The following is a 144179-nucleotide window of genomic DNA, read 5'->3' as shown; positions in this document are numbered from 1 at the left end:
AGGACCATCCTGGATGTACTTGCAGTCCATTACAAATACAAGGTGTTTCTACTTTAACACATACATTAACAAGCCCAGCCACAGCATACTGCACCAATATTTTTTTCTTTATTTGAATGAGATGAAAAGAACAACTGAAGTTATAGATGTCTTTCATATATCTGGAAATGTCTGAGATATTTGGTAAATTAAAAAGGAGAGCAGAGTAGGTGTAACTAATCTTGGTCTACCCACTGGGCAGAAACATCCTCTAATTCATCACTTTGTCTGGCAGAAGAATTATTTGGAAACTCTTCTGCCAGCTACTGAGATTACAAACCCTTCAGCTTAGCTGCTGTTTTCTGTGTGTGTGTAAAGTCAAGAATACTATGATCCCGACTTAATATGGTGAACCCCCTGAATCTGCTCTCCTGAATGAAATTATGATAAAATAGTCATAGTATTGATAAGATTACAAATCTTCTTATATCCCTCCTCCTTTGGTGATACTGCCACCAAAAATGAAGCAAAAGAAAAGGAATGAGGAACCATAGGAAAGCCACTAATCATCTTTTACTCTGAGTTCTCACAAAACTTTAAAATTGAGCAAATTGAAATGTGAGGACCAAACTTGGCTGAGTGTTTTTCCTTTTTTCTTCTGTCAAGGTACTGAAGCACAGAATCTTTGTGCTCCTTGCGGGGGTCACCCAGTGTTTGTCCTTTTTTCTTCTGTCAAGGTTCTGAAGCACAGAATCTTTGTGCTCCTTGAGGGGGTCACCCATCCCAAGAGATAGAAGGGCACCAGATCTGACCAGCAAGTAACTTTTGGGTAGAAAGTGAAGACAAGTTGCATCTGATTGAATATATTCTGTAATTTAACCTCATCCCATGGACCAGTTTTGGAGTGAGGAGAGAAGGGACCACTCTGAGTACTTAGGATGGTAAGGACTCGTGTGCCCCCAGTGGCGCAGTGGTCTAAGCTGCTGCCTGCGGCACTGGATGGCCCGGGTTCGAATCCCCTCCCTGTGGCGCAGGGGTAGAAGTGCCGCTTCGCTACACAGGGGGCTCGAAACCCGGGAGTTGGACTCGATGATCTCTAAGGTCCCTTCCAACTCGCACGATACTATGATACTATGATACTATGATACTATGACTCAGGACTAAGACCTGCCTTTGCACACTGCCTCAGCTGTCTGCATGGTTTGGAGGTCAGCCTGGAGCTGTGGGGAACACTTGGGGCCAAAATCTAGGAAGGGCTTTAGTGGAGCCCCTCTGCAAAAGACAGAAAGAACTCGGGGATCTCTCAGATTTGTCTGGTCATTTGTGATATATAACATCTGCGGTTATACTCAGTGTTCTGACATCCTTCACCTCTGCTAAGGAAGAAATTTCCCATCTGCATTTGAATCTCCTCTCCCCCTTCTCCATTCCCTCTTCTGACCACTCTTTCCACATTTGCTTCATTCAGCATTTTCAGGATCTGTGTGTGAGGCTGTTTTCTGTACATGCTAGCAAATAAACATATGGAGCAGTCCAACAAACCCTGCTCTTGCTGATTTCACTGCCTGCTGGGCAGTATAATGAACCACCACATAAGCTGTTTGCCAGCAGTATTTTGAGATTAATGATTGAAAAAATAAGCCCTTGAATGGTAATACAAGAGCTGAAAAATGGACTCACATGTTTCTCAGAAGAGATGCATTTTACTCTCGTGATGCCCTGACTGGTATCTTCCCATCAGGGCTGCAGTTTGTAATGCAGGATTTAATCGGATGTTCAAGATAATTAAAAATACATTTTGAAGTGCTTTTGGAGAAGAGATATGTGGAATGAAGGGAAAGTTCTTAAATGGACTTACAGACAATGATTTTACAGTTCATTTCTCCTCAGCACTCCTATTAGAATATTTCTTATTGTTACTTTCTGTCTGTTTGTAGATTTACAGTATCAGCAAAACAATTATGGACAGTGCATTATCAATTAAAATGCACATTGGGAGGATTTATATTTGCTTTTTTAAAATCTCATAAGCAGCATTTCCTGCAAAGGTTAGAAAAAACAAAAATTATCTTTTTCACAAGGGAAAGACAAGCACAGAGGGAAATCAGAATATTTCATGAGAAGGTATTGGACATCAAGATCCATACCTGTACAGTGGAGATTCCATTTTCAGAGGTTTACTGGGACAACTAAGAGTCTCAGAGAACCTGACTCAGTAAGATCACTGCTTTGTGACTGGGATGGAGTCCAAAAGCCAGCTAGATAGAGCTGGCTTCCCTCTCTCATTTGCATGAGCTGTAGAAGCAATGAATTGTTCCTGATGTTTACTTGAGAATCTCATTTCATAACCCAAAAGATGTGAGGTATTTCCTTTATTCTGTCCTTATCCTTTATGCTATCTCTGTGGAAGGAACAATTGGATCCACTAGAGGAATTTGCTTCCAAAAACATTTTTTGTCAAAGATCCACGTGATTGTTTTAGAAAAACCCATTTCTTAACAGTTCTGCACTGTGATTGTGCCTTTTCAATGTCCTCATATCTGAAATCAATTAATATGCCCTCCTGAGTAGTCCAAAGGAAAAATAAGTGAGTCTTTTCAAACTCAGTAGCAAATTATACTTTCAGTACACAATTTTGGCCACATATTACATATGTATATAAAAAAATATTGCATATTATTTTACTTGGATACTTATTTATTTTCATTAGAGTATCTTGCTCTTTTCAAGGCTCACTGTCCCTTCTGGCACTGAAGCTACATAGTACTGAATATGTGTGACACCACATTAATTTCCATAGCAGGGGATTATAATAATACAAACATGGGATTAGGTCCACTTGAAGGATCAAAGCAAGAAGAGATGTGAAATGTGAGGAATAGATATTTTATTTAATTATTTATCTATTTGCCAGGAAAACAAATAATACAGTTAAGAAGAAAGCAACTGGCCAAGTGAATATCTGCAACTTAACCTGAACTCCTGATCCATGGGCATACTGTATTTTACCTAACACATTTTTTACCCATAGAAAAATTCAGAGTTGTTTGCATTCTTTTGCTTTCCACTGCAGCAGAGTTATTCAATACAGAATCTGAAACAATATCCTGGGGCTATTTTCATACAGTTTAGCATCTTGCATTCATGTGCATCAGGGAACAGCTACGCTTCCTGTTCACGTTGCTAAGTTATTGCAGTACATTTGTGGTTGATTTTTCCATTGATGCTAGAGCAGTGTGTAATTAGCAGTGAATAACTTGTTCCATGAATTCAACCTCATTTTCCTTTTTGTGGAATGTCCACAAATAGATAAAAACATATCTCTTATCCTATTTCAATGTAAATGAAGAGAAGCTTTCTGTTTCAAGTTCTTAAGGTTTCTGAGAATTTTGCTGCAATTATTCAGTAACTGAATTTGGATATTAAATTGAGAGCTTGAGAGTTATGATTTTTCACTTAACTTCCATAGTTTTTAATAATTTAAGAAGTGTTGCTATTTCAGGATGATGTATTAATTTGATACAGAGTAGCATAAATTTGTTGAGTGTAGGAGTTATTTGTGTGGCTGAAGAAAGAAGACTGAACTGATATATTACATATAAATGTCTCGGATAGAGGGGGAAAATAAAAATAAATAATAATAAAAAAAAGCCCACAGGCTGAAATAAAAATAAACATAAATTGAAAAAGTCTACCTTGCTTAAAAGCCTATTCCACTTTCCTTAAAATGGGTTGTGATGTCTTTCTCAATGGAATAACTAGTTCATTATTCAGGAATCTTGATGAAGCCAAGAAACCCTATTTTGTTTCAAAAAAGGTAGGAAAAGATGCTTGATTTTCAAGTTTCTTTTTCACGTTGTTTTCTTCTGTTATGTCATGTCAAATCCTACCTTCCTTGTTGTCCAAGCAATAGTTTCATGCTTAGATGTAAGTTCAACTATGTAGAATAATGACCCCTTTCATAGGAAATTTTCATAGTAGGTCTGGAAACATATGTATTAAAATACATTCTTTATGATTTATTTTCATTAATAAATACTACTTTTCTTGAAGAAAATGAAGATGCACATCTGTTAAAAATTCAGAGAAAGCATACAATGATTAATACATTTTAACTACCTCTTAATCTAAGGGTATTACCAAGAATACTCAAGTACTCTATGTTTAGCTGTTGAATAATTTGATGATACTGATTATTTTCTCAGGAGAGCAGGGTGAAAAAATTAAGTCTCTGAACCACCTTTGGTAGCTTTACACCAGTTTCTTATAAGAGAACATTCATGCATGGAAAATAATTTTGGAAAATCATAGAGATGTGATAATCACAAAGTATCCAAAGTGTGTACCATACACAGGCAACCAGTTCAGGCAAAGAAGAATAGAATAAATAAAAGACATTAACCCCCATTTGTTACCCCAAGGCTGAACCCTGATCCCTAAATACACCAGAACAACTCTCCAAGACCTCCTTTGCAAACTGATAAATGAAAGTCGTCTTTGAATGAACTTTACAAATCAGACTTATGTACTTGGTGTTTATTAAATATAGGTATACCCTGCCAATGCCCAACTGACAAAACTGCCAGAAAATCTAATTGTGTACTTAATTTGAAGATACCACTGGGGAACATAGGAACTAGAGAGTTCTTCATTGAAAACAGTTATGTGCACTCTGGGCTGTGCACTCTAGGCTGGAGAGTCTGGAGAATTTATAAGAAAAGAAAGGAGGAAAAAAACAGTGAGTGAGAGTATTTTCTTGCCAAGTATATTTATCCAAGCTCAAGATTAATACACAAGAGCATAGAGGCAGTAGATTAAGGAACTAAAGACAGTCTTCATTCTTTGCTGTATTTTATTTTTACTTTGAAGCTGTTTGAAGTGATATGTCCATAACATTGCATTCTGTCAAGCACAAGGCATTGTTCATGAAACAGATGTCCAATATATTTGTACAATTTGAGTAGTGGCACATACATACAATTGCACAACAGAAGCTAGACTCTCACAGAAGCTGCAGAGGAATTTATCATATGCGAGTAAGAAACAAAAAACTAAAAGTCCTATTTCAAACCCTGCTTCACTTTCAAGCAGCACTAGAATTAAGACTGTATTTACACTGAGGATAGGAAAATTTTTATGAAACACTGTTCCCAATAAAAATATAAATTCCTCATCTAAATTTGAATAAAAGTCAGGAATCATAAATAGTATGGACATTCTAAGTTTGCACTACAGAATAAGAACAGAGAAATTAAAGTTTAGTGTGTCATATTGTGGGCTTAATTAAAATGGTATTAATTCAGTCAGATAGTAGAGCTGTATTTGAAAAAATCTTACAGCCTATCATTGCACACCAAATACTTGGCTCAATTAAATAAACTATTGAAATGTATGCATAGACAACGGAAGGGTTCAAAGCAAGACATAATGTGCCATTTTCTTTTTGGTACAAGAAATGTGCTTAGTTTTAATACCATGTAGGTGGATTTCCATTTATCTAACATCATAATACTGAAAAGTGAGATGCAGCAATTACATTTTTGAAGGAAAAATAAACTGTATCATACATAAGCATCATATGTATATTTCCAGAAAAGACATAAAATTGGCTATATAGGGAGCTATGACTTAAGAAAAGCAATAGGAATGTCATAAACAATATAATATCTTGAACAAGCCAGGGAAGAAATAACTTTCTATCCATTCTTTAGATCAAAAATACAAAAAAGAGGGCATTGATTCTGGTAACATATCCAGGTTTCAGCTGGGACAGAGCTGATTTTCTTCATAGACTGGTATGATGTTAATGTTCTGTCTTCAGGAGGAAAACATTGTTGATAACTCAGCAGTATTTCTAGTTATTGCTGAGCAGTGCTGTACAGAGACAAGGACATTTCAGTTTTTCAGCTTCTCATAGTATGCTACCAGTGAGGGGGGCTGAAGGGGTACAAGGAGCTGGCAGGGGACAGAGCCAGGACTGTCAACCTAAGCTGGGCAAATGGATATTCCATGCTGTATGACATCTTGTGAAAAAAATTATAAAACTGAGAGGAGATGGCCAGGGGTACAGCTGCTGCTTGGAAATCGGCTGGGCATTAGTTGGTGGGTGGTGTGCAATTGCCTGCACATCACTTTGAATATTTATTTATTCATTTATTTATTTATTGTAAATGTTCTTTCCCTCTTCCTTTTCTGTCTGAGTAAATAATTTTTATCTCAACCTGACACCTACTTTTTATTTTCCAATACTTTCCCCAGCCCCACTTGGGGTTTGGAAGCAAGTGAACAGCTGTGTGCTGTTCAGCTGCTTATTGTGTTAAAACACTACATAAAATAAATAAATAAATAAATAAATAAATAACATAGGAAAGATAAGACCCAGATAGCTTAAATTTGCAGAAATTTGATCACAGAAATTTTGAAGGAAAGCAGTTATGGAAAGCAAAAACACACAAAACCATCAGAATGTGCCTTGAAACAAGTCAGGTCTGGAATTCTGCCCTGAATTTCTCTTCAAAATTTAATCCTAGCAAGACTATGGAAATGCACAGTGTATTATTCTAGTAGTTACACAGTTATTTTGGTGCAGTTTTTACTTCGTTCTACAATGTGTAGAATACCAAGAGATTTTGGAAATGGTATAAGGTCTTTTCAAGATGACATCAAAGTGAACCTTATTTTCAGTATTTTCTCATTTAATGCTGTATAAAACAAAGGAAAATAAAATAAATGTACTTTTTGTCTGAAGTCTGGGGAGGAGGAAGCACCTATATGTTGTTTTCTTTGACCAAAATGCAGAACTCATTCAATCAAAAAAAAACCAAAAAACAAAAAACAAAAAACAATCAAACAAAAAAAAAAACAAAACAACAAAAAGATATTTTTTTTTTAATAATTTTGACCCAGTTTAAGGGCTAAGAGCTTCTATTAAATAAGAGGAAACAGAATTCCACCATGTCTCTTACAAAACAGAGATAAATAATTGCTCAGAAAGTTGAAATATCCAAGTTTTAACTGTTGTGAAAGCATACACACATCACATGAGTCTTGACTCCAAGAATGAGGAGCGGAGCACCACTTGTGTTGTAATATACTTATGGACAAGATCTCAAGGAAATAGATGTGTTCAAGACACTCTACAATTACTTTTTGAGGAAGAAACATGAACTGCCTATGTGAATTTTCTGTCCTAGATGTTACAGTTCAAGGAGGAAAGGAAAACATTTAGAAAAAAGAAATCATATATCTCTATGATCTGGAATTGAGCATAGCAAATCTCTGAAATTATTTGCATTCCAAGCACTTCAAGCCTTTCCAATTCAGTGGAAACAGAAGCTAAATGATGGTGATGGTTTTGGATTGATTTGTTTTGTTCTAAGCATCAAATGCTCTTTCCAGTCCTTGGAGCTACATTGTCAGAGATTGCTTTCTATCTATTGTCCCTAAATCTGAAGCAGGAAGCCAAAGAGTGTTTCTTTAGACCTTGATGAGAATTTTAGTATCTGAAGTAAATGTAATGGTATAAAATGATTTCATTGGCTCACGCAAATTTTGTACATACAACTGAATTACCAGCGTTCTGTTTTTTTGGTTGTTTTTTTTTTTTTTGCTGCCAGTATTTCTTCTTTGAACCATGCATGCATATAAATGGCCTTTGCAGCTCAAAAGATTGATATTTAGGACTTGTGGTGTCTCAATGAGCATTGGTTTGTACAGCAGTGTCTCCCCCTGGCTGGCAGGATCCAAGAGAGCGAGTCCAGCACTGAAGTGAGATTATATAGTCCTGGTCATATGACTGACCGTGGTGCTCCCTGGGACATTCAGTCTTCCTTCTGTGAGCAGCAGATTCGTCAAAATTATCTATGCTTAACATGATGTTATGATGTGGAATACTGATAGCAAAATTACAAAATTGCAAAACCATGACATTTCTTTACTACTTTAGAATCTCATGCAATGTTTCTTAATAACTGTAATAAAGTTGCTCTGCATAAAAAGGTGTCACAAGTTACCCTAAAATCTACCTGCACCCATGACAGGGGGCAGTCGGCCTGCAGGCCGCTGGCCCAGAAGGAAAAGAAAAACAGGGAAAAAAGAAAGAAATACAGCAGCATCGATCTAAGGAGGCACACTTATTTACTAAATACTATATTGGAATACAGAATAACACAATATAATACAATATAATTGGAATTAAAGCTAACAAATCAAGTAAAATAAGAGAGAGAGTGAGTCCCGAAACCGAGAGGCCTACTGTAACTCTAAGCGAAACGGCTGGAACGCTCCCACATGGCTCTCCCCCTGGCTGGCAGGATCCAAGAGAGCGAGTTCAGCACCGAAGTGAGATTATATAGTCCTGGTCATATGACTGACCGTGGTGTTCCCTGGGACATTCAGTCTTCTTACTGTGAGCAGCAGATTCGTCAAAATTATCTATGGTTAACATGATGTTATGATGTGGAATACTGATAGCAAAATTACAAAATTGCAAAACCATGACAAAAGGTGATAAAAAAAAAAAACATTCTGCTGGAAAACAGAAGGTAATTTCTTCCCGTCTTACCTTGGATGTACTCTTTACACTGAAGAACTGATGATTTTCTTGGTCATGTGCTTTACAGTCTTCTGACAACTCTAGATTTTCAGCAAGCTGAATGGTGCAGTTGATATGCTTGGGGGAATGGATGCCATCCAGAGAGACCTGGCCAGAGGAGAGAGACCTGGAGAGACCAAGCCAAGAAGTGGGTCCATGCCAACCTTGTGGAGCTCAACAAGGCCAAGTGCAGAGTCCTGTACAAAGGCAAAGGCAATCCCAAGCACATATACAGGTTTGTCAGAGAATGGCTTGAGAACAGCCCTGAGTAGAAGGATTTGGGGGTGTCAGTTGATGAAAGATTCAGCATGAGAAGGTCACGTGTACTTGCGGCTCAGAAGGCCAACTGTATTCTGGGTTGTATCAAGAGGAGTGTGACCAGTAGGTCTAGGGAGGTGATTCTGCTCTCATGAGACCCCATCTGGAATACTGCATCCAGTTCTGGGGCCCCCAACACAAGGAGGACTTCAAGATATTGGAATGAGTCCAGATGAGGGCCACAAAGAGGGCTGGAGAGCCCCCTTTACAGGGACAGGCTGAGAGAGCTCGGGCTCTTTAGCCAAGAGAAGAGAAGGCCCTGAAGAGACCTTATAGCAGCCATCCAGTACCTGAAGGAAGCCTACAGGAAAGCTGGGGAAGGACTTATTACAAGGGTGTGTAACACCAGAACAAGGGGCAATGGCTTTAAACTGGAAGAGGGTAGATTTAGACTAAATATTAGGAAGAAATTCTTTGCTGTAAGAGGGTGTGACACTGGAACAAGCTGCCTAGAAAGGTTATGGATGAGCCCACCCTGGAGGCATCCAAGGCCAGGCTGGATGGGGCTTTGAGCAACCTGATGTATTGGGAGTTGTCAATGCCTACATCAGGGGGGTTGGAACTAAATGATCTTAAAGGTCCCTTCCAACTCAAACCATTCTATGATTTTATAATTAATTCCATGAATAGTAGTCAACATGGTCTTTATCAAAACATGTAGGACATATGATATGCATTAAACAAGATGTTTTTCTTTGTATTTCAGACTTTGCATAACCTTTACTAAAACTGTGTTTCAATAGTCATTTTGCTTTAGTTTCTCTTTTTTTCCCTCTTAAAGTAAATGAGTGCACTTGCCATTAGTTATAAGGTTGTGCAAATTCTACCCTGCTAACAAGTAAATAGATCGTCTGATATTTTTACAGAATTCTGAGCACATGAAAATCCCTTGAGTATTACAAAACCATGAAAGGTTCTCACTCTGTTTATAAAAACAGAGGTTATTAAACCTCTGTTTATATGATAAGTGCATTGCATTCACAGGGATAACTTTGGAGTCAAAACTTATGTGGACAGCATGGGGTTTTCTTTCACAGGCATCAGACATTCACTCTTTGTTACTTCCTTTATTAGAAAGGGAGTTTGAGGATAGACTGCTTTATACGTTGCCAAAATATTAGATATAACTGATATTTCACAACATGGGCAAGTTGCTAGCTCTGTGAATTCCATTTACTGGCCTTTTCAAAAGCCACTCCTAAACTATTGCTTGCATTTTTAGTTTCTTCCTGCCTACCCTCTCAGTTCACTTTCCTTTTTTTTACTGTCAAACTTGTTTACCTTTCAGTAATTAGTTTGTAGCTTAATAGTAATAATATAATTCAAATGAGGGAAATAGCTCTTCACTGGATGAGAAATGTAGCAGCTTGAACTATTAGATGCCAGAGTTACATTATATAGATGGAAAACTTCTGCACACCAAAGGAATCCCTAAGAATTTCACAAGCTAGAAACTTGAATTTATGCCTACAAATTAAATATGCAAAGGACAAAAGATACCCAGTTTTTATTGAGTAATTATGGCAATCAAGTCATGGACATTCAGCAATTTTTTAAGAAGGTATTGAGGGAGGCAGAGAGAGGTTGCCTATAAATTAAATACTTACTTAGGATTGCAGGTTACTTGAACAAAATTCAGCCCCTCCTTTATGTTGACACCTTCCTAAATGTCTGATTACCTGTATGCCCAAAGGTGAAATTGATCTTCACTTACACAACATGAAGTTGTGTAAATAAACAAATTGATATGTTACCTTAGGCAGACAGCAACTATTTTGAGGTTTCCTCTCTTGCATTATATCTGAACATAAACAACCTCAGTTCAGAAACTAGGTAGCTAAACAATTATTAACTTTAAAAAAAATTCTTAATATTTTTGTAATTGCACACAATGGAAAGCTTAGAGATGTCTGAGGAATTCTAGGAGGGTAGCGACCTGGGATACTCTATCTGAATCCAAGAAATTAACTGTAGACATTAGTTTAGTTTCAGCCTTTGAAGTCTGTCATTTGAACTACTAACAGTAGTTCACACTGGAATCCACAAAGGGAAACTTAATTGATTGTGGATTTGAGACAATAAATATATATATAGATTGATATTCATATAACAGCAGTAATGGAAATGATGTGGGCCAAGAGTGATAACACTGTTAAAGATCACAGAATCATAGTATCATAGAAGGGCTTGGGTTGGAAGGTACCTTCAAGGTCATGCATTTCCAGCTCCCTGCTATCAGTATTGTAGCCACCCACTAGATCAGGTTGCACAGTGACTCATCCAAACTGGCCTAGAATGCCTCCAGGGCATGGATGGGGCATCCACAGCTTCTCTGGACAACATATTCCAGTGCCTCACTACTCTCTGTGCAAAGATTTTCCTCCTAATATTTAATCTAAATTTCCTACCTTTTAGTTTAAAACCATTCCCATATACTGTCTCACTATCAGATCATGTAAAACATTTATCTCCCTTATGTATGGATGTGATGTGTGGATCATTAGAAAGAACGCTTTAAAAAAGTAAGCAGTGTTTTTTGCAACAGCAGTAATGAAAACTGACCTAGCTCAGTTGCTGTGCCAATATTTCTAGGACTCTGGTTTGTCAAAGAACAGTTTTCTGGTTGGCACATGTGGGTATTGAGATCTGAGGAGGCAGAATAAGTGGAAAAGGGCTTCCCTCTCTGACTATCCATCAGGATATTATTGATAAATTTTAATATATATTAAAAGTCAGCATAGATGGAACATGCAGAAAATGTAAGGAATGGGAATCTGAACAGTCTGTAACTTCCTGCTGTGGAAATAGAGGTTGCTTTTGGTCTAATGACTTGTTTAGATCAGCATTTCCTCTTTCTAAAATGGGAAAAAGGACCAAAGACAGAGAGACCTTAACACTTAGATGAGAGTAATATTTTTCTTACACGGTTTGTTGCAGTTGTTGTTCTTCCTAAAACAACTGTAGTGAAATGAAAAACTGAATAAAGCAACTAAATAAACTAGTAACAACTGTCTTAAGGAAGGGACCGTACACAACCCTGTCAGAAAGAATTCCTAATTCTGTATTATATCTACAATTCTTTCAGAAGAAGAAAAATTCCAAACAAAGATATTAAAAAATGTATTAAAAATTAACTGTACATTGCAGAATTCAGCAATATTATCTTCATGGCAGACATTTGTACACATGACAACACCATGCAAGCTGAAAAATACTGACTGCAGAATATTGCACACAACCTCTCATAAAGTCTCATTTTTACTTCAAGGCTGAAATTCAGAAATGTAAGCCACTTACAATGGCGGTATGAAAAATATGTATGTTGTCACTTAGAAAAAATTTGTAGACCAACAATGACATAAAATTTCTTTTGAACTGAAAATATCAAGTACATTTAATATAAAATGCAATTGTGAGTGAGGGTTTCAAAGGACTGTATGTATTTAATATCACTAAGAACTATATTTTAGAGAGAAATAGTAGAACAGGAAAGATGCATTATTAATAGAGAAAAAGTCAAGTTTAAGAATATAAAAATATTCAGAGAAAGTGTCTGAAAATTATTACTTAAGCCTGTCAGTGCAGATATACTAGAATTGCTTTTGAAAAAATTAGTCCAGTAAGATTAGTTTCAAAATACATATCATTTACTTAGTAGGGATTAAAGGGCTTGATATACCAAACTCAAAGCAAATTCTTTAATATCAATTAAATAACACTTACTGTATTATGCAGAAACACTATCATATGCCTGTATATATCAAAGTGTTCCACTCTGAATAATTTAATGATACTTTTTAAAACTGAAGTACACATATGATGTTCTGCTTATTAAACAGAACACTGAACCTAAAAAGTTAATCAAATAAAGCAGCTACAAGGCTATGGAAGCTGCCCCCTGTGTAATCTTCTGGAAGTCATGGAGAAATAAATGATGAATTTTGAGTTTATTGCCACAAAACAAACAAACAAACAAACAAAAACAACCCAGCAAAACAGAAAGTATGTCTTAGTTTCAAGAAACAAAATCCCACTAGACTCATGCCAAAGCTCCATATTGAAATGACTTTCTCTTTAGTATATGTAAAGTTTGGTAAATGAAGCCTTTCACTGTAGAAATTAGTGCTATTAAAAATCCTGATATTTTCACTGGAACTGAAGGTAAATATCAAATTTTAAAATAAGAAATTATGTTATATATTTAAATTTTTGTATCTGCAGACAGAATTTTGTATACCTAGTTCATACATTATTATTATGCTCACTCAACTTGGACGAAAGCACAGATCAGTGGCTTGATTTCCTTTATTTAACAGTAAGTACTGAAAGCAACTAGAGCATAGCATGCTGCACTATCAACTTGTGCTTACCTAAATAAGCACAGAATTTTCATCCATTGTCAGTACTGTATCAGGCAACCTTTCAGTCTGTGGTGTATATTCCTGTTCAAGTAATGCAATAAGATTTGACTGATATTAAATATGAAAAAGAGCAATTTTTCTAGGAAAAAAATATTTGCAGAAACAGATTGAGCTCAAAAAATTATTACAAAATCATCTGAAATAGTCATCTGCATAAACAGTAGGAAAAACATCCAAATAACCAGAAATGAGATAACAGTTACAGCAAAAAACACAATCTTTTTGTACACTATGTATTTTAGCTCTAATAGCACTGGATAGAATAAAATTGATTGCACTTACCACCCACACAGAGCATCAGAACAATATGCAATATTTCTTCCTTAAATTATTTTTAACTACTTTTGTATTGTACACTTGTTTCATGGATTTTGTATCTTATCCAAGAATCATGATGAGAGCAAATGTGCAAAAAACTGGTACTAGAACATATTTACGAGTTCAAATATAATATAGAAAGTACCTGTTGAAATATAAAGAAGTGAAAAATCTCTGACTTGGAACTGATTTGTACAATATTATTCTAATTGCATTTAAATCTACTATGATAAAGCAATTTCCAAAAGCCAAAAATATTTCATGGGGTCATTTATCACTTATATCACTTTTTTAAGTAAAAGTTTGACTAACTGAACCCATTGTATCTTTAAAAGACTTTGCTTTTCAAAAATACAGGTAGTATTGACTAAGAACTTTTCAGGCAACTAAGGAATGTTGAGTATAAAGAAAGGAATATGGAAATCTATTTCCCTGGAAGAAAGTAGAAAACACTGATAATTCATCACAGGCACAGGAAAATTGATTAGTGTTTAGGAATTAATCATCTGTGTTCTACCAATGTGCACTATAAAGAAAAATGATAACATACCAAGTAATTGTTGAATTAAAAGAAAAAATAAAATATAGATTCACTAATGGCTGGAACAATGTGTGCGAATGATGATTTTGGCTAACATGAAAACCCTGAACTAATTGCCCTAGTTAGTCTGCGTTAGAGTTTAGCAGAAAGAGATTCACAAACAGTTTGAAACTAAATAACAGAAGGAGAATAGTTGAAGTTTCTGATATCAGCTATTTAAATGTTTCCAATATTTTTCAGTCCACGCACAAAAATTTCATAAAATAATTTATCTATCTGAGCTGAAGAGATACAAGTCCTGTGACAGACTTAATATGTGGACTAAACTTGAAATGGATAAAAACTTACAGGATATACACACTGAGAGAAGAAATGTTTCAAGGTCTGTGATGGATATTCTTTGGACACAAAACACATCTTTTTGATAACATATATTATTTCTGCAATTTCTTCTCTCATGTTCCTCTAAAAATCCAGGTAACAGCATTTACCTGGAATACATGCTATAGCTATAAAGAAATAGAGAGCTTAACTTCAAGGACAGTGGGACCATGTCATGTATGTTTTGTAGTATTTCTACAGCAATGACATTTCATAAAAACTTGAAGGGAACTGGTTGGTACAGTTAAGAATCATCTGCTTTTGGATATATTAATGTCTTTGCAGAACTGCCTCATAGATTGACACTCCATTTGAAAGTGTCTTGGACTAAATTTAATTTAAATTAAAAACAAACAAACAAAATAATAATAATAAAAAATAAAGGATGAAAGTTCAAGGAGAAGGCATAGCTATGTTGCTCTCTGGAATGATTTAACATCTGCTTTCAGACTTTCTACAATAGATAGATTTTTCCAACTTTAGTCTGAGGCTTTCAACACTCTCCCATCTCCTCCATTCAATTGCTTTCTATGAGATGAGGGAGGGTGTTTCTGACAGCACTTCTTGATTTAATTTTATACTGCTGGGCCACAACATATCAACCATAGTGCACCCCTGGTGGATTTGTACAAGCTGGGGGATATAGCAATATTCTCTTGGATTTTTGCTATCATAGGCAGCATGCCAGACAGAACAGATAGAATTAATTATTAACAGCACTGCTATCTTTTTAACTTAGCTTCAAGGCACTATTGTGTTTGCTCTCACTGTGGTGATTATTTCTCAACTGTTATGCATATAATGAAATGCATATGCTTCTCAGATTTCAACACTTAATCTAACAGGTTATCTGTTGTAGTCATAAATCCTGTAATTCTCTGAAAATGCAAGTATTGGACTTTGTGATCTAGATGGCAAAGATTTCTGATGGTGGCAGCAGCATATACAAGATAATGCTGAAGAACATGCTCTAGCAGACAATGCAACACTACGGATTCTTGGAGGTTTTCTGTTGGGAAAATATACCCACCAATTAACCAGCTAAATTTTGTACAATAACTGAGTAATACAAATAATCTAGAATTATGGAATGGAATTATAAAATCTTATGATCATAGAACAGCCCAGATTAGAAGAAACATCAGGTCATTAAATCCAATTTCTTGTGGGAAAAGGGAATCCTGTCCAATCTCATCCTGAAAGTCTGCAGTGATGGGAATGGTATCAAGTTCCTAGGCAGCTATTCTAATGACAAAATAATGTCACTAAATATAAATAAATATATATATATATATATATATATCAAGACAAAGCTTGTCCTGTTGCCCCTTTACTTCTCCAAATGACTCTTTGTGAGGACAGACTTGTGCTTATTTGTGTATGACATCTGTCATTACTTCAGGAAGGTAAGTATTTCCTTTCAAACCTGTAAATACCTTAAAAGTTAATTTATTGTGTCAAGGGTATGATTGAGCATCCTTCCAGATCCAGGCAATTACAGGCCAGTCAGCCTCACCTCTGTCCCTGGAAAAGTGATGGAACAGCTTGTGATGGATGCCATCTCCAGACAAGAAAAGGAGGTTATCAGAATGGGCTCACCAAGGGGAGATCATGCTCAACCAACCTGGTAGCCTTCTACAATGTTGTCACTGGCTAGGTGGATGGGGGGAGAGCAGTGGATGTAGTCTACCTTGATTTCAGCAAGGCATTTGATATTATCTCCCAAGACATCCTTTTAACAAAGCTGAGGGAGGAAGTGTGGGATAGACGAGTGGACAGGGAGGTATGATGAGAACTGTCTGACTGGCAGAGAACGGAGGATAGGCATTGGTGGTGCAGAGTCTGGTTGGAGACCTGTAACTAGCAGTGTCCCCCAGGGGTTGGTGCTGGGTCCAGTCTTGTTCAACATCTTCATCAATGACCTTGACAAAGGGATAGGAGCCACCCTCAACAAGTTCACTGATGATATGAAGTTGGGAGGATTGGCTGACACACCTGAAGGCTGTGCTGCCATTCAGCAAGACCTGGACAGGCTGGAGAGCTGGGCAGTAAGAAACTATATGAGGTTTAACAAAAGCAAGTGTGGAGTCTTGCACCTAGGGAGGAATAATTGCATGCACCAGTTCAGGTTAGGGGATGACCTGCTGGAGAGGAGCTCTGTAGAGAGGGACCTGGCTGTCCTGGTGGACAAATGTGTGCAAGAACTTCTTTATGGTGAGGGTGACAGAGCACTGGAACAGACTGCCCAGGGGGTTGTGAAGTCTCCTTCTCTGGAGATATGTTTTTTTTTTTCCTTATTTTTTCTTTTTTTTCCTTATTTTTTTTTTCTTTTCCGTCTGAAAATTGTCATTTCCAATATCTTTGTAATTCAGTACTGTAGTGTAATTTCTCAGTTAACTGCTTTTCTTTAAGTAAGTATTAACAAACACTTGTCTTTACATATGATATAACTTTTAGTTAAAGAATATATATGAAATTAATTTTTCACTCCTAAATCAGACTACAAGCAAACTGGGCTGACAGATTAAGATTTCAGCAACAGGCTGAAATAGAGCAAGAAGGGGGTTTCAAAAGTAGCCATAAAATCAGCACACACTGATATTTTTTTCACCAAAAATATATATTTACTGAATATATATTGAACCAAAGGAACCCAAACTATTGTTTATATAAGTGAAAGTCTATTTTTGGGATCCAACTGGCAAGTCTGGGGAAAGCAATTGCTTTTTAATTGGCCAAAGTAATCTGAAAAGAAAGTTTTTGCTTTCCTAATCTAAGGGTATTATAGTTCAAACGTGCACAAATTCAAAACCTTGACAATTGTTATGACTCATATTGGGATAATACTGATAAAAAATAACTTCAAGAAAGTTTCCCTAGATACACATGCAGAAGAAGTTGTAATTCTCAAAATACAAGTAAACAGGTCTCCTAGAGAAAAAATGTTGCTTAGCATAATTTGAGAATTTAAATAAGATTAAATTTCATTTTGTTTCATTTCAATTTTATTTTATTTTATTTTATTTTTTTTTAATATGAATCCTTAAAAAATGATTAGTACTAAAACATGGGGTTGAATTCCTTTAAATTATTTCAACATTTCATGGCTACTTCAGGCAATATTTCTCCAAAACTTACCATACACTGTTAGACGAGACATCTATGAATTGGTCACAGTGTTTGTCCTTGTTGAGAATGCTTCTCATTGTCTCTTGAGATTCTTCCAAGACCAGCTGCCCCTAAGACAAACCTGTTTCATTAAACTAGTGGTTTTGTTAAATACTTGGGGGAAAAAAGAAGAAAAAGAGGCTAGAGTGGACACTTTCATGAAAGAATCACTAAGAGAAAAACATAATGTTTGCATTTGTCACTTCTCAGTTTTTTTCTTCTCATGTGTAAATATGCAAAAAGGATTCTAGATTCAAGATCTGCATTTCAACAATGACGTAATGAGTTTTTTCTTTAATATTAATAGCAGAGAAGTTAAAAGTTGACAATTATTAGTAATGTTTATATTAAGATATTAACACTATTGAATGAAACCCTTCCCCTTCATTGTCAAATAATTCAGTCTTTTACTTCTGATTTGGATTACAGCTAAGAATTATTCTAGTCTATTAAACACAAATGACTTTTATAAATTATGGTTACATATCTTCTGATTTTAAGCTCATTGGTATACAGAGTGAGTGAAATATATATGAGGGCTGCTCTGAAAGTACTGTCTCCTATTTTATTATGTTGGCCCACAGCATCAAAGGCAGATGGTGGCAGTACGGCAGTAGATGTTGAAACTTCCCGCCAATATCCTGTTACATTTTGGTGCTGTGTGACAGATGGTAGCAGAGGGGTAGTCTGACAAAATAGTGTCTGACATGGAAGTGCCCATGGAGCAAAGGTGTATAATCCCCCAGGTGGAAAAAATCACAGCAACTGACAGTCATTGACCAAGCACAGCTGTCACACCACAAAATGAAGAACATCTCAATCAGCTTATCCATGTGAATCAGCTAATGGTAGTGACTATGTTGAAAAATGATTTTGTAGCTGACAGTTTTCTCTATCAGATTGTGTTATCTGTTGTAGTTACCAGGGAAATAAATTGGAGGCATTACTTTCAGAGTGATCTATGTAACAAAGTAAGATTTTCAAAGTGACTTTGTAAGCTGTAATACATTTAATATACTGCAATGAACTATATGGCCTTATATAATCAGAGGATTACATGGTACAAGGCTTTTACTATTTTCACAAGCTGATAAAATCTGAAGTTAAAAGGATCAAAAGAAAGAACAGGACAAAAGTAACAATAAAGATATTTGTCAAATCATTGCATTCCCTTTACTCAAGGCATTATTTGACACCTCCGTATAGTGCCCTTTGTATAGTTTCAGTTCTATAAAACAGAACTCTAACAGACAGGAAAACATTACTTCAGCTCTTGAAAACACTAGCACTTCCTCAGGGTGAATACATTACAAATATTTTTTTGGTAATCAAGGATGAAACTTGAAGTTGTTCTGATAAGGTAAACAAACAAGTAATCTAAAAAATCTTTTAGCTAAAGACTTGCCGCAACTATCCAGCTGAACTGTTAGAGGTTACATAGAAGGTTCTTGTTTTTTAAGCAATATCTGCAATCATTATTATATACAATAGAATGCAGATTAATGCAGATTATTTTAGATTATTTTCCTTTTCTTTTTTTATTTTTCCCCCTGATATATTAATTATGGAAGGCTAATACTGCTGCAAACCATGTAATTCTTGGTTAAGCTTACAAAGAAATGAAAGAGTGTATAGCTAACATATACCTGTTCTCTAATCATTTTCTATGAACTCTTCTATTTCTATTTTGAGATCACAGTTTGGAGGAACACTGGTAAACATGAGGAAGATTAATCTTACTCAATGTAATCTGTATTTCTGGAAAAAAAAAATTAAAAAATTATTATGTGCTTTGCCAAATAGGAACAATGTATTCCAAAGACATTTTACATCAATACTGCAAAGGTTAACAATATTTTTACAGCAAGGTAGAAATGTTCAGTGTAGGTGGAATCTAACGCCTCGATATTTACTGAGTGAAAGTAACTGCTCTCCTTGTTTTCACTTTCATGTTTGTTGAACAAGCAATGAACATTATTGTGCGGTTTCACAATTCATTCACTTGCTTGTTCATTTGTTTTCATGCAGCAATCCCCACAGAGCAATATAGAAAAAAACTAAAATGTATGAGCAATACTATCTGTTCTCCAATGTCCATGCAGAAAGAAATGAAAATTATAATTATTCAATGTGTTAAATAACGTCTCTTTAATGTCTAACATTTATTTTGAATGTTAGAATCCAATTACTATATAATAATAGAGATCCTTGCAGTACTATATCTTTCAGCACAAGGGGCTTATGTAGCTAGTTTCCATCCATTATTTGTACATTTCCATTTTTTTTTTTTTTTATTAGTACAAGAGTATAATTAGAGAGAAATATAGGAAAACAGCAAACAGCTCAGTTTTGTCAGAATTATATACAAAATCCATATGACACAAGAAAGCAGACAGAGTATTAAAAAAGAGAGGGGCAAAGCATTTAACCAGAGAACGTAAACTGCAAGAGAATCCAATTGAAACAGGAGAAAGGTGGTTGAGTAACTGAGTTATATGTGACCCTGTTAAAGATGATCAGAACGAGCTCCTGAAATAAATGTCAATATGATCCAAAATACTCCCAAGGGATATCAGAACTAAGACAAGTGACAAGCAATTGTGGGTCTTTGTCCTGCAGAACTGATGTTACTGTCACTATAGCTAGAGATGATATCACCCAGCACGCAGAATTTCTTCTGAAATATAGAATAAATTTATGTTCTGACAGACAAAACAGTATAATCACTTTGCTTTTAGCTTCTAAAATAATCATATACATAAGGTCACACACAAAAGGAACAAACTCATTGTGTATTATAAGAAGGGCAAGCAAAGAAGCTTGCAAGAGAGAGTGACTGAAACATTATACTCTGTCCTGTAACTGAGACTACAAGACAACATAAATTACACATGGTGTGAATCCAAGTGGATAGAAACTTCCAAAATCTGCAGGCAAATAGATTCTCATTATGAGAAAGCAAAAGTTAATGAACTGCAGATGAAATGAAAAAGAATTGTGAAACAAAAGTATATTTTCTCCATTTTAAAATTCCTGTGCCAAATTATAAAACACTTAGGTTATTAAAAGAAATACTACTGGCTTTCTGACAGTAATGTCCCCCAAATGGCATGACTGGTATCTTACTGTGCAAAAATATCATATTTGATTAGGAATTTAGTTATTTATGATCAACAATCAAATGAAGAATTTCAGCTGTTATGTATTTTTATAGCTACAATTCAGAATTACTACTGAACCATACTATACATGATCCTAGAAAAGATAAACTTCTATTTTCAATTTTCAAGCTTTCAAATCTTTGGAAAATTGGGTCTTTTGCAGATGAACCAGTATAAAATTATTATAATCCTAGTGAAAATTAGAATTCTTAGAACTAAGGTGATCTGTTTTTCATGGGTAGACAAACTATGAAATCACTTTAAAGCAAAATGGAAATATACTACTACTTTTTGCCCTTTACTACTCTGCTGCTTATTGACTAGCTTTAAGGGCAAATACTGATACCTGAAAATACCTGAAGCAAAATTCCTTCATGTTTCAGTGTTTCTCCTTTAAAAATATTGTTCTTACATTCTCTCACATGTTGTAAGAGTATATAAAGTAAACCAGGACACTGTGCTTTTAATTTTCTCAACCTAACATGCACATAAAGTTCTGTGATATGTAAATTGAAAGGATATTTCTGTAATTCATATATTATCAATAATTTATGAGCAGTTCTAACTAATCAGAGAGGTCCCAGTTAACTGGAGATTGGTAAATGTGACCCTGGTCTACAGGAAGTTTATGAAGGAGGATCCAGGGAATTACAGGTCTGTTAGTGTGATCTTGATACTAGGGAAAGGTTATATTCTTTATCTGAACAGTTTGCAGGATGAATAACTGATGGGGAGCTAGGCTCAAGGAGTCCTGGTGAACGGAGTTCAGTTTGGTTGACAATCAGATATTGGCACAGATGATCCCCAGGACTCAGTTTTGGGGAGTTTTAACATTTTTTTATTGATCAGGATGAGTGAACAGAGTGCACCTTCAGTAACTTTGTAGATGAAGGCTGAACTGTTGATTTACTTGAGTAGGGAGGCTTTGCAAGGAGATCTGTATAGGCTAGAACAACGGGCTTCATGTGAGTTCAATCAAGGCTAACAGTTAAGCCCTGCACTTGGGTTATAGCAACCCAATGGGGTGATACATGCTTGGGGAAGTGGAGCTGAAAAGTTAACTTGCAGAAAAGGAACACAGGGTGGTGAAGAAGGTCAATGGCAGGCTGGCCTGCATCTGAAGTAGTGTGGTCAGCAGCTAGAGAAGTGATTGTTGCCTTGTATGCAGCAGTGGTGAAACTGCACCTCAAGTACTGTGAACAGTTTTGAGACTCACTATAATAGAGATGTTGTATTGCTTAGTATATGCAGAGATGACTACCAAAGCTGATTAAGAGTCTAGAAACTAAGATTTATGAGGAGCAATGGAGGGAACTGAGATTATTCAATTTGGAGAAAAGGAGGCTTAGGGGAGACCTCTACAAATATCAGAAAGGAAGTTGCAACCAGGAGGGTGTTGGTTTCTTTTCTCATGTTACTGGTAACAGAACATGAAGAAAACATCCTAAGATAAACCAGGTGAGCTTTAAATTGGGTATTAGGAAAAAAATATTCATGGAGCAGGTGATCAAGCACTGAAATTGGCTCCCAGAGAAGTGATAGAGCCTGGATATTTCAAAGCTCTTTTCCACCTTGCATTCACAAATGATAAGAATAAAGTTGATACCCAATGCAGTAAGTAGCAGATATCATTATATTTCTTTTAAAATAATAGTAATAATAAAAATTAAAGGAGTAAGAGGAAAGAAACACAGCCTAGTTCTAATGTGGTACTATCTAAGACAAATAGATTAACTTCAATATTTTCTTTGGATAGTTAAACAAGTTTGAGATGGGTAATGTGCAATACATATGTGCATTCAGGTTGCTAAAGCATAAGTTATATACTATGAAGTACGATTTAAAGAAAATTATTTGGGAAAACAAGACAGAGTGTAAAGCCAACTGTTAGCAAATTACTTTCAAGAACAGACTGTTACATTGATAGCTTGTCACAGGTACTAAATAATCAAATGTGGATATATATTAAGCACTTTGAGAAACAGTAGATACCTTTTAAGTTAACAGGCCTCGGCTGCTCTACAGAGACTGAAGATACATTTAAAGATAAATACTTCAAGTGAACAGTGTTCAAGCCATTGAACTGAACAGCATCATAGCAAATACAAAGGTTTTATAAATCTTGCACATCATCAGCTTTAAAAAGAGTTTATATTTTCTTTTTATATATTGATAAATATTTGACAGAAGACAACAGAATTTTAACACGACCTACTTCAAGAGTAAATTCTTTCAGATTACAGGCATTTCCTAGACTGAAAAGGATGAAAGTAACAGGTGTTTTGAGTCTAGAAAATCACCGTGACTCAATTTACTACAGTATCTTGACAGAGAATAATGGGATTTTATTCAATTCACTAAGTATATATACTGTAGGAGGAACTACAGCTGAAATGACTTAAAAGTGAACATCATAATCTTTCTTTAGCTAAAATATAATAGTAATCTTACAGAAATGTGGAGGGTAAAATTGCATGAGGAAATCACTTTCTAGAAATATTAACATAATTGCAAAATATCTGTTCCAGAAATTGCTCATAAAATTGTGGGACAAATTCTCTGTGCTGGTAAAAAAGAGGACTATAGTTGATAATAAGAGGACAATAGCTCGAAGATTTTCCTTGTTCCTTCCATTCCTTTCCTTTTCCCCTTTTATTTGTTTTCCTGTTTCCTTTCCTGTTTCCTTTCCTCTAAAAATGTAGAAGGTTTGTAACTTCCCTCCCACACATCACAACAAATGACTTCTATGTCTCATTTTACAGTCTTCCTTTGAAGCAGTAGGAGAACTTCATATTTCAAACACCAGGCAGGGAAAGAAATGGACCATTAAAGATCATGGCACAAATCTAAAGTCATTTCAGAGAAATAGAGGTTTACTGTACCAAAAAATGTTAGAAGAAGGAACTACCTTGAGACACATTCAGTCTCAGATTCATCTCAAAACTGTTTATTGGCACAGGTGAAGATTACAAATACAATCTTATAACCTTCAGCTTTTAAAGGAAGTTTAGAATAGTATTACATCACCCAATGAAAGTTTATTCTGCTTATTACATGTAATGTTTTATATAGGAAGAAGCACTAATATTCTGCATCTTGCACTTACTATGGCCAAAATTTTGAATAGAGAGTACAAATGTGACCGATGAACTATGCAGACAGAAGTTATTTTCATCAACTAAATGTAAAGGTACGTTGAATGCAATTCAGTAGAGATATAGCCTAAGTTTAGCCACATGCTTATACCATAAGTAACCTTTATGCAAGAAGAAATAGTGTAATTCTTAAGTCTACACAAAGTGATTAAATAAGATATAGGTTATCTGAACAAATAAGAGTGATGACTTCAAAGGAACAACAAAAAAAGCAAACTAAAAAACAAAACCAGAAATCAAAAGGGTCTTGCAAAGGAACAAAAACAAAAATAAAACAAAACAAAACCAACAACAAAAGAAATGAGAACAAACTAACTAAAACAAGTAGAAAATAAGGGCCAATGCTGAGATGGAAAAATACACTAAGGGAGGTTTAAAGGCAAAATGAGATACATAAACTCTGATAACAAAAGTGAAGTCAATAAACAGGTTCATCTGACAAAAGCATGTATGGTTTATTATGGACACAAAGAAAGAATATAGCCTGCAAGACATATGAAAATTCTGTAAGTATAAATTGTTGTATCCCAACAAGTATGCTGTATCCAGATGAACAGAACAGAAAAATTGGAGCAGGGAGATCTGAAGAAAAGCTGAGGGAGGCACAAAAACATTTTCAGAGAATCTGAAAGATTGATGTAAAATAAAAAATAAAACTTATCCCCCCCCACCCTGATGTCTAGTAATGAATCATAGAACGAAATAGAATCACATAATGGCTTGGAAGGGACCTTAAAGATCATTCAGTTTCAACTTCTTTGTAGAAAGGGTGTTTCAGACCTCTGAACTTTCTCAAGGTCCTCCTCTGGACACCCTCCAGCAGTTCCAGATATCTCTTGTGCTGGAGACCTCAGGCCTTAACACTCCAGATGGGGCCTCATGAGGGCAGAGCAGAGGGGAGAAATCACCTCTCTAGCCTTTCTGGCCACCCATATTTGATGCAGCCTGGTGTACTGTTGGCATTATGGACTGTAAGCCATGCTGCTGGCTCATGTCCAGCTTTTCATCCACCAGGACACTCAGGACCCTCTCTGCAGTGCTGTTTTCAACAAATTCTTCAGCCTGAACCCAAGGATTGCCCTGATTCAGGTGCAGCCCCTTGCATATGGACATGTTGAACACCATTAAGTTCATGTGTGTCCACTTTGCAAACTTATCCAGGTTACTGGCTATGTTGTATATTCCGAAATGTGCTCCAAGTCAGAAGTTGACTGCAGACAAAAGAAGCAAACACAAATTCTGATGGAATGTAGCACTTGTAGACTCTTCAATGTCCAGAATGATTATAATCAAACATCTTTCATTGATAAACATAGATTATCACATTCATTCTGTGAGGTAGTTTTTAAATGTTTGAATAATTTTAATTGTGAATCATGCATCATATCATTAAAATCATTCAGTTCTATTCAACAAACTATTGTAGAAAACTTGTTTCAAGCCCCTTTTGATCCTAAAACTTGCAATAATTGATCTTTTGCTTATGGTTTTGTTTTTGTTTTTTGTCTTAATTAAAATCAAGTCCTTCTAAGGATACATTAAGATATTTAATTTTAGCAGTTGCACATCATGACTTTTATACTGTAAGAAATGATACAAGGCTGAATATCTTCTTTATATGTACTTCAAAATAATCCAAAGAATAATTTGTATACTGTGGAGACATTGCAGAAGAGATGCTTGGTGTAGAAGAAACTGCTTAGGGAACAGCTTTCAGTTTCAGATTTTTTATCTACATGAGTTGAGAGATACCTTCTTTTGTGACAAGAATCATGCTTCTCTTTTGATCATCCTGTTTGAATTGTGCCATTCTGGATATTGATGTAAATGGAGTTGCAATTAAGAAACAGAGATGATAAAGAAGTAGTGTATGATTATTCAGATATACGAAGCATCCTTGAGGAGTACACACAACCATATGTTGCTATAGATGACAGTTGGTGAGAGAAAAGTCACGACTTTTTGCACTCACCAGCAGGTAAAAGCATGAAGTATGATGGACTGGACTGTACCTGAAAATACAGTAAGGGATCATAATGTAAACCATATCAGAATTGTGTACACATTTTATTGTTGGTTTTTTTTTGTTTGTTTGTTTGTTTGTTTGTTTTTGTTTTTTTTTTTTTTTACTTGCAATAAAACAAGGAAGCAATATATTTCCAAAAGTGAAACTTCTTGGAAACTGTGTGTGTGAAACACTCTGATTTAAGGAGCCCTCATGGTTAGAACTCATCCCCTGAGTTCTGAAAGCTGACAGAATTTAATTTACCCAACTGAATATTTACATGTCCAAAGTTGAACAACTTCAAGAGAATACGAGAAAAATACTGAAATACTCTATGCCCTGCAGTTTGAGATCTTCCTACACTTAAAAAAAGGTTTATAATTATTTTCTACATTTCAAATAAACCTCAGAGGTGGTAATTGAATTAAATTCTTCAAACACTGACATAATACAGAAGAAAAATATATACCAAGAGTTTCCTTGCTGCTTTTCCCCACTTCAGCTACAATATGTAGTTGTTTGTTTTTTTGTTTGTTTCTTTAAATTTTGAAAACAAATCATCCATGCTAGGGACTGGAGTTAAACTGAAAACTTCACAATTTTCCCTTTCCTTGCATCTTGCCAGCTCAAGGTGGTTAAGATATTTTGGCTGACATTCACAGAATGGTATTATTTCAATGCCAGAGGCAAGGTTTCTCCTCAGTAAGCAATAACTCTCCAACTTTAGAATTCAAAGCATGTTGTCTGTTTTTGGGGAAGTATTGAGGGAAACTGCTTTTAGAATATTGTCATTTTGCTAATTTGGATACATTTTTGGTCAGTATATATAGCACAGATATCTGAGGACGACTGTAATACAATTTTAGAAAACCATGATTTCTGAGTGGATCATCTAATATGTGTAATTTTTTTTTTACTATTTAAATCATCTGTCCATGAATACAACTGATAATATGCAAATTAAACTACTCCTTCTATCTCAGTGTGCAAATTAACAGCTTGGCTAAATAGACATGCCACTTTGGAAGTAACTTCCTATTTACTTACATGGAAACTACTGCAGGTACAAAGAGTGCAATAACATTGTTTGATACAGCATATTCTAAGACACAAAGCACTGTTTTTTTTTTCAGTATAGTTACCACCATCAGACAGGCGTTTTCACCAGCTTTGAACAAGAGCCTGCATACTGTATCATGAAAATCTGCTCCAGTGGAAGTGGCTTGATGTCACTGCTGCTAAAACACACAACCCACCACCTCACTGAGCTACATCCACTGTTGGATATCCATCAACATTTAGCACGCATCAATCAGTGTCAATGGGTGATTTTTTTTTCTGCACAGAGGAATTAAATAGCACACCTTTGATTTGCAAGCACATCCATGACAGACACTATTTTGTCAGACTGCCCCTATGCTTCCATCTGTCACACAGCGTGTAAAATATAACAGGATATTGGTGGGAAGTTTCAGATTCTACTGCCATATCACCAACACCTGCCTCTGACATAACAGGCCAAAATAATAAAATAGGAGACATTATCTTCAGAGCAGCCCTTGTATATACTTGGAATCATTTTTTACTTTCTCTTGTGCTTCCTGAAGTACACCTGTTGTAAGTATAATAACTACAATTGGAAATCTTGAAAATCTGTTTGTCTTATCATTTACAAGTTTTGTGGTTTTGTGCTTTTTTTTTTTTTTTTTTTTTTTAAAAAAAAAAAAAAAAGAGTTAATACTTCAGCAGAATATTTACAATTCAAACCACTCATCTAGGAATGGTTCTTAGGTTTTTTTTTAATCATTGTATGTTGGTGAAATTAAGTTAACTTAATCACTGGATACTCAAAGTGCCTTAAAACAAAGAGGATGCCCTTTTAAGGAAAAGAGAAAGTTTAAGACAGTGAACGACAAGGTAATCTAGCGGTACTGTTAGGATTCTACAAAATTTTGGATCTTAATAAAGAATTCTGCAACACTATTTCCTTTGAACGAAATGCTTATTAAATGATGCCTGCTTTTCTCTCTAAGTACTTCAATATAGGTAAAAGAAATATAGAAATAAGAAAAGCAACATATACCAATATAAAATAAGGCAAGCCAGCCCTTTCCCAGGAATCCAGAGTCACAGTAGTGGTTCCTGACAGAGTAAAGCAGCAGGAGATGGCTAATGAGGCAAGTCATCCGTTATCATTGCAGTGCTTAGCCTGATTTAGTTATCTGAATCAAAATGACAGATTCAGGAGGAAGGCTCCTGGGAACTTGACTGAAATGTTATGTTGATAATATCATGCATTGATCAGTCTAGTGGAGTACCTCTTTGTCTCCATGCCAACAATGAATAGAAACAAAACAAACAAACAAAAACAAAACAAAACAAAACAAAAAAAAAAACAACAGGGGTTAAGGGATGTGTTTTTGGAAAACTGATATCAGGGAAGATGTTTTCTTTATAAACAGGTTTCATTAAACACTGAAATAAGCTCCATGCCTAGGAAAACTCATGGCTTTTCAAAATACGGAAGGTTTTATAATGTAATTTCAGCTTGTCAGGAACAATTTTCTTCTTTCCATTAGGATTACTTAGAAGTTTAACGTTAGCAGCTATAGTCTATGTCACTGGTTGCTTATTAACTTTGTTCCAACATAGAGAGGAAGAAATAGACTTTAACTATTTCAGTACCAAACATATGCCACTTAGTATTTCAGAATGAAATGTAATTATATAGAATAGTTTATAGAATATTAAACTAATTCCATGGGCAAAGTAAAGGAAAAAAAAAAAATAAGTTGAAACAGGAAATATCCAACCTAGAAGTGAAAAAAATGTACACTGTCTGAAAAACGTATAAGAAAATTTTGTCCAGTAGTTCAATGCAGCGATAATGTTTTAATGAATGATTCAGACTTGGCTTTCTTGCTGAATGAGTAAGGATCATTAAAAAAAGTAAGAAACAAACAGAAAACCAACAGTGCAGGCCTTAAGATGATTTAATTGTTCAGAAAAACAGCAGTTCATTATAGAGGCTTTCAGTACCTTGCATCTGTAAAAATATTTAACACAGTATTCTTATTCTGGAAGGATGGGTGGTGAAAGACTGAAATAGAAGCCAGAAGATACTGGTTCCCTATAGATATTTTCCCTGTACATATTCATACACATTTTCACAGAATCACAGAATCACAGAATCACAGAATTATAGGGGTTGGAAGGGACCTCTAGAGATCATCGAGTCCAACCCCCCTGCCAAAGCAGGCTCCCTACACCACGTCGCACAGGTAGGCGTCCAGGCGGGTCTTGAATATCTCCAGAGAAGGAGACTCCACCACCCCCCTGGGCAGCCTGTTCCAGTGCTCCGTCACCCTCACCGTAAAGAAGTTCTTGCGCACATTCGTGCGGAACTTCCTATGCTGGAGTTTCAGCCCATTGCCCCTAGTCCTGTCCCCATGCACTACTGAAAAGAGACCAGCCTCGCCACTATAGCTCCCACACCTCAGGTATTTATAAACCTGGATCAAGTCCCCTCTCAGCCTTCTTTTCTCAAGGCTAAACAGACCCAGTTCCCTAAGTCTCTCCTCGTAGGGGAGATGGTCCAGGCCCTTCACCATCTTTGTGGCCCTCCGCTGGACTCTTTCCAAGAGATCCCTGTCTTTTTTGTACTGGGGAGCCCAGAACTGGACACAGTATTCCAGATGAGGCCTCACCAGGGCAGTCAAACTACGTTCTTTCTAAGACTCAGTTCTCCATCTACATCTCAGTGTTTCTATTCCTCATTCCTTGTCTATCCTTAAAATTTAGATAATAAGATTTCTTGCTTCATAACAATCTAATCTGAACAAATTATTTAAAATATTTTATATGCCTCATAGTATATATTGTGTTGTATGGGAGCTCATAGTTGTTCTCAAGTAAAGTAATGTAAACTTATACTTTGAAAGTCTGAAAGGAAAAAGATTCATTGCTGTTATTGAAGGTCTTCTCAGAACACTAGCTTAATGTTCAGTTCCTGGAATTGAAAAGATGTGACTTTCCAGAAATTTGAGATTCTCTTCTTAGAAGCAAGAAAACAAATAAGTTTTCAAATACTTTTTTACTGAATGAAAAGCAAAATCTAATTTTACAAGTGGTTTTATGACTAGTTGTCCAGTGACTTTACTGAAAATCTTTGTGCCATGCTTGTGTGTCATATTCACAGAAACCCAAGGAGACTGGTCATATAAAAAAACTGACAAACTGCAAGACTGAAAATCGTGCACAGTAATAACATCAGTGGCCTAGTTTTATACTTATTAATTTCTTCTTCTCATTAGTATTCTTGCTACATTTTTTTTTTTTAATTTTTTATTTTTTTTATTCCAAAAGACTTCAGTGTAAGTTACATAAAGAGTGACCTACGGTCTCTTAGAAAATATCTAGTAAGTAGTATCTACAGTAAGATTGCTAAGGAAAATGATCTCTTGAATGGTGAACTTGAAATCAGAATGTACTCCTTAAAACCAGCTACATTTTTCTGCTCCCATTTAAAAGGTTACTGATAAGTTTTAAATTAGAAGTCATAAGTTAAGCCAAACCTCCTGCTGCATTCAAACATGAAAGACAAAAATTTGTAAACAGTGGTTACGAAGGCGATGACTTCTGCTGTAAACTGATTCAAGAGAAAAGCTGAAGTTAGAATGAATCATATGACAGAAAACATTTTATTTTATAAATCCTGCAAGTACATAACCATTTAATTCTACTCTCTCACTGGGAAAAAACACAATAGAATCCCTTCCTCATTTAAACATATTTCCAGATTGTCTGATACTTTCATTTATCTGTGTTTCTGAGTCAACAGTTTATGGTCTATTCCAGACACTTGTAAAAATAAAAATTAGGCTCATATTTCTTAGTACATAGTATTCAAACTCAGTTTAGGTGTATTAGGTTTTGGTAGCAATAGGGATGCGAGATGGCTGTTGTTTGCAGAGCCCCAAACCCTCTCAGTAGCAGATAAAATCCAGATCCATCCAACTCCAAAAGGGACATGTCCCAAATCAGAACAGAGCCTCAATCAACGCTCCTTGCACTTCTGTGAGAGCAAATTTAAGATAAAAATGCTGTACAACAGTAACTGGGATGGAAGACTGAAGAAATGTGAGGAAATAGCCCTGCAGCCCCCAACATCAGTAGAGAAGGAGAGGAAGAAGTGCTGTAGGCGTAGAGTAACAGGTTCCTGCAACCCAGGAGAGGTCCACGTAGGAACAGGCTGTCCTCCTGCAGCCCACAGGCTTCATGACTGCATTCACCAGATTTCCACATGCAGCTGTGGAGGAGCAGATGGATACTTAATGGATGGAGCCTGGAGGAGGTAAAGCCCGGTAGAGGGCCCCTCAGGAGCACCCCTGGCCAGAGCTGCAGCCCATGGAGAGAGAGTGTCCTGTGGTGGGAAAGGGCTGTGGAAGCTGCTGCCCGTGGGGACCAATGCTGGAACAGTGCCTGAAGGGTGAGCACCATGGTATGAAGCTGTGTTGGAGGACCTTGGAGAACTGTGGCCTATGGGAATCCCTGTGGTATCAGTTCAGGAAGGACTGAATCCCACGGGATGGACCCCACGTGGAACAGAAGTAGAGAGTGACAATAAAGGAGCTGCAGATGATATAGTGTTATGGACCTATAATGGTTCCCATTCCTCATTTTCCTGCACTGCTCAGAGGGAGTGGTGAGAAAGGGATGATTTTTTTTCCCCCTGGGGATAATTATTTTTAGATTAATTCATTTTATATTTTTACCATGATCTTTCTGGTTTAGTCAACAAAATGAGACATTTCCCACTGTTTATACAGTTTTTTTCTTTGTCTTCATCTGTCATCCTTAGAACTTGATTGTTTCTCTTATGCATGTTAGAACGATAAGAAAGATTCAGCAATGCAAAAATATTGTCTGATAATAATTTTTGTGACCTCATTGTTTTCAAATTAAGTTGCCGTTTTAGCACATCAATAACTGAAGGTAGTATTTGTCCTGCAGCAATCTATTATCATAATATGAGAAAAGTCAAGAACATAGTTTGTTTCGGAATGCAGTCAGCAAAAGTGCAAATAGCAATTACAGAAGTAAATCTTTTTACTTGCAAGTTAAATAAGTAAAGTTTGAAATTATGAGAACCTAATCCATTTTAAAGACATTTTACAGTCTTTTCTACATATCTTCACTTCATCCTTTTTGCCAAAGGCAAAAAAGGAAAAAGGAATGAGTAAACAGCCTGAATCTATTTTGTAAGAGATCATGTCAGTTGTTATTATCTGTAATATTATATTTCATTGGAATGGTTGAAGGCAAACAGAAGGTCAAAATACTAGTATTTGTTATTTTCCTTTGTTATTTTTGAAAGAAGATTCAGTTAAATTTTTTAACTGAGTTTAATAATTTCAAATGAAGTTTATTATTAGAATCATTCACCATTTCATGAAACATTTTTAGAAAGCAAAAAGCTTTTGAAAGAAACATGTGAGTGCAGTACCTTTGGGGGGTGGGAAGTAACTATACTGTGTCATAACAAATGTCATGCCTGTAAGAACTAATATGAACAACATGATTTCATTCTATCTTTATCCTCTAAGCATAAGAAAATAATTATGAATTGATTCAATAAACTTTCTGAAGATATCTCATTTCCATAAGTAGACCTCAAGGAACTTCACAGTCTCCTTTTGTTGCAAATGGAGTACAAGTTATCGAAGGTAAATGGGATGAAATGTCAGGGTCAGTAAAAGGACCTGACTTGTCTGAGATCTAGCTCAAGGCTCTTTCCATCAGGCAGTGTACTGTTTAAGTAATTTTGCAATCTTTCTTTTAACTGTATTGACAAATGCAGCTCATCTCCTCCAATATTTTTCACAGTCATAGACATACTCTGCTTTTTTTTCTCATGCTGAACACCAGTCTGAAATTTACGTATGCTATCACAAAGAATAATTGTTAAAACAGTTCTCAGTTATTTCAGGAGTTCAGTCTGTTCAACATTACACTAGAAAGTTCCTCACATAGGTGGGCTTTTTACCCTGCAGTTGTTGTTCATCCTTTGCTTTTACTAATGTTTAACATTCTTGTTTGGTTCCAAGAATCACAGACTAGTTAAGGTGAGAAGGGACTTGTAAATCATCTGGTCCAAACTCCCAGCTCAGGCTCAAGTAGTTCACCCAGGACCACATCCAGGTGTCTTTTGAAGATCTCCATCCTGTTCTCCACTCACCCACATAGTAAAGAAGAACTTCCTGATATTTGAGCAGAATCTCCAGTATTCCAGTTCTAGATCATTGCCTCATCTTATCACTATGAACTTCTGAAAAGAGGCTGGCTCCATCTTCTTTATACCCTTAGGTAATTATAGACATTTATAAGAGATCTTCTCCATGTTAAACAGGCCAGGTCTCTTCCCCTTCCTCATAGGAGAGATTGTCCAGACCTTTAAACACCTTCATGACCTGTCATAGGACTTTTCCATGACTCACCTGTACTGAGAAGCCCTGCACTGGATCCAGCACTCTGGGAATGATCTTACCAATGCTGAGCAGAGAGGAAGGATTACCTCCCTTGACCTGATGCTAACAGAAACCTGAAAACTGTTGACTTTGCTGCAGATGCTCATTGCTAATTTGTAAGCTTGGTGTCAGTCAAGGACTATGAGGTTCTTTTCTGTCAGGCTTCTTTTTGCCATCCCCAAACACCCTGGCATTTACTGGTGCACGAAATTTTATTTTTTTCCCCCAAGCTGTAAATCATTGCATTTCTTGCTGAACTTCATGAGTCTCTTCTCAGCCCATTTCTCCAGCCTGCACCAGTTCCTCTGGATGGCAGCATGGCCCTTTGGCATATCAGCCAGTCCTACCAGCTCTGTGTCATCTTCAGACATGCTGATGTCACATGCTGTGAAGTACACTTAATAAACTGCAGACTCCAGAGAATACACTCTATTTGGTGATGAGAGGAGGCTGACTGAGTGAATATAATAATTAATTTTTTAAGAACTCAGAACATGTTCATAGGCACTTTTCTCAACTTCAGCAAAAATGAAAATAATTCATACCTGTATTTTTATGTTATTTGTCAGATAAAATTTGAAATATTATTTCAAGAAAGTCATACCCACTTGAAAGATTCTACACAGAACTCTTTATCACCTTCTAAGTGTCTCCAGTAATTAAACTATTAGAATAAACTTCTCAGACAATTGTTTTCAGAAAATCAGCAATTGCTTGTAATTCTCACAGAGTAATATTTCATATTAATACTGTGATAGATGAATAAAGTGCAACAACCTATTATTAAATAATGCATAAGTCATATTTAGTAAATATCAGATTGTATATTGAATGTGAGAAGGTTATTTAATCATAAAATTCATTCAGTACTGGAAAACTGTGTCATACTTAAACATTTTGCAGACCTCTCCCTATTATTTCAGTGGGATTCCAAATTCCTGTCTAGAATTTAACAAAAAAGATCTTTAAGATGTTGTAAGTCAATGTCCAAGACCTGATAACACAGGAAAAGAAAAATTTGAATTTTCTAAGTCTACACCGTGTGAGTACTACCAGTTAAAGTAACTACACACAAGATACTTTCATTTGGGACAAATAGTTCACAGAAGGAAGGGAGGATACGTAAGTTACTAAATTACTTATTATTATGTTAGTTTTTTTTATCAGAATTATTCATCTCTACAATGATGGCACGAGTGGCCTGACAAATAGTTTGGAGGACAATAGGTGTTCCAATGCATTAATCTGATAGCAAAGAGGCAAAACACGCTTGAAATGAAAAACAGATAGTAGAGTCACTAGATAACACCTCTTGAGTTGTAAGATATTTCTGTTATACCAGCAATTAGACAAAGAAAAGCAGATACGCATATGCAAACTTTGAGGTTGATACAGGTAAAAAAGTACAAAATATGATAACTGATAGTGAGGACTATCAGTGTGACAATATGTTATCTGTCCAACAGATGTGATTTGGACTGGGAGAAAACAGGAGTTGATGTTCTCTTAAAAAATAATAAATAAAGATTCAGGCTTGTTTTCTTCCAACCTGGACCTAAAAGTAAATACTTTTTACTGAAGACAATCTCCAAAAATTATGATTTAGAATCATGGTAAAAATTTGCAGGATTGACTATTAAAGCAGTTTTACTGCAATCATGTAAAAGAACTGCTAAAATATCTGATTTACTTTAGTAGCACTATTACTAATATGAATCATCACAACTGTATTAAGTGCTAGTAGATGTACTGTATTAATTCTTCTATAATTCACCTATTTACATTTTAATATCTTATTCTAATCAAAGTAATATAATCACTTAGATATTTGACACTGAATTAATCAATTTATATAGTTTCCACTTAAAACTTTCTCAGTTTTAAGTTATAAATCTCACATTTATAACTTTCTTGAATAAGCAAGGATTCATGGCAGGCAGGTTTTGTATGTAGGAAGTTTGTGTATGTTTCAGATACAGGTTATGCTTTGCAAAAGTATATGAACATTTTTCATCATTGAGGATAGATCAAAGTGCATAAGTTGAATTTTTTTGTTTTACTCCTTGTTTAGTTTGTTTTATTTGTTGGAGAAGATGAAACTGAGATGGAGAATTCAGCATAGGGAAGAAAAGAGGTGGCCTCATAGTAAAAGGAGCAAAATTCTTATCTTTAATAAGGAATTCCTGCATGAAATTAAGTGACCTTTCACAAGCAGTCATTAATTGTGCAGTCTTCTTATTCTGAGCCTGACCTGACACTAAGAGGTCTGGTCTACAGAAGTGTTCAGCTTTCAGGGATTTGACGCAAAAAGGCTGTGAACCTTTAAAATGCCTTGTAGTGCATGCTAGAAAATCAGATTGCATGCCCTCGACTTGGATTCTAAAAATGCATTAACACACTTGACTTCTTTGTATCTCTCTAGTACCAATAAAACAGAGAATTACACTCATATTGCTGAAGTGCTATGAAGATAAATTAATTTTTATTTATTTTATTTCATTTTTCTGGAGTGCGAGAAAAAAATGAGAGAAAATGAATCATCTTGTCTTGAGAATATGTATGTACTACATAAATGCTAAAGCTACACATCTGACAGGGAAAATAAAACTTACTGAACAGTTAGTTTTCTAATTTCTTTATTCTTGTTCCTTCTTCAGTCACTCTGCTATGTTTCTTTCCTGCAGTTACCAATGTTCTTTCATACTTGTCAGAGTCTGGTGTTGATAATTACCCTTATCTATCTCTCCAAATTTCATCCTGAGGGAATATCCTGTTTTCCTATTCCCTTGCTTCCTGCCTAAACTGCCATTCTAAACATAGACAACAACAACAAGAAATGATTTTTTATTCATTGATATCTTATTCTACTTTCTATATTTCATTTATTTTGTATATGCTACCAGTTCCTTAATTAACTGTGTAAGAGAAAGAAATATAACTTTTCATTTCTGTGTTCTGTGTCTCACACAACAAATGTTATTTTTTATCTGAGCCTTTTGATACCATAAAATAAATATAAAATACAACTAGTAACATGGCTTGCCTATATTTTCCTGTTGGAATCTTACAACACATGCAGCTTTGTTCAGCTGTGGCCTCATTGATTTCCTGGCATATTAGAATTATGAGAAGAAAAAGAGAGAACTGAGAATAATGTTGTATATTCTCCTACTTTCCAGTCTGTTTAATACATTCCACTTTTAGCAGATGTCTTGAAGACCAATGTGTAGATTTTCTTTTTATTTTACATAATTTCTTTACAAATATGTAACACATTAAATAATTCAGAAACATTCTGCTTGTATTATTTCACATTGCAAGCTCTATACATGTACTTCCCTTAGCATTTTTATTGAGAAATGGGATTTCAGCCCCAAATGCATCCTGAAATATCAATCTGACACAGTAGCTTGGGTTAATCACTTCCCCAAGATAGCAAACTTTAGCTACTTGAAGTTAAAATGGATCTGTAAGCTTGTAGAGTCAGTATTACAGGTTACTTGGCTTTCTGATCCAGCTTCCTAATTAGCTGAGTTAACTGAGTACCTGTAAAGAGGATCAGGGTCTTAAAAAAGGCTCTGAGTAAGTTTGCTGAATGTTTTTCATATTTCTCAAGGAAACAGTTATTTTATAACAGTCCTACAACTATCTTCCATCATCACAGAATTAAAAGTTTCAGTAAACTTCATAAATAAAAATTAGCAGGAAGAGAAAGCACTGAGGAAAGATATCAAAAAAATGAGATCAAAGAGTTTTACATATTTGAACTTTGACAATTCAGTTTGCCCTGATTTTTTCCCAATTTTATTAGGAAATATTATTTATTAAACTAGTAAAAGCTATAGAAATTTTGAACACAAAATCCAACACAAATGTTGGAAGCATAAAGCTCTCTTTCTGTGTTGCAATTGAATATAAAGATACCTATGTTTACTAGCTAGGGAACTAGAGTTTACTCCAGAAATAAAGTAGAGGTATTTAAAAGACTGACACGTAAGACAAGTCTCATATCTAAAAACAACTATTTACTCAATAGTTACTTGTTAACAATATACACCAAAAAAAAATTTAGGAAAAGAACCACTTTCAGGATAATTCTTCCTACTTCCATGTGTGCTAAAAATACTATGAGGAAAGAAACTGTCAGCATATTTTAGTTTCTCCCTTTTGATGCCTGCCAGAACTCATAACCCATGCAGCATTTCTATTAATAAAAACATTCCTTTTTTTTTTTTTTTTCTAAAAGAAAAGCAGAATTTATTTTTTAAAAACAAAAGGGTTAGTTTAGATACTGTAATTTTAGTCAGAAAAATAGATTGTATTGTTAACATATTTAACCATCAACATCCCCCGATTGAGACTGTTTTTAATGTCAAATTTACACTGGAAAAGAAACCAACCTCTGCTTGTTCCCATCCAAAAGGAGCCTGAAAAATCCCAGTCTTGAAAACTAAAGCTGAATGTTATTATCTTTATGACTTAAATGTAGTTTTATTCCAAAACCTGGGAAATGTTTTGCTTATATGTATTTCAATCTTTAAAATGTTTTGTTGTAAATTGGCCTGATTCTAAAACACAAAATCATTAAATCATTCAAACAATACAATCACAAATTAGACCTTATCGTTTCATAAAATGACAAATGAACACTTCAATAATTGTAAGGGAAAAAAAGATTTCACTGTGAAAATTACATATTTCAGTAATTACCTTTTCTTGTTTATGGACTCAATTTCAACAAATAACACTTTCCTAATATAAAAGTTTATATACTGCTATAAATCCATTGGCTTTCTCAGTGCTATTGTGATATTTGGAACTATCACTCCTTATTTCTCTGATCCCTGATAAGTCATGATAATAAGCAGCCCTTGGAGAATTATGTCATATGTATACTTTCAATGTCTTCTTTCAATCATATTCATTCATGTTCATTCTACAGGTACCTCAACATGAAAAAGAAAGAAAGTCCAGCAGGATATACCCCCCACTAGTGAGGGTCATAGGCAAGCTGATAACAACAGACAAGAAGAAGGCAGAAGTAATTGATAACTTATTTGCTTTAGACTTTTCTGATAACTGCTTGTCACACAACCTTCAAATGTTTGGTTTGGTAGGATTGGTCTGGGGTAACAGTGTCCCTGCTACTACAAGCCAAAATCAAGCTCATGATCACCTGATGAACTTGAACATTCACAAGATTATGGGCCCTGATAAGATGCATCCCAACATCCTGAGAGAATCAGCTGGTGTAGCTGTTAAGTCATTCTCAATGATATTAGAAAAGTCATGGCAATCAGATGAAGTCCCTGGTGACTAGAAAAAGGCAACATCACATCCATTTTTAAGAAGGGTAAAAAGGATGGATGGATGGAGACCAGTGATGAGTGGTGTCCCCCAGGGTTCTGTGCTGGGACCAACACTCTCTGATATCTTCATTAATGGCATTGGCAGTGGGTTCAAGTGCACCCTCAGCAAGTTTACTGATGACATCAAGCTGTGGGGTGTGGTCAACACACTTAAGGGACGGGATGCCATTCAGAGGAACCTAGACAGGCTTAAGCAGTGGGCCCAGGAGAACCTTAGGAAGCACAATAGATCCAAATGGAAGATCTTGCACCTGGGTCAAGACAACCTCCACTGACAGCGCAAGCTGCAGGATGAAATGATTGAGTGCAGCCATGTTGAAAAAGACCTAAGGGAACTGGTGGATGGTAAGGTTGACATGAGCCAGCAGCGTGTCCTCACAACCCAGAAAGTCAGCCATATCCTGGGCTGTATCAAAAGAATTGTGGCCAGCAGGGCAAGGGAGTTGATCCTGCCCCTCTGCTCTGTGTCAATAATGCCTCACTTGGAGTACTGTCCAGATGTGGAGTCCTCAGTACAGAAAAGACATGGATCCATTGGAGCACGTCCAGAGAAGGATGACAAAAATGGTCAAGGGATCAAACATCTTTCTTACAAGGACAGGCTGAAAGAGCTGGGGCTCTTCAGCTTGGAGAAGAGAGGGCTGCAAGGTGGCCTGATAGCAGCCTTTCCCTGTTTAAAGGGAAACTACAAGAGGAAACTTTTTCAAATGTAAAGAAGGCAGATTTATTTTGCATATAAGGAAAAAATCCTATACAGTGAGGACGATGAGGCACTGGAATATGTTGCGCAGAGACGTGATGGATTCCCAGCCATTCCTGGAGACTTTTGGAGTGAGGCTGGATAAGGCTCTGGGCAATGTGATGTAGCTGTGGATATTCCTGTTCATTGTAGGGGAGTTAGACTAGATGACCAGTAAATGTTCCTCTAAGGATTCTGTGATTCATATCATGGTCTTGGCTACTCTATGCTAATCAGAGTATGATATTATTCATATCTCAGTTCTTTTCTGGTTGAACTGGACAAATTATGGTTACTTAATTTTGTTTTTCCTTATGTACCTAGGGAGATGGTTCTTTTGGGTCGTACTTGGCACTTATCCCATGTTTGTACTTCATAATAAGATAGAAGTCTGGCCTTAGTTGCTACTAAATAATTATTAATAGTGTTATTTCAAGGGAAGAAAATAAGAAAAAAAAATGTTAAAGTACAGCTATTTGAAAAGCAGCAGAAGAAATTAATGGTAAAGCTTTAACAAAATGCTTTAATTACAGCAGTTCAACTCAGTTTTCACTATCCTTTTTCATTAAAAAAAAAAAAAAAAAAAAAAAAAAAAAAGCTTAGGAAAGGGAAAATTTCTTCCTTCCTACAGATGGCATTAACTTTCCCAGCTGTAACAGGCTTTCCACAGCAAATTGCAAATTTGTCTAACATGCCAGTGGATAACAGTGACTGCGGTGAAATGCATCATTTTGCTCAGAAGCCTTGAGACAAGTGATACTTCAATTGATCCAAAATCCTTCATTCTCTTGCTCTTTGAAAAATATATCCTAAAAGCAGGTACAAAAAAAATCACCCTTCTCAATTTTACAGGAATTTTTCTTCTATAAAATAGTCAATAACATTATATTTACACTTAGATATGGTTAATTTCTGTGCCCTAAAAAGCAGAATAATAACAAAAGAGCAGTCACCAGGCCATTGCCTTTATTTTATTTTATTTTATTTTATTTTATTTTATTTTATTTTATTTTATTTTATTTTATTTTCACAATCTCTGAAACATAACTGAAAAACAGACCAGTTTTCCAGTAAGTGGCATATTTTAGATTTCTTTAATGTGTGAAATAGCAAGCTGAGACATCAATATGTCTTCAAAATCACTTAAGTGCTTGTCATCAAAGCAAGGATTAATCACTTCACAGTAAACTTGCACACAATGTATAAATTCCAATTCTTTGTAAAAGAGGATGATCGTAGAGCTCTGACAGGTGCCAAGACTGACACCTCAGGAGACTGAAAAAATGTACATGACCATAAAACAGAGACCATAGAGAGAAAATCTCAAGCATGACTCATATGTATCAAGTCAGCTCTCCTCCAGAAGGCAAGTACTAGTTCTAAAGTTGAAGTTTTTTTCATTTTTTTCATTTTTTCAAATGAAGAAACCCAACAACCCTGAAAATAAGTGTTTGTGTAAATTACACAAGAAAAGGAGTAAGCTAGCTATTCTGATTCATGCTAGAGGAGAGTAAGTTGTTGTTTTTGCCTTTTACTTCTTTTTTTCAGACACATGCCCAACTGCAGCAGTCATAAGCCAGTTACTGAAGTGATATGTAAATACTTCTTTAGAATTTTGTAGACTTAACCAGCCCTTAAACTTTTCTTTCTATCCTTCTTTTTCTTTCTGCTTCCTCATTTTTCTGCTATTTGAATTCACTTAAATGAACAGTTCATTCAAGATGGGGAATATGTTTATTTTGCAAATGGTTGTCAGGACCCCACCAGCATCACTCCCTGCAAATTTAATGAAATCCAGTCCTCTGTTTAAGAATTCTTAGGTGTAACAAAACCAGGCTGATGAGAAACTCTTTTTTTTTTTTTTTTTTAATTATTTTTTATAGCTTTATTCTGTCTTTACTCTCTACTCATAAATAAGCTAAAATGTCTTACATACATTGGTAAAAAATACTTGAAAAGGATTCCAAATCAGGACTTAAGTATGACAAATAATACTTCAGGTTCCCTAGTCATGTCTCATCCTGTATGAGTGATAAAAGTAGTACCTTTTTAAAGCTTGCCTCGATATACCAGTATGACACTTGAAATATAATATGCATACAATCTGCACATGATCTTTCAGCAAGTATTTCTAGACTTTAAATATTGGATTTTCCCAGAGAGCTTATTCTCCCCAGTTCTGCAGGAACAGTCAGTGACTGGGTTATCACTGCAGCAGGTCACCGAGCCCTTTATGGTGGCTGACAAAGTATTTCAATCAGCTTTAGGACTAACTGTTCATCTTAAGGCACAGAACCTACAGTACATTGTCTGTAAAAGATGATTAACTAATTTTCAGTTTGTTTTTGGACAGATTGTCATTTATAGTACAAACAGACAAATCACTTCAAACAGGGAGAACACTCAAAGTTAAGTGGTATATTTCTTCAGCCGATACCCAGTGACCTTTCAAGATGAAAGCATAATAGTCAACACAGAAAAAGAAAAAAAAAGCCCTGTGTTCTGTTTGCAAGGTTTAGAGGTCACTTGGCTACAGAGAGAGCAGGATACAATGGAGGCTGCAGAAAACTCTGAAGAAGCAAACATGGTTGTTCACTTAGAATTTTTTCTTCTGAGCCTCACCATTCACCACTAGCCTTCTCCATTTAACAAGTGCCTCTGTTCCCCAAACTGAGGATACGTTCTGTTTATTGTGTGGCTGCGACTCCACTTATGTATCAGCTGTCTATCTGCACTCTTCTTTGGAAAGCAAGTAATTGGTCAAACCCAAAAGCAAAATGGCATGCTTATCCCATTCAGCTGTCTGGTGATCATATGACAGTGCTGAGAGAATATGATGGAAGTCTCACAAGACAAAGTAAGATATTATTCTCAGTGAAAACCTCTGGCTACATGCACCTCTTTCTATCAGTACAATCAGGGTCTTTGTTCTGTCTCAGATCCTGGGAGTCAGCTCACTTCTTCCATTGAGAAAACTCAAAGTAATTTCCCACACTTGTAGCAAGGCATCCCTAGGTCACAAAGAATGTTCTGTCCCCTGAACACACAACAATGTTTGAACAGAAATAGAATATTAAAAACAAATTCTTTTTTTTTTTTTTTTTTTAACTGATGCTCAGACTTATACTAGATTATGCTTTCAAAAACACTTATCAGCTTGATTTAAAACATTCTGTATTGCTCCTTTCAAAAAAAAAAAATAAATAAAAATAGGGTTTGTCAGCAGAAGTCTTGGAAATACAAATTATCTTATATGCATTTAAACTTTCCCATGCTTTCACTACTACCCATAAACATCTCCAGTCATATATCCACCAAATTAACTACGCTTTTCCCACATGCTGGCTGAAAGAATCCTTTTAACTGCTGAGAAATGTTCACCCTTTTTAGCGGTAGTCACCAAACTGACCAGAAATTTAAACAGTAGAAGCTGACATTCAAAATACACCTAGGGCCACTAGAGATTATCTTTTGTCCCTACTCTATACAATCTGCATTAAGAAACAAACACAAACATTGATGAAACATGGTTCCGTTTTGATATTAAACCCCACATTGTACCACCACCATGTTTCTTTCTCTATTTTAATCCTCATTTGATATATGACTTTCTCTTTGAAACTACTTCTAACTTCTTAGTGCACTACTTCTAAAACAAACAAACAAACAAACAAACAAATAAACAACGACAACAAAAAAACAGCTGAATTAAATCTCTGCTTTGCCTCTCGATTGAATATATATATTTTTTTTATCAAGAAGCTTAAAGACTTAAGTGAGGAAGCATTAGTGAGCTGATGTGGAACTCTGCTTGCCTACCTAACAGTAGATTAGAAAACCTGTTAGTTTGGTCTAGTGAAACAAAAGCTGAGGAGGAATAGATGTTAGTCTACAACAGCAGGGTAAACACCAGAAAAGAGAAGAGACATTTAAGTGATAAACCAGTGTTGTCACTAGAATAAGTGCAGGTGAACATCTGGAAGTAAATTTAGCAGGAAATTAGAAGAAATGATCCAGTTCTTAGAGAAGTCAGTTTCTGGAACTGAGCTTTCCAGTAAGAAATGAGAGCACTCCCCAGAAAAGTAAATCTTGGTAGTTTTGGAGACAGAGAGAATTAATGAATGGGTCATCTGAAAAATGAAAATCTGTATAAAAATATTTCAAAAACTTTCTGCACTTCTATGTTCTTGGTATACTGTAATGTTTTCATTTATTTTGATTTTTAGCTAAAAAAACTGAAAGGAATTTCAAAAGCAAGCGGAACTATCCATGTGCAGGAAAGCTAAGTAGACCTCTCATTTCATCTTTACCTCCCTTGAAAATTACAGTGTCAGCATGGATCACTTTAGATAGAAGAAAGATTACACAAGTTAATTTATATTACCTTCTTCTTGAAACATTCAGTGCTTTTATGGAAAGCTGAAGCTCTGAAAAGATTCAGTGAATTACTGGCATAGAAACTAGACAGTATCTCTCCACAGTCAGTTCCCAGAGGCCCACAGTTAGAAATGTCTGCCAAGTGTATACCACAGCCCAGGAGTTCAGCTAACTTCAGCTCAAGGCCCAGCTCAGTGAAACACAGATACATCACCTTGACTTGGTTTTACTATAAAAATCGCTGCCTGTGCTGTGTGGGAGTGTTCCTAATGTGAAAGATGGGCATGATAAGAAAAGAAAAAACAAAGATATGAAGGAAATTGTTGATAGAAAACCAGATACCAGCTCAGGGAATAAAGATAAAATATGCAATGTGAAACAATATATAATGTTAAGAAAAAATATCCTAGAGAACCAAAACAAGAGCCTTGTATGGGGCTGACTCTCTTCCTTCACCTTAAAGACTCATCAAGCACCTGCCTTCTAATGATTAGTTTAATATTACGTTATTCTTATTGTTAGCTAATTTACCTATGTAATAAACATGTCAACCGACAAATAATTTATAACACTCGTATGCTTTGCAAGTGTTGGTAAAAAAATAAAAATTAAACAAAAAATTGAAGGTCTTATGGTATTTGAAAAGGAATTCCAAATATTATCACAGGGTTCAGAAGGTCAAGACATCCATTGAAAAAACTTAGCTTTACCTTTTTGGATACATCAATATTTTTAAATGCAATGCTTTTGAACAGTCTGATCCAAATTCTTGCCATCAACAAGTTGACAAAGCACATGTGCACATGTGTAAGGTCTGAAGCTTTATAACTACTGAATACTTAACTATTCAGACTGAAGTGGTGATGAGGATATGATTTCTGCTTCCACCATAGGCCATGCTGTGGCCTTATATGCATTGTCAGCATTTTTCATGTGATTTCAAACTAGCTCCTTGTTCACTTAATATAAGTTGCTGAGACAGTTTAGCATGTTAATACTCAGCTGGTGATAGAAATTCTAACAAAGTTAATCTTCTATGGGGCTGTCTTTATTGTCACTAAGGTCTATATCTGTTCTTACTGCTAATCAGATAAGTGTTGTTGTATGGAAGGAAGCAGTAAACAAATGTAGCAGTGTAGGGTTATGTTCAGCTGGACACCATCTACCTGGATGATTAATTGAAGGTATATGCTAAAAGCCACTGAAACCCATCAGTTCTGTCAAACAGAAAAAAAAAAAAATATATATAGGAACATTGTGGTCCTACTCTGCAGTATTTTTGTGAAAAACAAAAGACAATTCAAGAATATATTTTCAAACCTGCCAGGAAGTCAGTGTCAGGTGCAAGCCTTTTATTTTTTCCTCATTGAATTATAGCTTCTATTAATACAATGGCATTGACAGTAAGGACAAAATCTAGTATGCAGCACTCCCCATGCCTTTCATCATCTGAGTTTTTCAGTATATTTTTTTCTCTAGTTAAAAATCATTGCTACTATGTAATCATTTTTATTTTTAGTTTTGTTGGTTTTTGTTTGTTTGTTTGTTTGTTTTCCTGTGTAGATGCTTAAGAAAGCTTTAAGTGCTGTTAGGAAAAAAAAAATAGGCTTGTATGGCTGCAGGATATTTACAAGTATGTGACCTGCCATGTTTAGTTAGCGTAGTGCACTACAATATAGTGATGAAGAAAAGGTGATTCCTAATGGCAAGTGAATATATGAAAGATCACCTTGCTTATAGATTATGTCCAGCTATATATGACTTATTCAGAGAAATAGTAGTGGGAAAGTAGATTTTGTCTTGAGTCTGAACCAAAAAAAACATACTTCAGAAGACACAGATAAGTGTCCAAACTACCTAGTGCCTATGCTCAATTTATATTTAGCAAGCAAATCAAGAGACTGAGCATTTTAAGAAGGAGATCCCATACTGGGAAGTATCAAAGATGGCTTGCTTCTAATCTTGAGAGGAAATGTCAATTGCTTCAATACTAGCTTTATCAGAGAATGAAAAAAAACACTATTTGTGATTCTTTCTCCAAATAATAGCTCCCAGTCTAATACACTGTGAGATTTGTAAGATCAATTGAATGCTCTCTGAGAACTGTTGAAAACATTCATAATGCAAAAAGCTTCCCTAGTGCCGTATGAACTCATCCTGAGGCCAATGTATTTACCATAAAGATATAATGGATTTATTCTTTAATCTTTTCTTTAAAATATTACAGTCACAGAATCAGTGGAAATTGTATAATGCATCTTTGCTGACTAGCAGGATATGAATAAGCAAAGATTACAAACTGAATTCCTGTTCAGCAGTTTTTAATGTTGTTTAGAAGAAAAGAAGGGTTAAATCAGAACTGATTCACCAAATCACAGATTTACTGAGTGATAGAACAGTTTGATGTATTCTAATAAATGCAGGTTTCAGTGTCATTTCATAAAAAAATAGTGTGATCAACATAAAATAAATGATACTGTATGTAATATGTCAGTATGTCAGAAGACATTGAATTCAAATTCTGAAGTGAGGTATGAAATACAGATTTCTACTTCTGAACACATTCAGGAGAACACTACAGTTCCAGAAAAATGAAGAGAGTATAAAAAGTCACTGAAGTACTCTGTGCAAATGGTCCTGACCTAGAAACAAGTAACAGGTGAGGAGAAAAGATAATCCTACAGGGCAATGATTTTCTTCAGGAAATAAGAATTACGTAAATTCTGTTTAATATATTCAGACTACATCTTCACTGGACTCTTACAAAAGTTAATTAACTACTAATTCAGAAGCCCTGTTGTCAAAGAGTCAGGGCAGATTAAAAGCTAGCTATCAAAATACAGTAAGCCCTGTGGCTTCTGTGTACCAAATTCGCAACATCTATGGTAGCTTATTGACACTTCAGTGTAAGATTGAATTCATGTCACTTCACAGAATTTATCTAAGAAAATTATATATCTTTGTAACCTGATATAATCAGTAAAAATAGTTTTAATTGCCAGTGGAGAGTGACAGAAATCCCCGAAAGAGTGTTCTGTCCTATCCCAAATTAATAATTCTCAGGTGGAAGAAATTTTTGTTGTCTACAGATATATTGCTCCTCTCAATTATTCAGTCCTAGCTAAAAAATAATGTTACATTTGTGGGAGAGCTCTTCTACATCTTCTATCTAGAATTACATGAGTGGGGCCTGTAGATGAAGACAGTTGTTACCTTGCAGTGATGCTGTAACTATATATTGTGTCAAATCTTATAAATACTGGACATGGAGTTGTTCAGGTACGTGCAGAGAAGAGCAAATAAGCTAGTGAATGGACTAGAAAAAAAGTTTTATGAGGAGAATCTGAGGAAACTGGAGTTTTGTATCAAGAAAAGGAGTCTGAGAGGAGACTTCATTTCTCTCCACAACTACTTGAAAGGAAGTTGCAGTAAGGAGGGGTGTCAGCCTCTTTACTGAAGATGTGACAAGTGACAAAACATGAGACAACAGTCTCAAGTTGTGTCAGGACAAGTTTAGATTAGATACTAAGAGTAAATTCTTCATGGAGAATGTGGTCATGAGAGGTGGAGTCTTCATTCCTAGAGGTATTTAAATGATGTGTGATTGTGGCACTGAGGGACACAGTTCAGCGATGGGACCTGGTTGATTAGGTCGATCTTTTCCAATCTGTGTGATTCTGTGTTCTGCTTTCATTTCTAGGAGAGTGGTTAAGATGACACATAGATCAGAGGAAAATACTGCAACACTGATAAATAATGAAGTAATTAATGATTTTAATAATCATTATGCTTTTTCTTGAAAATGAGGATGGTTTTTGATCCAAGATAAGAAGTTAACAACCTATTTTAAGATAGTCCTGGTATCACACAGGAAAAATAGTGTAAAAGTAGCAGGACCAGATAAGTGAAAACAATTTGAACTTCTTTTGGCACAGAAATAAGGTTCCCCATCAGATCAGTACTCCAGAGCATGAGCTTGTCAAATTCTATCTGGAATCCTGGAAGAAGAAATGATATCAGCTGACTGGTAAATACTGATATTAAACAAAAGGTACCTTTGTATGCTGTAGTATGCATTGAGGGAAACAAAGAATTTTGGTTTCATTTCTGACTATGAAAGGCTATATGTATGGCTATGTACACAAAGAGGGAATAATGTGCAGAAAGCAAACTGTAACCACAAAGTAGTTATAAAGCAGGTATGTTTAATCAGTGATGTGCATACGTCTTGGTGCAAGAGGGACTGCTCCACCTAACTTGTACACAATTAGGAGAAAGCATGCTATAGATGTAGGCTCAACTAATACAAAATCAACAGTTCACAGGAATTTGGATACATATTCATTACATTCCTGAGACTCCATTAGCTTGCAGTCCCTCCTCCTTTGTGCGTGCATAGTGAGTCACAGAGGTGGTCGTGGGATAAAGGCTCATCATCTTCCTTGCAAAGGTTTACAGCCTTCCTTGCTGTAAACTTTCTACCCTGCAGGAGGGGTACCCCCCAAACCGGTTCCATCTTGCCCAGTGGACAGGAAGAGGACTTTCTAAAACTAAACTCTTTTTCAGAAGAGCATTGCATTCCATTATAGGAAGGAGATTTTAAAAATTGATTACTTACGTTAGCAGAATGTTCCAACACTGGTGTGTTGGATCAGAGCACAGAATCCCAGAGTCATTGAGGCTGAAATTTCCCATCAGGTATTTATGTACACTGATAGCACCTCTCTTGTTCTCCAGGCTGAACAACCTCACCTCTCTCAGACTCTCCTTTTATGACAGATGCGACAAGCTCTTAAAAATCTTTGTGAGCTTTCAGTGGATTTCCTCTGGCATCTCCACGCTTCTTTGATAATGAGAAGTTTGAAACTGAATTCAGTATTTTATACCTCACTATACCTGATTGGAGACCTAGCATCAACTTCCCTGACCTGCCGTCTTAGCCATTATGTTAATACAGTTTTCCGAAATATATTTATTTATTTGATGGTTATTTTGCAGGAAATTATTGCTCTTGGCAAATACTATACTTTATACAAAGTAAGAAAGAAAGGACTATACTTTCCAATAGTACTACTTTTTTTTTTTTTTTAATAGTCATTCATATTAAAATTATTTTTTCATATAAAATCTCATCTCATATTAAAAATTAAAAAAAAAAAATTGACCTTCGAGAATTGTTGCAGAAAGATTTTGAACAATTAGATGTTTCTCTTTTCATCTGCTACATGAAATTTGATTAGAATTCAATAAATTATAGCAAGAAACAAAAGATATTTTCCTGAAAGGCTCTTTAAAATACTGGTTTTAAACAGTCCCTTCCAGTTTAATTACTCATATGTAACAGAAGGCAGCTGGCTACTAAGAAATCATCAAAGTCATCAGGGCAAATGGGAATGCTAATACCAACACAAACCATATTCAGGGTACCTCCTGCAGTCTCACAAACCACAAAAGCTGAGCATTTTTCTGTAGCTACAAAAGACCTAGTTTGAACTTAGCTTTTCACTGTCATTCATGTACATCAGACCTTTCCGAGTCAGCATTGTTTGCTGGAGATTGTTTATTCACTTAATGCAGAAGGCTGCTCTGATGTTAAAGGGTTATCATGAATAATAATAATGATAATAATAAACAACCAAGGAATATCAACTCTTCACCACTATGGAGAAACTGGAAAAAAAAAAAAAATAAAACTGTCAATACATAAGGAAAACACCTGCTGCATTCACACAATCTGATCTTCAGAAAATAAACATTTACAAATAGGTCAGTAATTTACTGGTTCCTGATTCACCAGAAGATGTTTAAGCTTCACAAAATGGTTTGTAAGCTCAAACACTGTTGTCGTATTTTTTCCCCACAATTTGCCTGTATTCAAGAATATTCAATTTCAGAATTCAACTACAGAATTCACCATGATTTCAGTCTTTGCTTATTCTCTTTTTAGTTTTTTCAAAACTAATTTTAGTATGAAGTGGTTGTATACTTAAAAGCTGTCACTTGTCTTTCATGCCAAACCTACAACTATGACTGCATTCACTGAGAGACGTTTTCTTAACAGAGTAGAATACTGGATAATTTTTGATGGAACACACTCAAAAAGGAAGGATTTGAAGTCCTGTACAAATAATCCAGTACTGAAAAATTGTTATGAACAGCTGTTGAAAACTTGAGAATAAGAATCATTTGTTTTTTCTTGTTAATATGCTTCCAAACTTCCAGCTCATTTCTCAAATAACGAAGACTTAATAGATGTTAGTACTAGGGATTTAAAATGTGTTGCAAGATTTATTACTTTCACTTACAGAGTGAAGGACTGTTCAAAACAACAAAATTACAAATTTTTTAGGAAAATTAGAAATGCTAATTAAATATATATTTCATGATGTTTAAAGTTTGTCTATGATCAAGTATATGCCATGGTTTAATTGCTGTAAATATGGACTAATATTGTCAAATTATTTCAATGCACCATTTTCTATTTAGATCTTAAGAACAGGAAAATAAAAAGAAGCTAAGGGTTTTTACTAAAACATTAGATCTGAGAAAGCTGATTGTAACTTACTTTAATGTGATTAAAATAATATGGTAGTTCATTTAAACAACACTCAAGATGTGCAAATTATTACTCCCATGAGAAACAGAATTTTCTTTGTGTAACTGGCTCTCTAGATGTCTAAAACTGATGCTGCTGTTTTGAAGTAATGTGAAAAAAAATGAAAGAGGAAACAAAGAATGAAGATGTCAGCTCTGACCTCACTGAAATGAAGTTGCCAGCTGAAAAATGCATGTCGTGTCTCTTAAAAATGTTTTAAAGGTCAACAAATGTACAGTGCTATCTGAAGACATTTCTTTTGAAAAGAAGTTTACATATAGACTGTGAAAACATTTCTTACTTAGATTATGTAAGTCTTTCTTTCCCAAATTTACTTTGATTTTATCTGAGGACATAATGGAGAGAGCTGCTTGGAGGACAGCCAGTCACTGCAGGAGTAGGTAGTATCCATTCCGCTGCTTTTACTGTCCAAAACTGTACCATAAGAAACAAATACAAAATAACACAGGGAAAGAAAGCCATATGTACCAACAGGATTGTGGATGAATTTCAGTTGGCCAGGTCCTGTCCTGTCACCTCCAGCCAGTAAGCAAGACAGGAGCTGTCAGAGGAAAGCTCTATGTCTTACCTATGGAAGTTAAGGAATCACTTTCATTTGTAGAGCACCTGAAGTGAACTATGTTAAAGAATACTTTGCATAAAGATTTGACCAAGATTCTCATCTTCTGAGTTAGGTCTCTTGCTAACTAGAGGTTACACAGCAAATAATAGCTGTTACCTTTTATCAAGAATAACAACTGAGTATGTAAATTGACAAAAGATTTATAATATACTGTTTGCAAAGGTAAGACAAAAGTAAAATGGAAAGACTTAAAACACTGGTTTTACAATGCTCAGTGTATACTAAAATCATTTGATTAATATCAAGTTAGGAGGTAGCTCCCTTACAAGACTTATCGGTAAGAAACAGCTAACAAGTTACTTTTAATAATAATATCAGTCATTACCAGTATTTTTCTGAACTTAAGAAGATTTATTTCCATAGGCAAAAGATACCTCTACTGAAAAGTTAAATGCCAGTAAACAGTTAAGAAGTTCTATATTCTGTCTTCTTTTCCCACCTGACTTCATGTGTATTATACTGGATAAAACACTGAGTAGTCAGTAGTAGACGCCTGTCACTGGGACAGTTAACTCTTCCAATAGAAAGTTTTAAAGAATCACAGGGAGGGAAAAGTGACTGGGAGCAGTTGTGCAACAGGCAAAGGAATAAGAAGGAAGGGCAGTTGTACCAAGAATTTCTTCTGAAGTGGTAAACCTTGTAGCAAAACAAACAAAACTGAAAGGTTTTTATAGCTTTGTGTTTATGAGAGAAACAGAGAGAACAATGTGCATTCTAAAAGAATAGACAAGAAAAGAGAACCCAAATAGACAGATGAAGGCCTGATATCCAGATCACTGGATTAAGACCGATGTAGGCAAAAAATGCAGTTTTTAACTGGCACCTGATACTCACCTGATAGTGTTCCCAAGTAGTAGATACGTGATGTTGACTTTAACAATGAAAACTGTGAATCAGGATTCTTAATCAAAGAGGGATGGATCCTATCAATGAGAACACCCAGCTACTGATGTAGTGTCTCCCAGAGAAAGATTATGTGAATTGGAAAGACAGACAGCAGTCATTTTGGCTTTTTCACTCGTCTTGCTTGACACTTCCCCTGTCTCCCAAGTAGTTCCTCATTCATGAAACAACTTCAAAGGCATCAAGCTCCTGCTGAAGACAAATTCTGTAGGAATACTTTAAATTTGCAATAGCAAACAATAAAATAAAACTACATTCTGTAAGACCAGGATTGGGTAGGGTTCTTTAATTCTCCTTCAGGCTGCAGTGACCAAGCTTGAGGCTGCCCAACTGTAGACTAATCATTATAGCACAGATGTTCAATACTCTTAGCCATTAAACAGCATCTAGATATTACAGTAATTGGCATTCTCTCTGAGCAACGCAAGTTAAATATTCTCTGCACATTATTTTGAATTATTTTGAAATGCAAAACAGATGTATATTTACTTTGGCTTCTGCAAGAAATATTTAAGTTAGAAGCTTGGAAGTAGATGCAGAGAAATAACATTCTAACACTACTGTCTATTCTAATTCTACTGTCTTCATCCCTACTTGGCCTCAATTTCTGCAATAATAAATGCATATGATTTTATTTTTTCAAGTATCCCTATGCTTCTACAGAAGAAAGACAAATAGAAATTTTAAAAAGTAAGATAGAAAGAATTATTTCACACATCACATCTCCAGATCCATAAACTTCTTTGGGAGCAGTTTGCTTTAATAATGTCACCCCGTAGAAGTTAGATCTTTAAATTTAAAAAATCACAAGGAACTTGGAATCTATATATAATGGTAATATATTAACTTAGGATTTTTTTTGTTGTTTGTTTTTTGTTGTTTTTTTTTTTTTGCTTGTTTGTTTGTTTTTATTTTTTGCAAGATGTATAAAACAAATTAGCATGGACAAATGCTTATTAGATTCACTCTCAAATGACTTCAAATGGACAACTACAACCTCCTGAGAATTCATGTCCAACTTTAACATGTGCAGAGGTCATTCAATCACAGAAATGAACAAATTTAAGAACTAAGCCATCTAGATAATTCCTCTCATTCTGAAGAAAACATATTTCCTCTTACATGTTTACTGCCTTGACAAGAACCCAATTATTTTTTTGTTAAATATAATGGAAAGCAAAAGAAACCACCAGCACCACCAACAAATAAACAAACAAACAAACAAACAAAAAACACTGAAAATCCCTCCTCTCAAACACAATAGATTTTGTTTTCTAACAATTAATATTGATAAAGGTTGGTATACAGCAAAAGAAGGCAATGCCAGTGCCTTCAAGTAGGATACTAAGCAGACCAAGAAATATGAGGGAAAAACAGAAGGAAAAATTTCTCACCCCTTCCAATGACCAGTGATAGATCAAGAGAAGTACAATCTCCATCCAGAGAGAGGCTTCTCCATTAGCTGATAATCCTTAAATGAGAGTGAGGAGGTGAGGAGCATGGTAGGAGACATGCCTTCTCACCTGATACTCAGACATTGATTCATGCAGTAACCTGGCAATTCCGCCATTTTTGTCATCCTCCTCTGGAAGTGCTCCAACGGATCCATGTCTCTTCTGTACCGAGGAGTCCACACCAGGTGAGGCATTATTGGCACAGAGCAGAGGGGCAGGATCAACTCCCTTGCCCTGCTGGCCACAATTCTTTTGATACAGCCCAGGGTATGGCTGGCTTTCTGGGTTGTGAGGACACGCTGCTGGCTCATGTCAACCTTACCATCCACCAGTTCCCTTAGGTCTTTTTCAACATGGCTGCATTCAATCATTTCATCCTGCAGCTTGCGCTGTCAGTGGAGGTTGTCTTGACCCAGTTGCAAGATTTTCCATTTGGATCTATTGTGCTTCCTAAGGTTCTCCTGGGCCCACTGCTTAAGCCTGTCTAGGTTACTCTGGAAAACATCCCATCCCTCAGTTGTGTTGACTGCCCACCACAGCTTGGTGTCCAGCAAATTTGCTGAGGGTGCAATCCACTACTGAATCCTGTGGGACAACATTCATCACCAGTCTCTGTCAAGACCTGGAGCCATTGACCACCACTCTGAATTCTGCAGCCAGGTCTTCACCCACCAAATACATATATTTCCAATTTGAGGAGAAGGATGTTGTAGATTACAGTGTCAAAGGTCTTTCTGAAGTGCAGATACATGAAACTACTGGCTCTTTCTTTGTCCATTGATGCAGTGATATGATCATAGGCCACTAGGTTGGTCAAGTAGGATTTGCCTTTCATGAAGCCACGCTGATTCTCTACTATCACTTTCCTGCCTTTCATGCAGCTTAGCATAGCTTCCAGGAGGATCTGCTCCATGATCTTCCCCAGCAGAGAGGTGAGACTGACAGGTTGGTAGTTCCCGGGGTCATCCTTTTTACCCTTCTTAAAAATGGTCGTAATGTTATGTTTTTTTCCAAACATCAGGGACTTATAAATAGTGTTTGCAATTTCTGTACAAGTAAATTGCTGGGCAATATTGTTTTCAGTTGGGACATTATCTGCCAAGTTCCTATATCATTCCTATTAAACTTTCACAGGCATGAAAACAGACAAGCATCCAACTTTCATATTGAATATTCACTGCTTAGTCTCAAACCATGTCTGCTAATTATTTCAGAGTTCTAGGAAAAAAAAAAAGTCAAGAACATTTCTAACATTTTAATTAGTCTGATTACTGAAGTTCCAGGGCCTAAGAATTTTCCTTAACTGTTCTTAATTGACAAGCATAGAAGTACACATTATGTGTTACTAAGATCTGGTTTCAACACTTCATCAAATAAATTAAAAATGAACAAATAGTAACAACAAATTAAACAAATTAGAATTAAGTATTTGATTTACTATTTATCTCTGTCATTTGCGATCATTCAAGCAAATATCGGGTATTTTCATTCTGCTACCAAGTCAGGATTAATGCCCAACTTGCTTTCTCCTGAAGCTGGTATTAGTGAATACAGAATATCCACATCCAAGAGTTGGAAAACATATATATATATACATATATATATATATAATATATATATAATAGCTACCATTATGCCAGTCAGAATACAGTTATAAGGCTACCTGTCGCCCTTCATCAGATAGCTAGTAAAGTACTGAAATTGTTATGGAGGAAGATACTTCCTTTCCTTTATTAGGATATTGCTAGGAAAAGTATAAATATGTAAATAAAAAATAGACATTCCCCTATGTTTCTAAAGTTTTGCTTAATCTATTGTCCAAGCCAAACATAATTCACGGAGAGAATCTGTTATAAATTTAATGATGCTTTTATGTTTTTTTTTTTGTTGTTGTTTTGTTGTTGTTGTTGTTGTTGTTTCCTGTGTTTTGGGGTGTATTTATTTTTATTTTTATTTTTGTTCTGTTTTGTTTTTTTTTGGCTTTTTTTTTTTTGTTTGTTTGTTTGTTTTGTTTTTTTCTACTTCTAGGTATGTCTCATAAGTTGAAAATTGCTTTGGAATTAGCTTTTCTAAATGGAAAAGGATGTACAAGTCTCACAGAAAACATCAGAGAGCAACTAACTACATACTTAACTTCTAGCAGAGGACATAAATATCTCCAGCAGAATGAAAAAGTAAATTATTTTAACCCACGGTGTCAAATAATTGAAAACAAAATGTACTCAGAACCTTCTGTTTGCATTTTGTCTGACATTTTAGGAATAAAAGACATCCCTAAAGCATCATCAGAATGGATATATACAACCTTAATGATTACTAAAAGAATGACGCTCAGGCACTGAAAAAATAAAAGATTGATCTGAGGCAAGAATTTTTGGCAGACCTCTTAAAAACAATCTTCTACGAAAAAAAACAAATGATTTTTCAGGCAGTCCAGGAAGAGTCTGTGCAGTGAGTCTGATTAGTTGTTTTGCAAAGACAACAACATAAGCCTACTAAAATCAACATTGTCTGCATTAATAAAAATCTAAATGAAAAAGGAATACAACATTTTTAAGTCTTTCTTAGTCATAGTTGTAGCAGTTAGCATTCTGTTAATCAAGAGAACTCACTAATTTAGGCAATTGCTTATGCAGATACTTGAAAAATAAATATATTTTCATGGAAAGTCTGAAGTGATATGCTTTATGGTGTATATGAATAGAATGTTAGAAAGCAGTGAAAAAAAGATTTTTCGGCAGTAGTATAAAAAAATGTCTCTTTAGCTTGCCACTATATTTAAATGAAGGACAAACCCTACATTATATGGGAAATACAACATGTGGCATTTCCTAGAAAGCAATCTAATGACTTGGAGAATAGATCTGCATGAAATAGAAACTTACTTTACTTCAGTTTGGAGCTGAAATTTGTTAACATAATCTGTTCAAGTTTATGGTTGCCATATGGCTTTTCTGTGATAAATTGCTTGAGTGTGTAAGTAAATAAGAATACACAAAACAAATCATACAAATTAAATCATGTATTTCCTAACAGAATATTTAAGATCTCAGTTATTGCTAGTAGATCAATGGTCAAGCATATTTAATTTCCAAACTGGCAGAGGATGTTTATATGGATCATTGTGATAGTTAATCAATTTACAATATGTTTACTATGCAGCTTTTCCCATATTAGAATGAAGTACTTTGAAAGCAATCCTTTTCCACTTCTATATAGTTCCTTTTCTTTATTACAAATTTGTTGTTTTAAAAAACTGTTAGAGATAGAATATATTCTTAATTTCACAAAGAGGATAAGAGAGTAAGGGGTCCAAATTCTACTGAAATTTTTAATGGGAGAAAAAATATAGTACCTGGATCCTTCAGAAGCCCCTTTTTCATTGACTTGTAGAAAAGGCTTAAAATAAAAGTTTTTAAGCTTCAGTGTTTGTGGTCAATGGCTCTATGTCCACATGGAGACTGGTCACCAGTGGTGTCTGTCAGGTGTCTATCTTGGGGAGTGGATTGTCACCCCCTGCTCTGTCCATGTGAAGTTCCAACTGATGTGAAGTACTCCATCCAATTCTGTGCCCCCCACCAATAAAAGGATGTGGAGTTTTTGGGGCAGGTCCAGAGGAGGGCCTCAAAGATGATCAGTGGGCTGGAGCACTTCTCCAGTGAAGAAAGACTGAGAGAGCTGGGCTTGTTCAGTCTGCAGAAGGCTCCAAGGAGACCACATTTTGGTATTCCAGTACTTGATAGGAGATTACAAGCAGGAGATAAACTGACTTTTTACATGGGTGATAGGGCAAAGGGGGAGATTTCATTTAGAGTTTCAAAAGAAAATCTTTACTCAGAGAGTGGTGAGGCAATGGTGCAGGCTAGAGGCATTCAAGAACAGGCTGAATTAGGCCCTGGGAAGCCTGATCTGGTGAGTGGCTGCCCTTCCCATTGCAGGGGGATTGGAACTAGATGACCTTTAAGGTCTCTTCCAATCTAAGCCATTCTAAGATTTTATGACCTACAAAAATAAGTTTTCTTTTCCAGCTTCCTCTTTCTCTTCTAACTGTGAAGCACTACCGGAGAAAAATGAGGTGACACCCGGGCAAGTATGGAGGATGAATTAGGAAGCATGGACAGATCCTAAAAATATCAGCCAGCTCAACAAGAACAGACGTGCAAAATTAAATGACAGCAGTCTCCAGGTATTCTGATGAATAATAAAGGCAGATCCTGTGCTAAACATTCAATTTGATATTTTGAAGCTGGAGACCTAAAAGAATAATCATCTACAATATGTGGAGGGGCAACATGTTGGAGAAGTACACTTTATACTCCCCATAACTGAAGGTGTGGAAATGTGTAGCTCTGTTACCAATGTAAAAGAATGCAGCATATTGGAGAAAAGCAGAGAACCACCTTCATTTTTTACAGTTATCCAGCTTTGCTGGTAACTGTGTTAGAAATAATAGGATCTCTAATTCTGGTAGAGGTTTTTAATTTTCTCTGTTAAGATGACTCAGATGTTTCTGAAAATATGATTAGAAAAGAGTCACGCTGTCAATATACAATTATAAATTCAAGTAAAATCTTGTGTCTATGCTTTAGGTCATGTGCATGAAATTTGGAAATTTTGTCTGATAAGAATCATGGAAGTCTTTGTTTATCCAAATGCTGATATGAATTCCCACGTAAGCAGTGGATTTCTGACAATCTTTTTCAAGCTTTTTCTTACATTCCAAACCTCAAATAAAATGAATCTGTCCTCTATTACAAGATCACTATGACTAAAGTATACATGTTCTAAAGTGTTTCAGGAAGTATCCAGATTTACTCGTCTCTCTAAGATTAGTTTAGCTAGGTATATGTATAATAAATATTATCTTTAACAGTATGATGTTGTACTAATTTCTTCCCATGAAAATCTTACTGCCAGACTAGTGTGATCTCAAGATGCAGTGAGATTATTTTTATTTTCATTTCCTCCTTCATTTGATAATTTATTTATTACTCAATAGAAAACAGAACTCTCCTTCCAAATGACATTTAAGATACATATTTCAAATTATTTATTGAAAAGAAAAATTAAAAAAAAGTTTTAACATTAAATTAAAGAACTGGTGTTCTGGAAAAAAAGGCAGACAACTAAGTAACTAGGGTTTAACAGAATGCTAAACACAAATATTTATTTATATTAGACAAAACAAAGTGAATATAATCTGGAGAGACTTCAAGCAAAAATAAAATGTTTGAATATGATCAAAACCAAGGAGAGGAGCAAAAGATTCCACATAGGAACTAAGTCTTCATTGCAGTGTGTTTACATGTGTTATTGTACATCTGTATATCAAATATAGAATTATTAATTTTATCTCCATATTTTCAATAGTACTTCAAACTGAATTACTGTTGCACTTCTATGTTTACTTATGTACTTGTTGTTTTCAGTTATATCAAATATTTATCCATTACTTGAGGCACTTTAGAGATAATGAAATATCTTCAATGGCCTCTTCGGTGTTTTATTTTTCTCACATCATAGTTTTCAGTTTTGTTGATTTTATCAAAATTACCTTCAGATTCAGAAGACATTCCTAATTTCTCAGTGAGACTAGATTGATCAAAATGCAGCTAAATGCTGATTTCACATCATGTAAAATCTAAATTGTTATAGAAATTATTAAAAAATGGAAAACAAAAAAAAAAAACCAACAAAATAATAACAATAATTTTAAAAAGGTGCAGGAAAAGAAAATAGGAAAGAAAACAACTTTAAAAAGTTTACAATAGAGAGTACTCCTCAAAGAAGTCAGCTAATAAAGATGCTTAAACAGCTAGTGGAAATGTAAAGGATCATTCTCCTTTCTGAAAAGGTGTAAGACTGACAAGACCTCCAATCTGAGAAAAAAATACCTGCTCAGAAATTCTTACTTTCTGCTTCAGGTGTTCCCCACAGCTGAGATGGCATTGATACTAGACAGGACAGTGATAAGATACAGTAATCTATACTAAAGATATAGTAATCTGTTTTAGAGTCAGAACTTGCAAATTCTGATGACTGAAAACACCATCCAGTGGAAGGTAGTGCCAGCCAGCCCATATAAACCTGTGGTAGCCATTGTATTTTAAAATACTGACTTTGTTGGGTATTGGGTAGGTGATGCCTGCATGCACCTGGGGTGGAGTCAGGGAGGTCACGAGTGTCTGACAGGGGCAGTCACCTGGACCACTATATAGGGTTTGTTGCGAGGCATTAAACTTGTACTTTTGGCGTTATGCACTGTGTGTGAGTCCCGTCTGTTCCCCGTGTGCTGAGGCACGGTACTTTCACACGGCAGCCTTAACTTGTCACCGGATAGGGAGGTGACAGACTTTAACAGAGAAAGGAGAATATTTAAACTCTACTCCTTTCAAACAAGCAACATGTGTGCGTAAAGGGTTCCCAGCTATGAGAATGCCCCAGTAAGACTAGACTGATCACAGGATGCAGCTGAAGTCTAATGGAGGGAAGAAAGGTACTTAAGCAATGGTATCTTTAAGTCAAGCATCTCCTTATCTCTGTCTATTTTTGCCCACTATGAAAGGCTAGCAGTCCTTCCCTACAGGAAGAGAAACATCTGGGTTCAATACCGATAGCATTCTTTTTGTAAGTTTAGAATGCCTCTATTACTTCAGAGCTTCAGAGCTCCCCTGTAACAAGGGAAAGGGCAATTTTTATTGTCTGTGGCTGAAGAGGCCTTCTTAAATGGGTCTTCTTCATCCTGAGAGATTTCTACAACAGCTGGACTGTTACCTGATAGCAACTTTTGCCCCTAATCCCTAATGAGTTACCAAAGCTGCTGCTGCAGTTGGGATTTCAACCTGTGGGCCTGCATTGCAGAACATTAGGTCCCAGATCAACACTGTAATTCCTTACATTTTACCCTGAGGCACTTGACTCTTTCCATATAGCTGAATAATGTGATAGACAGTTCAGCAGTCCTTGCCTGAGGGCAGGTCTCTGCAGATTTTAGGTGTATAAGATCTTTACTGACCCAGCCCTATTTAACCCATCACAGCAGAATTATCAGAAAATCTAGCCATTTAAAAAAAAATTCTGCAATGTGAAATGTTCAATTTATGATTTGGCACACATCTCCTAAATACATGCCTTTGAGCAGAACTTCTTCAGCATTAAGAGAGGATAACGACAATGACAAATTACTGTTTTTGATGTCTATTTGGCTTGCAGCCACTAGCAGTACTTAAAATCAAGAGAACGACAGATGCCCTTTATAACATATGTTACTTAAGGGATGATCCCAAATCCAATCACTGTATGTTCCTTCAAGATAAAGAAATTAAGGGTAGAAAATGTTAGAGAGGTAGAATTAGATATTACAAAATATATATTTCAGATGAACATCTTAAGTATCTGTTTGATTTCTTGGATCAGTCTACTGAGTTGAGTTACAAAAGATCAATTCTGGTATTTGAATGACAGGAATAGATTGCAATATAATAAAAGTTATGCTCAGGATAATAAGAAAAGGGTGTTTATCAGTTTTATGTTGTATGTCTAGATTTAGAAAACATTTTGTAGAAATAGTGTTGTTATGCTTCTCAGAGGTAACTTTTGTTGTTTTGTGTAGTTTTTCTGCTTTTTCCTTCTGGGTGATACAGATGCTGTCAGCTGATCAGTATTAAACTAAAAACAGTTAATATTTGCTCTACAAAAGATCTTATTACAGACTACTCATGTATCTGTTGCCTGTATTTAGTCCTTCAACAGAACACTGAATCACACAGAAATAAGAAAATTTTGACGTTTACCGTCTAATTTTCTTAAGGTAATTTATTTCTCTCTTTCTGACCTGCTCACACTGTGGCCTCCAGAAAGCTCCGTACCTTGTTTTGTTGTTTGTTTTTTTTTTTCACACTCAATAATTTAAATTTACAACAAATTTCATGCTGCTTTTTCCACAGGTCACTTCAGGTTGTTCTCCTTTGGCAGCTTGCCCTATTTTTCAAATAGTTCCTGCCTCTATAGACAATCTGTAAAAATGCATATTTTTCTATCATCTCATTAGTTGGAAATAAAATGTTCAGTTATTATTGAGAAAAACAAAACAAAACAAAACAAAACAACAACAACAACAACAAAAACCCCACAACTGTAGTTCTACAAAGTATTGCAGAATGTGAGTGTGACTCACAACTGAAAAAAAACTTTAAATGGAAATGTGAAAAAAAATGTGCAATAAATACACTGAATGACAGAAAAGCTGATGGGAAGTTGATGGATTCTGTGGTACTATGCCTTAGAAGTTATGTGTGTGGTAACATACATATACGAAAATTCAGTTATTTACAGACCTATAATATTATAAAAGTAAATGCACTGAAAGCACTCAGCAGCAACAGAAGAGTATTTCACAACATCTCTCACATTACTTTAAAGCATTTAGTAAAAACATATTTACCAAAAATATCAATATTCAGATGCTTAAGTTCATGTAGCATCCTGCTGCATAATTATTCAGATTGCTAACAGTTCTGGCATCTTTGGAAAAAATAATGATAGATATTTTCCTGTCCTTGTCACTGAACAAATTTGTTGCACAGAATCCCAGACCCACTGGTAGTGCCCACATAAAAAGCTCCTGCTGAAAATCTCAATCTTGTGTCCTGTTATATATCACAGAAAAGGATATTTTTCCCTGGATGCATTCAAGGTCAGGCTGGATGTGGCTCTGGGCAGCCTGGACTAGTGGTTGGTGACCTTGCCTGTGGCAGGGGGCTTGAAACTGGATAATCCTTCAGGTCCTTTTCATTCTATGATTCTATGATCTCCTACTTAAATCAAAATTATTAGAAGATATTTATGTTAGTATTGTGAACAGTGACTTGAAACAGACAATATCTGTACAAAAGGAAATGAAAATTCAGTAAGTTCCCACACTGTTGTAAAGAATTTGAGGTAATAACATGATTTTTTTCTCTTGCCTTTCTAATTTTCCTCAGTAATTCATGGAAGGGAAAGCCAAAGTGGTAAATAAAAGTATATGGCATGAAAAAAAAAAATAAGCAGAAATAATTATTAAGTGAAAAGAATTCTATATATTGAATTTCTCTTTATACGTAGGGAATGAAAGATATTAGTATTACAGATGTAGAAACTTGCTTATGATTTAAATCTTCATGCCATAAGTAGCTGGAATATACCATAGGTATTACAGTTGGAGAATTTCTCCTGCACAAGTTCAATGCACTTCTTGCCTAAGTATAGCAAGATCCATTATTTCAAGACAGAAATTTAAATGACCAAAGTAGAAAGCAAGAACTTGGAGATCTCAGGAGTTAATAACACTCTCTCAGACTGTACTTACTAAATGTCCTCAGTGAGTGTCCAATAACTAGAACCATTACTTCTTGACAGTACTGTTTTAAATCTGAATTACTTGAACAGAAATCAAAATGATTCAGATGAAAAATGAAAAAAGCCCACAAACACAGACAATGCCAAAAGTGAAACAAAGTAGAACAATTTTATGTGCCATGCCCATAGTATTTATTTATATATCATTTTACACTCTGTGGTTCATTCTCCCATTGTCACCATGGACATGGTATTTTCTCTATTATTTCGTAATCAAATTTAAAAACAACTCTTTATAGCCATTAGCTTCTTTAAAGCCTTTTATAATCATGCCATGGACATGAATAGCTGTGCACTATATTAGAAGTTGTACAAGTTTATAAAATGAAAACACCGATACAGTTATACTCAGGAAAAAGATATTAAGTATTCCTATGAAAAGAAAGAAATCTGTGAAGCTGTTTTGTATTGATTTGTTAGAGTCAACTTTATTTTAAAGTAAATACTAATTTCTCTTAACCAAACCATGAGTGAGCACCTTTTCTAGGTATTATATATATGTGGGGAATAAAAAAGGAGAAATCAGTTATGATCCAAATGAGCAACAGTGTGTCTGTTGGACTAGGATTCATCTGCGGTTCAGACTGGGATCAGAATGGACCCTTCTTTGCTTTAGAGCAGCAATGTTTCCACATAGACCAAATTTCACATACACAAACACAATGAAAATATTTGAGATTAGTGATAGATTTAAAACTATACAACCAGATGTAATCTTCAGCAGATTTGATTTTGGAAAATAAGGGGGAGTTACTGTATTTGAATTACAAACAAGGTACTGCAATGGACCAAAGTAATCTTTAAATATAACTGAAGATAAAGAGGCACTGGAAATAATTAGTAGGTCTATTTGAGCTTTAATATTTATTTCTGTACAATCGTTCTGCAGAAATGTTTGCTCCTCTGAAGCTTGAACACTTTCAATGGGTACTTAGAGTTTAGCAGTCCTTATCCTTCTACAGAGAACAAAACTGTTCATCCCCTTTCACAGATGTGCTGCCCTATTCCGGGACTCAAATGTCAGACCCTTTGGGAAAGGACACCCCATGGTTTGAGGTATGCAGTAATTTAAATATAGATCAAGTCAACAGGAAAAACTTCCTGTCAGAGTGCACTCTTTTAGTGAAAAGGAAATGACAGAAGATAGTTTAACAGATATAAAATTCAACTTGCTAACACTTTTAGTGAATATAAATGGCACAGAAGGGAAAAAAAAAATTGTAATTGACAAATTGTCTCTTTCCATAAAATTTGTCTTCTTTCGAAAGAAAGAGAGAAAGAGAGAGAGAGAGAGAGAGAGAGAGAGAGAGAGAGAGAGAGAGAGAGAGAGAGAGAGAGAGAAAGAGAGAAAGAGAGAAAGAGAGAAAGAGAGAAAGAGAGAAAGAGAGAAAGAGAGAAAGAAAGAAAGAAAGAAAGAAAGAAAGAAAGAAAGAAAGAAAGAAAGAAAGAAAGAAAGAAAGAAAGAAAGAAAGAAAGAAAGAAAGAAAGAAAGAAAGAAAGAAAGAAAGAAAGAAAGAAAGAAAGAAAGAAAGAAAGAAAGAAAGAAAGAAAGAAAGAAAGAAAGAAAGAAAGACATAAGGGAAAATGTAAGAAAGAAAGGCCATCAAAGGTCGCTTCATTTTTTGTAGGAGCTGTGGGCATTCACAAACAGATTATTAATTTCCTTGCACATATTCATTCCTCAGCACTTCTGCTTCCCATCATCAGCATTCTAACCTGCAGGCCTCCAGCTGCAACCACACATGCAGTCACTAGCACTGGCGTGGGGGAGCTGATTATGTAGCATAAAGTGTATGAAGAAGGGCTTATTACAAAACAAATGTGTAAGGGTCTCTCCAAAAGTGTTACTTCCCTCAAGCAAGCAAGGCAGGAAATTGATCATGATTTTACAAAGCAATTAACTTTGAAAGGAATAATAAATCCTATTTATCTAAAGCAAGCTTTGCTTTAACTAAAGACAGCATCTCAAGCCCTATGAAAGTCTTCCTGAAGAAGAGTTATAAAATAAAGCAGTTTTGAAGGGTGAGACAAAGTAGCTGCATATAGAATGCATGTAAATTCATGTTATGCAAACAAGGGTTTAAGTCAAATACACCAGACAGTCTCACTATTGTACAATAAGAACATTAAAAAGTTTTCAACACTGACAGAAATATTTTATGACATCTATTTGATCAGTGTGAAAGACCACTGGCTCACTTACCATACTGAAATGCAGGAAGAAGGACAATAATCTTTAAACAGCAAAACTAAAATACTTCACTTAGTTGCTTAAAAACTTAGAAGGGTAGTATGCTCTAAACATTGGACTTCTCAACAGTATTGATAGACTCTCGGAACATCTGACTTCTGCCTTTCTAAACAACAGTTTCTTTGCTTGCTCATTTGTTTTTTATGTATCATATCAAGGATATCTATGATTATGTTTGAAACAAGGCTTGAGTTTAATTATTGTAACAGGTCCACAAATCTGTACTAATTTTGTATAATCCAGTTGAAATTTGATTTCCATAAATTTCAATGGCTGAGATTCTTTACAGGCAGGTTTTTAGTTACAGCGTGTCACTGTCCGTGAGTCTTACTAAATAATTTTTGTACAGCTCATAGTTTTCAAGTTTTAAATTATAAGCTTATTTTGTTGGGAAGTATAGAATTACTAGACACTTAAATATGCTGAAAGTTCCTCAGAAGAGAAATCAAGAAACAAACGCTTGTGGGCAATTGTCTCCATATCAGGTAATACCATCCATGAAAAAAAAAAAAAAAAAAGAGAACACTGGAAATAGCAAATACCAACTAAGAGAGAAAGCAAAAGTGAAAACAAATCTAAACAGGGCATTTGGCCAATGTCATGGGGTGTAACTCTTCCATCCTGCAGAGATTGTCTTGCACTATGACTCATCCAACTCTGAAGTAATCTAATAAAGATATGATTTAGGGCAATGTGATAGGAATCATGACTGATTTTGCATGCATCAGTTTCTGACATGTACAAATGGAGAAGACTACTTCATAGATAATCATTCGAAGCCTGCAGAAAGCCAAAGACATAATTCATGACATAAGAAACTTTTCTTTGCAGGAGAGAATATTTTTCTTTACGTAGAGGCTGTATAGAAAACAATATTTCACATAATAAATTTCAGTTAAATAAAACATTACTTCTGAAATGGAGAAATAATGAACACAAAATATTTTCTGTAAGCTATTCTCTTGACTACTGGAATTAATTCTTTTCAGCCATATCTTTTATTACAACAAACTTGCTTGGATTTTAATCAGCAACTTTATCAAGAAAAGCACTAATTTACAACGTATAATATGATACGTCTCTACACTGAATTATCAGAGATTCTTTTTGAGATCCAGCACCATAGATACTTGTAGTGAAGAGCCCATACTACTTCACCTTGTAGCATGCTTGAAAATTAAGTAATACAATTTAACCATCACAGGACAAACTGAAAAGTAAAATATCTGATTTTTGTTTGCTTTCTTTCTGTTTGTCTTTTAATGGCCATGTTTTTGCTGATATTCTTAAGGAATTCCCTTTGCTTGTAATCCAGCTTGTACTACACAAAGAGCAAAGGAAAAGTCATGAGTGACACTGGACTGAAAAAAAGGTTTGTCCTTTCCTCCCAAAATAACATCTCACTGTGGCTACTCCCACCCATTTCCTGTGGCCCTCTGAGTATGTGTACATTTCTAAAGAGAAAGATCAGTACTAGAAACTGAAATAGGCCTCTACTGAACTCTTCTAACTCTCTCTTCTTTCTTTCAGCTGCTCCATTTTTTCCTTATATCCATTGTCAGTCAATCAGCATAAAGAAAACAGCTAGATTAACTGAACTGAAATATATATATATATATATATATATATATAAAGTAAGAATATATTTCACAGATATCAGAATTCATACTTACATTGACATAAAATCTACAGAATATAAAAAAAAAAAAAAAATCAAAGCTTAGTTACTAGACACAGCCACCTTTCTAGCTTACCTTCCAAACTGTCACTATCCATTACAGCTTCAATTCTTCCATTATTGCACCTCTCCTTCTTTCTGCCTATCATTTAAAGAGAAAAGTAAGCTTATGTTGATGCTGCTGAGAACTTGAATGAACCTGGTTTAATCAACCTTTAATCAAGCTTACTCCTTTATCATATAGAGCTATACTGTAAAGCACATCTATATTTAAACAGCTGACTAACATGTACAGTCATTTATCTTGTTCTAAATTAATTAAATTGCTGTAAAACTACATAGACTAACTGTGTCATATACTTTAACCTAGTTCTATACTTATTCTTCTTATAAACCGTAATGTCAGATTAAGTTAAATCACCTTACGTCTTAAGTAAATGTTTTGTAACCTACAGCATAGTTTCAGAAATTGCATTCCACTCTATTCATTTCCATTTATCTGTTCAACCACTCTGCCTCAGTGATTTTATTTCCATGATTTCTCTTTAAATCTAACTTCATTAGGAGTTAATGATTTCCGAAGTTCTCTCTTTTTTCTCCTCAGAAAATCCAGTTGCTTTTTGTTAGTTTTCCACTGGGTAATTTATAGGCCCGATCCACATCTGCATTTACTACCAGCATCCCTGTTTACAGCATTGACTTTTGTACATGAGCTGAATTGTGTAATGTCCAACTAGAAGAATTACAAGAGGATATTGTCCACTCTGATATCTTGAAGCATCCTGATGAGAGACTGGACATTCAGGCATTCAGACTTTGCTACCTGAGCCACCAATGAATCACTTTAATGAATTCTGAATACCAATGAAAGAATTTCATCATCTGCATGACCTGATGAAGTGAAACTTACAGACTGTGCACCATTTCTATGTTTAAAATTGGTTACCGAGAAAGAAATCTGAGGCCTGCTGGATATCATATTCATTAGTTTTATTCATTTTATTTCTCAGAACTTTTGGGAAAGCTGAAAAGCTGACATACTCTCTCAAAAATGTCAGATTTTAGGCAGGGCACTGATAGAGTTGCTCCCTTAAAAGAAGGAAACCCAGATTAAGAAAAGTGGAACAACTATGAACACAGTGAAAACATACTAGATTCTCTTCTGCTCGTAAACACTGCAATCCTCCATTCCCAACCACTAATATTTTTCTCTCTTTTCCTTTGTCCTGAACATATTTTAAAGAAGCTCTGGGGATGGAGACTGCCTGTGCCTGAGTTCACCTAAGGGAATTTGCACAATCAGTGTACAACAATTTTGAAAGTCTTGATGTGCATTGTGCCACTGAGGATTTTAATTAAACTCAGTGGCAAACAGTCTGAAGCAGCTGAGCCCCATAGCAATCATATATGAAAGAAGAGCACTGGAGTAGATGGATAATTACACTGAAATCAAAACACATTTTAGGCTCCCATATAGTTATCTATGTCACCAAGACATTCCCTCAAAAACAGGAAATGTTTGTGACATAGAAACCTATGTGTATATATATATGTTTTATTATCAAACTCAGACAATATTTCATGTGCAAATTATAAATTTAAACTATGTTATTTTTCCAAAAAAAAAAAAAATCTTAAAATGCAGACTCCTGAAAAAAATTACCCCATATGTCTCTGTTTCCAGAAGCATCTAAAAGCCTATCCCACACCACAGCTATTTATTTTTAAAGCTGACATTACATTTTCTGGCAAATGAAACAGAGAATAAGGAGCTAGGAAGGAAAACCATAGAATCATAGAATCACCAAGGTTGGAAAAGACCTAAAAGATCATCCAGCCCAACTGTTCACCTACTACTAATAGCTCCCACTAAACCATGACCCTCAACACAACTTCCAGTCTTTACTTGAACACCCCCAGGGTTGGTGACTCCACCACCTCCCTGGGCAGTCCATTCCACATGAGGAGCTAAAATTTGCACAGATAACTACGTAGTGTTGTCAAGGAAGGAAATACTGTTTGGACTATCTTAATTGCTGTTGCATGATCCCATAAAAAATCCTAGACAAGAATACAGAACCATATATGAGACAGGCATCACAGAAATCTGCACAAATACATATTAAAGAAGCTGATAATTTATTCAGTAAATGAAAATACTGTGTTTCAGAAGTATTCTGTTTAGACTGTGAGTACACTGTAATAAGTTCAGAACCAAGATTAGAAGTTAGATAACTGCCAGAATTAGAACTGTATCCTAAAAACAAAACCATTCTATCAAGCTCAGAAACTTCTATAATTGTCTTGGAGTGCTTCTCAGTTTTATTTCTACAGGCTTTGCTATCAAGATTCTGTTTTCCCTTTTCCTGTTATCTCAATGACTGTTCAGATAGGATGGCACCATTCTCTCTTAGTGGATGAATCCCTGACTTTTGATTATCTTCTCATAAGCTAGCCATTCCATTATCGTCATCATGTTAATTGTCCCTTTTTCTTCTCTGCTACATCTTTCTTGAGATGTGGAGACCCAAATGACTCACCACAATCAAGATATAAGCACATCACAATTTTGGATGGCAAACTTGCTCTCTCAATCCTGTTCCCAGAAGCTTACATGATTATGAAGTTCTGAGGAGATTTCTTTTTTCTTTTTTCTATTACTATTGCACGACAGAGGAATGATTTCAGACAATTGTGAACCCAAGATCTCCTTCTTGAGTTAAGGACTATCTTCAGGTTCAGTGCTGAAGAACACTTACAATGAAAAGTTAAAAGGCTTTCCCTCTGTCATTGTAGTAGAACCAGACATATTTCAAGGTGTCTTTCTTCTTGTTTCTTGCACCATCAGGCGACTCTGGCTTCTTGTGAATTAAAGAACAGCACTTCCTTGTCTTTCCATCTTTCCCTGTAATCTGTTTACTGGCTTATCTCTTTTGTTATACTATATGAAATGAGCAAGCAGTTCTAGAAATATATGGTTTGATGTCTGTTCTCAGAAACATGATTTACCAAAGCATAGCTCACTATGTCCACAGCCAAGACACCAGCTTAGGACCAGTTACATTTATGGCTTGTATCTGCAAAGAACAAAGCATCACAGATCTAATCGATAGCATAATATCACAGTGACATAGAAGTATATTTAAAGAGAACATCAAACTTTTAAATTATACTTGGAAGAAATCCTACCCTAATAATTATGAACTTCAGGACACAGTTTAAATGTATGCTTTCAGAAAGCCCTATGAAATGTGCTTTAAGTGACAGTTTTTTTAAACTCTCATCCACATTTAAAACTGAGACAGAAAGAATTAAACATCTCAGTTTTCTTCTTGTCTCATGAGAACTGTCCCCTCTCACTAACAGCTCTTTGGTATCATAATGAAGCCTTTCCTCATTGGGCCTATTTTAAACTATTTTTATTTTTTTGGGCTATGTATGTTATGTTGTCAGGGAGCTCCCTTGCCAGTTTGTGCTCTCATTTGAAGTAATGGACTACCAGTAAATAAAAGTGTTCAGTTACTGAATGAGATCTAAAACTGCAGTCCTATCACTTCAGACACCATGATAAATAGGATACTGGGAAAACAGGAAATAATACTAATTTGGGATTAATTTTTGAATAGTGTTCACTAATTAACTATTCCAAACACAGTAAGACCCTGAGGGAATCTTTCTTGTCTCAGTGGTGGAGATTACAGAATCACAGAATCTTAGGGATTGGAACAGACCTCCAGAGATCATTGAGTCCGACCCCCCTCCCAAAGCAGGTTCCCTACTTTGTAAATGTAGTTAGTATAAAATTTTTAAGTCACTGGAGTGTTCTTAACCAGGAACTCTATGCCTGCTAGCAAGAGAAGTAAGCAGTACCTGAAGTCACATTTTTCTGTCATGTCTTACAATAGTATTCTACATGATATACACATTAAAGTAAGTTTTTTTTTTGTTTGTTTTATTTTATTTTATTTTATTTTTAAAGGGGAAAAAAAATGAAACAGTTTCATTAATTTTTTAGATCAAGCTCCCTACAGGTTTTCCATAAGCAAAGTTACCCTTGCCTTTTAGTCTCTCCCAGCTACTCCAGTTAAGGTGATCTGTATTAAACAGAAGTCAGGAAAGTTATGATGAGTAGTATACCTTAATATTTGCCATGCTTCCTCCACATTCCTCCTTCAGGTTTTTACTTCCCCTTCAATTCAACTCAGAGATGCTTCTGTCTTTAATGTGTTTCCTTCTCCTACCCTTAAGCTATTAGGCTGCTTTTAGATACAATGGTCAAAACTTCCAGTCTCCTTAATTTGATAATTCCTTTTGAGAACTAGAATAACTGTACCACTATACTCTCAGCTTTGTTTTTCTTTTATTGAAAGGTGACAGGAGCATTTCATTTATCTTTCATTCAATATTCACTGTATTCTTCACTATTTCCTTGCATGGTCTCTAGAATTTCTGTTCTGAACTTGTATGAGTTAGTAGACTGAATAGATAAAAGAATTAATCCAGATCACTGAAATTCCAAGTTCAGCAACAAGTTTTTCTGAACTGTATTTTGACAGATAGGAAAGGGAAATAGAGAAACAAAATGTATTGTGGTTTTCCTAACAAAATAATATCTGGTCACTTTAATATGCAAATACTATTTGGAGACAGTTGTCGGATACCCAGTTTTAATATATCCTTCCTGAAACTGAAGTTCTTTAAAGAAAATGCCTGCAATATACATCTAATAGCTTTAGCACTGCAGTAACTTTACTCACTGATTTGGGATTTATTTATTTTTTTTCTCAAAAGTCAGTGTGGAAACTTGACTAATACACTTCCTCAGCTATTTGACACTCAGCTCAGCTAGACAATAGTGCACATGAAAGTCAAAACAGCGTCAATATTGGCAGGTAATGATGGTTTGAAAATAAAATAAAAGACCAATTTACATTGAGTTTTGAGGTCACTGTCTTCAGCTGTCATCTACTAAAAAAATGAAGATCTAAGGATTACTTTTCTAGCTAGAAGGCACATTCTGCTTCTCTACTATATTATGCTTCATATGTTTGAAAACTATCCACTTTCTTGTCATGTCAGCAAACAAAAAGAATACTAATTTTATGTCCAGAAATTATTAATATACTCACAGCAAAACAGAGAAGGAGCAAGAATTACATATATCTTTCAGTGGACTTCTTCATTTCTGGCTTTTTTGGTTTTATTTTTTTATTTCCTGTTTTTTATAGGCTTCCTTAAGTATGTCAACTTCTATCACTTGCCCACTAAAACAAATGGTAAGAATTTTAATAAGAATTTTAAACAAATACTATATAGCTTCTTCTTTATTGTAATGTGGCTGTTAAATCTTATTTCAATGAGGAACCAATTTATCATCAGGTTTGATGAAATGATTGCCTTCATGGTGCTCAGATGTCCTTGCACTGAACTCCGGCAAGTATATATATTTCTGTGTGTGTGTGTGTGTTACAGCCTCTGTTGACTCTGTTCTACATTCCTTCCCCCATACTTTCCAGCTCTGAGAATAATTAGCAACATCCACTGCTGATATCAGGGCCACAGCAACAGTGATATCTTGCCAACACCAGCTGTGCTTCAGTATTTATTTATTAAGATCACAATATTTACACAGGACAAACTTGCTGAGATAGCAAATGGATGAATACAGTTGCAGCAGCTGAAATTCAGCTTGACTTTTGGAAAGAAAGAAAACTCATACTGGGTAACTAAGCAGAGGAAATCCAAGCCTTTAATTCCACTTTCAAATCATGTTTTGCTGTCCCTTGAGTTTAGACCATAGGTGATGGAAGGAAATTTTATACTGCAGATTGTAGTGAGATGAAACTTCTTTGTGCACTGCATTTGAATAGCAGAGTAAAGACACTGGTTATGAGTCCCTCATGCCAAAGTGTAATACATAAGTTTAAACTCAGACACTTTACATATTATATATTTGGAATATTCCTGACTGCTATATCCTCTTTTTGAAAAATGATGTATTTTCTCTTCCTCTACACTGAACCAATCATATCATGATTTATTATATCCTTGATGAAATCATATAATTGCATAAGCATTTCCTTTGGATCTAGGGATAAAGGAATTAGTATTCAAGTGCAACTCCAAAATTAGCATCCAAATATTCAAGAAATGTTTTGCTAAATTATTCATAATATAAGTAGGGCTAGGTTCCCTTAGATAGAGGTAATGTCTTCCAAGGGAAAATTTGAATCCAGGAAATATTTTCCAGAAAATGCATAAACTGAACAAAGCGCCTTTAAATAGAGAATGAGCAGATTATTTTATTTTTCTTAGCTTTAAAAAGGAAATACATTTTCTCTCCAATTATGAACTTCCTAAAATCAAAAGCCTATTATTTTGTATACTTGGCCATTATAAATGGGACGGCATCCCATGGAGTCTGAGCATGTCATGCAGAACCAGGTGCCCATAACAGTATACATCAACAACACCAGCTGTAGTAAGCCCAGAATCAAGTAATCCAAGAAGCAGGGCTGGAGAAAAGGTCACTGCATGTGCCCAAGAAGTCCATCCAGAAGCTGGAGAGGTAGAGGCTGGCACTCTTCCAGAACAGATCAGGTAGGCCACAGGCTGGCCTGAACTGGTGTTCCTGGTCTAAAAGGTAATGCAGTGGAGCATCACAGTTTGGTGTGTTCAGGGCCTATCAGTCTTATTTGTGTGCTGAGTTCCCTGAAGTGGGGCCTTCCTGAAATATGCTGAAACAATGTCACTCATACTTGCTTGAAAAACAATCTGGGGAAACAGTACCTGTATAGTTCAGGGTGAAGGGCATTGACAGAATATTATTCTGTACTACAGTTGATGACTTCTGATCACTTCACTGACAGTAAACAAAAAAATGACCTTATGTAAGAAGGCAAATCTTTTCCTAAGCAAGTAATAAACAATCAAGTAATCAACTATGCCTATGTGAAAACATAACATGGATATCTGGGGGGGGGGGGAAATCTTTTCTAATTTTTGAGTGTGTGTAATGCAACCTGAATGATTTATAAATATTTTCATGTGATATATGCATCAGAGAGCCATGTCAAGAACTCAAATTCTGCAGAAATTGGTTTTGTTTCACCTCCAGTAAACAATGGTTAATCTCCACTCAACTGTTTTGCATGCATACTTAAATCTTCTCAGGATATATTATTTTTCCAAAGTGGGCAGCTTCTCTGATTTTAATCAGTGATAAGTGATTACCATTCTTGAAGATATACGTGAGAAACATTTCTAAGTATGGTTCACCTGACCTCTCCAGCTACATTAAGGATGTTGTTAGCTTCTATAAACAATGAATACACAATTATTGACTGCTAAGAGTTAGCTATAAATTCTGGAGTACATGATCAAAAGTTATCAGTTAGTAACTGTTTTCTCATCTGCATGAAATAAATTGACCTTATATCCTTTTCCATTAGTGATCATCAATACTACAATAAACATCACTAAGGAATGTCATGAACTTTTTAGTATGAGAGTAGTATTGAGGCCAAATAATGACACAGAATACTGACTTTTCTCCTGTCTCATATGTGGAAAGGATTCTAATTTAAGAGTTGAACAAATGCAGATTTTTCTGTCCTATCAGCAAACACAGACTTGATTTTTTGGATCAAGCTTTCTTATGATTGATAAATGACATAAAAGTGATAATTGTGTAAGAACCCCTGGCACCTCTCTTGGCTTATTATTGTTTTTCCCTTATGTAGGCTGGATACCTGTACAAGATAACACTCCTAACTTATCTCAAAATCAAAAGTCTTGCTTCAAGCTTTTTAAGTGAGATGGTTCCTCGGGTTTGTAATAATAATAATAGTAATAGTAATAGTAATAATAATAATAATAATAATAATAATAATAATAATAATAAAACCAACACCAATCTATATAGTAGTATATATATCATAACATTACTTTATAACATAGAACAGCATATATTATTGGTGTTTTCTTGCATAACAGTATGTCATTATTGCATGGGCATATAACCCAATCCTTGAGGGGACTGAAGTAAGGTCAAGGAAGAAGACTCAGTTTTAGTCAGTGCCAGTGTGGTCATTTGCATGCCAGTGAGGCATCCTGGATTTGTCTAGTTCAGAAAAGATTAGATTGTTCTTTGTGCTTGGAACTGATCAGTTTTAACTTGACTTCAAGAGTTAAGACATACATGAATAGACACCTTCCTGTACCTAGATACATGAGAAGACAGATAGCTACACACATATATACCTGTGCGTATGTCTTAGTCTATTTCTATACTCCATATCTCTTAAATCTTATGGTATGTCCCCTACATGAATGCCCATCACTGAAAAATGATGTTTCTGACTACTACGAGTTAACTAAATACAGTGAGGATGAAAATCAATATGTAATACTAACTAGTGTATCTGTAGTCCCTTCTACTATAATGTAGATGTTAGCTGAGTAAAAGACAGTGCATGTGCTATTATTTAATTCAATTACAAAAATATCATGAAGTTAAATGTTAAATATTTCTAATTGTTAGCAATACTATAGCAATGTGAAATAAGCATCTGTAATGTCACATAGGCTCTAGGATGTTAATTAATCCCCCAGCAAAGTTTTCCAGTTTTGACATTGAGGAGATCATAAGGTATCTCAAATATTTTCTTAATTAAAAGTTATATGCAGAATATCTGTCTTAGTACATATTTACTTCTGCAATATTGTTTTCTCATTAAATCATTTTCTGGTAGAGATTAATAAGGATGAAAGGGAGCAGTTTTAGAAGCTAGAAATGTAAAATAGAAACTACAATGTATGTTGAGAGAATTTGAAAATGGAAACATTTAATGAAAATTCTATAGAAAATCTAAAAAATATATATATTTCCTAGAATACTTTGGGAGTCTCTATAAATCAGAGAAATCAGTTATTCAGCTGTCATTTGTTAATGTTTACAGTTTTACTGAGTACATATGACCAAGGTATTAAAAACATAATACACAACTTTCATTAAAGAGTAGAATTGTTGTATCACCAAAAGGTCTGGAATGGCGAATCCAAACATTCAATGGAATCATTTCTAAGAGCTGATCTTTTCCTTCTTCCACCAAGTACTAGTGAAAAGCAATGTATCTTTGTTATTAGAATAGGATTAAGCCTACTATATTACAAAGTCACAAATCAATTTTCACAGTCCTTTAACCTGTGGGATTACAAATAAATGACAATTAGTAGGGAAAGAAATGAAAGCTGGCTGCAAGGAGGTTTTCTATTTCAATGAAACCTATGCACAGGAAACTGACTTTAAAACCAGAGGGAACGTTTAAGGACTAAGTAATATGAATTGCAATTCACTCTTTCTTTCCTTCTTCTTAAGAGTGAGGGATAGCTTTTGTTCCACTTGTGCTTATATACTCACAAAGGAAAAAATGTAAGAGAATTACTGCATTTGTAACAACTTAATGGAAAGAATTGTTCTTAAGAGAATGATCAACACAAATGATCTATCAGTGTTGTAAATGTCATTTGTTGAACAGAAAAGTATAAAAACAAGAAAATAAACTGGGGGGAAATTGACAGGTGAGAAAGAATGGACACTGGCACTTTATGAAAGTCATAACAGAGACCCTTTACTAGAAAAAAAAACAACTCTTAAATAATACAAAGCATACTTCTTGATTGGATGCCAGCACGAATTGTGCATAATGCCTCCATAATTGATTGGTTAGTATGTGGATGGCACAAGGCAATCATGCATGTAAGTTGCTACACTGATTTGTTGACAGCAAGCACCTTCTTACCTCACCCTAAAGTGTAACTTTTTGCTGTTTTTCTAATGCAGCTGTTTTTCTGCTTATGCATCTCCCTATTCTCACAGACTTTGTCAGGGACCATTGTCAGTATAACGTGCACCATAACATGTAGGCCTCAGCCTAGGCTCAAGTAGTCATGTCCTCCACTAACCAAGTATATAGGAACCAAGTCTCTATAGTATATAACAGAAAATTTGCCTCTATGTAACAGAAAACATTGTTTTCATTCCTATCAGAAACTCAGATTCAACCTTAGTGAACGTAGTAGCTTTTCCCTTTGACTCATGAGAACAAGTGAGCTTTAAACCACTTTAAAACAGTAGTACTTCTATTGTACTTCAACTACATTACATTTATGTACTATAGTTACGGCTTTTACAAACAGAAATTATGATTACAGAATAGATAAATGAGTAGATATTTCATTTAGACACAGAGAAAAACTTTTTATTGTGAAAGTATACATAATGTAAATAACATGAAAAATAAATCAGTGAACTTTTAAACTAATTATGCATTTCACTCACTGATGCAGTAAATTTAATATTAGTAAAACAATAACAGCTTGATAGATATTAATTAACAGATCACTTTATGTGTTTCTGTATCTGTAAACAAAATTAGACAAGTTGTTTCGATAGGCATTAAAAGAATACAACCAAGAAATGCACTGTTATGACATTAAAATAGAAAATCCCACAATCATTCAACAGATATTATATGAAGTACTGACCTTTGGATATTATTTTGAATTTGTTGTGGCCTCAGATTTTAGGGAACTCTTCTAATGCTCATGTTTTAAATTGTTTAGCAACAAATAAGAATGTAATTATTTCCATCAGATTCTCTCTCTCAATGAACTGTTAAATAATAAGCAATACAATAAGCTTAAAAGATTATTTTTAGTATTCATCTATTTACAGATGTGAAATCAAATGAGAATGAAAAACTTTACTATCATAATTCTCAATGAATACCAATGACGGGCTTTCAAACACTTCTATAGTAGCATAGGCATAGAGAATTAGCAATATTAGGAGACAGATGCTTTCCACATTATTCATCAGTATCAAGTATCTTAATTTATCAATTTCCTCCTATATATACTGTATTTTGACTAAGATCTCCCATAAGCAATTCACGTATAAAGATTTCTTTTTCATTAATACTGTAGTGTTGTATGTTATCAATTCATTAAGCTAAAGTAATCTTGGTAGTCTGGATCATTGATCTATTATATATGTACGCCTACATATTATATATGTACACCGGTGTGCCCCGGTGGCGCAGTGGTAGAATTGCTGCTTGCAACACCGGTGGCCCGGGGTTTGAATCTCCCCTGTGGCGCAGGGGGTAGAAGTGCCGCTTTGCTACACAGAGGGCTCAAAACCGGGGAGTTGGACTCGATGATCTCTAAGGTCCCTTCCAACTCGCACAATACTGTGATACTGTGATACTGTGATACTGTGTGACATAGTATCTGCAGTTCATGGTTACCTGACTGAAAAATCTGCTAAGGTGAAAAGGCTGAAACTGAATAGCAATCCTCCAAGTCCTAAGTGATCTTAAACCAGCTACATTAATTTAAGTGCTGTCTCAGCACTTAAATGCTGCTCCGTTTATCGTTCTATTCTTCACTGGAGATAGAGGAGGTTAAAACAATGGAAGCTGCTCTGTAGCCTCCTGGAGCACCAAAGACCATTTCCCATTTCCTTGTCCAAAACAGTAAGCTACCTCAGCTGTATCACCTTGTTTCCAACCATGAATATCCTGTATATATGCATCTGGATATGGATTCTAATATTAAGATCACAGATATCCAAAAAAGTCATAGGAATAGACAATCATTTCTTTACTGATGAAGACATATAATAGAACATTTAACTCACAGTGTTACAGGTTGATTGCAGATCAAAATCATTGCACATGCACAGACTTTTGCCAAGGATTGACCAGAAGTGTTTCCCCTGTTTGACAAAAGCTTCAGCAGTTTTATCCTAGTAAACACAATACGTAAACTATGTACTGAAATAATTCCACTACTGATAATTTTGGCAAACCTTGATAGAACAAGGGTTAAAGATTTAAAATTGGAAGAAGGAAGATTTAGGTTAGATATAAGGAAGAAATCATTTTCTGTAAGAGTGTTGATGCACTAGAACAAGTCACCCAGAGAAGTTGTGGGTGTCCCATCCTTATAAGTGTTCAAAGCCAGGTTAAATGGGGACTTAGGCAACCTAATCTTGTATAAAAATATCCTTGCCCATAGCCAGGGAATTGGAAACAGATGATCTTCAATGTCCTTTCATTGTGATTCTATAATCCTCTGATTCTATGTTGATGATTATTTAATCAGTTTGAGTCAGTACATCAATACACAGAATCTGGATTAAGAACCATAAATTTTTTTGTACCTGAAATACTTTAAATTGCTATAAATTCAATTTCACATCTAATACACTTCAAATATTTATTGTACCTTTTCATTCATTAAATTTTAACTCCTTCTAATATTTTATTAGCATCTTTACTTGAACTGAACACTCTTCAGAAAGCTATAAATTATTCCTTGAGTATTTGATAACATGTTGAGAGGGGTGAAACACCAAAAAATACATACCGAGCAATAGTAAAGATCAGGGAAGATTTTACTTACAGTAAGGTTTTAAAACTTAAAACATAGTCAGCATTTCTGTTGTTGCAGTATTTTCCACCACATTTATATTTTAGTAACATGAAAGCTTGTTTGGCTAAAAGGAGATGAATGTATGCAGAATTAAAGAATAACTGACTATTAAGCATGATTCTTCATCTCATTCTACCATCCATCTCACACACACACACACAAAATCTAATTTACAGAAATATTAAAACTGTAGTACTGGGCAAGGCTGTAAAATAAAAGATAAATGCAAAAATCACATCTTTTCACAAGTATAAGGACACTGCAAATATTACTTAGTATCTTCTGCACAATAAAATGAAGTAATACAATAACTTGCAGAACACACAAATAGAAATGTGGTATTGAGTTATATTTAACTGAAAGGTTTTATTTAGTTCATGTAAAACTGTAATTCTTTTTCAAACAACCTGATAGCATTAGAGAACATTTAATCAGACCTTTGCTACCTAGTTGCTACCTTTTAGACCGTGGCTGGTAAGTCCCAAGGTACCTATTCATAGCTAAAGGCTGCTTCAGGGGAGTTTTTTGGTGGAAGTTAAGTCTTGCTGCAAATTTCAGTTTGAGTCCAAGTACAGAACACAACAGGAAAAGCATATGTCATGGGACATCAACACAGCCAGTCTCTGTGGATTTCCTCTGCAAGCATTTCTCAATCTTTCATTAAACTAAGAACAAACTAAATTGTTCTATAAAACAAAACAGGCAATATAGTTGTAAGGTTTTATTTTGCAACCAAGTGGAGAAGAACTGAGAACTAGAAAGAATGGTTTTCTTACGGGTGAGAAAGGCCTGAAAAACTGCATTCTTTATCTCCTTTGTATTTCCTCTGAAGTGACAACTAAACTCCTACCTGTCTTTTCCCACTTGTATTCTAGATGTGCACTTTTTCCTTGTTCAAACAAACATTATTTTGAAAAACAACAAAGATACTGTCTATCATTAGATGATCTAGCTACATACTGAGGGTGTAGACATTTCTCTGCGAGTTGGTTGTCTTCACTCCCTTTGGAGTCAATTAGAAGACCACGCTCCCAGATCTGTCTGAACCCAAGGTATACATCTAAAATAAAATGGCTGAATTGGCTGAAATAGCTCAATAAGAAATACTCTACCACAATTCTCAGGAGTGTTACAATGACATTAGTTGAACAGTATCACCTAATGCTTCTATAAAAATTGAAGCAGCTGATTTCATATCATATCATAGTATCGTGCGAGTTGGAAGGGACCTTAAAGATCATTGAGTCCAACTCCCGGGATTCGAGCCCTTCTGTGTAGCAGAGCAGCATTTCTGCCACTTGCGCCACAGGGGGGATTCAAACCCCAGGCCTCTGGTGTTGCAAGCAGCAATTCTACCACTGCGCCACTGGAGGTACAAACATTTAACAAAGAAATTCTCTAGTTTTGTTCTTTGTTTTCTCTAGGAAAACTGACCTTGGACAAGAGAAACTCATTTATCCAAGGCAGCTGCAAAAGCCAGGGACCCAATCAAGCCCACAGTAGTTTGGAGTGTCTTTGCCACTAATCCACACTGACAGTTTGGGAGAATGCGAATTCAGATGTGAATTTGTAGAACTAATTCCAACAAATGTATCCTTGGCTTTTGAGAACTTTTATTTGGAACCTTAATTTTGACTGTGTTAATTTTTAATCACTTCTTCATTCCAACACATCTCTTTATTTTGAGTTATTTTCACTTGAATTAGTGTAGAATTTAATTTAAAAAAAAAATATATATATATATATTCAGACAAACAAAAAACTATTTGGTAGAAACGACCAGTTTGTATTTTTTTCTTAAGACAATAGTTTTCTATCCTGAAGTCTACAGATATCTATGCTCTGAATTTCTCTAGGGAGAACCTGAACGTCTAGTCACAGCTAATGAAATGTTCACTGTAGTTCTTCCCCTGGAAATTATTTTACAGAACCAATGTTCCAGAAAAACTAGCAGTCAAGTCTCCCTCAAAAAATGACAGCCCTGTAGAGATGTTTTGGTCTGACTCCCGGTAAAGCCTATCATCAGCGTGGTCTGCACCCCCAGAGAAGACTGCTCCAGTTGTCTGAGATATTTTATGGGTTTCAGACACCTCCTGGGAAAGCATCCTGGAGACCCTCTCCCATCCAGCAAATCAAACCTTCACAGGCCTGAGCCATACTTGAGATCCTATTGAGAATTACAGCTTATGTTCTGTGTTAACCATTTTAGTTCTCTTACTTTTTTTACACAACTGTCTTCCCTCTAAAATATGCTTCCACTTACTTTAAAAAACTGTGGAATATTTACCTCAGTAGAGTTAAGGCAAGGCTTATGTGTTAAACATTCACAATAAAGCACTATGAATTTTTCTAAAGTACACAAAAAGAAAAAAAAAAATCTTCGTAATAGACAGCAGCAGCTTATTTTTAATTTGAACAGTAGTTTGGGGGAAATTTTCCTGTCCTAAATTCCATAGACCACTACCATTTTATCTATTTATTTATTTATTTTAAAATCAGATTCCATATCTAATTATTCTAATTTCACAGAGATAGTGTGTACTACAAAGTAATTCACAGGAAAATTAAATGCATTATTCTTTCCATAATCATCTCTTTAATAAATCCCAGTATAAACAACTGCAGCATGAATGACAGTTTCATTTATATACAATGCTAGATTTCAAATTTTCCTTCACTCCTGATGTTTTCTCTGTCTCAGTTTTTGACCTTTCTGTAATCCTGATACACTCACCCCAAGAAAAATGAACTCTAGGTATTGCTAAAAATAAAGCATTTTAAAAAACTGCTCCAGCTAGCTGACAGTATTTATGATTCCTATTATTCCTAGAACAAAGAGTATGAGTGCACTAGGGACCACATCAAGGTCATTTTTACAGTATCAGATAATGTTAGAACCCAGAAAATAAACAGAAGTTTCTTGGTTGAAATGAGGCAGAACATTTTCAAATGTAATGTGTCAGCTATTAAGACTTGTATTTGGCACAAGATCACTCAAAAGAATAATGATTTTCACCAAAAAAGGAGGTGATTTAATTGCCTGACCTGCATTATCCTGCATAATAACACTCCAAGCTTTCTTAGTGCACTCTTCCCTTAAAGTGTTTTATTCATTGTGTCAAATTCAGCTATTCTCTTCAACTGTACCACAATGGTTTAGGCAACAGGGCTTCATTAACCTTACTAAGAGAGCAATCTAACCTAATTTCCTGCCCTCATATAATAGGCTTAGCAGTTGATTTTGAAAAGACTAATGCCTGTTTTAACTTTCTATCTGTGCTGCTCCACTGGCATCAATGAACCTCCTCTGAGTGTACAAAGAGCGTACACATTCATTAATCTTTGCTGAACAAGAAGTCTAAATTCTGTGAGAATGAAATAAGACCAGACTGTGTGCTTCAAAGTAATATTTCACAATGGAAAACGGCATGACATGGCAGGTACAACTGCATGATTTTTCCAAATATCTTTCTGAAATTTGTGAAGCGAGATTTAACTTTTTTGTACTTCAGAAACTGTTTGTGAAAGCATAAAAATGTGAAATTTTGCACATTTCTACTCTAAAAATCAATCCATCTTCACTCTAAAATAGGTGAATTTACAGAAGAATAAAATATTCCTTTATTTCAGTTGCTTAAGATTGAAATATGAACATTTTCTATATTATTTTTCTGTCCAATAGTATTTCTATGGATGGTTTTTCACTGTAAGTTATTTTCTACTGTATGCAAATAAAGATAAAATGGTGAATTCTGAAGTTCAGAATTCCACAGGTATGTATGTGACTTAGTTTGAACTTAAAGCCAAGGAACTAGAAAATGAACTATTCTCACAGTTTTTTTTCCACTGAAGACTTGTAACTGATATAACTTTGAAGTAAGTCTGTATTAAGGTTATTGTATTATCTGAAATGTGGATTTTCTTGTTCTTGGCACACTGCATCATATGTAGAGTATAGAGGACAGCAGGGCTAATTATCTCAGATGAATACAAAGCAAAGGCTGTTTCAAAGACATCCTGCTATTAAGTAGATGACTAGTGGTTCTTATTGGTCTCTGGTTAATGTATATCAAAGGATGCCAGTGGAAGATTTCATACTACCAGAACATAATTTAAGAAAGACTGGGAAAAATTTTCATATACATGAACTTACATAAGCAAGTAATCTTCAGTACTGAAAACAAAAATAAATTGTGCTTGACATTATGCTACTGTGAGATGGGTAAAGATTGTAAGACTCAATAGTACAAAACATCCTTAGGTTGTCCTAAAATATACCTGGAAGGAACTAAAAGAAACAAGCAAAACAAGAAGAAAATTTATTTTGTTATATTCTTAAGGAAGTTCTGTCTATGACAGAATACTTCCAAGAAATAAAACTGCTAAGAGCAGTTCTGACCTGACAGAAGTGTTGAGCAGCTGGCATATATACTACAAACAGGTGACCATTTGAGAAGTAGATTTTACTCTAGCCCTTCCCAAGGAAAGCACCTACTAACAGAGCAAAAATCTGTTGCTGAACAGAATTCTTAATGTAGGATACTCCATAGGGTCTTTCTTGCTTTGAATAAATTGCAAATGCCTATTTAATTATGTGTCTCTGTGCATGCAATTTTATTTTCATATCATTTCAGCACATTCCTTCCAATACCAAGTAGAAAAGTCCAGAACACCAGGCATATGGAAAGTAAACAAGAAAAAGAATGTACTTATTTATAAGTATTTACATATATAAATATATATCCATATCTTCTCTTTCACACCATACACTATTAGAGCTGTATAGACAGTGTTTTAGTGACAAATGAGTTCCTAGTTTTATGTTTTGAAACTTTATTACTTTGAATGTTAGATATCTAACATTAAGTCCCTGCTCCTGGTACCTAGAAGTGTGAAATACAGGCATAATATTCAAGAGTTGTTTGCTTCTCTCATCTTCATTATCTGTCTACAGTTCCTATTGATTTCACTGGATTTACACATTAGTTTTATTGAACACTAGGAAAAGATTTTAGACTGTTTTTTGTTTGTTTTTTGTTGTTGTTGTTTTCTCCTGCACAGTTTTTTGTTTTGTGTTGTGTTTTTGTTTGTTTGGTTTTTTTGCTTGTTTTCCTGAGGAACAGCACAGACAGTAAAGACATTAAACATATATGTATTAAAAGTTTAAGTCTTTGGAAAGGGACTCACTACGGTCTCATGGTTAAACTCCTTACGTTGTTATTCCAGGTGCCTGCAATTTGTTAGCTGCAATCTTTAAAAATAATTTTAACATGTCAAAAATATTCCTTTTAATGACTCTACTAAGATTCTGACATGGTATTTCAACGTATCCATGAAGCATGTATCTTTTAATACAACAGTTTTCTGAAAACATACCATAGAAACTGTCAGCAAAAGGAAATCGGAAAAGTGTATATCCTGGATTTAGCTCAAAAGTCAAAAGCCGTAAGATAAATTCTGACCACAGTGTTATAGGAGTTCTGAAAAACTTATTTTGGACTGCTGATAAAAACAAATGAACAAACAAACAGCTACTGGAAAAATAGAAGTGAGAGCTTGGGAAATGGGAACTCCTTTTTTCAAAAAGCTATTTTTAAATAAAAGTTCAACTTGATTTTTTTTTTTTTTTTTTTAAGAAATAACATTAAATCAATAATTATTAAGAAAGAAAACTAGATGAGCTAGTTTGTCAAAGCATCTTGTGATTTTTATTTTAAACTTGTGGTATATATATGTGGCAGGAGGATGGAAGAGTCCTGAGTCTAACTTCCAATTAAACATTGATGATATATTTGCATTCTTTTTCTAATAAATAGAAATGAGTTGTACATTTCCAGTTTTTAAATAAAGAAGACAAAGCTGATGTTAAAAACAAAACAAAACAAAAACAACAACAAAAAAAACCCCATAGTCTATGTTATAAGATTATTTGTTATCTTTTTTTTTTTTTCCTATAAGTTCTAAAAGGGATTTTAAAAATAATTCAGAAATTACTATAAGAAAATTCCAAATTAGTACACTGAGAATTGGAAAACTTTTTATTCACTTTCCAATGCAGAATAAACTTTTGTCTGCTTTTTACAGATAAAAATAACACAGACCAATTATTAAGAATTTCTTTGTTTAATCTACTGTCATTTACAGCAAGATGAGTAATCCCTATGTTATTTTGGGTGCACTCCGATAGGCATAGCCATCAATTTAGCTCTAATTAATGCCATTCTTTGGTGTTTAATGTTGATCTGCAGACCATAAACTCAAAAATCCTTGAAAAACATAAATTACACTTCTGTAAAGCAAGTTTATGCTGCATAAGAGTGTAACTGGCAAGTGTTTTGATGAATCATGGACATGAATTTTTGGGTCATTAAATGCTGCAGCTGTAAACAGAGCAAATATGTATGTGAAGATTTGATGTGTTGGATTTGGGTAGATGAATTCTGATTGCAGTTCAGAATATGCTTCCATTTAGAAGCATCAAGGAGCAATTCACATATTATACATATTATTACATATTATACATATTATATTATGTCAGAATTATGCATAGTTACAGAGAACTGCAAATATATTTTAGTGAACTGCTGTCCCGCAGTTTACAAGTATAACAATAGAAACCACTTCCGTAGAAAACAGTGTATTTCAAATGAGGGGGAAAAGTAAACTACAACACAGTTTTGCCTTTTATGCAAGCAGAAGAGATAACAAGCAGACAGTACAACAAACCTTCCTCTCCTCTCCTCTCCTCTCCTCTCCTCTCCTCTCCTCTCCTCTCCTCTCCTCTCCTCTCCTCTCCTCTCCTCTCCTCTCCTCTCCTCTCCTCTCCTCTCCTCTCCTCTCCTCTCCTCTCCTCTCCTCTCCTCTCCTCTCCTCTCCTCTCCTCTCCTCTCCTCTCCTCTCCTCTCCTCTCCTCTACACTTTCCGAGGTGTAACACTTATATGACAGAATTCCAAAGAGGATTTGAAGGTATTGACTTCAAATTAATGTTGCATTGCTGTGTAGAAGACAGAATTGAAGAACAAGAATCTAAACCCTTTGAGCAGCAGTACAGCTTATGTACTATGCAGGTGTTTTATTTTCTTGTTAGATTATTTTATTTTATTTTTTTATTTTATATTTTCCCAAGTCTCCTGAAGATACTTTGTATAAACCACCACCAATAATTTCACACAGCCAACCTAGTGGGTAACTTCCCTTTCTATATCAGGGGTGCTGAAACTGGAAGTTCTTTAAGGTCCCTTCCAGCCCAATCCATTCTATGATTTTTTGAATATGTATTTGCTTTAGTGCAGTGTGGGAAAAAGCACTGATAATTTTCCTCCGTAATCATGTTTTGAAGACTTTAATTTCAGAAGAGATTTTCTTAATGTACCTTATTCTCAAAACAAACAGACATTTCTACATTAAATTCCTAGAAATAAGTGCCAGTGTAGGCTGGCCTCCTAAGGATACAAGTCTTACAGGAACATAATATTCATGTGTTTGTGCACATGAAAGTATTGAACTATCTGAATAAAACAAACAAACAAACAAAAAAAACTCCAACCAAAAAAAAAAAAACAAAACAAACAAAAAAAAAACTACAGGATGGGGATCTCAGATCTGTTCTGTTCCTAAGCTACCAAGGAGCAACATGATTAATGCACCAACAGAAGGGAAAGCAGTAATTACAAGCACAGACCTGCAGAGATTCTATAAAAGAGAGATGTATTATGTAAATCCCAGATGCATGCAAGCTTCAGACAGAAGTTGTGTCTCATATACAACAAGATGCAATCACAAGACATTCTTCTTTGTTACAGTGCTCCTGCATCACCACTTCAGATGAGATTAGTAAGTGCCTTGAAGGCAACTTGAGTCAAATTTTTGTTCTAGATGTTGCAGTACCACTGAAAGCACTTCTTGACATGGACATCAACAAATGATATTGTCAACAAAGACACAAGGTAGCTCAAAAGAAATTGTTAACACTGTTTATAGGAATAAGTCTGTTTTTCTGCTACAAAAACTTAATTCTGGTCTTTGAAGGAAAGGTTAACCAAAGAGACAGCACATCTCTTATCATACTTGTTAACAATATACTGTCCAGTATTGAGACATGAACAAATTTCCAATGTATGTTCCAAAATAAAAGGACTTTATGTGCAAAACCATATTCAACTTTGAGAAATTTGCATTTAGAGTGAAATTTTTCCTGTAAATATTACATGTACTGGTGAAAGTATGCTTAGGACTATTGGAGGGAGATACTGTTTTGCCAACAGGAAGATCTGCTAGATTTTAGTGTGTCTGTATACACTGAGATTGAGAGACAACCGGGCTACTTGTGAGTCCTAGAAAAGATTGTCAGACTGCACATTTGAAGGAGTGGATACAGATAAAAATATAGGCTTTTCTCCATTTCACATCTTCTAGCATGATTTAATTAATATTTTTGAACATAGGTGATGTGAAGAGTGTGAAAATCTAGACACAAATTACTAATACTTGTATTCACAGACTGAGTTAGACTTTTTCTGTTGAATTCTGGATTCAAAGCCATCAAAGAAGCAAGCAGCATGGCTATCTTCATGGAGTAAGAATCTTTCTGTGTGTTTGGTGGCAAGACAAAAAAATTATTTGGCTTCCAAGATGCAAACATTCACATTTAGTGCTTATGAGGGTAGTTTTTCTGTGCTCTGTCCATATTTTTTGTTTGGTTGTTGTCTTACATATTGCTAGTTGTTCTGATTATCATTTTAAGGAGAAACTCGGGAAAATTCCTCAGGAAGTTTGTGATAGTAAGTGAAAGTGTGCAACTGTTGTTTGATGGAGACATCACTGCATTTTGGTATGTCAGTGCTGTGCAATGAAACATCTGTACTTGCAGTTTAACTGTGGGGGATGTTCCCTTCTGCAGATTCTGTCCAGCATCAAGCAGAGTGCATACAGAGTGAAACGGAGTCATAACAAGAAATTTACTTGGCCCACAAGGTTGGATATTCCTGCCGTTTTAGCTCTGTATATGAAGAACGTTTGTCAGAATGGTAGCATGGATCTACTGCTTGAGAGTTCAGTGTTACTGCAAATATGGTTCCTATTTCTCTTAAGGGACACATATATGATGTTAACCAACTCATGAATCCTATACTTCTAGGCTAATATCACTGTAAATTCTGTGAAAAAAAAATATCTACACTCCCTGATGTCTGTAAAGGATCTGAGATTGTGCTACCAATATGGAAAATGATGTATGTACTGATATTAAGCAATAAATGAGGAATATTGTTTAAAAAAATAATTTAGTTAGCAAAACTAAAGCAGTAGATGCCATATGAAAAATGTACAAATGCTATACACTTGTAACAGACACTCATTTCTTTATTAAATTTTACCGAATCACCCATTTATTTCTATTCAGAAAAGTAACGTAAATCACTCTAATACCTGACCTAAAAATACCTCAGGTGAAAAATTGACAAGCCAGAATGCAGTCAGTGCTTCCAGTTGCTCATGTTGCCTCAAAGATAGCCAGCTGATGCCAGATCCTTTATTCCTTAACCTGAAGTCCAGAGTGAATTCGTCCCCCTCAGAAACAGGACAAGACGTTAGCAAAAGTGTGTGTCTTGCCGCAAGTAGTGTTACATATCAAGTAGTACAAATAAAATAAAACCTGGCACAGCTACATCTTCTCAAATATGTCTTTACCAGTCCTCATATTAATAAGAAACAGAGATTTTAATGTGGCTATATTGGAACAGTCAACCAGACCAAGGCAAAAATCCACGAAAATCCTGATATCTCTAGATCCGAGAGAACTGTATAGGTAGAAAAAAAAGTTTTTCATTACAATAGTTATCTAAAGCAGTAGTAGGGAAGAGAGCTGGTTCTTTTCTGAGGATTCAGTTAAAGAAATATTTATTATTATTATTAAGTTAACTTCTCACCAGATTAGAACCAGGTTTCTCAAACTACTCATCTGAAACAACCAGACACTTTTGAAAATGTTGGTCAAACTTTCTACTTGTTTGGATTTTGGTGTTGGCTTGTTGCTTTGTTTTGGGCGTGGAGAAGGTGAAGTTGTTTCCTTTTATTCTACTTCCATACCTGTTAGCACATAGGTTACTTGCTACTGAACCAATATTTGAATATAAATTGTCATTGAAGTTATAAGAATATATTTCAAATGAAGCAAGGCAGTGAAGAAACAACAACAACCTGCCATGCCACATACTAATTTGAGAACTCTGCACAGTGTTTATAATATCTTTAATAAACATACTAGATAATTTTTTTGTACACTCAATGAAACAGTAATGTTTAAAACCTGATCAAATCATGTTATGTAGCAGGAACAGTAAATATAAATCTAAACTCCAATTTGAGAATTACAAACTTTTATGTTTTGTTCACTTTTGCTGATCTCATGAGAAAGTGCCCCAAATCAGTTTTTCCAGCTAACTCACATCCATCACTTTAGAGCTACAAAATACAGAAGAGCTTCCAAGTGAGGATGAACGAATGATTCAACACCACATAAAGACAACTAGGTGCTATGAAATGAGCTAGAAATTGAGACAGCCAAAATGAAAGCTTAGTCTGAAGATTTCTCTTCTTATCTCAAAGGTAGGGATAATGATTGATCCATCTGGCAGTATTGTTTTTTATGGTATAATTAGTGTTTGAAAGGATTGCTGAATATGAAAAAAAAATGTAAAACCATATGTGTTATTATTAAAAGAAAATCTATTACAGCTCTAGAGCTCTCTGAAAGCTTTAATAGTCATTGTTGAACAAAAGTATGTCTCCACAGTCAGTTATTAACTTTAAGAGAATACCAGCTTTAAAGTGAAAAGTACGTATTTTAAATACGAGAACATATGAGTGGTCTAATAAAAGTTAAGAAACCTCACTACATAAATCCTGGTTACAAGAAATGTAACATTTCTTACATTAATACTACCAATAATCACTGATGACAAATGATAGGCAACTTTATTATTTCAAGCAATTGTCCATGACTACTTAACCAGGTTTTTTTAGACAAGTGTATTGGCTCTGCTTGTATATCTTTCTATTCATGCTGATTTAGCATAAATGTTAATGGAGAGTAAATGTTAAACTCTGTACAAAGAGTCATGGAAACTGAATGCAAACAGCCTGATTCTACTGTGTTGTGGCTGTGGAATCATGCCAGTGCAGAAATTTATCTCTACAAACATGCACACACAAGTAACAAGATGCTAGGTTTTGCACATACAGACAAATGAAGAACAGAAAAAATAAGATGTAACTTAGATTCTTACAAGTAGACAATACATTCTGATTACAAAAAACAAGCTGTTACATAGGTACATTATTAATATGGTTTTAAATGCATTAATATTAAAAATATATATACTTTTGCTGAACAAAGACACTAGCAGAAATATAATTTTGTCAGATCAATCATTGTGCATTAGTCCTTTCCATGTAGTGCTGGGGTCAGCAATAAAATAAGAGGCACATTATACGACAGCAATTCAAAGTAGCTTCTCAGCAAAATAAGCAAAAGTAATCACATGGTAAACAAAGAGAACAATGGAAGAGCAGAGTGCCACTGAAGATGTAAACAGGAGCATCTTTTGTAACCAAATCCATAGCTGGGAATAAAATACAGCTATTGAATTTTGTGCTAATGGCAAATGTTAATATGTTAATACTTTTTTTTTTTTTTTTTTTTTTTTTTTAAGCAGGAATAAAAGGTATTTTGAATGCACCTTGGACTTATGAAAAATCCAGTTAGTCCCTGTCATAACTGAAGAACAATTGGGAAAAATTAGGAAAGAAACTATTAAAATTCCACAAGGAAGCATTGCTAGACATCCAAATAAATTTGACTTATGCGACTCACAATGAAAGAGTAAAACAGCTGTACAGCAGACACTTGGTCATTCCTCTTGTGTCACATTTGGTAATCCATGAGTGCATTGGGCTGCTTTACTGAGAGGATTAATTGTCTTTTCAGGACTACTGTTGGTGCTGGGTGTTCTGTCTTCTCTGTTTCCAAATAGTGAGCTGACATTAGATGAATCTACATTGAGCCTACAATGATGTTACTCATATATCAGAGGTAGAAGGCTGAAACACTAGAGCAATTTGGAGTTCAGATTTGTCTTTGTGGAAAATAAACCTTAACAGCTTTCTTTGTGGAAGACCAGTTGGTGGCACTTGTCTATGAGTGCTCACTCCTCTTTCAGAGAGTTTGAACGTTCAGGACATACAGATCCAGGACGAACTTACAGATCATGGAATAACCTGGGTAACTCTGCAGAATGCATCTTATATACCTGATTTTGTAGGGGAAAAGAAGTATGTTGTCTCTGTCTCTTCTTTATTTCTCCCTCCCTTCTATTTTCTGGAACAGGATTCACTCCAGTTTTTCACTGGAGTTTTTTCATCAAGTTAAAATCAATATTGGAGCAGAATGCTACAGTGGAGATTAGGCTGTTTTGCTGTATTTTACACTCTAGCCAGCTCTGAAATGAAAAGATTATAAATAAGCAAAATTGTACTGTACCAGTTAGAGCTGTCTGAGACTGCTAAAACACAGAAGCACTTCGTGGAGCAACTCAGTCACACAGAGATGAGCAGTCTTTGTTCACTGCCATTTATTCCGTTTGTCCCAAAGACATTTATTAATACATAATGTAGTGGAGCCAAGGCTCACTGTGTTCTTTCCTTCCTGCACAATAGCTGTGTTCCTCCAAGAATAAAGAGAACAATCTCTTCTGACCTTTTTGCACTGTACTCTTTTAAAAAGAAATGCAATGCATTTTTCTGTATTTAATCTACAGTTCCTGATTACATGATGATTTGATCCTTTACCATGGATATTTATGTTCTACATGATCAGAAGAAAAACTGTGGAACTATTGCTTCCCAAAGTGACTTTTCAGTTATCCTTTCTCTGTCAAATTACACATTATTCTCCGCTGATGAATAATAGGCTATTTTGTTGCTCAACATGTATGACAAGAGAACGGACTGATAAGTAATGATAAATTCGGATCAGTTTTATAGACCACACTGAATTTCTTAGGCTTAGTGAACAGTGGGGTCTTGTGTCATATATCTAAATGCAAAAACAAAAACCTCCTTTAAAGAATTATAGCTGTTCCCTGCAGTAAAGAGACTTTCAAGCCAAAGCCTTTGCCACAAAGCAAATGTAAACTCTCATGGTGAGGTAATTTTATTCCTGTAAATGAAATAACTGAGACTATTTTTATCAAACATTTATGCACTTGTTACAGATTTGAGTAATTTGACAATTTGTTTCAAACCAAGAGACAGAAAAATAAGAAGAAAATACAGAAATCTTACATAAATTCATAATTCCATCTGATACTGTACTAAAAATGACTCATGTCACTAATGGTCTTGTCAGAGATTTATATTTACAAAAATTAACTGTAAATTACTTTGCTTGTATTGTGCACCAACAGATAAGCTATACCAGTTTGCAGCAAAAGGGTCATGCTATAGACCAGCCCATTCTGAGGAACAGCTATTTGAATTTCCTTCACATGCAAACACATCTAATATTCATTATAAGACATCCTTCCAACTTATTTTGAATCATGTTTTCTGAAGTGTTTAGTGAACTACGCTAGTAAATCTTTTGATATTTCAAGATAGTTTAGTTCTTAGCAGTTAATTGTTCTTCCAACCACATAGTCCTTTACTACTGTATTTCCCAAGTTTCCTTCAGTAGTTTTATTGTTCTTTATGACATACTGAAATGGCTAATAGATTTTCAAATTGCAAGCTTGAAATGATGTATATGTTATGGTTGTGATGGCACAAATATGCTGTCAAGACAGAATTTGTCCAGAGCACCCATATCTCCTTTAGATCACTGATATTTCTGGGGATAAATAAATAAATAAATGTAAACACACACACACACACACACACACACAGAGGCTGCTCTGAAAGTAATGTCTGCTATTTTGTTGTTATGTTGGCCCTTGATGTCAGAGGTGGATGTTGGTGATAAGGCAGTGAAGGTTTAACCTTCCCAACAATATTTGTTATAATTTGTTGGTAAGTGGCAGACAGTAGCAAAGGAGTAATCTGACAAAATGGTTTCTGACATGGAATTATGTATGAACCATAGAATAACAGGATCATAGAGTGGTTTGTGTTTGAAGGGACCTTTAAGATCATGTGTGCCCCGGTGGCGCAGCGGTAGAATTCCCGTCTGCAACACCAGGGGGCCCGGGTTCGAATCCCCCCTGTGGAGCAGGGGGTAGAAGTGCCGCTCTGCTACACAGAGGGCTCGAATCCCGGGAGTTGGACTCGATGATCTCTAAGGTCCCTTCCAACTCGCACAATACTATGATACTATGATATGATATGATCTAATTCCAAACCCCCCACGGTAGGCAGGGACACCTCCCTCTAGACTAGGTTACTCACAACTCCATCCAGCTAGGGCTTGAATGCCTCCAGGGAACGGGCATCCACAACCTCACTGGGCAACTTGTTCCAGTGTCTCACTACCTTTACAGTAAAGAATTTATTCTTGACATCTAGTCCAAATCTATCATCTGAATTTCATTTTAGCAAAAGCAATTAAGTAATGAATCTAACAAGTACAACAAACAAAGAAAAAAATGTAGTTTGAACATTCATGATGGAAAGCATGAACTCATCCTCCAAAGTTAAGAATATATAGATTTATTGTATGATTTGATGCCAGAGAAAAATAGGCTTAATAAGTCATTAAACAGATGCACATGTAACCTGCATTAAGTTTACATGAACACTGAGGCTAGAGTGAATTAGAACTGTGTGCAATATCTGGATTTCAAAGGGTTTGGCACACTGTGTTCTTAGCTCGTTTGCTGAAATGGACCATAAAAATCAGACACGTTGGTGTCATAATTCAGAACCAAAAATCCAAAGTTTCCATATAGATCCATCATTTTGAGGAAGAATGTTGAACCATTGTGCAAAGGAAAATAAGGAATGCATTCAATATCTCAGTTTCTTCAAGCCTTCAAGAATTATTAGACACCAGTCAGACTTCTCCAGGGCACTATGAGCTTGTTTTGAAATGGGCTATGAACATCTGTCAAAAAGTGAGGTCTATCAAGTGTGCCTCCAAATATTTTGTTTCTTCCTTACCCAGTCACAGAATTGGAAAGGTTACTTTAATATAAATATATATTTGACCAGATAGACCTCATAATCATTCCCCTCTCTGTGAGATTTAAAGATTTCTCTTGATACAGTCTTCTGAGTATTCTGAGCAGCCCTCGGAGAATTCTTTGTCAGAAGGTTCCCAAATGAGCATCATTAGGATATCTGAACTTTTCAACAGCTGATCTACTGCTTATTTACAAACTTCCTGAAGTTACAACTTGACAAACTGCTTTGTCCTGAGCAGGAGTCATCATTCTGTTGCAAGGGTCTTCCAACTGAAAAGATCATCAAAAGTTTAGCAGATGGCTGTTCAGAAACTGCAACAAGGAAAATAATAAAATAAAATAAAATAAAATAAAATAAAATAAAATAAAATAAAATAAAATAAAATAAAATAAAATAAAATAAAATAAAATAAAATAAAATAAAATAAAATAAAATAAAATAAAATAAAATAAAATAAAATAAAATAAAATAAAATAAATAAAAGGAAGAGGTAGAGGAACATTAGTCTCGTACAAAATGACTTCAATGAATTTAACATATAGACTCATGGAGTATTTCAAGTATCAGACAGAAGTTGAAAATTCTGCACAGAAACATATCCAAACTGTCATATAAATTAAAACTCAGCCTCCCTGAGCTTCAGCTGTGAAGGACATCCTAGTCAAAAGTTCTGACAAAGTCTTATCTGAAATTTAATAGAGAGCTGTTTTATTTAAGGCATTAGCATTAAAAAATATCTGGATGACACCCAAGACATTACAAAGCTATGATTTTTCAAATATTCATAACTTTGTACATTTTTTAAAACCATCTTTCCAATGCAAATAATTAAGTGCTTCATTAAAAAAAAAAAAAAAAAAAAAAAAAAGAAAAAAAAACATGTCTTAAGAATTAGCATAAAATCAATTCTCTGTTCCAAATTCTAAATGCGAACACAGAAAAGAAAGCACCTAGTACAAAGGAGCCATGTAGTTTCCTTCTACAGAAAGGATGGAGAGAACAAAGGGCTTTTGGTGTCATTATCATGTTTATTTCCTACTCAATCTTCACCTTGCAGGGAAGCAATGCATTTTATTACTTTCAAAAATGAAAGTCTATTATTTCTGCAAGCATTTCTTGACTGATAGAAAATCTCCTACGTAGTTTGAGTACATTTAATATCTGTGCATTTGTCATCCTTTAAAGTATTAAATAAATGACATTTAAAAGAAAGTAAGATATCTCTGTTCAGTGTCCTTTCTCTAAAGAATGATCCTCTAACTCACCAGGAATATCATCAACAAAATTATTGTACCTTTATATCTGTACATACGAGCACCTTAAGAGAATGTATAAAGAGTTTGTGTTATACATAGGCACAGATACACGTGTGGATATATATAAAGAAATATACATATACGTTCATGTATGTGTGTATATACATATGGCATGCATCCACATATGTGTATATATATATGTTTATTTATTATACCTACATATAATATATTCTAGGCATATGATACATTCCAGATTTCTCTATGTTTTCAAGGAGTAATTCTCAAAGAACTCAAACCTTATTTAAAAATTAATCAATTTCTCCATTTTTTTATTCTCAAAAGCTGATCAGATCAAAAAACACGTCAAAAGAATTGTGCCTTGTTGGTCTTCTAATTCTTCACCAGATATGAGAATTTCGAAAAGCATGTTAATTCTGGATAAATTACTCTAAGTTCACAAGTCCAAGGCTACAGTTAAATAATTATAATAATAAAAATTCTATAAATACTTATTGAACTAAAGATGTCATAAAATTGTCTCAATCGAAGGGCTAATCTATCTGAAGTGCAGATCAGACACTTAGAGCAAAACTAGCAAAGGAACTATAATAAAATAGCAAAATAACACTCCCAGTTTTATTCATATAAACCTGTCATGTGACAAGGTATCAAAAATGACAGTTTTATCTTGAGATCAGTCTATGTGTGATGAAACATAGAATCATAGGATTCCTAGAGTTGAATGGGATATTTAAAGGTCATCTATTTCATCTGCCCTGTAATGAATAGGGGCATCCACAGCTAGATCACTCTGCTCAGGGCCTAGTCCAGCCTTGTCTTGAAAGTCTCCAGGGACAGGGTATCCACCACATTTCTGGGCAACCTGTTCCAGTGCCTCACCATACTCACAGTAAAAGATTTTTTCCTTAAATGCAAAATAAATCTACCCTCTTTACGTTTGAAACTATTTTCTCTTGTTCTGTCACCAAAAACTCTGCTAAAGAGTCTGTCCACTTCTTTCTTGTAGCTCCCCTCTAGATACTGAGCCTTTCAGCCTTCTCCATCTTGAAGAACCCCAGCTCTTTCAGCATGTCCTTGTAGGAGAGATGTTCCATCCCTTGGATCGTTTCCGTGATCCTCCTCTGGATGTGCTCCAACAGGTCCATGTCTCTTCTGCACCGAAGATGCAGTACTCCAGGTGAGGCCTCACCAGCTCAGAGCAGAGGGGCAGGGTCATCTCCCTCGACCTGCTGGCCACAGTTCTTTTGAAGCAGCCCAGGATATGTTGACTTTCTGGGTGGTGAGAACACACTGCTGACTCATGTCCAGCTTACCATTTCACCAGTAACCCCAGGTCCTTATTGGCAGGCTGTGCACAATCATTTTAACCTGCAGCTTGTATAGACAGTGGAGGTTACCTCAACCTAGGTGTAAGAGCTTGCATTTGGATATACTGAACTTCACATGGTTCTCCTGGTTACATTCCAGAAGCCCATCTAGTTCTCTCTACATGACATCCCATCCCCTGGGTATGTCAACCACACCCCACATCTTGCTGTCATCGGTGAACTTGCTGAGAGTGCATTGAACTCCACTGCTGATATCACCAATGAAGATATCATAGAGTACTGGTCCCAGTATTGGTCTGAGCACTGAATTCTGGGGGACACCACTCATCACTCTATCCAGACACTGAGCCATTCACCACCACTGTCTGAATTCCATCCTACAGCCAGTTCTTTGTCCGCTGAACAGCCCACTCATCAAATCCATATCTTTCCAATTTGGAGGGATATTGTGGGGTACCACGTCAAAGACCTTACTGAAGTCCAGATGGATGACATTAGTGGCTCTTCTCTTATCCACTGATGTTGTTACATAATCACTGAAGGTTACTTGGTTGGCCAAGCAGGATTTTCCCTTGGTGAAGCCATGCTGGTTCTCACCTATCACCTCTCTGCCTTCAGTGTGGCTTAGCATAGCTTCCAGAAAGATCTTCTCCATAACCTTTCCTGGTACAGATATGAGACTATTTTTATGTCTTTACCATCAGAAAAGACAGTTGAGATAATACGGCCAGAGACTTCACTGCCAGAAACTATTACATGACTAAAGATAATATTTTATTATCAGAGATGAGGTGATGCATAATGCAGATCTAAGCTCAGTAACCAGTGTCTTTTGAAAGTCTCTCTAAACTCAGTGGAAAAATGTGAAATCTTAATAGGCTTTCACTCACACTTTGACTCTTAGTTGAATTGGCACATGACAGTAGATAATTTGTATATGGGAACACTCAGCAGCAGCCAGACTTGTCAAGCCTGAAGCTAGGCCTTAATCTGTTGCCACAGATGCTGCATGTCCAGAGGACTGTGAACCTTTAGTGAGTTCTGTGGCGTGGCACTGTATGCCATTTATAGAGGAAGCTCTTCTGGTGGAACCTGTTCCTGGGCTGCTGTGGAGCCACTCCTCAGCCGAAGGGAGGGATTTTCCATCCTAGAACAAAGACATGGTTGGGAAACCCAAGACGATGCCACTGTGGTGTGTCCATGATGGATTATGGCAAGCCGCCAAGGCCACATTCTCATGCAGATTTCAGGCTGTCAATCATCAGTGAACATGAAACTCGTACAAGGAGAATAAACTGTGGACGCCTTTCAGAACAACTATCCTCATCCTTTCAGCTGTTTGGAGAAATTTACTCAGAACTTTGACCATATTTCAGTGAAGAAAAACTGATTAACAGTGTCTCCCTTGACAGGAAATATATATGTCTGATATGGTTTTAGAGGATAACATATTCCATGCCACACACTCTTGTACATATGTGCACAAAGGCTTTCTGTGAAAGCATGGCTGCATATTTTAAAACTATTTTATCTGCTTTGTAGAGAAGGGAAGTCTTAAGAAGTGCTTGTTGTAGAATCAGAGTACTGCAAGAAGTTAATTCCATATCCTTAAAATGGAAACATTCTGTCAAAGGTTATCTGGGGACAAACCAGTGGCTCTCACATTCCCACCATGGTTTGGATAAATAGGAAATGCCATTTCGTAGGGAAGAACTGGAAGAACAAATGCAGTGTTTCAGATAATGACTTTCACAGCTGCTGCAGTGTATGTGTTATACAGCATCCCCACACTCAAGACTGTCAGTCTTTGCAATGTTTGCTGGAGAAATTCGACATCATTTGTGCTTGTGAAGATTCTAGAAGCATCCCATCTTGAACAAACTTTTGTAGTAGAATCTTTTGCACAGTATTTTCAAAACCTCCACAATTGGTTATGGTTCATGGAGCTGGACATGCTTCATTAAACAAGCCTTCACAATGGCCTCCTGTTACATCTGCTGAAAGTATAATGCTTTGATCTCCTATCCAGGAGCAGTTTCTGAGAATGCCTACAATATCATGCATGCTGGTGGTAATTTACCCTTAATTTTCCCATTTACTTTGCATTGCAGAACAACAGGGAAGTTGGCTCAACTCTGAACACTGTAATGTCAAAAGAATCAGTAGAAGCCACTGACAATATTCATGTGGATTTCATCACTTCAGATTTGAAACAGGAAGATTCTCTATTTGTTTATTAATAATTGGTAGCCAAGCATGTAGTCAACCATCCTATCATCTTCCATGAGCCTCACAGATATTTATCATTATCAAATGGCTGTTTTACTCATCTTCAGTAGTCAACCTCTTACCAGTAGTCATGCCTCTTACCTGCAAACTCAAATTCCGTAGTAAGTATATAGCTAAAATTTATTGACAAGACACTCCATTTTTTTTACTCTTAATGAAACTGTTATGAATGGCCAATATTTCATTCCTTTGGAGTGTATTTATTTATTCATCTATTTATTAGGGAAGACGTCTTTTTTTTTTTTTTTTTTTTTTTTTTTTTTTTTTTTTTCCTTTAAAAACATAATGTTGGTTTACTGAGAAAAAAAAAAAACAGTTTTTTTGTTCTTGTCTTTTTTGCTTGCAAATTTCTACATTACTCTAGAATCAGAAAACTCAGGAGAGTTTTTGTTAAACTCTCAAAATATAGTGAATCTGATTCAATGCCTTGTTTGATTAACTAAATGCAGTAAAAAAACAAACAAACAAACAAACAAAAAAAAACCAACCAAACAAAAAAAACATCGATTCAGAACCAACATTCACACTAAGTACTATTAACCATGAATAAGCCGTACTTTTTATTTCATCATTATGACATTCCCACTCTCTCTTATTATATCCAAACTCTCCAAGTTATAGATATCATCAAACTTCATTAGACTGGACATATAAAGAAACTTTTTTTCTCAGAGAGTGGTCAGGCACTGGAATAGCCTGCCCGGGGAGGTGGTGGAGTTGCCATCTCTGGCAGTGTTCAAGAAGCATCTGGGTAGGGAGCTAGGAGATATGGTTTAGGGGTCTTCTGTAGGTATGGTAAAGGGAGGAGGGTTGGACTAGATGATCTTATTGGTCCTTTACAACCTTGTGATTCTATGATTCTGATTCACCGCAGTCAAAGGCTGCTGCTGCTTCTCCACAGCAACAGGTTCTCTCAACAGTCCTTATTTGTGGATAGGATTCATGAATAGAAATGTGACAGCCTTTCAAAAATACATAAAAACAAAATCCACTTCAATAACAAATTATTAGCTAGACTCTGCTTCAAAGTAAAAGGTAGGTGGCACAGTTTTAATAAATGGGTCAACATATTATTTTGTAAAATAAATTTTTGAAGTGGCAAGTGATGAAACAGATTATAAGCCCAAAGCATTCTTTTGAAATTTTCATGATGGTTTAATGAAAAGGAAATTGAAAAAAGAACTAAATCCTCTAAAAAAAGCCCTTGTGGTATTTCCTCAGTGAATTGTCTTATTTTCCTGCACAACCCTTAGGTAAAAATCTGAACAGTCTAGGTAGTCTAGGAAATTTTTGAAGATAGTACTGCTCTTCATAAATTGATACTTCAATTATCTATTGCCAATTATAATACACTATTTTACATCTACATGCATTGTGCCCTAATAGAGAAACAAGAACAACAACAAAAAAACCTTCTCCCCCACATAGAAAAAAATCACCACTGTTACTAGTGCATAAAATTTTAGTGAAATAGATAGAAAATCTACCTAATGACAAACATAATCACTCCTTTAATGCACTTCAGAAACAGAAAAGTTAAGATTTAAATATGTCTGGAACTGAAATTCAAATTTGAAAAATATCACTCAGCACACATCTAGTGTTGAACAGGAGCTATGAGCTTTTAAATTGCATTATGATCTCTTAGGGTGTAAATAGATGTTGCATGCATCTCACTTAATGTACTTACCTAAAAGTCACTTATGTGCATTTAGACCAGTGTCCAATGATCCTCTCATCAGTTTCTTCCTTTCTTGAGAGAAACTTCTATTTCCAAAATGCAGTTATCACATGACAGATGTTTAAGACAAGAGAGATATCCTCTCATCTCTAACTTAAACTTCAAGAATTTATTTTTCAACATACAAAGTAAGACAGGTTTCCTTGCCACTGAATATTCACCATTGATTAAATTCTTAGGTATAAACTTAGGCAATACCATTCCAAATTTATAATTACAGAGGATTGGAATATATTGACATTGAGGAGATTATTGTTAAAATATTGTTCTTTCTGACCCAAAATTATTTGCAGAACTATGTCAGGTTTCTACTTCTGACTAATTATACAGTTGCTATTACATGTTACGTAAGTATAGATTAGTCCTTTACAAGTGGCTCATTTTCAAATAGACACCTCTCCTGTAGCTAAATTAATAAGGGCAAGTCTCCTTTAAGGTACTAGGGTAATATCTTAGGAGGCTTGAATCTCTGTCCAGAATGTCTCTGTCACATCTTTTCATTGGTTAATAAAGAAGGTGGATAAGACAGAATCTGTAGGTTAACTAGGCTCCCAATTCAGTGAAATTTTAGATCTTGGATTTTAGATCTTGGAAGAGTGGGTTCAGGGCATGTCCTACCTCACCAGTCAGAAAAGTAAATTAAATAAAAGCCCGCTACTGCAGTATAAAATATGGAAATGCATTTACATGAGAATTCCATAAAACAAGCATTTAAAAAAGGATGCTGACACTAAACTACAGTGCAGGTCATGCAAATTCAATGATGTTTCTGTCACTGTCTTGAATTTTATTTAAAAAGCCCACTGCTGTTTCTGCTCGCCTGATTTTGTATGTATGTTCTTCAACTTTACACCACAGAAAATGTGATTCTGAGACAGCTCTCAGTGTGGGACCCGAACTCCAACAAAAAATCCTTAACAGAGAGATCAGTAGCATTAACTATGAAGTCAGGCTAATTTACTAAATGTATGCAATATGTGTTCCTGCAGATGTGATTCACTGATATCATTGAAGATGAGGTCAGCATTAAGCATATCTATTTGAGAAATAAGATTGATGGAGTTAGAACCTGTACCTGTGCTTGGCAGGTGTGAAAGTCAAATTACTGTTTTTTACAGAGAAATGGAAGGTATTACATAATCAAAATGATTTTAGACACACTGAGGCTTTAAGAGAAGTGATTATAAATACATAAAACAATGAAAAGCATAATCAGCTGAAAGTACAATTCTTAAAAACACTTTAAACTCTTCTATTGAAAATAAATATCATTTTTTCTGTGCTAAATGCACCTTATGCGAAAGCTAAATTTATGTAAAAACAGAAATGTTATAATTCAGAATGTGTCTGATAGAAAATAATTAGTGTCATTTTGCAATTTTGCAACTCAAGTAATAAAGCACTGTGGTATAAAATTCAGAACCTGCATAGTAAATAATATCTAATAATCTGATTTCACTGCATAACACAAGACTCGGTGATAATTAACCTACTTTTTAGGTAATTATTTCAGTTTTAGTAATTGAGATCCTATTAATATTACAGTTCTACTCTGTTTTGGCTGGATCACTAGTTAATGTCTGAGATTTTGGGAAGTTTAAAAAGTTATAACTGACCCTTGTGACAAGATAAACTAGACAGAAAATGAATGTTGCTTATATACCTACTGTTTATAGGAACCTATGTTTCTCTACACCCACTGAATTTCTCCCAGCAGAAATATAATTATATTGATAAAAATATTTCTTACCGTTTTGCTGCAAACTTTAAAACACATATCATATTCCAAAGTCTTGAAGATCACTTATAATTATACTGTACTGTTTTTATAGATTAGTTAGAAGAACACAGCCAGAAAATTTTGCCATTCTTGGTGATGTCATATTTGTAGATTTTAGCCATCTAGGTGATTAGACAAGAGAGAAGAAGTTCAGTGTGTAATTTACATTCCCGGATAAATGTTGAGATGGTGAGCTATTCGATTGGGTTATCTTGATTTCTCATTCATAATTCTTCATGCTACTTTACAAATGCTTAGGGGAAAGCAGTAAGCAAAGATGATTTACATGTACCTAATAAATGGAAAATTAGCATTTTCTAGTGACCAGAATTTCTAGAGAAGAATAACAAGTTATTCAAGAATAACTAATTGTTTTGGCTGCCAATAAAGTCTTTACTATTAAGTAAAGTTTGGTCTCAGTTCTTTAATTTGTTAGAATTTCAGTCCATATTCAAATTATACTGGAATTAGTGCAGAGAAATTCAAACATTTTTAACGCTAAAATGAGAAGCTGACATTCACATGCAGCATTTTTTCCTGTACATTTCTAAGCTGCAGCATAAGTAATGTTGAATGTCTCATTATTTATTTTCAAACAAATAAAAATTCCATATACCTTGTGAATAAGTGAAATACCTTGAACAATAAAATCACTTGCAAACCCAGTTTTGTTATTGCTGACCAGCACTCACATCAAATTTAAATCTCTTGCAGAATTATAAAAACAAGTGGACAAATAAATAGGAAGCTGGAACCATACCACTTTTTTTAAAAAATTGTCATTTGTAGGTCACCGGCCTAGCTTGCCAAGTTTGTGAAATGAACTTTGCCCTGTTGGTTTCCAAAAGAATAGTTATAGAATAAAAGTGGAATTCATGGATATGCCACAATGACAAAGAATACATCTCCTTTTTAAGTTCTTAAGTGAATTTTCTAAAAATAAAATACAATGAACTCAATTTTTTTTAACAGTGAGAGGTTAGTATCAGATCTAGAATTTGAGCTACCATAGGCTGTTGTTACATTTTTTTTCTGAGGTCTGTTACTTTTTAAACTGATTTGCATGCAGCATTAAAGTTACTCAGCTGTTCAGATGAATACATTACTTTTAGCTCTCAAATATACAAAACAAAACATAACATAACAAAACAAACAAACAGAAAACAACAACAAAAAAACAAAACCCAAAGACAAGACTATGCTGTCTGTGTGTTTGAACGTGGGATATTGTGCTTTATATATAAAGTAATATTATATATATATATTTAAATGAATGCATATGCCATATAAATGAGTAGTAAATGCCTTTCTGCACTGCAAAATTTTGGTGAAGATGAATAAGACCAGGGAATCAAGAAAGAACACCATAAAGAATGAAGACCCTCATATTCAACAAGGAAAACAGAAGGTGACCACAAAGACCTATTAACTTATACTGAATAGTTATCAGCATCAAACATAGAAGCAGAAGTAGCATCACACAGTACTACCTGATGTATTGTTTCACTGAAATTTGCAAATAATTTTGACAGTCCCTTCTCAGCATTTATGAACTGCTTGTACTGTACTCTTTAAAATCTCCTGAGAAAAGACTATAAAAACAAGATGGAATACAGTTTAGGCTGTAAAATTTTCCAGATGACATCAAAGCCACATGTACAAGTACAAGTCATTCTAAGTGTCAGGGTCTTGTTTAAAACAGATATTTCTGGGACAATGTTGTACCACACAATCGGAGAACAGATGAGAGAGAAAGGAGCCTTCGGATATCGTGCAGTACAAGCCTGACTCAAAGTTCTATCAGGACTATGTCTAGTTGGATTTCAAGTATTTCTGAGATTGGTGACTCCAAAACATCTCAAAGCCTGTCTTGGATCAGTCTCTCATCAGAAAGAAGAGAAAATAAAAAGCCTTTTCTCCTCTAGGCTGAATAGTGCCAACTCTCTCAGCCTTGCTGGATGGTCCAGTCACTTCATCATTTCTGTGTCCCTTCGCTGGTCTCGGTCCAACATGGTCAAGCTTTTCTCACACTGAAGAGCTGAGGACTGGATCCAAAACTCCAGGTGCGTCTTTACCAAATACTGAACAGAGAAAACAATTATTTCTCTTCATCTGCCATCAAGATTTCATTAGGAGTAATGAAGCTCAAGAGTCTGCTGGCCTTTCTTACTACAAGGGTACCTTTCTGGCTGTTTGTCACCTTATTGATCAGCAGCACCTCTTGTCCTTTTCTGGAAATCTGCTCTCCAGCCAGATGTTCCCTTGGACCTTACTTGGGTTATGATAAGGTGCATGTTCCCATCTACAGGTTCCTGCCTGAATTCTGCCTAAAAATTCACTACTGAACTTCAATAAAGTAATAACTAGTAGAAAAATTCCTGATAGAGATTATTTGAATTTTAATTTTGATGCTTCACTTTGATAACATTTTTAAATTTCATTCTATATATGCACAGTCACAGTATCACAGTATCGTGTGAGTTGGAAGGGACCTTAGAGATCATCGAGTCCAACTCCCGGGATTCGAGCCCTCTGTGTAGCAGAGTGGCACCTCTAGCACTTGCGCCACAGGGGGGATTCGAACACAGGCCAGTCAATATTTTTGTTTTATATATATTATCACATTGCCATGATTTGCCACTTTCTGCACTGTTTTGTAATTTTCTTTTTGTAAAATATGTTTCAATTGCTCAACTATATATATATTTTTTTCATCTGTAGTCAGAAAGACGTGGGAATTTTCTACTCTTTGTGGTGGGTTCCCAGAATTATTGTGATTTATCAACTCATACCTGAGGAAGAGGAAATCAAGGTGAACAGTGAATAAGCCAGATTTGTCAACAAGAGTTTGTTTTCTAATACTGTCATGACAAACACTAACTGTGTTTACCATGACAAACTACACTGTTATTTCTAACTGCTTCTAGTGAACAAATAGCTGTAGTGTTCAGGAATACCTATAAGCATCTCTTTAGTGAAAAAATAAGAGGCAAGAAAAATTATTAAAAATTGCATTAAGAAGAGAAACAACACAACTCTAAAACAGGACACTGGAATCCATGCACAAATATTTGTCACTTGCCAAAAAAATACTGTGAAAAAAAATAATGTTGGTAACTAAGGAGATCTTAACTTTCTCCATCTATCCTTGATTGTGTCTTTAGAGAAAAGGAAAAAGCTGAGACAGTCTGGGGTTTATTAAAATCTTCATTGAATTTTCCTTTGTTAATTAAGAAAAATCAAGGAAGAGGTATACAGGCCCTATTTGATTAGAAGTATTTGTGCCTCTTTGTATCCTAACAGACTGCATTTCAAAGCCATCCGCAAAGTCACATGTTCTTTAAAGTAGCTCTCTTCTGATCTTTTAGATTCAATTATTCAGACTTTTTTTTTTTTTTTTTTTTTTTTTTTTCCTGGATAAGCTAACACCACATCACATACCTCATTTTTGTCCAGTACAGTTTATAAGAGCAGGCTTTAACCTGGGATGTTTAAGCAGTTGTCCTCTGCTTTTATGCAGCAGCCAGAAGTCAAGTTGCCATCTTCATTAGCATCAATTCTCTTGTGTTTCTAAATCTCAACATCTTTTTCAACAGCATGTATACCTCTCAGTGTCCCTTGCAGATGAAAAACTTTCTGTTCGATAAACAGGAAGATGAGTGCTTTCAGGACTATGGGACAAGGTCCTACCAATATACTCTATACTCTTCACTCCATCATATCAAGTATGTGACTATTTTTCCTCTGTATAAAAGAATTGACAAAAGTGTCAAACAGAGAAGCATACAAGACCTAATGCTAAAGGGTAGAAGCCTGAATAAAAGCCTAAATAATGTCTTTTCTCTACTTTAAAAACATGTTTGGCACTTATGCCAGCTCCTCCATTTTCTTGCAATGTCTTTATTATTTTTTTTCCATTACATCAATTTTTTCCTCTTTAATCACGAGTCTGCATCATAATCTTTGGTGTTGTGTATATGACTGTTGTGATTTTAAGAGATCTAGTAGATTAGGCTTGGGTAGATAAGGCTTTTCTCTCTCTAATCAGACATGCAAACTAGTAATGATACTCTCACCAGAATTTATTTCTATTTCTGAACAAGTTTATATTTAGAGCAGTATGTCCAAACTTTGTCTTAGGTATAACTGAAGGCAAAACAAAAATTAAATTGGTTTTAGTGTTAGAACTTCTCTGTGATTGTTGTGATGCTCTTTTTCTTAAGAGGCACCTGTCTCAGGTACCTGGAGAATAATCCACACTGAGTAATTACTATAAAATGACAGAAGTTGCAGAACCTTTTCTTTTTTTCTCTTTAATGTATAAACATGAGCTATGGGCTAACTTGGTATTATTAACTTTGTTCCTTTACTATATAAAATGAAAATAAGAATTAAAAAGTCCTTGTAGCACCACACTGATCATGACAACAAAGACTATGCAGAGATCTTTCTAGTGTAAATTAGTATAACTCTCTCTTTATTTACTTGCTAATATTTGTTCCTCCTGCTTTTAAATGTTCTCGAGAAGATTCTCTGGGCTGCAAAATATTTCATGCTAAACATTTTGTTATGTCTGAAACAGAATATTTTATTTTTGACATTATTGTAATAAAAGGCAGAGAAGTCTCATTTCAAATTAACACATAGTATCCAGATTTTATATTCCTTCCTAATAATCCTGTGCTTAGGAAATTCATTTAAAGGCATGAAATGCACAGGTGTGGTGATCTGAACATTCACGCTATATAGAGGTTAACAGAGCAGTACCAAATAGTTTGATGAATGTAGCTCTTCCACATCATTTTCTGCCAGATCCATGATATTCTGCACAGACTGTTTAAATATTCATTGGTCATAAGGAAAGCATAAATGTGACTATGTGGCCTGCTTTTTCAGGTGTTCTTCTGGGCAGGACACACTAATTCAAATCTCTGCTCTGAGTCAACCAAAAATAGAGCTTGGATTTCACTGTGTTGCAGCACCTTACTTGTGGGAAAAAAACAACTTTGACTAACTGGATTTTAGGGCAAACTGCCTTCTAATTTCAGAATGTACAGTCATTCTTATTTGGGACAACAAAATTTGGTAGATTTTTATCTGATCTGCATTTCCCAGAGAATGATTAATTTACTGAAAATTTAATATCCATCTATACCAGATATCTGGTATAAAATATACATACTGAAAAGAAAGAACAACCAATGAAAAATCTAACTCTACTTAGTAGAACTGATAAGAACTTGAGAACACTAGAACAATTCTTCTTTTAGTAAATTAGCCCTCCTTTCCTCCCCTTTACTTTTCAAATTAATTTCAGGAAGGGTTTTCCTCATTGCATCCAACACTGATTCCATTTCAAAGGAAGAATTATTTCAGATCTGCAAGGAAGGTACAAATACAGATTTAAGTAACCTCCCAAGGAATATATTTCTTGGCATTTTGGCTAACCTTTCTACACAATTCAAGGAAATTGTCTGCATTTGTGTTCTCCCTGACACTAGCACAATAGAACTGTGTTGCTACAGTGGATATCAGTCTTTAATCTCTGGTAAAATTAAACTGTGCTATGGGGGAGGGTAAGCAAAAAAGAAAAGAAAAAAAAAACACACACACACACACAAAAAAAACCCACACCTACTTTAAAACATCCATCCTAAAAACACCAGAAAAAAACCAGTTAGGTACCATAGTCCCTCAGCCACCATCAGCTCACACATGGGGACATACATGCAAACAAGGATGAACATCTCTATTCTGTCTTTAGACTCCATCATTGTTCACCTACACATTTGAACATCTGTATAAGAATTAATTTCTTCCATATCACATGTGAATGATCATAAATAAAGAAGAAAAAAAAAACAAAAAAACAAAACAAAACAAAACAAAACAAAAAACAAAACAAAAAAAAAAAACCAAACAAGCTTGATGTTTTATATTTAGTTTTTTGTGTCCAGATTTCTTGTTTGAGACTAAGGTTCAAAATCTGAAAGAAGGATAGCAGAGATCTTCTATTTTCCATTTCATAAACAGAAGAATTGGCTATTTCTGAAGCATGTGAAGCAAATAAAGTCTTCTTTATTATTATTCATAACTAAAATTCTGCTCTATTTTTATTCTTACTGTAGCTTTTATGGAAAGCTGTGCGTCTCAGTTGGCACCTCAAAGAAAAACTCATTTCCAATTCATGACATCTTTTTTCCTCCAATTACTTAGGTTCATTTCCCTTTCATTTTTATTTTTATTTTTATTTTTTTCCCTTTTGACTCTTTCTCACTGAGATAATATTACTACAAAGTGTGATTGATTCTCCATTTAGAGAGTTATATCATATACTTGAGTCGTTTTACTAGGGTTTCTTTGTGTTTTGTTTGTTAGTTTTATAAACTATCATAACTACATGGTCTTGACATAGAGCTAGAGTGTGGGAAGGAGAAAGACTGTGTGGAAGAATGCCCATTTGTGCATTTTATGATAGCTGTTGCTGTCTTCAGAGTGTCATTTTTCACTCTCCATACTGTTGTACTGATGGCCTGGCAGGTTTCTATATTTATTTCTTACATGGTTTTTTTTTGTTTGTTTTTTTTTTTTTTGCACTCCAGCTTTCCTCAAAGCTTGATTAAATCTCTTCCAGGCCCTCTACTTCCTTTCCTTACTGTCTCTCTTTTTTTATTTTTTTCTTTCCCATTCTTCTGCATCATCAACTGAGACTGCCAAATCTTGAGTTATTCCCAGTGACATTAGGGTGTAAAGTGTTAGGCACAGGATGTTGTATGCACTTCTACTTTAAAATTCAGGGTACTCACTGTTCTTGAATAGTAAGAGCTTCCATAGAAGATGTTATAAAGTGTCTAATAGAAGCACAAAGATAGTCATTAAAATTTGATTCCAATCTGTAAATATATTTCTAATTAGTGCCTTCACAGTGGATTTTCTTGGGGCATAGAGTGCACATGCCTGGAAACATGCTGTCGCTTGTAAGGGTTGCAGTGCAGCAGTGTTTTCAGTCTATGCCTCAAGACGTGTATCTGTGAATCATCCACCCACAACAGTAGAGAGAAAAACAGACTCTTCATCCAGGGCTACATGGGGGAGTTATCTTTTCAGTGTCTTCCCAAACTAGTTTCTTGCTCTGAGGACAGAGTGAAAGTAGTCTTTTTAAAACATTTGTAATTGACTTTACTTATGATCTTCCACAGAACTTGATACCTGGGTGCTACTAAATGACCTTGTAGACCTCTGGCAGATTGGGGAAAAAAGCATTTTGCTTACTCACAAACCAAGGATATAAAAAATATGTCCTGACTCTTATATATATCATTATCTACAATAACTGTGCTTTATTTAAAGACCACTTTGTAGAAATAGAAATGGCAGGTATGTCAGCAAGTCTGGTATTAAAAATCATGTGCTCAAAGTGCTACAGTGCTTATTCAAAAATAGCTTGTACACAGAAAAGTGCAGCCCTTGCAGCATCGCCAAGGTCAATGAGTAGTTAAGACGGTCTGAACAAGTGTGGATTCTGCAACTGAAAGCTTAACTTTAAACATCAAGTACTTCTGAAGTTTATTTCTCTTAACATGTTTTTTTGTTTTGTTTTGTTTTGTTTTTTTCTCCAGTGACATCCAGACATTATTTAATATTACTTACTGAGGAACATGATGACAACTTCATAAAAATTCATAATCTGTCTTAAATTCTTCAGTGAAGTTAAGACAGATTTCTCATTTTACTTTAATTGATGACTTGACCAAGGATCCTAAATTGCAATATTCCTAGCCAAACTGATATGCAAAATAGATATGCTCAGCTCCTCATAGAGGGGCATTTACCAAATAGGCTGTGACCAAAAGACTGACAAAAACACCAATTTATAAGTCAGACAGGGTTAAATGGTAGATTTGGAACAAGTTTTTCTGTGAGACATTTGGAATAAACTTTTCAATTTACAGAGGACAAGAGCAAGATTCTAACCTCAAATAATCTGACTGCAGAATTCTTGTGGAAAATCTAACCTTGGAATGGAGTCATAAGCAAGGACATAGTAGGGAGCACAGTGAAGCTAAGAGCAACTTTAGCATTGGTACAGTATATTTATATACTCTAGTTCAGAGTAGTTGCATACTTTACTCTTGATCTAAAAAAATTACTTCTTTCCTTTTAGACTTGATGGAAATGCTGTAAGTGAAAAACATCTGAAAATTTTCAGTGGATCTGTGTAATAAACATATTTTCCCAGACCACAGTCTTACCTGCGTTGATTCTTCAGGGCTAAAAAGGAGTAAAACTAAAAATGCCTTTGTGATGGTTAGCAGCTCAAAATAGGTAGAGGAAGCAGAGCTGGGTTAGGCAACACTATTTTTATCTAGCCGCTTATCAAAGAAAGACAGTAGTTCAAATATAAAAATGATGCAGTCATATCAAATTGAAGAGTGAACAATTAAGATCACCAGAACATTTTAAGAAGGACTTTACTGGGGTAAGAACTGAGGACCCATCCAGAGCCAACCTGAGAATCTCTACCTGAAGAAATGGTGCTTCCAACAGGAGCAGAGCCCACTTAGAGAGAGGCAAATGGACACGTTCCCTTCAGTGTAGGTATGTGACTCCCATTAATAGTAAAATACAAGAATCAACGGGAAAAAATGTAAGAAATAATCCTTATGCAAGAGTTCAAGATAGCAATTAAAAATAAATTCCCAAAGAACATTCTTAGGAGTCTTACAATTATTTCAGATGCTAACATAATTCTTCCCTTGGGTGTTTACACTTAAAAAACGCATCAGAGGCAATGAGTTTGGTCTTGAATCTGTAAAATTTGATTGATCAAGACAGAGGTATTTATATCTTCCTTACACATCTCTACATGATGTGCTGTGAGTGATTCTGGAAATATCTTATTCCATGTTATATCATAAATAAGTTACTGCTGCATTTAAAACAGAGATCCATTACCCTTGGAGTAAAGTGGCTTCTGTCATCTGGATATGTTTATTTTTGAAAGCTTTTAGCACTTTCATGGCTTCATGACAAGTTTAGACTATTATAACACATCCTAAGTATAAACTGAGATTTGGAATCAAAGCACAACTTCATTTGTTCAGTATTTGCTGCTCATTAATCTTTTTTTTTTTTTTTTCTATCTTTTTTTTTTTTTTTCCTTGAGAATATCCACCAATTATTTAAGAACCAACAGCGCACTGAAATGTCATATCTTAACTTGTCTTAAAATAAATAACTTTTCTCAAGATCACATGGATCTCTTCTTCAATGGTGTGGTCAAAAAGAAACTGTAGAAGTTTCAATACTCCATGTATAATACGTGTTAATACTATCTATACTGTTTTTGCTTAGGCTTCACTGATTACAGCATTTCATTGCTATGTGTACCATATAATTTTCCCCAAAAAGGACCACCCATGCAAATTAGAGTACAATAAACATTTAAGCGCCTGACTTTGATTTGGATATGTATGTTCTTTAACAGTGTTTTCAGGAGTTTAAAACTTTTGTTATTTACAAAGGTACAGAACAAGTCACAAGTCACTGATAGTTCTGTGTCTTCCCTGTACAGAGAATATCAAGAAAAGACAGCTATGTCTGCTATTTATTCTAACAGTAAGTCAAAAGTGTTTTTTTTTTGTTGTTGTTTTTTTTTTACTCAAAATCCACACTGAAAAGGTTTCTAGTTCTGTCATATTGGAATCACAGCCAGGAGGCTGTAAATATGTAGGTTGCTCAGAAAGTGGTGTTTCCTAATTTTTTTTATTTTCTTTTTTCCCACGGAAACTGCAACAGATAAGAAGGGTTCAATAACACTGTTTGCTAGTGTTTTATAGGTGAGAATGTAATCTATTTGCATCATTATCTATGTGTTTTATTATTTATTTATTTATTGACAGTGATGAACAAGATCCTTCATGCCTACACTGAAGGGAATGTGCCCAGGATTATCATTTTATGGTGTAGCAGACAAGCAGTGACACATATAGCATAAGATCAGTCAGTGGTGAACATTTATGTGACTTCCTACATACAAAGCAAGATATTAAACATTTAATTGGGTGTTAGCTTGTGCAGAATACAAATTAATGCAGAGATAGAAAACACCCTTTGCTCTCATTTGAATGTACAGTATTACTGCAGTCAGTTTAAGTGCTCACATCTGAATGTGTTGCTCTTTTATTGTCAGAAATTTTGCAACAACAAAAATGTTTATTTTAGAATCATTTTTTATTTTTTAATTCATTCTGAATTAAAGAGGAAAATAAGACAAATTTTCTTTATCTAAGATCTATCAATATTCAATTCTTGCCTAATCTTGCTCTGAATTTGTCTTGAATTGCATGGAAAACTTCTTCATAATCTTTTTCTTATGGGTCTGTAAAGCAGTCCTAATGATCTGGACAGGCCCTGAAGCTCTTCTAAGGCATTATGGAAAATTTAATTGAAGATTCACTACCTTTGGAATTTACTACAAGTGGAACTTAATAGCTCAGACAAATTCTCCTCCATATGTTAATAAAATACCGTGGCACTGTGGTGCTTCTGTCTTGGTTTCTGCTGTTATTATTTCTGTATTGTCTCAATTAGTTACTGCAGGATCTTATTAATGTAATTCCCACCTAATCCTCTTTCTCTTTTTCTCTTTCCTATGTCAGCAGTATTTTGATATATAATCTTTTAATATATAGACTTTTTTTTTCTTCTATATATTTCAGCACAATTTCTAACAGCCACTTCCCGTTCTATTCTGTTCTGAATTACATATTAGCACTAAATCCATATTTACAAGAAATTCTTCCCAGTTCTGATATAGTTGTTTTCTCCTCCCTCTCTCCCATGTCTCATACACATACAAAAAGGTCTAGTAGTACTAGTTTCATATAATTTTGAAATATATATTAAAACAAGTAATAATGATTGATAAGAACAGATCTCTGGAATCAAGAAGAAAAGTCAAGAGAGAGTCAACTAACCCTGGTGCAATATTGCTCTTGACAGTCTTTAGCTGAATGACCTGTTTATTTAAACTTACAAACCTTATCTCTCATGTCTGCAGCTTGGGACAAGAATGGGTTGAGCCATTAAATCTACTTGAGCTACTGGCAGATGAGGCCTGTAAAGTAGCCACATTCTTGATTCCAAACCCTGGCAAAAAGAAAGTTATAAAAATAAGGAAACTCATGTACACATGAGCCATCTTCATGTTCTTGCATAACAGCAAAGTACAAATATACACATCTTATCTTATCTTTACACTGACATTATTCTGCACCCCATCTACTTACAGTAGTAGAGGAAGGTACTGTTGATCCTCCTGTTAACAACTTAATCTACTTTAGAAATAACTTGTAAATAAACACATAATCACCCCAGTTGTTTTTAAGTTACCTCCAGCTCACCAGTAGAGGTAGTTAGAACATTGTTCACCACCTATGTTCTGCAAGACTAAGAAACAATACTGCAGGAAAGAGACAGGTATTTTTATCCACACACATGCACCCTTGTTCCACCCCAATATGTCATCTAACATAGAGCTCAAACCAACATAAACAGAAGATTCTGCTTTACTATCAGAATCATTGGTAAATTATGGCTTCTAGATTGTTAAACTGGCTTTTTATTAAATTAGGAAATCCTTTTGGCACTACTGAAGTCTAAAGTACCTGAGGGGCAGTTCAAATACTGCTGGTATATTCTAAACAGAAACATGTTTTCTGTATAAAGAAACAACTCTCTTAGAGAGAAAACCTGAATGCTTTTTCTTGTAAAAACCAAAATTGTTTTGCTATGTCTAATGTGACATATCTTTAAAAACCTTTTAGTATCGAGGCTATAACATTTTATTTCCATGGGGAAGTGTTTGTTTAAAGTAAGTATTTTGAGAAACAGAAAAAATACCATTATTTTTCTGCTTGATCTTACATTATTATCAAGTAAAAACATTTACACTTGTGAATAGAAATCTTATATTTCTACAGCTTTCTTGTATCACTTTCACTTGATATGCTCTTTTCTTCCACTTTATTTTATTTTTATTTATTTTGTTTTTAATAAGAATGGATTTCAGTGGGACCACCAGCACCACTAGCCAGTACATATGCTACTGAATCTTTACAGCTGTCAGGAAGCACAAGTTTGATAGCAAGCATGACTGAAATAGCCAATAAACTGTATTAAAACACAGAAAGACTGATGCAAACAACAAATGGTAACAAGTTGAAAATCTTTTTTTTCAGGATGAAAAAATGAAGCAGTCAAAGAAATCTTGTTTAATGGGTTTCTTGTTTTTAAAAATACTTGTTATATAAGCCATTGTCAAACAAAAAACAATTTTATGAGAAAGATTTGTTATTTTCTGTAATTTAAAAATTGTGCTTTCAGTTCTAGTCCACTAAGACAAAAAGGACAGGAAAGGGAGATCTCACTATTAAATAACAGTGAAATAATGGTGACTAATGAGACAGAGAGAATATAGTTATTAAGCAGAAACTATGGTCATAATATGATTTCCTTCCAAAGATAATTTTGAAAAATATGACAACACACAGAACTCTCCTCTTCTTTGTTTGCTTCTCTTTCCTTTCCTATTCTCTCTCACTAATCTTCATTCCCCTTCCCTTCCTCTGCTCAGAGTCCTACAAAAAAGAATCACTTCTTTTTCATGATAAAGTCGAAGTACACTATGTTTTGAATAACAGTATTTGAAATCCTCAAATGCTTTAAGTACTGCTATTGTAGGTGTTTAAACAAAATGTCTAGGGCAAATCAATGTTCTCTTGCTTAGTTCTGTCATATTTAGACCTTCTGTGATTTTGCAAAGTTTAATATTGTGGTATCTCAGACAGTGTTGAAATCTTTGAGATTGTGTATAGCTAAGAGGCTCCCACTTCTTTGATTACCAGTACTTAAAAAGAAAACTAAAATATTTTGTTCTAAGTCTTACACTGAATAAGAAATCCACATGCCCTTATTTATTAGAAGGACCTCAGGAATAATTTGAAAAAAAATGTCTCTCCTGCTGTAAACATCCATTCTGAATTTAACTGCAGATTTGTTCACTTTTATATGCTGTGTCAATACATACATTATTGATTGCATTCATCACTAAGCAATGACTCATATCTTCAGTACAAAACAGATCCCTTAAAATTTTCATGAAACACAAAATTTTTAGCTGCTACTTTAGCAAAAAAGTATGACTGGACTGTTTTTAACATCTCTATGTCTAGTTTAGCAGCTTGATAAAGAATTTTGTTTTTTGTCTTGAAAATAAATGAAAAGATTTGAGATTGATTTCAGAAGCTACTAAAAGAATAAGTAAGAAGCTCTCTTATTCCGCTAAATATAAAAGTTAAATTTCTCTCTTTCTTTGACTTTCAGATGTGTTTGTGTATAATGGGTCTGGCTCTGGACACATCTAGATGTCACCTGCCATCTCCAAGTCTAATAATAATGTTTCCAGTTAGCAATATCATTCCCGGTACTGGTTGTTATGGACAATAGGGCTTTAACAGCAGGCTGAGGCAATTATGGCAAGTAAGTAATGATCTGCTTCCTGACAGAGACCACCTGTTGTTCTGTTTTCTTTAGGTATTTTCCTAGTGATATTAGCTCTGACTATTAGATGCCCATGCACAGCAGCTAACAGAGAAGTGCAACCTGTTAAGGGGACAGATGAAGTGTGGAGAGGTTATTAAAGGAGGCTGAACCAAGACTCCTCTAACTGTCAGTCACCTGTGTTGGAGCTTGAATAAAGAAAGCAAATTTGTATATATATATATATATTTCCTGATATATATATTATTTCTCCTGAATGGCTGAAGCTGCACCTGAAATATGGCTACCATCACTAGTTAGGCTAGGAAGATGAAGTACTACAAAGAGTTGCAGAAAATAATTTTCTAGCTATACACAGTTTAAATTAACATAAATCCAAAGAAAATGCTGTGAATTCTAAACACAGGAAGCATGGTTAATTTAGAGAAATAATTTTCCTGTAGATACTTGGGTGGAAATTGCTCTTAGAAACAGACTTACATTTCTTTCAGCAGTCAAGAACTTCAGCAAATTTTCCTCTGGCACCTCTTCAATAATATTTGGCCACTTTCTATGTTATTCTTTCACATATTTAGAGTTCTGAGAAGCTGAAGACTTCAGGAGTTTTCCCTGTAGATTATGATGAAAGGGGAAAAGTGAACAGAAAAAGTCTGAGAAAGGTTTTTTTTTCCTAGATTAAAAAGAGAGAAGGAGATGACCTCAGTTGTTAAGGCACTTTATGCTATTACAAAGACCTATGCAGGATTTTGGCACACAGAAAGGAATATGGAAAATCAGGGATTATTGCTTTTATCAGAGTTTCCTTGTATAAACACATCAAAGAATCTATGATAGCCTGATGGATGTGATAGTAACTCCTTATTTCCTTCTACTTTATTAAAAGACAAAATTTAAAGGAAAATTAATTTTCATCATGAATGTCTTGCTAATGACTAAAGTTTTTGTTTTTTTATGGACTTTCCAACAAATGACCTAGCTGTCTGCTTCTGTCTATTCCTCTCCTTACAGAGATTTGGTTATCTCAGATAAAAGATTCAAGAGTAATACTTGTGTTGTTTAAAAAATATGCCTAAAGTATCATATATAAAGGAGGAACAAGGTATGCCTTAATTTGCTCTAACTGAATACCATGCTCATCTTCAGGGCTTCTTAATAGGATCTTTATATTTCATTTTTTAAAATCAACCTTTAATTTGTTCTATTCAAAAGCTAAACAAGAGAATATGCATGCTATGTAATGCAGTCTCTCAAATAATCTTTTTGGCTAGGTTTGGATAACAGCATTTTTAGAAAGAGTTTCAGTAATAAAAGAATGCAAGATGTAAAAGAAAAGGAACTGCTGTGAAAAAAAAAAAAAAAAAAAGTAAAAAAGTAAAGAACTGAAAGGAAAGAATGTGAAGAAATTAAACTATGAATCTGTGAAACTAAGATCTGTACAAGCAATGGAAGATTTTTCCCCCCAGGAATTCTGTGGAAACAAAACTAGATTTACAAGAAAAAAATGTTACGAGGGTTGTTCTGAAAGTAACGTTATGGAGGTTCACAATGTCAGAGACGGATTTTGGGGGTATGGCAGTAGAGGCTAACCTGTTTACACCAATATTCATTTGTTACTGTGCAACAGATGGCAACAGACTGTGACAAGATGGTGTCTGACATGGAAGAGCATATGATGTGAAAGAGTGAAAGTGAATTGCTCTATGTCGAAAAAACTCCACCTCTGTAGGTGCAGGTGTTTTTTTTGTTTGTTCGTTTTTTACACAAGCACAGAATGCAGGCTCTTGTTCATCGCTGGCAAAAATGCATAGCTATTGGTGGTAACTATGTAGAAAACTAGTGCTTTGTAATGGAGAATTTTCTATACCAAATGGTGTTATTGCACTTTTTGAACCTGTTGTCATTTCCATAGAAATAAACAGGAGGCATTATTTTCAGAGCAACCAATGTACATTTTTTAACTTTTTCTTTACTGAGTTTCTACTTCCTGAAATAAGAGCATGGCAGCTTGTACGTTTCCAGATATAACTTCCCCAGCTACATCTGATAATATTCTCAACTGTAGAAAAGGAATTAAATCTTGGGGAATTTTTGGTTTTGTTTTTCAAATAAAAATCCTATATATTTCTATTATATGACCATAATTCCAATTCCTTTGCTTTGTTTGTTAGACCTTACTGTTCACAAAGCTTTGATTTGCATGTTATACATGCAATATACAAGGAATTCCAGGCTTGTCAGGGTGGAAAAAGAAAAATCATACTGCACTACTCATATATTCTTCCTTTTTGTTTGAGTAGCCTCCCCTTTCTTCATGTGTTGAAGACAAATGATTATGGGATGCCTTCTACATTCACTATAAGATTTCACTTTTTTCCTCTCTCCAGTCTTCATATATATATATATATATATATATATATATATTTATACATTTCATATATGTATATATATATATATACATTTATCTCTCCCTACATCTCTGTACCTTTAAATAAAGACTCCTCACCTTTCTGAAAGCATTTAAAATGATCCGCCTCAGTAAACATGCTGTCTTCAGCTAGCAGTGCTCATTATGAAATGATTACATCTAAATTTGAATAATTCTCTGGTTGATATCTATATCCAATTCTGCCTACCATGTCTTAGAATTAAGTTAATAAGAAGAGTCTATGTATTTTCATGTTATACAGCTGAGTCACTCTAGTATAAGAATATTAGACATGCCAGTAAGCTTAAATTAAATAAATTTCATTCAGTAGTTATGTTCAGTGTTGGAAATGGACATATTTAGCAGGAAAAGTGGAAGTCCACAGGGTTGGTAACAGAGGAGGAATCTGTTTTTAATCTGATTTTAAGCCGAGCAATAAGTATGTAGAACTTCTCATAACTCACTTTCACTTGCACAAATGGAGCAATGACCCTGGTATCTTCTCTTTGCCAAGCACTCCAGCATTGCTCCAGCAAAGTCCCTTGTCATATACTCAGCTCTAGTTTCTGAAGAGGCTGATGATAGCTACATCTGTCTCCCAGATTTTACTGGATCTTAACCAGAATATCCAGCTCCTTCAAGTATTTACTGAGATATGTAGTATACTTTGAAAAATGTTTGAAAGGAATCTCACAAACCATTAAAAAGTGAATTAGTAAAGTATTAAGCCCTTGCATATTTAATTAAATTTTTGGTACAGAAACACATCAGTGAACAAAAGGTCACCTATATCTCTAATCTATCTATATCTGAAACTGAGACATTTTTCCTTGATACATGTCTATGCTAAACCTGCCTGGAGGAAAACAGAAGAATATAAACTGAAGAATATGACCGAAAAAAGGGAAAAATGCATGTACTCTTCTGCAAACTATTCTGCATTCTTGGCTCCAGTTTTAAGCAAAGGTGTCAGTTCTCGTTTCTTATAAATTGGTTTACCAATTCCTTCTTGGGAGGTAACTGCTCAGACTTCTCACATGGCTGCTCTCCTAAGGGAATCCAACTTCTCAGTTTCAACACGCTCAAGGTACCTGCTTTCCTTCCCAACAAGACAAGCTCGCTGTCACTGACATCAGAGGAATTATCAGTACATTTGACAACAGTGATGTTTGGCAATGAATAAAGCTATCATATCAGCAAAAGTAACATGGCAGCTTACTAGAAAAGATGAGAATAGAAAGACTTCAAAAGCTTTCATTTATTTTAAAAATAGAATTGGCAAATCATTTTTTTTTTTTCAAATAATAATTATTTGATTGTCATCTTAAAAAGTAGTTTGCCTCAGGTTTTTTTAAGACAAAAAATGGCAAGTTAGTTGAAGAAAACTGCCTACGAATACCATGAATACACTGCAGAAGTGATTGCTGACAGTGTTTTACATCAATTATAGACAAACTAGCAAAGAGTTTGAAACTGCTGCTAGAAAGAATGTTGAAGCAAGAAGTGACATTTAGAAAAATATACTTTTTTTTTTTTCTCTATTCTGAGAAAGCTTTCAGAGATAACTGTAATAGACCTCTTTTTAGTATTTCTCTTTCTGGAGACAGTGTGCAAGTTCCAAAAAGTCTTAGGAACTAGGCTGTAGATCATCTCAAGTTATATTAAAAGAAAAAATGACAAACTCAAGCATGAGCAAATATCTGTAAATATTCATTTTGGAGTTAGGGTTATTTTGGGTTTTTATTAAAAACACAAATGCTCTGTTAATACTACAGAACGCAAACCATATGTTTTAAGTATATATATGCATTTTAATAAATGAAATGGTTAGAAAAGTGAAAAACAGTTTGTGGTAATATATATATATATATATATGTTAAATATTTAATTCCAAATCTTGGATCAGCAATAAACTTCCATATGACATTTATATAACAAGACACGTTTTTTGAGTTCATCAAATATACAAATAACACTATATCTAAGATCAAAGAGCTAGGAATAATAAATATTTTCAAAATTCTTTTTTATTACTTTAGCATTAGGTGCACTGGGCTTTACATTATAGTACCAGATTGGAAGACTGCCCCTAAAAGGGAATAATTGTACTCTGAAAGATTCTGTGTAAAAGGCTGAGAACCAGAGTACATTCTCTTGTACATTTCAGCAGTGTCAAAATCTTCAGCTCACTGGGACAGGTGATGAATTATTGTACGCAAAATAACTGAAGAGTGTAGTCTGTTTGAAAGCAGCAACTATAAAGATATAGAACAATTCACAACTAGTGTATTAGATATAAAACAAAAGACAGTGTAAGATTTAGGGTGCTTCAGATAGTTTTCTAAGTTCCTGTACTCCAGTGAATGCAATTTCATGTGGGTTTCTCTCTCCTCACTGATATACTTTCAAAAAGTTATAGAAATATGGATTGAATATATCAAAATTTTGTTTATCGTAGAATCATAGAGTCACAAGGTTGGAAAAGGCATACAAGATCATCTAGTCCAACCATCCTCCCATTACCTTTGCTACCACAAGCCACTAAACCATATCTTGTAGCTCCTCATCCAGATGCCTCTTGAACACTGACAGGGATGGTGATTCCACCACCTCCCTGCGCAGGCCATTCCAGTGCCTGACCTCTCTCTGAGGTATAAGTTTTTTCTTATGTCTAATCTAAACCTCTTCTGGTACAAGAATGCCTTTATAATATCTATAAAGTTTTAGATATCATGGTGGATTAAATGAATTGTAGAAGTTCCTGTGATGTGTTTTCTCCTAGTATCTATTTTCTATTTTAAAAAGATTTATTAGCAACAGCAGACCAATCTTGTTGGTTGGCCAATGGAAAAGCCCACCAAACCTCACAGATGAGCAAAATAATTAAATAAACAAATAAATAAGTCTGCCATAGTGATGAACATCTTTAAGTATTTTAGTACAACACAAGGTGGCATTTCACTCCTCACAGGGATGAAAGGATTAAAAGCAAATGAGTACAAAGGAGAGAAATCAATCAAATTTTTACCTTTGGGCTACATGGAAATTCCCAAGCAGCACACCTGCCACCTTTGAACTAACAGACAGTTGAAAATTTGCCAACATTTACTTTTTTCCCACAAAAATCTACCCCAAATTTCCACTTCCCTTAGACAGTCTTTTTGACAGTCACAAAAGACACAAAAGAATCAGAAATCCCACATCATGCCTAACTTTCGGAAACCACAGAACTTTCAATATTGATGTGACCCAGAATTCTACGTACCAGGAACTGTAGGAATACTTTGGTAGAATAGTCAGTTTAGGACTACATTTTCATCTACTCAGTTGATTAGCAACAGAAAAGAAAGAGATTAAAAGTTAGTGACCCTGACCTTACTTTATTCCTCGAGCATTAAAGTCAACAACAACAACAACAAAAAACTAAAAAAAAAAAAAACAAGAAAATAAAAGAAACTAAAAAAAACCAAAAACTAATACAAAAAATTGTTCTGCTGATGAATGAAAGTCAAATTTTTCATGTAAGTATTAACATTTATAGTGTCATATTGACATAACTGTCAAGTGAGATTCTGCATGGCACCCATCCTAGATCATTCAGTACTTTGATTATCCTTGGTGCAGGGTATGTCAAAAACCACTCGAGAAACCAAAACAATTTAAAGCTGTAAGAAAATAATAAATTATTTGGACTGTACTTGCAAAAGAAGATTGTAACAAGAAATAATGAAATATTAGCATCTTCATAACTAGAAATATCAAGTCTTCTCCAATAGAGACAAGATGTTTTTAGTATTTAAAGATGGAAGAATAATCATGTGTTCTGACATAAAAAGCAAGGCAAGTAGTGAGACAGGTGCACAAGGACAGAAGTTTGTGATGGATGAAAAAAAAAATATGAATAAAACAAGCAGCATTTTTCTCTCACACACACCAAAAAAAAAAAAAAAAAAAAAAAAAAAGAGTTGGAAAAGAAGAAAAGTTGTGTTTATAGATTTATTACTCTTAACAAGTGAGTTAATTACACTCTTCCATTTAGTGCTTACTAAGTCCTATGCTGTCTTAAGAACTGTATTTGAAAAATGAAAACAAATTAAAGAATTCAGAGAAAAGCCAATAAAAAATGATTATGTACAAAACAAGTCACACAAGAACCCATCCAGAAAAAGGAGACTTAGTTGCTGACAAGGATCTAACAAAATGGACAGTAAGCAACTGACTGAGAACTATTAGGTTTACTAGGAAGTAACAGGAATATTATGTATGTTAAATAAAACATCTCTATACTAATAGTTTAGACCTTAGGGAATAAAGCACTTAGAATTAAAATAGTTAAAATTAGTTGGTTAGGTTTGGGATAGTGTTGAGTTTCACTGTGCTACAAAGGAACAGATTTGCTGTTTTGAGAAGTCCCTTGTGAGCCAAAATTTTCATCTGTCTTTATGTGGTTATGGATATGAGAATACACACCTTAATGTACATGTGGATATGTTAATACAGAGCTAAACACTTCACTACTGTATATGGAGGAGGATATGTGATTTATAATATCTTCTCATACCAATATCTCCTCATAAGTGAAGGCATGCTAAAAGTCATAAAAGGGTTGGGTCATTTATTATAGAGAATGGATTTTCTCCTCTCACTGTTCTGAAGGCTGAAATGCTTTTACCTGACAGCAATGCAGTGCTGGATCTGCTTAAATGGAGAGTAGAGAAATAGGAAAGACTGATAAACTTTCACTAACTTCAGAATTATCTTAATAAATGACAAAACTAGGCATCAGTTTTGAAATGGCATTCTGAATTTGATGACCTTTGCAGGTTCCATCTGTATTAAAATTCATTGGAGACCTACACCTAATGGCTATTAACTCTTAGAAATTTTGGTCTAGCATTGAGATGAGAGAGGTTTCCAGCACAGGCTTAGATTTGTGCATCACTAAAAGGGTAGGAACACCACTGCTACCTCCTCTATGAGTGCTTTGATTTGGATACAATGTCTGTAGCTATCTTGCCACATAATCTGGGAAAAGTCCATGATACAAACAAACAAATTGATTAACAGGGGGAAGTGTGCTATTTATTTATCTAGACCGCTGCTGCCAAATAAATTGGTTAACTGCCTAAGTAAGTGGGATCCCAATGTGCACATTTTTTTGGTTATTGAGAAGCCATACTGGCAAGAATAAAGGTAAGATTGACAGAAAGCATTTAAACACAGAGGTTTTGACTCCAACCCTCTGTCTCCAAAACCAAGGATCTATTGACTACTCTGTGTTTGGAGACCACAAAAAAATTCTGACTCACTGTTCAAACACCAGGTATATCCTACTCTTTTTCATAAAGATCTGCTATTGGTCAATGTTAGAGACAGGCAGGATATTTAAGGTGAGTGAGTATGGTAGTCCTCATCTCTTACTTGTCAGACTTGAGCAGAAACGCAAACTAATTGAACTCATGAGAGACCTATGCTTCCAAGAATATTAATTCTGTTAGTTGTGCATGTTAAAGCTACACCATAAGCCATGCAGTCTCATTGTTTCCAGACAGGCTAAGATTAAAATACATAAAATGTGAAAGCATTTGTTGTAGAATTTAAAGTTGGGCAAAGAAATAGCATTCTCTAGTTACCTAAAATAAAATAAAACATTACAATTCTAGTGTCACAGCATTCCAACTTCAATAAAAATAATAATAATAATTCACTATGTCAACAGAGAAAACAAAGTTTAGTGACAGTGGGTAAGCCAGAGTAGATGAAAGACTATCTTCTGTGATGACTATAAAGTTCTCATATATGTAATGAAATATTTATCTCCGGGTAGGACAATTGGATGTTTTAGTGTAGTAAAGTAATAGAGACTATGAGTGGCCAAATAAAGGGACTAGAATTACTGTGGAGGTTAAACCTGATACATGTAAATAGTGCTTTGCCTAACTGAACCTGAGATCATAGAATGAAAATTCTGGATTCTTACATACACTAAGACAGTTGTTATTTGTTTGGAATTTTTTAAAAAAGATTATTATAAGAAATGCAGAGGAATAAGTTAACAATTTTGATTTTTTTTTTTCAAGTTCTCCCATGATCTAGAATGCTTACTGTTGAACACTTTTTTTGAGACATCCATTTCTGCCACATTCCAACAGATAACCACAGACAAAAAAAATTCTGAAAATAAGCCCAACAGATTATAGTCTATATCTTCATCTGCTCCACTGCTTGCTTAATAATCTCATATAACTGGAAAACAAATGCATCAAAAACTGTTTGTTTATGTTGCTATGGCTAGTAATCTCCTACTTCAAGAAGCAAGCCTTTTTCCTCTTGTCTATCTCTGCCTGAATTAATTCTTCTCCTGTACAGCTCCATTTAACATTTGATGGACTGCTCTGGTTACATCACTGTTTCACAATGTAGGCTTAATGGACATATTTTCCATGTAAAAATAGTTACCCAGTTTTATGTGTCTGTGTTTTTGCCAGCTAATCAAAGACGAGGCCAAATGGTTAGAAATGTTTCTTAATACTATATTATAGGGTGCTTTTTTTTTAGTACTCAGTCTATTCCTACTAAGAATAACAAACAAAATACGATAGTGCAATATATTTTATTCATGTTGCTGCTTGAAGTTATGAGTGATGAATATCTATTCTTTACAATCAGCTCAGTTCCATAGTTCTACCACCCTGTAGCTGATTACTTTAGTCTTTAGGAAAATTATGTAACAGTTCAAGCTGGAAATGTACAAAACTGAAACAGCTGATCTAAAACATAAAAAGAAATGGAAAACAGTTCATAAAGGATAATTTACTCACTTAAGAATATATTAAATTAGTATAAAAATAACAGATCATGAAAATGCCTCTGTTTCTACCACTCACTTGTGGGCAAACATTCTTCTTTGAGTAGTTTCAAGCTAATTAGTTTTTGAATAATTACCTCACTACTCAATATTTTTATCTCACCAACTCTTTTTGAAGTTAATGTATATATATATAAAGTTTCCATTGGTAAAAGTAATGAAAGTAAGAAATCTACACTGAGATTTTAAAAAAGCTGTATCATACAACCTTTTCTCAGAAATGATTCTTTTCTGCCTTGTAGTGTTTTCTCATTAAGAAATATAAAGATTCAAATGCAGGATGCTACATTTAGACAGGAATAATCAGCTGCAAATATTCACTGTGTAACCATTGGTTGAGTGGATTTTCTGTAAAATACTCTTTGCTTTAGGATTAATTATGAGCTGAACATAAGTCAAACTTATCATCCCATGCAATCACACCAAATGCATACATACAGGCATGCAGACAGCAAAAACTGTTCAGAAGGTAATATTTCTTTATTTTGTGTAAAAAAACATAATCTCATCTCCATAATCTCATCTCCAGGCTTTAAAAATGATATTGACCATTCAAGACCTTCCAATGATGGGCAATCTGAATTATAAGAAACCATGAGGAAATTGTCCCCAAGGAAGATGGGATATACCAGGGCAGGATAGCCTATAAGAATTTTAAGAAGAAAATTCTCTCTTTTTTTCAGATATGAGTATTCAGATTTCAAGAAAAAGATTTTACTGACAAAGTTAGATAATCACGGTAGTGGATTTCCTGGAGAGGCTGCAGCAGCTACACTAGAGATATCTAAAAACAAATGAGGCAAGTGTTTGTTATTTAATCTCTTTGTTGGATGGATAAAGTAGATTGTTTTTTCACCTGAACAAGTAAGTTGGGTGAATTCTTGGCATTCAGCTCCATTTTTTTCTGTCAAGACACCACTTTGAAGAGACAGAGGAAAACTGGGTGATTATCAGTGTCAGTGGTTGACAGATAAATAACACCAGTAGATGGTAGCTGTTGGTCCCTGGAAGCAGGGAAATTGCTTCAGATAAATTTTTACCATACTGGGCAAAGCATGATTAGGAATGTCAATAATCGCATACAAGGAAAAGTTAACTCACTTAAACAGTGATTCAGTTTCTGACCACAGAACACTCCTTCTCACAAAATAGCCATTGTCCAGAATACATTCTCCTATTGGAGGCTAGCCCTTAAATGAGCCAAGAGAGGGGTGGACTCCTGGATCTTTTTAACATGAGAATGCCACAGTTTTTTACAAATATTAATGAAAAGAACAACACAATTGCTATGTTGTCGGTATAAATCCACCCACTGCACAAAGAGATGCATAATGTTTCTCTAGGGACCCTTTCTCCTCCTTTCCCCTTCTGTTTGCCCTTCTCATACATCAAGCCAAGATTTCCTTTATTGATTTAAATAGAAAGCTGTATTCGTGTAAACAATTTATATGTGTGTTTCTAAGTAATGTTTCCAGTACATATGGTTTCTATGTATAGTATCAGTGATCAGATCATACTCAGACTAAACAAAATTTCTTTAACAAGTGTCCCCTAAAACAAAAGGGAAGACAGAAGTTGAGATTTCTTGTGTAACTTCTAAACATCTTTTCATAATCCATAAAAAAGCTTAAATATTTATGAATTCATTTGTATAGTTTAATCCATATTCTAAATGCACCATTTATCTCACTTACTTAAATCGCAAGCCTATGATCTAAACTTTGACATACACTTAAATTTCTAAGTCATATAAACCTTCAGTGCTGTTTTGTATGGCTGCCACAAAAGACCTTCATGGCCCATGTGAGATTTCTGACTGTGAAGAGTTTTTAATGACTCTACTTTAGTTAAAATATTTTTCACTTAGCAAAAATAAAACTGAACAAGTTTTCATTTTTAGTCACAATTATTACACTTTCTGAAGATCAGAAATTGTCAGCTTTGAAACAATAAACATCTCTGAACAAAAATCTTCAAGGTATACAACAGAGTTCAATGCATTGCATCTTTTATCATTTCAGTGATACTCAATTGGAATGGATTTATCTGTGACCTTTTTTCACGCTGAAATTTACAGTGTTTGAAACTCAGTGCCACAGATTAAATCCCAGTTATTCTCTTGCAGTAGTCATAAAATTGTCTTAGAAATACATTCTTGTTATTAAAATGTCCATTGTTTAACAGCATATGGCATGACTACCTCCTGCTATGGCCAATGAACACTAAACTCAGTTTCTAACATTGTTATAAATCACCAATTTTATTAGACAAAGAAAAAAAAAAAAAGAAAAAAAATAAAGGAAACAAAGACTTCATCTACATCAGAAAATGATTTAACAATGTGTATGCAAATTTTGCTGGAGTAAAAAACATGTGAATTTTCTACTACAACAAGTTACATATCACAAAAAAATAAAAATAGAAATAAAAAAATGCACAATTACCAGCTTATTACTATGATGTGACTCTCTGAAGTGTTTCAAGTTCCAGTTACACCCTACAATGCTACCCTTGGATAAACAAATACCTGAGCACTTCTAATTGAACACATTAAACTCTGCACCTTTGTAAGATCTGAAAGTAGAAATCAGTCTCCATCCTCAGGTTTTCAAACAAAAAGGATTTTGTAAAACTTCTTCACATTATAATCAGACAACTCAGAGCTCTACCAGGTTTTCCATTCTGAGCTGTTTTTCCAAGCTGCACTTAGAAGCCACGCCTTCCAGAACATATCAGGTTATAGGAAAAGCAATTGATTCTCACGGTAGCAAAGGGCAGCCTGCAATCAATATTTCCCATTCCTGGAAGTCCCAGCAGGGACAAGTTTCTACTAAAACCCCAAATGGGAAACAGTGCTACTCAAGCAACTAAGTATTTCTTTCTCTATGGCAGAGGCTTCTGGGTCAGTACAACGCTCCTCTGAAAGCTGAGCTGGAGGCAGGCTGACTACAGGACTCTCTTGGCTGGCTAACACGATACTTAAGGAGTAGCACTGGCCGTGGGGCTCTACAGTGAGATGTTGTCCCTGGAGGGCTTACAGCTCCAAATTCTGCTGATCTCGGCAGCAACCTGGCACTTGAATCGAGATTCTTCAGGGACTGAACTGAAGCTTTCCTCAATGCCTGCTGTAGGTGTTTAGATATGTGTGCTAATGTAGAAGTGCTATATAACCCCTCTGCTCCCTTATTTTGTCCTCATCAAAGACTGATCATTCTCTAGCTATTCTGGAAAACTTCCCTCCTAGCTGCTTTATCTTCAGATTGTTAATTCTGAAGCTAAGTTGTGATGCCAGAACGTTCTGGCCTGTTTCCTTTTTATTTCCCTTTAACAACACATGGCATTTCACTGCTGTTTGGATGACTGTGGCATTGAGTATATTTTCACCTAGATTCTTAATGAAACAACCCCCACACTCTTCATCTTGATTGTGAGAAGAAAAAAAAAAAAAAAAAAAAAAAAAAAGGAAGGAGGAGATATACCTCCTTATATTAATTAGGAATATAAAGTATGATGAGAAAGTTAAGTAAGTGGACAGAAGATATTAATTTATTTAGTAAAACAGAAGTGAAATTGCACCAAATATATGCACCCACATACAGAAACTGTTTCAGAAAAAGCATCTTAAAGATGTGCTTATCATTAATTTTATTATTCAGTGCAAAAAGGAGATCACATCTTACTATAAATTTCAGGGTCACAGGAGAAAGACACCACTTAATTTGGAAGGCCATTGGCATGTGAGTGGCAGAAGGTGATGTAGATTTCCTCCCAAACATGTTAGGCATTTTCTGTAACTTGGAGAAGAAGGGGTTATCTGAATTTTATAAAATAAATCATGTTGCTAAATAATAGTGTGGTAACAAAGGAGATGGAGAACTATGACTGCAGCCTCAAGAACAATCTGCAGTCAGCATTAATTGCAAAAATGATCATAATGTTGCCATCTGTTTCAGTGGAAACCATTAACAGTTTGTAGTACTTTGAATACGTAAGCCTCTGTGCTCCTGGAAAGTGACAGCACCAAAGCTCAATGGTTTCACAAGAGTGAATCCTATGTTAGTAATTAGAGCTCAAGGGTGTTTCTCTCCACCCCCCCTCAAATTTTAGGGCTTTCAAAATTCATTCCAGCTGTATAAAATAAGGGCATTAACTCTTCCAATTGCTTTTCACAACTAAAAAGTGGTTTACTGTCTCCATTATGACATAACAGACTTTTTTTTATTCCTTCCTTATGAAGTCAATGACAGTGTTTACCTACAGCATCTAACGTAACTCCTCTGAAAAAGTCTGTGGAAGATTCACTAACCCTCTTGCTGTGACTAAAATGGAATAATCTGGAGAGATTAACTTTTTTCTTTAAATACCTCATTTAGGTCATTAAAGTTAGACCAAGTCTCTAGCTGCATAATAACGGTGTAAGATTAGAAGATGACACAGAGAGATTTATCTATTACTGCTGCCATTGAAATAATTGGAAATTTAAAAATCCAATTATATACTTAATACTTTTCATGAGCAAAAATACAGAGAAACAAGAGGTCACTGGTTGAATCTCTGAAGTTATTATTTTCCTTTCTATTTTATATCAGGCCACTGTCATATTCACTAGACTTGACGTACCTCAACCAAATTGCTTACCTAAAAGATGGTCATACATTTTCAAAATGAAGAAACCATGAGGATGGAATTATAGACTTCTTTTTTCTCAAAAGTGTAAAATGTCCCAACCATCCCCTGCACTCTATTTATGAATAAAGGGGAAAAAAAATCTATAATCGGGTGCTTATCACTCCTTTCAGGATATGCTGAACACAAAATATTTATTTTAATGGCAGCAGAATAACTTTTTTTTCAGTCTATTACTACAAAATATAAAATCTAGAACTTGAACAAAACAGTTCTGGGTTTCTTTTTGCTTGTGCAGAAATGTTTAGTAGAAATGCTATTTACTTCTTTCTAAGTCAGTAGCTTAGTTCTTCCAGGCACAGCTAAATTCACATGTGAACCATCCTACAATGAGATGATCTTCTGAAAAATCTGCTTTTAGAAAACTCATTGGAAAGGAGAGCAGTAGGAACTGAGGAAGGAAAAAAATTTATTGAAGTACTTGGGCTATGACAGATTTTTGCTCTCTTAAGCTGCCTATTGAAACATTATTAGTTCCATTTAGGATGAGAACCTCTTTGTTTTCTCATCTTTTCAGGACTTTCCTGATCAGGCAGGAAATAGTTAACAATCATAAGAATTTAAAATTCAAAGATGCGCAATGACTATGTTGAGGAAAACAAAAAAAACAAAAAAAACAAAAAAAAAAAAAGAAAAGAAAAAGAAAAAAAAAAAAAAGAGAAAAAGAAAACAGAACGTAAGAATGATAATTAAGAGTCTGAAGTACAAAAGGGTAATGCACTGTCCTCTTCCCCAGTAGGGAAGTTCATTAGCAGTGGAATCGTGTCATTTGCCCATCTGTTCCTAATTGCATTCACCACAGGAACTAAGTGACGGAAGTGACATCACCCAGTCCCTGCACAGGCAGCTCAGTAAATCACGCATGGCTTTGGCTCTGCATGGGTCCCAGCTCAGCCTTTTCTCCAGCCTTCTCTAAGGGCCAGGCCCCAATCCAGGCCCCCTGAGCAGGGCTGGTCCTGATGAGCTCTCTGAGATTGGGGAAGGGAAAAAGAAAAGGTGATACAACTACTGGATGTAGGCAAAACTATATTTAGGGGGTAATTACCCTTCGTTGGTTGGAAGCATACCTCTTGTTTGTGTGTTCATAAACATTGGGTGCTCAGCAGCTGCTGTAATATCAATGGGCAATTGAAGCAGGCCCTCATTAGATTAGCGCTGAGCTTATTGCTTGTGCCAGTCTCATTATTATTGGTGACTAAACTGGCAGATTGTCAGGACGCCTCATGGCAAGATGAGCTTTTGCAGCTCTTTGTTTGTAGTTATTATAAACAATGAAGTGAAAGCAATCCCCTGGGCATAGTCATGTCTCAGATGTTTTTTGCAAGCAGCAATCAGCTTGCAGAAGTAGCAATGGTAAACAACTTCTTATTTTAAGAAGCGATATTAATTAAAGCAGTACGCACGGTTCTGAAAGAGAACTTGTTAATTATTTAATGTCACCTGCACTATCAAGCCCACCAGTTGGAAATTGTTTCATTTGCCTCAGATGGGCTCTGCCTGTCATTTGAACCAGTGGAAAATAATGTGTCATGCCAAGTGCCAAAAAATGTAGGCAGCATACAGCTGGGAGTCATATCACATTTTAATGTACAATCCAGCTTTATTACTTCTAAAGAATTCTGGATGTGAATAGTCAGTTGTACTACATAGTGCACAGTATAGAAATGCTAAACACAATTGGGAACATTACATTCCTCATAAGAATATGGAGAATATTAAGTGGGCTGCAACTGTACGTATTCATGGTTATTGAAATTCCTGGCCATCTACTGACATGACTGCATACCACCAAATGCTTTGCAGACTTTGTCCAGCTGTTAAATTAAATAGAATGAATCAGGAGGTTGACGTTTACTAAAACACACACATTTTTGCTAAGCTTCTGCTGCTATACCTGTAGCACAAGTAAAAGCTGCCTACTTTTCTTGAAAGACTAACAGGTATGAACAGGGACGTATGATGTGAGCTGGAATCATTGGATCTGAAAGTGGGCATGGGCCATGTGTCTTCACTTCACTGAAACTGTTAACTCAACTGAGAACCAAAGGGGCCCAGTTGGTTACGAAGTTCAGCCCTGACACAGCATCACAGGTGTCATTTAGTGGTATTTCTGGTTTCAGCTGAGGTAGAAAACTCCAGCAGATTAGTTTGTGTTACAAGATGACAGAATTCTTGTTAAAAGCTGGAAAAGTGAACATGAATTACAAATATAGAAAATGTGGAAAACGTAATATTTATATTAATATAAATGGTGGCTTCTTTCAAGCATCAGTGGGTGGCCTATTTTTCCAAATTGACAGACATGTTGTTCTGGGCTTCCTGAGAATAGCTTCCAATATTTATATATATGCCTCTCACTATGTAAGCAGAAATGCAAAAAAAGTACTAAAACAGGATTGCATAGCTTAGAATCATCTTCAAACTGACTTCAGATCATTAAATTTGAATGGCAAAGTCAGTGCTCTAAAGTTCATTAATCTCTGCCAGAACATTGATCTAAATTGTCACCTCTGCCTACCTAGTATAGAATCATAGAACAATAGAATTGCTCAGGTTGGAAAAGACCTTAAAGATCATCAGTTCCAACCATAACCTAACCATACTACCCTAACTCTAACAGTCTTTCACTAAATCATGTCCCTGAGCACCACAAATAGTTTTTAAACACATCCAGGGGTGATGACTCATCCACCTCCTTAGGGAGCCTATTCCAGTGCTTAACAACCCTTTCTGTTGAGTTTCTCCTGATATCCAACCTAAATTTACCCTGGCAAAACATGAGGCCATTTCCCCTTGTCCTGTCATGTGTCACCAGTGAGACCAACCCCACTCTGGCTGTGAGCACTTTTCAGATATTGGAAAAGAATAATAAGGTCTCCCTTCAACCTCCTTTTCCCCAGACTAAACAGCCCCAGTTCCTTCAATCTATTCTCATAGGGCATATTCTCCAAGCTCTTCACAAGCCTTGTTGCCCTTCTTTGGACCTTCTTTTCTGTACATATACCTAAATTCCAGCTTCCAACAGGCATCAGTCCAAAAGACTGTAGCAATTCAGGCTTTCAACTCCTATTCAGAGAATACCAAACATTAACTCAATAACATAAAAAGAACCATATTCTGAGGACATTTTCTATGCTAAGTTAAAACCAAACAGGAGTAGGAGAAAAAATAAGGAAACATAACAAAGTTATAGGCATCAATAGCTGCCATACAGAGAAAAGGAAAGTAGGGAATAAGAAGAAAAGAACATTGATTCACTGCCTGCTGATTTGGGAAACAGAACTGTATTTTCTGGCATACACTGTGCAAGAAAAGTCCTGGAGCCCTACGGGCATTGGCTTAACCAATGGGTCTGCAATATTAATGAATTGCAATTCTGATAAACTGTAAGATCCATCAAAGACTGAGAAGAATACAGTGCTTACCAGAAAGGTTAATTAATTATCTGATAGGTGGAGATAAGACAACAGGAGATCCATATCCCAAGTTGATCTAACCCAAAATTTGAAAGAGAGTATCAGGAAGGATGTTGGCTGCAAAAAGGAGCATGTACTGAAGAAAAGCAATCAACACAGTTAGATTTGGAAGTAATTCAGAGCTAACAGGACATAAATATGTTTAAAATGAAGCACAGAGGAGTTTAAAAGTAGTATTTCAAATCAAGAAAGTGCCTGTGAGCTGTTTGTTCCTTTAAGAAACAGTTATGATTTGTGAGAACAAAATACTGCTGTAAGTTACAATTCTATTATCGCCTTGCAACACACTAAATTGATTACACAATAATGTTTCTATTTTTTCTCTGCTCTCTCAACTATACTCAAAGGTGTCTTAACAGTCAATAAAACAGCAACAGCAGCAGCCACAGCTTGCTGATGCTAGACAACATTTTTGAATGGGATTAATTTCACCTCATCTTCATTGGGAAAAAAAAAAAAAAAAAGAAAGAAAAAAAGAAAGAAAAAAAAGAGTGATGCATCCATCCACTACTGAGAGCATTTTTCTACCATAGTTAAAGATATAGAAAGACTGTCAACTTTAGTTCATTTACGATTTCTTTTCCTTTTTATTTTCCAAGGGAAAAAGAGCTGGGGACAGTAGAAAGTAGGTTGAACAAGACATTTTTCCCTGTGTCCACTTCAATTTTGACTCTTTGAGAACTGACAAGCATGGACTTAAATAAATAAATAAACTCTCATGTCTTACTTTGTGCAAGACAGCCAACAGGTAGCTCCAATCTTTCCTAACAAGGTGTGAATTAATCCATAATTCATATTCTGTCACAGAAGCTAAATTTGCTCAAAAGCAGTCAGAATGGATCATGAAAGCATTATTTTCTTCAGAAATTGAAGTTATTTCTCCTACAAGTTAAATATCAAGTGAGATTGAACTATTAAAAATATATGTCAATAAAGATGACTATTATTTATTTTCACAGTTCCTGTGTCTGTAACACTGCTTTGTAAAATTATATAAGTAATTTTTCTTCTGCACAATTACATATATTTAAATTTTCATTTAGGAAAACATTTTTATTAATCATTTACAGTAGAAAGATCTATAATTGAGAAATAAATAGATAGAAAAATTGTGATAATAAATTGAAGACTCAGCAACTGAGAAAAATAGCATTTTTTTCTACTTTAACAGCCATGACCTGGGAAATAGGTATTAACAGAGTGATTTAAGGATTATGCAACCTTAGCCAGATAGTCCACAAACAGAAGGAAGATTAAAAGTCATTTGATTTATAACTTAGGGACATACAGAGGACTAAGACAGATTCTTTAATAAATATTTTGATTTTAAATGAACAGGAAATGTTCATAGAAAAGGAAATGTTAGGAGACTGTTGGAACTCTATTCAAGAAATATGTGAATTGCACTGTGTACTTAAAAGGATGTCTCTAATTTCCGGACTTTTGCTGATGCATACACAAAATGGACCTTCCTTAACTTTTTAAAGATGGACAGTATGAGTGGACTACCCAGACATGCACACACAAGCCAGCTGCTGAGGTATTTCGGAGATAAACCAATATATCCCTTAGGTAAACAAAAAGGGAACGCATGTCTCTGGATATGGATCCAGTAGACATGCTTATATACTACTTTGCTTACAGCTCCGAACTTTCATAGCACAGATGTGAAATGCAAAAGTAAAGATTACAAATAAATCTGTTACTTTGCTGCTTACACATCTTTACAATTTAATGAACAAATACTTGCCAACTCAGGCAACAATCACGTCAATTTTCCTGTTGAGTAGGGAAGAAAATAATCTATAAATGTCAATGTACCAAACAGAAATCAAAAACAATTAAATGGTATACTCTGAAATGTTGATGAAGGTTCCAAGTATTGCTAAAGAAGATGTGACTTTTTTTGTGTACTTTTTAAAGGATGTTTTTAAAACAATAGTTATCAGCTGGTTAAGTTGGTTCACTAATTTTCAAAGTACTAAAAAATAGTGAAAATTTCAACCTTGAGATTTCACAAAATAGTATTTTTCATTGCAGTAAAAATTGTCAGAAAACATATCTAGGAAGAAAAAGATAATTTGGCACTGAATCTATGTTGTTCTTTTTCCTTTCTAGTGACCAGTGTATTTGACATCTCAGAACAGACAGACCTAAAATTGAAAGTGGGATTTAAGGACATTTTACTAAAACTTTGTACTGAGTCCTTTGATGATCAATAACTAGTATCATGCTTGCGTTCCTTTTCTTATTTTCACTGTGTCTTTTCTGTTTGTTTGGTTTTTTTGTTTTGCTTTCTTTTACTTTGGAAAACACACTGCAATGCTGTGAACTCAGTTTCTTTTTCCCTCATTGGAAGGATGGTGCAGCCAGGCAAGATCCTGAACATCTCTGCATACCACACAAAAGTCATCAGAGATATGTACAAGAAGAGAGCTTAAGCTTAATTTAGTCTAGAGCTACAAGAGGCACATTTTGGAATTATTTGCAGTTTCTATATAATTGTCCTGAATTGTTTCTGCATTGATATCTGATGGACATCTTCAGTCATCAGTGATGTAACCAGTATGGAGTCTTGTGTTTTTTTTTTGAAATTGCTTTTCATAGTTGTTTTTTTTAACTGTGTTGAGGACTACTTATTTCTAAGTCTTAGTCATAGGTAGCTGTCTCTTCTGTTGCATTGAGTAATATGTTTACTACTATTCTCTTGGCTCCTTCTGCTGTCTATTACTTTTTGTGCAGAACAGAAACAAATATGAATGAGATCATTTATATGAGAAGCAGAATTTAGCACTCCACCTCATCAATCTTTGCTCTAAATTTCCATGCCTAGGAGCACAGAAAGCAGGTTTGCAATAGTTAAAACACTGTCAGGTAACATCATTCCCGCATGTTTTACTTTTTTCATCAGTCTTTTTGTTTCTCCAGTGCTGGCTCTGCTCTCCTGTTATTTGGCAGCCAGTTGTTCGAATTCTTCTGAAGTGTAATGTGGCTTATTGTCTGAAGATAGTATGCCTTCAATTTCCTGATCACATTATTTGCTAAAATATCTTCCCAGAAATAAAAGTAACAATTGATTTTGACCATATTGTAATCAAATGAACAAGTGTGACTCATTTTCCTTCGTAAGTTGAGTATTTTCTGCACTTAGCACTTGTGCAAAGAGTCCACAATCCTCTAGTAGTGTGGTTACTAACTTTTTGCAGTATTTGCTTCTGGCAACATCCCCTATCCAAGAATATCAGCTGCTTCTTGGAAGACAGTCACCAAGTTCTTCTTCACACATTAACTGACTGGATTGGTCTATTATTCAGAAACTAGAAAGGGACTGTGACATGCTTCTTAGAAAATACTAGTGTTACACCCTGAAAGGTACTATTCTGCTAAATGTATCTTCTTTCAGCAGTGGCTTGTCAAAAAATTTTTCTTTTTCATATCATGGTAGCAGAGGGTCTATGTATTTTAGAATTTTGGAGATGATTGCAGGAGTATTAATGTTTCATAATTGCTGTGTTTCAAATCTATTTTGTACTCAAAGGTGCAAGATATATTTTTCTATTCCCAGATGAAAGCCAACACCTTTCCACACTAATTTTATAGAATTTCATTTTCTGTTAAGGGGAGGGGAGGGAAGGGAAGGGGAGGGGAGGGGAGGGGAGGGGAGGGGAGGGGAGGGGAGGAACTCCTGAGTAATGAATTCTTTATATCATCTCATAATGTCCTTCATCAACACATGCCAATTCCCATAGGAACAGATGTACAGTAAATGGGAGTTAGAAGAAAATGGAAGAATAAGAGGATGCAAAAAAAAAAAAAAAAAAAATAATAAAAAAAAATAAATAAATAAAAAAAATCTATAAAATTTGCACCTAATTCCAGGGGACAGAACTAATATTGAAGTGTCTCCAAGTTTCTGGTATTATTTGGTTCATTTTTTATTTAATAGATCATTTGGTAAGCTGTCACATTTATTTAGTCACTCAGGGGACAATTAAAACTAAGTTCAGTAAAATGAAATGCTAGGTCATGGGGCTAACGAGTGCAGTGGTGACAAAACCTATTTACAGATGACTCATGACATAACAAGCTACTAATATATAACAATAATGCTTTCATTAGGAAACACCAATTCTATTACTAAAAAGCACGTTTTAATATTAATTCTGCTATCCTGCGAGTGGTGAATAAATAACTTATCCTGTAAATACATGCTTATCAACTGTAATTTGCAAATATTCCTCTTTTCTCCTTTGCTGTATTACAAGCAATAGCTCTTATTCCTGGCTCACTATAATGATTGAAATACAGAAACAAATACAAAGCATCACCTGTTCATTCTAATGCTGCATTTGCCACTAAATGTTTATCAAAACAGTTTTCAAGGTGCAAAGATTCTGCAATAATACAATTGGTAATATTATATAAAAATAATAAAAATTCAAAGAAAAAACCCAAGACACATTTTATGGTGATTCAGAAATGTTTTTAAATTTACTCTTTTTCTTTACTGTCTAATAATTAGACATTGGCAGCAACAATCAAAACATAAAATGCACTCACTAACATTGTTTCAGGACATAAATTGCTTATTAGCAAGAGTCAGAAATAAATTTCTCCTTACTGTATACTATTAGGCAGATAGCATAGGATGCATTGCTTCTTCTGATGTTTCTGGCAATGATCTCTGGTACAGATAGGGTAAACTGGATGTACCTACTGGTTTCTTCTGCTGCAGAAATAGTAGAGTGCATTTACTGATACAGTGAGCTATAGGAATCAAGAAAAGTTTCCTCTCCCAAGTAGAATGCCCATCATTTTGCCCTGCAATGCAAGTTTGTTAACAGTGCTTAGTCCAAGTTTTCCTCTCATGCATTCTCAACATTACTTCCATCAGTACAGAAAAAAAGACTATATTCATCTTTTATCTAATAGTCCTTCTAGACCTATCACTCTCTAAGTCAAGATCAGAAGCTCTGATATTTTAAGAAATTAATAGGCTAAGTATAAAAATAATGGTGAAGGAAGGGTGAAACTGATAGGCCACAGACGTCTTTCATAAATGCACTAGTTTATAGAACAAATCTTTATAGAACAAATCAATCTTGTCTTCTTGACTTTTTTTCTTTTTTTTTTTCTTTTTCTTTTTCTTATTTTTTTTTTCTTTTTCTTTTCTTTTCTTTTTCTTTTTCTTTTTCTTTTTCTTTTTCTTTTTCTTTTTCTTTTTCTTTTTCTTTTTCTTTTTCTTTTTCTTTTTCTTTTTCTTTTTCTTTTTCTTTTTCTTTTTCTTTTTCTTTTTTCTTTTTTTTTTTTTTAATGTGAAATACTTTCTAAAGAAATTCAACAAAACATTATTGCTCTGCTCTGAGGATTTTAGAAATTCCATTCTGATTTGCTGCATCTAGGATAAGCTTTAATTACTTCTGTTCTTGAGGGTCTTATGTATCATCTTATTTAGGTTTCCTTTGAAACCATAGCACGCACTGCTCCAGGTAGTTCAAACTTTAGAATAAGAGATACTACAGATCTTACTGATGCAGAAGAGCACAGTACGAATTTTTAGTGAAATCTACTCACTGTATTCTTTTCTACTTCGGCATAGAGCTAGTGTCAGGGAAGAAACAGAAGGTGACTGGAGTAAAAACAAACAGAAGAAAAATGGAGTAACCACCATTCAAGCAATATTAATAGCCACCTCTTAAGGGTTTAGCTGATGTGGTTCTGTTTGCAGTAAGGGCTAGTGTAAAAAAGAGGTAAAAAGAGCCTAGAAGACATGGTAGGAAGATGGGCACAGACAGGGAAATTTAATCAGACTGACAAAGTTAATATATATTCTCTATGAAAGAGGAGTCTCCAGGGTCATGGTTTCAGTGTTGAACAAAACTCCAGAAAGTTTAGAGAGCTAGACTGAGTCAGAATTGATTTTTCTCTGTTTATTATGTTGCCCAGGTGAAAAGCTAATGAACCAAGGCTAAAGCTTAAAAAGTGATAGGTTACGTAGAGAGCTGTGATAAAAATATCATCCGTGAAGATCAGGAATGAACTTTCATGCTTCAGAGTAGGCACCTCTCTAGCCACTGAGAGGGAGCAAGAAAAATGTACAGACTGTGCTATGATGCTAAACTGTCCCCGCAAGAAAGTTCATGGTGATCACAGAAGTGCAAGTCTACATGGATGCCTCTTAACCAGTAGATACTTAAGAATATAACTACATGAATTTTGACAGGTCCAGAAATTCTGAAGTAAGTAATTTAATTTAAAACTATAAATTCTAGGAAAAAAGTGTCAGAAGCCAGAATTTTAGATTACTTATTAAGATTACAAGAGAAATTCAGGGCTGGAAGGCCAACTAGCTTGGTTAAATATATCCCAGCAATATGATATAATGCTTTCCTTCCATTACTCTTTCTTCTCAATCAACCCTGACAGAGGCACCACATAAAAAGATACATGTTCTTTGATTCCAGATCTTCACGTTTGTTCTTCATAATGCCATATAAGAAGACTTGGACTCTGCATCCTGCTTATGGACACCTTTCTTGTTTCTTTTTCAGAAAAAAAAAAAAAAAAAAATGAAACAAAACCATTTAACTCCTTTTACTGTCCTACCCTTTCATCACAGAGTCCAAAGTGATCTTTTATTTCACTCTTATTTGGATCTGGGAAGAGTGAGGAAATAAGAACTATTTGATCAGAAACAGGTCATTTTGAGTGCTGGAGATAGTGAATGATAAAGTTGCTAATTCTACAGAATTTTACCAGCATTTGATAAACAGTATTTTGGAAAAGATTATTATAAGCAGAGTTGAAACTACAGAACATGTATGACACACATCCTACTTCAGCTCATGTTCAGTTATACAAGTAGATTATGTGATTAAAAATACACACAGGCTCCACAGCCTGGTGGTTAAGACATTTATCGACGAAATTAAATTCAATATACCTAATAAAATTTACTCTTAGGGTACTGAGATTTTAGGGCAGGTTTGATTGTGATCTGTCTGTTTGTCTCAAGTTTTTCAGCTTCACTTCCATACGGGCTAAAGTAAGCGCTGTTTCTTCTCAAAAACTCATCATTCTGCTTTGGATTGGAAAGTTGTTTCCCTTTGAATTTTAGTTTCACAGTGTATAAAGTGCAGCACTGATATTTTTCTTCAAGCAGTAGCAGAATAGAGAGAATAATTAAAGAAAATCCTAACTATTCCTTTTGTTCCGAAGTTTTGTATTCATGTTCCTCAGATTGTCATGTGATGTGCAATCTACCTAAAATGACTTTAGAATGCCCATAAAAATTTCAGGGATTTATTACTGTAAAAATAATGAATCCATTCAAAACATCTTAGAAGGAAAAGAAGATGCTAAAGGCATACAATACTGGTTTCTATGTCCATATGAAAAACATCAGGTCAGCAATATAAACTTACTCACTTTTTCTTAAAACAAAAAGACTAGCAGAGAGAAAACTGAAGTAGGTTGGGTAGAAGTTCTAAAGTGGAGGACACAGGTGCTAGCAGTGGTGTCTTCCCTTATTCTATTTTTCTGTTAAGTTCTGGGGAAAAAAAAAAAAAATAGTATAAACTCTGTTATAATTCAAAGGGCATACTCAGGGAACATTTAAACACCTGAAAGGTGTGAACCATTAAAGCTAGTCAGCATTTTAAAATTTAGTCAACAGGATGGTAGGATTCTTCCTCCATAGAGATATTCAAAAGCCATCTAGACAAGGGCGACCTGCTCTAGATATCCCTTGCAGGGCAGAAGGAGCTGATGACCTTCAGGGGTGCCTTTCAGCCTTTGCCTGTCTGAGATTTTGTGGTTCTGTGAATTCAAAAGTACATCAGAAGATAAAACCTGACAGTAGTTCTGCCTGTGCTCTGAGCTACTAGGTTAGAGCACTGGCAAAAGCAGCTGATTGAATGCTTTCATTACCTGTGATGGATGGATAAAAATTTGGCGCATAGTAAAATATTATTTCACCAAAGAACCACACAGGTCTCCCATCCGCTGTCTTTTTTTCTCTTCAATAAAGGACGTTTCAGCAAAAGGATTTACAAAGGCTTACAGTAGAAAACTTACCCTGTCAATAGATACATCTAACATGCAATAGAGAGGATATTCACAAGATACTGGCTTTTTTTTAAAGTAGTCAAGCATTATTTTTAAAAATAGTTTTTTTCAGACTCTATTGTGACAGTTTTCTTTATGATGTCATGCCTGGGCAATTATAGAACCATAATTGCATAGCTATGACTCATTGCAAACTAATCAGTGCAGTCAGTTTCCTAATGCTATTTTCTACTATAATATTGTTATTGTAAAGGCAGGAATTCTTTAATCATCAAGTTGATTGTCTGCCAAAAGCTCATTTTATTGACCATTAAACATGTTTATGTTTAGAAGAAATGCTACAACATCACTGTTTCCAATAGCAGATTTGTTCTGCAGTGGTTTTTCGTAGGACAATCTGCAACAAAATTATAGGTCAAATAAAATGTTTATCATCTGCAAATGTACTCAACATTCACAAATGAAGGGTTTAGTCCAAAATATATTAAAGTCTCTAGTAAAATTCACTGATTTATAAAGTGTTGTTAGCGAACCACATATAAGGAAAAAACAAAATTCACATTTCTGTTGACAAATGCTAACCTTCCTCAAAATATATCTATTTCAAAAAGTAAAACTAGCATCTGCATCCAAATACCACAGCTACATGTCTTCTGATGTTCAGTAATGACAAATGGCAATTCAAATACCATTTTCAGAAAGCTTACAGTTTTAGAACATTGGATGAAAACTGGTAAATCCACCACTGGATTATGGGAACCTTTTTAATGGTGGTGTTAAAGCTTCCTCCCTCTGTCACCAGATTTCATGTGAAGCACAGCATGTTTTTTATTATAGTTTTTATTGAGAGAATCATTTTCTACCTGCTGCAAAGAGGTATTTTGTTGACAGTGATCTGAAAATTGAGATGAAGTAAAAATAAACAGATAGCCATATTGACTTTAGTGACAGAATGATGATTTGATTCCCAGTCTCTGGAAAGCGTGTACGAAACCTTATGCAAGTACCTAAACACACCTACAGTTGTAATTGCAGCCCCATTCAGTATAAACAAAATCAGAAACAAAAACACAACAACAACAAACAAACAAAAAAAACAAGACCCTATTTGTCAAAATACATTCTCTTTGGACAATACAACCAAGAAAAATTGTGTAATTATGCTATCTTTTATCTTTAAATACACGATAAGTTTAGAGTCTACAGGAATAATCTCACTGCATCAACCCGCTAGTGCCAAATGATGCTTTCTTACTGTTTTCTCCTTTTCTTATTCAATTTACCAAGGTAAATGTGCAGAGTTAAAAAATAAAATAATAATAATAATAATAATAATAAGCCATTTTCTAAGACAGTAAAATAAATGAATTTACTATTTCTTTCCAGCTTCATGAACATCAGTAGATCCATATGTCCATATGACATTTATTACAAATAACCGATTCAATCAGTGATAAAGGGGAACTGTAGTCAAATGATGTACTTAGAATAAAAGATATGTTTAAATAATATGTTTAAATTCCCTTCTTTCACACACAAAGTGAAGATCATCTTCTCCGTACTTCTATTGAATATCAACAGCTTCTGTTCCATTCCTATTAAAAAGTCCTTTGTAGCTCACTAAGATTACAGGTCAGGACTCATAATAAACATAATGTCTGAAATGTTCATTATTGATCTACTAATTTATATGATAGCAAACTTCAGTAAGGGAGATGTCTTATGCCAAGGTCATTCCATTTTTTGCAAATATCTCCAGGCAGCTGAGGAGATGGAATTTTTTTTTTTTTTTTATTTTTTTTTTATTTTTCCTGGAGATGTATGTAATGAACACCATGTTAGAACAACATCAACATCAGTCTCTTCTGAAGATTTTGGTAATCACACATTTCTTCATTGTACTGGAGAAGTTGCAATGTTCATTTGTTCTCCTTTTCTGCAAATGGGAATAAATACAGAAAATAAAAACAAAGTTCCCTTGCCTTCCACTTACTTCAACTCATAAGGAAATATTCAGATAATTTGCCTT

The sequence above is a fragment of the Excalfactoria chinensis genome, chromosome 3, assembly GCF_039878825.1.
Source record: "Excalfactoria chinensis isolate bCotChi1 chromosome 3, bCotChi1.hap2, whole genome shotgun sequence".
Lineage (NCBI taxonomy): Eukaryota > Metazoa > Chordata > Aves > Galliformes > Phasianidae > Excalfactoria > Excalfactoria chinensis.
Note: the sequence above shows the minus strand (reverse complement) of the source record.